At 43.7% G+C, this 144,179-nt stretch overlaps 1 protein-coding gene across 4 annotated transcripts; it reads left to right on the forward strand.

Annotated features, from left to right (window-relative positions):
* The first annotated feature begins 4,754 nt into the window (after positions 1-4,754).
* On the forward strand, positions 4,755-105,611 carry NKD1 (NKD inhibitor of WNT signaling pathway 1). Of its 4 annotated transcripts, XM_065641018.1 has the most exons (10): positions 4,755-4,976; positions 5,118-5,150; positions 5,332-5,477; positions 68,490-68,547; positions 86,995-87,101; positions 89,463-89,558; positions 98,214-98,361; positions 99,164-99,248; positions 103,671-103,801; positions 104,558-105,611. In XM_065641018.1, the coding sequence occupies exons 1-10, from the start codon at positions 4,952-4,954 to the stop codon at positions 105,130-105,132; spliced, it is 1,404 nt and encodes a 467-aa protein (XP_065497090.1). In that variant the 5' UTR covers positions 4,755-4,951; the 3' UTR covers positions 105,133-105,611. The 4 variants fall into 4 exon arrangements, with proteins under 4 accessions (XP_065497090.1, XP_065497092.1, XP_065497093.1 ...); XM_065641020.1 differs by lacking the exon at positions 89,463-89,558; XM_065641021.1 differs by lacking the exons at positions 5,118-5,150; positions 5,332-5,477.
* Positions 105,612-144,179: the final 38,568 nt, after the last annotated feature.

The raw sequence follows: 144,179 nt of genomic DNA on the forward strand, positions 1-144,179 counted from the left end.
TGCGAAGCGAGGAGGTTTGAAGTTGAAAGGATGCCACAGTGCAGACTCATGCCAAAGCTTTGAGGCAATAAGCCAAGGCTGCAAAGTTGCTAAAGCCTGTAGGTGCCGACGTGCCAGATTGCAAAAACACCTGAGGGAAAAACGCTGAAAAAGCTGCCAAGCCGTAGGTACCAAAGACACAGACCCGAAAGCTGAAACAGCATCTTGTGGAAGGCATCCCATTGGTGTGTCTTGGGAATGTGCGATCAAAGCACTCATCGTCACCAAAACAGAATTTGAATGTTACTGAAAGGATCAGTCATACCTGCAGGACCAGGATGGTGACCTGAAATGCATCAGCAGGATAGTAATTGAAGCAACTGTTGGAGAGGTGTCGTTGCTGTGGGCAATTCTTTGTTGATGGGGTAAAGCGAATTGATTGGAAGGTGGTTGAAATGGAGGTTGAGTGTGGTTTGTGCCCCTCTGTGATTTTGAGAGAGACGAGGTTCAAAATGTTGTATCAGCTGGGTCCTGGGAATCTTCAGAGCTCTAGGTGTATTTCAGACTGCCCCTGACAATGGTGCTGAGAGCACCAGAAACATCTTTAGAAACATGAAATTATATGTATTTTTCCTTTCACAACTGAGCACGCTTTTCTTAAAACACCTCTATAAAATATAGACAGATTATTTAATGCAGAGGAGGAGCAGCACGGTTTGCACATTACTGCCTCTGTGTGCACAGTTTTTGGAGAATTACATGTGTTTTTCCACTGTAAAAAGCACAGTTCAACCCTCACTTCTGCTGGCACTGGTTGGGCATGACCTGGGTGCCGCTTCTTGGTGAAGGAGCTCAGCACCCGCCTGAGCCTTTCGTCTCTCCACTGGGTGGGTTGGACTGCTGTGTGCTGGGCTGGACTGGTGTGTGCTGGGCAGGACTGGTGTGTGCTGGGCAGGACTGGTGTGTGCTGGGCAGGACTGCTGTGTGCTGGGCTGGACTGGTGTGTGCTGGGCAGGACTGGTGTGTGCTGGGCTGGAGTGGTGTGTGCTGGGCAGGACTGGTGTGTGCTGGGCTGGACTGGTGTGTGCTGGGCTGGACTGGTATGTTCTGGACAGGACTGGTGTGTGCTGGGCTGGACTGGTATGTTCTGGACAGGACTGGTATGTGCTGGGCTGGACTGGTGTGTGCTGGACAGGACTGGTATGTGCTGAGCTAGTGTGTGCTGGACTGGGCTGGTGTGTGCGGGGCTGGGCCTTCCCAGCCGTACAGACTGTCCCCGTGGTCCAGCGATGTCTGCGGGACAGGAGCTGGATCCCATCGGCTGTTGCTGTTTGCTGGGATGGGCTACGTCTGTCAGTCCCTGTCTGAAGTGATCTCTGACTAAATTTACCAGTTTAAAGCTGGGTACAGCATTAGCGTGTTGTGCAGTATTTCTGTCCTGGCCTCTGGACAACCAGGTTTAGGACACTTGCTTTCATGCAGCCTTTTACCGTGTTTATGTTTAGGTACATGTTGAATCTGAAACTTTTCCATGCTGTTTTACTATCACAGAACAGTTTGTGTTGCAGGGCCCTCCCCAGCCCCCCCAGTGCCCCCCCTGCCATGAGCAGGGACATCTGCACCAGCTCAGGTTGCTCAGAGCCCCGTCCAGCCTGGCCTGGGATGTCTCCAGGGATGGTTCAGCCACCACCTCTCTGGGTAGCCTGGGCCAGTATTTTGCCCCCCTCCCTTTACCATGCACTAGGCTGGCATTTATTTCTGCCTGCTGTTCTATAGCTAATATGCAAATACAGAATCAAACTAGTCATGCGATGTTTTGTCTGATATCGTTGCACAGAAGTACTCCACTCCTTCTTGGGACATCAGAACAACCTGCAGTGGGACACAAGGGTTCTCCTCCATCTAACAGATGATATAACTCTTTGCTATTGCAAGTATTGTCATTAATTTTACTATGCTATTGAATATTGAAAATTAATTCCCAGAGTGGTCTTATTCACTTGTTCCTTGGCTAAGATACATTTATTTCCTATCATCAACTAGTTTCTATTATGTCAAGGTTCAAAAGGGTTTTCCGTCCTCTGAAAAAGTGGAGCGTAGTCAGCACTAATGAAAGGGCAATGAATAATACTGTACGTCATGGCTTTCAGACTTTAAGAATTCCACTGGGGTCACTGGGTTGAAGTAGAGACCCTTTAATCATCAGTACAGTTTTATGAATGGTGTGCTTTACTCTGATATTTTACTAGACGTCACTACTTAACACACTTCTGGCTCCATGGAAGGAGAAACAAAAGGCTTTGTGTGCCTCCAAGTCCCTGTACTTTTGAGGATCATTATAATTCTACTGAGTCAAATCCTGAGGTCCGTGTTTAGTTGTTACACCATGCTGGATCCTCCTGAAATCAACTGGAATTTGTCTGAGCACAAACACTCTAAGAATCTCAGGATTTGGCCCTTTCGGAGGAGCTGAAACTTTCTCACAGGTGGAGGAAGAAATAGCTGTGGTTGTAATTACTGCTTAGTAATTACACGTAACCAGCATGTATTTTTGTTCCTCCTGTGCCCAAGCATTGCAGTCAGGAATCCCGTTGTCCGCAGAGTCACTGACATTTGGGATTCTTCTGTCAGATTTGCTCTCCTGTGAAAACCTTGGATTTGCAGGGTCCATCACTGACTGTAATGAAAAAGGGCTTTAAACTCCAGCAAAAGTTGCACGTGTGAAAGCGGAACTCATAAACAGAGAAGACAAATGATATCTCAAATAAACCATTTGCTGATGAAGTTAAAAAGGGTACCCGAGTATATGGCAAGCTGCGGAGAAAATGAAATGGGTATTTCAATTTCAAATTTCTTAATATGCATCAGAGAGTTTTTACAAGTTTTCAGTCTAGGTGAGGCTCATGCCCCAAGGAATCTGCTTCATCTACATCACTTTCTTCCCCTCCTTCTCCTCCCCAAAACAAGTAGCAATCTTCAAAGGAACAAATATGTCACTTTAAATACACAACATAAAAAATGGGCCAAATAAATTATTAAAATGCGTAAAAAAGAGATTCAAAAAAAGATGCATGTTATTAGCTATTTGACAAGCAATTGATGCTGTTGCAATGGCTGCATTTCACAACGCAAGTGTTTTCTTTGCTAGACAGATAAATAGTTGAAATAACATGAGAAATGACTTTGCAGTCATCCAAAGAACAATTTGGCTTTAAATGGTTCATTTAATGGCTTTCCACTGGCCGTGCTGCGCAGCCGGTTCATACCAGACCTTCACCACATCCATGTGCTTTGGAATTCCTTCTCAAAACGAGCTCCAAGCCTGACCCTCCTCTCCCCGTCCCAATTCCCCGCGGAAGTGTTACTACATGTGCTTTGAATCTTTTTTTCAGATGAGCTCCCAAGTCCAACTCCTTCCTCCCTGTGCTTGAAACGTATGGATTTGAAAGCACAGATGTGGCCTTGAAGTTTTTGGACCAGGCCCATCTGGGTCAATCCCTTCATAGTTTGACTAGTAGTTTCTTGAGTGAAATTCTCAGAAGCCTTCATTTTTTCTTGTTCTGAATCTGCTATGCACTCCCTTTTATCTCTCCTAGTTGAACTACAAGGATCTCAAGGGAGATGTGATTTTCATAAACAGAAAAAATAATGACCAGCCAGAGGAAGGAAACAAATTTTTAATGACTGTGAGAATTGTCTTTATGAAACGGAAAGTTTCCTTTTAGTTTTTTCTATATGTAAAAAATATACCATTCCTAAACTACAGAAGGGGAGATTATTTTAAAATCTCATCTACTCAATTAATGGTAGTAGCAGTAATAATAACAAAGCCGATAGATACTTTGTCCTCCTGCTGCCAACATTTTCAATCACTGACCAAGGGCTCCGGATCTGACCCTGAGAAGTGCATTTTGGCATTAGCAGTGGTTTCAGCAGGGTGTGCGCCGAGATGCCCGTGACAAACAGTTTGCGGGACTAAGTCAGTACAACAACTGCTTTTCCAGACGTGCCACCTTCCTTCGCAACCGAGATATCGAGAAGAGGGGACAGGAGGGGCACAGGAGCGGGACAAGAGGGGGACAGGAGGGGCACAGGAGGGGGACAGGAGGGGGAAAGAAGGGGAACAAGAGGGGGAAAGAAGGGGGACAAGAGGGGCACAGGAGGGGGAAAGAAGGGGCACCGGAGGGGTTCCGGAGGGCTGCTCCCCGCACCCGAGCGCCGGGGGGGCTGGAGGGCAGTTTTCCACCATCACGAAGCCGCGCGGGGTGTCCGGAGCCCCCGCAGCCCCACGGGCCGGCCGGGCGGCAGCTGCAGAGCGGCGGTTGGGCGGGGACCCCTCGGGCCGGCCGAACAGCCGCTTCTCCGCGGATACCGGGGCAGCCCCGGGGCGATGCGGGGGGCGGCGGCCCCGCAGCCCCCAGCCCGGGCCGGGAGGCGGCGGCTCGGCGGGGCGGGGGCCGGGGCTGCGCATTGTCCGCCCGGGGCTGCGCGGGGAGCGGAGCGGGGCCGCCCGTGCCTGGCTGGAAGTGAAACGCGCCTCGGCTGCTCCTTTTTCTTTTTTTTTTTTTTCCCCCCCCCCTTTCCTTTTTTTTTTTTTTTTTTTTTTTTTGAGCCTCCAAAAGGCTCACTCGGCCCTTTCATCCGCCGCCGCGGCCCAATGGGAAGGCGGAGGCTGCCTGCAAGTGGTCTAATCTCAATGAGGTGTCAATCATGTTCCCCGGTGGGTGAAGTAAGGTCTTTTGTAACCGCCTCTGTCTTTGGGCAAGAGCGGGGAGAGGAGGAAGGCTGGAGCCGAGAGGGGACGCCGGCCCGGAGCTGAGGTTGCATCTCGCTTGTGCGTTCGCAGGGAGAAGCGGAGCACATGGATTTCTAAACGCGCTGGGATTTTATACATCTACAAAAATAACGCCGAGCGAACCTGACCCTCCTGAAAACAGTCAAATGAATCGTAATTGCAGATCAATGCAGAGAGATGGGGAAACTTCACTCGAAACATGGTTAGTTCCTTTCACTTGCTACTTCCCTCGCCCCTTCCCCCCGATTCGGGTTTTACTCGGTTTGTCGCTGTGCTTTTATACTGGTGTCTAATGATCTTCCTTTATTATTTCCCCCACACACTTTCCTCCGGATCTTCCTAGCTGCCGTTTGTAAACCCAGAGAAAGTCCAGAAGGTAGGGATGGCTCCTCGCTGCCGGCAACTTTGCCCGGCTGCCCCCGGCCCCCCGCCCCTCGCCCCGCAACTTTCCGCCGCGGTTCGCTCGCTCCCGGCCCGGGGGTGGCCGGGGGGTGGCCGGGGGTGGCCGGGCGAGCTCAGCGGGCGGCTCAGCGGCGGCATTGTCTCCTGTTTTCTAGGTGATAGTTTCGCGGTGAACGCCTCCCTGGCTCGCAGAGGGCTGGAGGACTGGATGGTGAAGCAGAAATACTCCGGGGGCGGCAGCAGCTCGGGACTCCAGCACGGCTGCCAGCACCGGGCTGTGTGCAGGCTCTCCAGCGCCAGGGTATGTCAGCTCCCGCGCTGCCCCCACCGCCCCCGCCTTTGGGAACGGGGAAAACCCAAAGCTCTTTCTCCATCCCTCGCTCCCTCCCGAGGGGCGCTTGTGCAAAGGAAGGGCTTTGCTTTGCCCTAGTGCTGCTCCAAGGGGCTGCCCCGTGGGTGGTTTCCCTCAGAGCTTTGAAGTTGGGAGCTGCAGAGCAAACTTGGTGCTGGGACAAAAGCCAGAGGAGTGAGGGGACCTGTCCGCTGGCGTCTGGGCAGGGCTGGTAGAACAAAACCCGGGGAATCTCCGGGCACAGCCCAGCACCCTGTCAGTGCGCACAAGCTTGTGAACCCCGACTGGTGCACAAGTTTGTCTGTGACATTTTGGCAGAGGAATTCGGGAAAGGAGAAGTCCGCAAAGAGCGTGTTGTTATTTATTTGCTCTTTGCTAACAACGCGTGACTGACTTTCCCCGTAAGAGTTACCGCACATGTCACTTGTCCGGGCTGTTCCCGCACTTGGTCACTGTCCACCCTCTTTCCTCAGCCCTCCTGTGTAAAGCTGGGCTGGAGGAAATGTTTAAGTTGCCTTTTTTTTTTTTTTTTCTTTAAAATGTTGTCTCTTTAAACAAAAAGGCATGATGGGAGGTAAACAAACTTAACAATCCCTAGATATGGTCCTCATAGTGTTTCAGGGTATGATCCCGAGCTTATTGGTGTTTACTGAAAGGCTCCCATTGACTTCCGTGAGCCTTGGATCAAGCCCTGAAAGCTTCATCAGTGGAAAAGTAACCTGAGAGATGGGGAGATTGGAATCTGTGCTGCCCAGCGAGGAATGTGGCTCTGAAAGCACAAGGAGAGCAGGGCCACCAAGCCTCCTGCGGGCTCTTTGCTTTGTTAGCCACCAGTTTTATTGTCAGAGCCTGGGCTACTTGCGTCTCAGGAAAAATTAACTTGCAAGTGGAGAATTCTGTGTTTTAGGTGGGGTGTTAAAGGGTGTAGAAGATGTGTGTATGGGAAAAGCTAACGATGAGTTTTTAGATTGCACCAGCATTGTACTTAGAGGAGGAAAAATTGTTTGGAAGTCACTAGAAGGAAGGCAAAGGGGTCAGATATTGATGGAAGTGTTTGTGTTTGATGAGCATAATCGCTTCATGTTCAGCGTGCAGGTGTGGTTGGTTGAAGTTATTTTTATTGCGCTTTTCTTGGAGACAGTGTGTCCAGAGAAAAAGGTTCTTGTTAATACTGGTACATACATGTATGATACTGATGCAAAGAGCAAACACATGTGCTTTTAATTTTTTTACTATCCCCATTTTTGTGAGTCAAGCTTTTTACACATGTTCTACCTTTCACATATATGTATTTTCTAGGAAAGAAGTTCAACTCGCCAAACTAAACATTGGTTTAAAATACAAGAGCTAAAGGTCAAAAACTCTGAATTTAGCTTTGTGAAATGTATTTTCTTCCACAAAGACAGTTTGCTTTCTGAAAGGAACAAAAAAAATCTTTTGTCAGAGATAGTTTGCTATTCACAAAACTCTTCAGTTTTCAGTTCCCTGAGGTCTGCCCAGCTGGAATGGCAGTAGGACAGCATTTCTCTTCTTACTCAAGGTGTCCTACTCATGATAGCTCAGCAATTAGCAAGCTATTAACTAAAAATTAGTCTGCAGTTTTAGTACATTATAAAACTGTAAACAGGTTTAAGTATGTTTAAAAGCACTGTTCCCGTGAGGCTTCTTACTGTCATCCTGATGGAGCTGTTTCTCAAAGTTTGAAAATATTCGCAATTTATTGCCTAATATATTTTGCATGCATATATAGCCGGCTAATTGATTTAGTTTAATTGTCATCCTGTCACAGGCACGCTGTGACAGCTACATTAAAGTTCCTTTAAAATATGAACTTTTGGTAATATGGAAGGATGCATTTCTAATCCTACATTGGAACCAGATGTGCCATATGTACAGTCTTTTTGACGAGGATTATGGAGTCACAGCTATTGACTCCATAATTGAGATTGCATGACTGTTTCTCTTCTGAGAGCTCTTTGATCTCTTGTATAATTATACCAAGATACAAAGCGAATTGTAGCCTGACCCCCTCGGCTCTTCATTCACCTCAAGATGTACAAATACTGGTGACTTCTGCTCATGGTTGGTCACCTGGGATTGTGTGGGACAGTTGTGTAGGCCCCAATAATGTACTACTGTTGTCCTTAGTACTTCAAAATTCCTCCTAAACTGGTCCAGTAGTGGAATGGTACAGTTTGTGTCACAGCCGAAACTTTGGCTTCTTGTTAAAAAATGTATTTTTTCTCCTGAAATAGGCCCTAATTGCTGTGTTTGTGACTTATGGCAGAAGGAGTTAGATCAAACACTGGTGGAAAGGTCTGCCTTCAGAGAGACTTCCAGTTGAGTTTAAAAAAAACCAACGGTCCCAGAAATAGTTTTTCTCTTAGGAATCCTTTATCGGGGTTTTGTTGATGGTGGCTTCACTAGTATTGTGTGAAATCCAGTGCACTTCCAGGGACTTGTTGTTGGCAGAAGTGCTTCCAAGTCTGAAAGTTCCAATTTTTGAATCATTTTGATTGGAAATTGAATGTGATAGTGAAATTTGACTTGCATTGCTCTATCTATTCTGTCTTGGCTGTAGTTGGAAGGCTGTTTTTCCTCCAGAACTGAATTGTTTTACTCAAGTTGGTCACCCAGGAGAGATGACACTGAAGCTCAGGGGGGTTCATGTAGCGTTTGACAAGAGGAATGAGTGGCTAGTGCAAGAAAGCAATAAAATTCCATTTGCGCTCCTCTTTCAAACGGTGAATTTACAACAGTTGTGGAGGGAAGGCATTTATGTGCCTTCACTCAAGGGATGACACCAGGAGGGTTCGAGAACACCACCCTTTTTCTCTTCTAGGGCTGAGGTTTTGAGAGTTTCTTGGTTGGAGTAGACTCGCCTCAGCTGGCGTGTCCCGTCCGCGTGGCATGTCCCGTCCGTGTCTCCCCGCTCCAGTTCACAGGTAGAGCAGTAATTAGTGTCCAGCTATTGCCAAAGGCATCAGCCACCCGAGGAGGATCTCACAGTAAATAGTTGGGTGAAGGCACAAGCTGGGGAAGGAGAGCGTGTCCGCAATGTGCATTTCTGGTGTGGCTCCGAGTCTCTGATCCCATTAAACCGCTTGCTGGGCTCTAAGTGCTTTAATTGCTGTGGGGGACAAGGGCTGGGCTCCAGCCTTCCGCATCATGGAGAATTAAAGGAAAAAGGAATTCTGTTGCATCCGTGAAAAGTATGAGGTCCAGAGTCATCTTCTAGTTTCAAAGCTAATTGAAACTACTGGGGCTATAAATCTGTTGGAGCAAGTGAATATGCTTCTCTTGCTGCTTTATGAACGAGTTAACTTGAGCCCAGAAAGGTTTTCTGACATGGTGGATTATCCTATATAATTCTTAAGTTTAAGTGTATTCAGTGTGTTTACTTTTACAAACTATTTTTGGAGATCAACATTGTTTGCAAATATTCATGTATTTATTTGTTTAACTGAGAAGTAGTTCTATGCTGGAGGGGAAAATATTAAATATGACATTTGCTTAGTTCAATTTGCTTTTATCTTCAAAGCTATAAGAAATTTTACTAGTTTCTTGTGTGTCTCATTGAGATCTGTGCTTGGGATTGGGAAAAAAAACAACCAATCTCATATTTTTAATTAAGTTCCAAACCAGCTCACAGTGAGCCAAGTTGTAAGCCATCATTTTAGGTAAAATAGAAAAGGCTTTAGCTTCCCACTTCTGCTGGGCTCTTTGGTGCTGGTGATCCTCGTGTTCGACCCTAATTGATATTAATTGGAGGATCTGGTGTGGGAATACTACAGCGTGAAGCGCAGAGGTGGGGCTGGGGCTCCATTTGTCCTGGGCCTGGAGCTGCCGGTGACATTAATGGACATTCCTGGCGCGGCTGCGAGGGGACGCGCCAGTGCCAACCCCGCTGCTCCTCTAGCATCATCTTGCTTGATTTTTTTTTTTATAAAAAGCCCTTCCCAGTCCCCCACTGTTAAATAGCATGTGTGTGTGTGTGCATGTAAAAACACATAGCCTTATGGAAAACACAGCTGGGTAAATCATTTATCCAAAATGAAAATAATAAACAGAGAAGAGGCTTCTTTAGTGATGTGGATATACTGTGGCTTAAAGGCTGTTGGAGCGGAAGGTTTAACTGTAGCACGGCTTTGGGGTCATGGCATGGGTAGAATGACATTTGAAAGGCTGCCTTCTTACTGACATGGTGACAAGAGCAATTAAAATGTCCTTGTATGACTGCTCGAAGTGATCTTTAAAACGGAAACATTTTCAAGTGCTTTCATGTCAGCATTGTATAGATAATTATTTGTATTGACTCTGAGGATTAAAAGAAGCAATAGACTCGGCAGTGCTAGATATTGGTGTGACTAAAAAAATACTTTGATACACAAAATATTGTGTGCGGCATTTAAAATAATATCGCCAAACTTTGTATTAAAAGAGAGAGAAGCAGAATCTTATTTAGTGTTGAAATTTGGTGCCAACAAACCAAGATAATTTAATTAGTGGTGCACACAGTATATCTTGACAGCTCTAGTTTGGAAAAATTACAATACGAATATTAACAATCAAAGAGTCTCTGAAAGTATCAGCGCATGGTGATGAGATTAATGAATTGGCCAATACTGTAACAGAAAGCTGGATTCCAAGGGAATTATCCTTGAATGATACCAGTTGGTGCAATTAAAAGCCGCAATTCAGTTGCCATATGGAAAGTGTTAGGCATCCTTACATGGTTTCAAAGCTATGTGCCGGAGGTTAAATTGACATATGAAGAAAAGCATAAATTAAATATTCTGTGTTATGAAATTAAAAGTTGACTTTGCTTGAGCCATATGGAGGAGATGGATGGAAGACAGTCTGTATTTCATCAGAGCCTGTTTTATAGGTGGTTCAGATTTAATGTGGTGCACTTTTAATTTGGCATCTTGATTGGGAAGCTGAATGACCTGTGAAGTCTCTGCAAACGATCTTGTTAAAGTATCTTTATTTTTTTTAATCTCTAAACAACCCTCTTTCTCCACCCTCTCTAAAGTGGAGATGCTTTGGTGGATGTTTGTAAGGAAGACGCATATTCCTTGTAGTAGCTGGGCGGAGTCCTCATCCAAGTGGGACAAGCTCTGTCTTTTGGGCAACCAATAGTCCCTCTTGGCTTGGTGAAACCTTCATTCTTCTGAATGAGAAATCCTTGGTTCGGGAATACATTTTCTTCTGTAAATTTGGATGAAAAGTAACAAGCGTGTGTTATATTCTTTAATGACTTAAATGTAAATAATGTAGCCCAGACTTTGCGCTAAAACTGGTTGTAACAAAACCGGGAAATTTGTAGCACATGATTGTCGACATATGGGAATGTTCTTTGGAGCAGCATTCGTTAGCAGACGGGTTTTCTGGAGGTTTTGTGAGATCTGTAATGAGACCCAGGAGGAGCGCAGTAAGTGGCTATTTGTAGGCACCCTTCAGAAGAAGATCTTGCTTGACTTTTATGGTTTCTTTTGAGTTGGGTTGTGAACAGAGGAAAGAGAAGTCTCTTGAGTACTGAAACTTTGTAAGAGTTAGTTTTTCCAAAGTTGGGGAAATAATTGTTCGGCGATGATATTTAAATCAAAGTGGAACATTGCTCCCTGTGCTGCAGATGTTGGCCTTTACAGAAATTCTCGTGGATGGATTTTTGCTACGTTAATGTCAGCATCAAAACCTTGTTGGAAAGTAAATGGTCGATGTTGAAATGTACAAAATACTTGATGTATTTTTTTGTAACTAAACCGCTTTTCTAGTTAATACACAAGTTACTCCGAATACTCAAGAGTTTTCAGACTATGTGATATTTATAGATTTTTTTTTTTCACGGGTAATGAGTTATAGTTTTAGTCCAAAAAATTAATGCAAAGAAACGGTCAAATAGACTTTCTCTGTGAATTTATTTAGTCATATCTGCCAACATTGGCAGCAAAACTAAGCTTGTATTTACTCCTACAGAGTAACTACAGCTATGGGACACTGAGTTGGACCGTATTCCATTCAAGAATTATTAACCAAGTTCCAAACGCAAGATCTTCATTGTGTCTGATTCCGGAGCCAGCAAAGCTTGTTTGTGTTGGAATATCTCACGATATTTGTCTTGCAGCAGCAGCGTAGCGCCAGCGGTGTTTGCTGTGCCGAGAGGGCCGTGCCGGCCCAGATGTTTTTACTACTGCGTGGTCTCAGAGAGAGGGGAAATGGCTCGTGTAGGTCCAGCCGCTGCTGTCCTGGTCTCTCTGTGACGGCTACGGCCCTGCGGTGCATTTGCTTTTTGTAAACTTCTGGATTTATTAGAGCACTATGGCATATATTGGCTTGTAATTTGCGGGATAGCGGTGACACTTGTGAACGTGCGAGACATCCTTTTTTGAGGTGGAAAGTCCTGTAGAGCTGGCGTCTTGCAAATAGACCGCTGTCCTGTAACCGCACATCCACTGTTCCATAAAGATGGGCGCGCTGGCTTTCCAGCAGGTTTATATCTGCAAGTAAGAGCTCAGCCAGATTCCTTAATACCCACACGTGTGCGTCTCGCGTGGCCTGATGTGTGCCCGTTGTATGTAAGAAATACTTCTGGTTTAGTCCTACAGAACGTCATCGTTTTGAGGGAGGGAACGATGCGGTCACTCATTGGGAGGTCCTATAGCAGCTGCGAAGTTGAGTACTAGTGGGTTGGTTTGTGAGGTGTGGCCTGTGGTAGATTATAGGGCAATAAATGATCCTATTGTTTCAGTCTATAAAGCTTTTGGTGGAGGAAATCCTTTTGCTCCTCAGAAGGCCAGGCTGTGGCCACAGGAGACTGCAACTCCATCAGTGCCTGAGAAGCTCTGTAATGGCCAAGGAGAGCCCCATAAAAATACACCCAAAAGATCCCACCCGCTCACCCCTCGGCAGGGATAACAGGGCACCCTGCGGTCCCCTGCTCCAAACCAAGGTCCCTGCCAAACGCACATGAGAAGGAGTTGTTCCTTAGACCCGAAGCTGTTAGTAATTAATACACGTGAGCAAGACTTATCAGGCAAGTGATTCCTCTGCGTTTTGTCAAAGCTCTGATATTTGATAGTTTTCCCCTGATAACCCTTCCTGATCTGAAAATTCTGCGGAACTCTGAAGCTTATCGAGCTGACTGTGAAAGGGTGTCTCGCTTAAACCTTGAAAAGTGTTTTGTTTTCGGTTGTAATGGGTTTGGGTTTAAATGCAGAGTCAGTGGCACTGGTCCCTTGTATGACTCGCAGTGGAATCCCTTGAGAATGCGAGATCCTCCCTTAAAATGCGGGAGCAGATCAGTTATGTTTTGAGCAAAATTTGCAACAGAGAACTTGTAAAGTGCCTGGAATTTTCAGCCGTGTATCCTTGGGCTCCACACTAACAAACGCAGGCAGTGTGTGCTGCTGGAGCTCGGAGGTGGATTGGCATGTGGTCAGAACAGCCTGTGCACTGTCCATCTGGAGAAATACTTTGTGTTTGGCGATTAGGCTGGAATTTAATGCATTTGGGGGCATTACTGTGGCAGCTTTAAAGGGATTAAGTATATTGAGGTTCCCATTAAAGTATAACATTGTGATTCAAGATCTGTGAAAGAAAATCATGCATGGGTGTTTGATCTGGGGGTGCAGCCACACATGCTGTGAGGCATAAAATAAGGGGATAGACGCAGTGGGGAAGTGACAGAACAAAGTGCTGTCTTGCAGGAGAAGTGGGATTTGGGAGCAGCCTCGGATCTTTTGATCCGTACTCTGATGCGAATGATGAGTGGTACGGAGGTGACAGATTTGTCTTGGGGGAGGAAGGGGAGCGGTGGGTAGCGTGTCGCGTTGCCCTCGCAGGTAGTTTGCTGATTCCCCAGAGATGCGGTAGCGGTAGGTGAGGACTAAGCCGCTTCTTGTTGTCCTATCTGCAAAATCTTTTATAATTCCAGGACAGTTAGTTTCCAGAGAGTTAGGTAAAGAATGTGGCAGCTGTAAAGCTAAGCCTTATGTATTAAATGCATATAAAAGAACAAATGCCTATTTGGAGGAGCAGGAATTTTCTCTGAGCATAGAGTGCCCCAGTCTTGAGCTCACAGAATAACAAGCAGTCTCTGTATTGCATAAGATGGTGCGGTTAAGCCTGTATCAGTGTTTCTGTAATAAACTACTCTTTTTGAAACAATAAATAATAATTTTGCTTGTGAACTTTCCAAGTCTCTCTGTGTTCACATAGCATACGTGTATATAAACTACAGACACTCGTTCCCCTATAAAGAGAGAACATCATAGTCTAGCAAACAGAATATCTGTCATTCCAGCTGAGCAAAGGTCTAAGGCAATAACCCAAAATATCCTGGAAGAAATTCTAAAAAGCATTGAAGAAATCAATCGTCTGATCCTAGAGGAAGGTCTTTGATGTAATCCTGGTAAGTTTATACTGGGAGCCTGCCTATTTCTTTATGGTCAGCCCTCGACTTTCTATATGAAAAGTAGATCAAATAATTTCATATGCTTCTCTTTTTTTAAAAAAAAGATGGTCGATAGTTTTCTGAAGCATACATACTGTTTAAATGTAGATTGTGGCTTTTAGCCGAAGCCCAGGTGGGAAGGAACGGCTTTTCAAAACAAGTACTTACAGAAAAATAAATAATACTTTGATATTTTCCCATGGAAAAACTGTGCCTCATTTAGCCATCCTGAATATTTAATTTTATTTTGAGGATAAACTTCATAGGTTATCTCAGTTAAAGCCATTTTTATTTATGCAAAGCTTATGTGCAAAGTCTTGTTCCTGATGTGGATATGTACGTAAAAGGAGTTTTTCAGAATACCGTAAATAAATGACTTATAAAGGGATATTTTTAACTAACTCAGTGCAGTTAGGTAAATCTGGTTTTTATAATTTTGAAGAAATCTTGCAGTATTTCTCTGTTATGTTGTGATGGGAAAGCCATGTTGCAATAGAGGGGAAACTTCTTATCGCTTTCCATGGTTTTGTGTTGGGTTCTCTGCCACGTTGGTGGAAGACAAGGGAAGGTTCAAGTGGTGAGACTAACAGCCTTTTATCTAGCAGCTGCATTGCTGGTGGAAGGGCAATCTGTTTTCCTCTGCAGATGCAGTTTATCTGATCATTTTATGGCAGGTTCACAAAAGTTTGTCGCAGTTGTACTGCCACTTGATTTCCCATTTGCAATTAGCCATGTTACTTTGCAGATAGGTTTAGAAAGCAAGTTTCGAATGAGGCTATTCCCGCAGCGCTGCTTAATACTCATTAAAATATCACATTTTTATTGTGTTGCATGGAGGTGTTTTTTATCTAATTAGGTTGGTTTGTTAAAATATGGCACCACAGTCTCATTCTCTCTCTTTTTTTTTTCTTCTACTCTAAGGGTGGTTTTAATTGTTTATTTATGACCAATAAGAAGCACGCAAAATCTTTAACTCTGGACTGATGCATGGCATAAAGAAGTAAATGAGATCTTTTCCTGCCTAAGCTATTTAACGGGGCTTTTCTGTGGAAGGTGGTCACTCTTGGATTAAAACATGGTGACGTGTAACTGAAAAGAAAGAAAAGACCCCAGCATTTGGTAAGGAGCTGTTGTGTTCAGTGATGCTACATGGACTTCATTGGAACTTGGCCATCAGCCTTACCAGGGCACTGCTTTTCCAGATGTGCTGTTTGATTTTTTTTTTTTTTTTTAATTTTCCTTTTTAAAAAAAAAAAAATTTCAATGTAGGAAAAAAATTAATCAAATCAATTTTTGTGAGAACTGTGTGATAAAAGTCAAAAGTAAGGCATGTTGAAGTGCTCCGTGTCCTCGGATATTTGCAGTTCTCCAGGAGGGGCTGGTGAGACTGGAGCATGTAGGTGAATGTGCATGTGAACAACCCTCTGCTAAAACAATTTACCCTGATTTTCCCCACTTTATAAAGGCGGAAATGGAAGATGTTGCGCTGGGAAGCTCTTAGATTTGCCAGTAAATGAGCAGTGGTGGGAAATGTTCATGGGAGCAGCGGAAGGGCCATGATGTCCCTTATTCGCTCTGCCAAGGTGACCTGGCCCGATGGCAACACCCACAGAACATGAGGAGAATTCCCCCACCGCTGGGGAAGATAGGGAAGCCTGTCGGATGCAGAAGAAGAGCAGAATGGTTAGACAAGCAAAATGCTAATGTTGTGCAAATAGGGGTGTGTTTTAAGCAAGGAGAGTCCTGGCCTGCTGCGCATCAGTGTCTCCTCACAGCGGGAGTCCTGGCCAGGGTGAGGCCTCCTCCTCCCCGCTCTCCACAGACACGGGCTCTAGTCAAAATCAGCTCTTATTGTCTGTCTATTCTTATATCCAGTAGTATCAGGAATGGATAAGCAATTCTGCCTTTAGCTAGAAATATGTACAGAGCCTCTCTTTTCCAAGGGACGAGCCGGTCTGAGAGATGTGCCAGCACGGGGGCAGGATTTGGCTCGGACTTGTGCTGGCACAGCCGCGCGGAGGGAGGCAACTCAGCTCAAAAAGCAATTTTCTGGTGTTCAGTCCCATCTGTCTGGAAATGGGGGGTGTGGGGAAGTGTGTGTTACCTGGGCTTACGAGGTCCAGGTAAGTGTGATGGGGGCGGCTGAGGGAGCTGGGGGTTCAGCTGGAGAACAGGAGCTGAGGGGAGACCTTCTGATCTCTGACCTGCCTGAAAGGAGCTTGGAGCCAGGGGGGGTCGGGCTCTGCTCCCCAGGAACAAGCGCCAGGACCAGAGGAAACGGCCTCAAGTTGCGCCAGGGGAGGTTGAGGTTGGATCTGGGGAACAATTTCTTCCCCAAAGGGCTGTGGGGCATTGGAACAGGCTGCCCAGGGCAGTGCTGGAGTCACCATCCCTGGAGGGGTTGGACAGACGGAGATGAGGTTCTCAGTGACATGGGGCAGTGCCAGGGGCGGGTTATGGTTGGACTCGATCATCTTGAAGGTCTCTTCCAACCAAAATGATTCTGTGATTCTATGACTTGGCCATCCACAGCCAACGACCTTTCTCCTCATGATGCCGGTGACTGACGGTGGGTATTTGGTGTTGCACCTGGCTGCACGCCAAACCATACTGTAAGCTTTGTGCAAGGCGGCTGTGCGGGGCGTTGCCATCCCTCTGCGTGGCTGCTGCCTCGCCATGGAACGCGCCTGTTCTGCTCCGGGCCGAGCTCTGCTGACGGCAGATTCACCCAAACTCCACGCGCCTGTTGGAACTGCCTGCCGGCCTCATACAGAGGGCGAAAGGGCGCGGGTTTTGCCGTGCGGTTTTCTGACCGCGTGCTGTCGATAGGGCAGGTTTTGGAGCGAGCGATGTTTGTGGGATGTAAAGGGTTACGAGTCTGAGGTTACCCAGGCGCCGATCCGCTGGCACACCGCAGGTGATCGCCGAGTGAATGTTGTTTAAAGCGCCTGTCCCACGGTTTCACAAATGTGCTCTGACCAGAGGATGTTTTTCTAACTTCAAAGGGCTTCTCAGGCTGGCTCGGTGCCTCACAGACTGAGTCCACAATTCCTCCCTGCTCCTGATGTGTTCTAACCATGTGTGATTTTTTTGGTATGTGATGTTTTCTTAAAGCGGCATTGACCTGTGTTCAAGTGAAACTTGCTCTTAAGCTTGTAAACACAAACTTGTCGTGTGGGCAGTTTTCATCTTAACCTGATGTGTCTATTTGTTTTAAGAGCAAGAATAGACATCAAAAGGAGGAGTAATTTATAGGAAGAGAAGGAAAAAAAAAAAAAAAGAATTACACTCGCAGCAGCATTTTGAGTTGTACCATCCAGAGGCTTTTCCTTGAAGATCAAAATGCTGGCTGTAAGAAGAACATGTTTACACCTCAGCGGTGCTGGTGGTACAGCAGGTCACTTTGTCTGAAATGTGCACGAGGGGTGTGCAAGGGGTAGAGCAGGGCAAAAAGGAGTCCAGTTTGAAGAACCTAGGACACTGAGTGCTGACCTGATTTTGTTGGGTTTTTTTTAACGCACTCTTCCCCCCCCGCCCCTCTTTAGCAATGCTCTATTAAAATAAACTTTTAGGAACGTGTTTGTATGGTTTTAAATATTAAAGGTTTCTTTTTCTTCTTCAGTACTTTGTAGTATAGTTGTCTGAAGGGGATTATTTTCAGTTTGATGCAAAATATGCTTTCTTTTTAATGCCAAGAATGAGAAACGACTGAGTCTTTGTGGGCCGAATTCTTTCACTGTTGAAGTCCATTAGGCTCTCGTAGTCTGGAGAGCAGGATTAGGCCCCAAAATACCTCCTGAGGTGCACGGTTGTGAATCTGGGGAGATCTCGTGTTCCACTGGGCGGCATTGGTGGGCACTGGTTTTTGTGATGTTTGTGCATTCATTAAGCCTAGAAAAAGTGGGCTAGTTTGAGGTTTTGAAGCCATCGTTTTTAGTTTACTGTTACTACTATTATAGATTGGTTTGAGTCTATTAAAAAAACCCCAAACCAACAGCGAAACAAGCCCTTTCTTCAAAGGAAACAATACCTCACAAGCGAGACCGTAACACTGTTTGCAGAGTGATTGAAAAGGGTCATCTGCTGTGGGAATAACCCGGCGTGCCCTGAGCAACCTAGCTCAGCCCCGCAACGAAGCGTTGCTCCTCGTAACAGCACCGCAGTCTGGCACGTAATGACGAGTCCAGCTTTGAGGTGCGGCTGGATCGCAGGTCCTGATGCAGGCCCTGGAGAAGCGGGTGATGTGCGGATGTGAATCCCTGGCAGCGAGCGGGCCGTGCTGCTCTGCCGTCCCATGGCTGGCGGCAGCAACCGGCCCGACGCGTTTATTTTGGCTGCTTTTAAAGCAGGTGGCCAGGGTGAATTCCTGGTTTCAAAGTCACAGCTGCTGCTTTGAAATTGTGTAAGAAGGGCTTTGGTTTCTTAACACAAAATAACTGAGCTGCTGTTTGGTATTAGAGCATCATTATTCTGGGAAATGCGCTCTTCCATTTTAAAAATATCTTTCTGTATGGAAGTTGAAAGTTTATACCTCATGATTCTAAGGGCAAAGAGCTGAAAAGGTTCCTTGTTTGACTGATGACTGTAAATACTTAAGAATTCCTCAGTGACTTGAGTGAATGGAATCTGAGGGTGGTATTAAAAATTAATAGCAATATTAGAAACAGAGTTACTGCAGGAATCTCTTATTTGTTGGCATTAAATCCTTTCTGGGGGGGGATGTTTTGGGTAACTATAATTTAAGTTTTTTTCCCTCTTAACTGCATGTTTTTGTGGCAGTTAGCCCAAAAACATTATGTCTTTGTCATTAAATCAATTAAAAAGTCCAAGTGGACTGTATGCCACCACAGTAATGACGCTGCGATTAAGAAGAAGGAAATGTTCTTTTACAAATCCCCATTTCCTCTTCTTGTAAAACTTTGTTTTAAAATGAGCCTTCTTGGGTGACTTTTTCAGTAGCGTCAGCAACAGTGTCAGCAGAATGGTGAATTTGTGTCGCTGCAAGTATAAAGAGAATTCATGAAGGAGTTTGTGTTAAGCATAGTTTTCTTTTTTTATAAAAAAAGGATTCTATTCACTGTGGTGGTTTTTTTTTTTTTCTTCTTTTGTATTCCTTGCCGCCTTGTGATATTATAATGTTTTTTGCCTGCTTTCAAAATTTCATAGATATATATTTATAAAATCTACACGTCATGTAAGCCTTTTTCTAGTGTAAGGGAAAGTACATTTTATGCAAGGTACACAGCATGGGGTTTCCTGGGCCTTCAATCTCATATGATCCTGTCTCACAACAAATATATCAAACGGGGATGAGCAAAATGCAATCCTCTCTGGCTGGGGGAAATGTGTTCTTAGGGAAGGCTGGAACTTTCCTCTGAAAGGAGCCTGAAAAAAGCAAGTGGGCAGAGGATGGAGCGTTTCACAGCTTGTGTAGACAGGCTTATTAAAGGATGTAAAGTGCAAAATAAGAGTTTATTTGGTGTTGGGGACAAAGTCAAAGAAATGAAAGTAGGATTTGCATGCATAGGATGTTAGAAAATCGTGGACTCTGTTGTTAAGGGGATGGGGTGAGAAGGGGCCCCTCAGAAGCACGGGCAGTACAGGTGGGACATTGGGGCCATGCCCTTAATCCTTTGTGCTTTAGTCATAAAATAATCGTTTTCATTTTTATCTTGTGGCAGTAATTACTAGGAGCTCTCTCACGGGTTGGCAGCTGCCTGTTCTGGTGCAGCGCTTCTCAGATTTATCCATTAACGAGCGGTGCTGAACCATATTTTATATAGGGGAATATATGGCAGGAGGGTCCCTGCCGAGTTAAAGCTCCGGGTGGTTCAGACCCACGCTCACCGTGCGGTCCCTGCTCCTGCCATACTGGGATGTGCCGTGGCCAACTGGGCTGACTGGTGCAGCCCCGCGGGTCGCTGCTTAGTGCCTGGGTTGTTTCTGGGTAGGATGTACTTAAGGAGATGGGCTAATAGGTTAAATACAGCTTGCTTAAGCACGGAATCACACGGTGGGGAGGCTTTGAAGTCGTCTGAGATTAGAAAACTGGTCTGTGGGCCTGGGCGTGAAGCTGGGAGGTGTTTGCGGTGTGGCTGGTCAGGTGGATGGGCATTGCTGCGGTGCTGCCTGTCTCTGAAACTCTGAATTTATGGCTTAAAAATGAGGTGCAGGAGCCATGTGTTCTAGTCTAGACCCTCCCTTTAGCTGGATATCCTTCCTCAAGCTGCTCAAACGTGAATCCTCGCAGAAACCCAAGACAGCGAAGCACTTGCCACTCATTTAGTCTCGTTTGTCTTCTCCTTGGAACTACCAGTTTTATCCACTTTTTCCCACTTCCCCATCAGGGGGCCAGGGACAGGTTTTATCCTTTTACCTACCTAGGCTGTTGAGGTAGACAGAGAAATGAAGAGCTAAAATGCCAGCTGTACACTTAATTCATTGCTATGTTTTTACCAATAAGCTAGATAGTTATTACCTACTTTCCTGAGCAAAGTAAGAAAATAAGAATGAAAAAGAACGTTTGCATTCTCCTTGGAGTTTATATAATCCCTCTTTGCAAAAAAAACCCCTCTCTTACATTGTTTCTTCTTTTGCTCTACAGTAACCTTCCTGAAATCCTTTTGGAAAGGGGCCTTTCTGAACTCTCCAGCTCTCATCACAAGCCAGTGGCCCAAGACGTCTAATTGTAAAAAGTTTGTATTAATCAAAACAGTTTTAACATATGGAGAAAAACCACATTTTACTTTCCCCTCATCTGAACAAGAGTTTGGACAAGGTTAGAAGGTGGCGGAAGGGACATGTCTGTAATGTATGAGCTGAATCTCCCCTGCTCGTGGTGATGTAGATGTCCTGCCTATTGCTGTACCTCGCTGTGGGTAAGGCCTATAAATTCAGTGCAAGATTTGCAGGAACATAGGGACAGAGCATATGGCTGGCATATATATATGTATATATACACATCACAATAGGTAAATAATATAGGATGAAGAGAATGCCAGACTTTTACCACTGGTACTGAGATGGGCTACACAGACATAACTAAAGGGGGAAGGAAAATAACTGTTAAAAATGAGACCGAGGATGAGCTCTCATGCACCACTTGAGGCTTTGCAGGGAGATGAGGTTTTTTCTGGTGTTTGCTTGAGTAATGAAATTACCCTCTCTTGAAGGTTATTCTTCAGAGCAGCAGAGTTTGTACATGAGTGAAACGCATGTCAAAATGTTTACAGTGGACTGGAGTGGCGAGTCAAAGCAGTCGGCTTTTGTTTGCACTGGCTTTGTAAGGCAGAGCCTTATAATGAGGGTGGACTCTGGCTCCTGGTCCGGTGGGAGCACCGAGTGGGGCAGGTTTCCAGGTTCAGTAACACCTCTGCCCTCGTCCGTGTGCCGCTGGCAGTGATGGATCACCCAGTGGTGGATACTCCCAGGCTTTTGCAGCAGGGAATCCCGTGGCAAAAACCGAAATGTTTTTATTTTCTCTCCTTTTGGAGGCTTAAAGTTTTCCTTGCCACCTGTTGCCAATAGATCTCACTTTCTCAGCAGGTGCTCTGTGCTTCTTTCTTTCCTTCCCATTTCCTCAGGTGCCAACACTGTCTGTGTTAGATACTCTATTTTACCAGCTATTGCCTGTGCCTTAGCTCGATTTAAATGCTGCATTGTTCAGAAACGAAATCTTGGTGGAGAAACAAAGGCACGTGGTGGTCTAACTGGCAGGATGCACATTTGGGTGTGGAACGTCAAGAACATTGGTTAGCACGCTGTGCTATAACATTTGAGGCAAATATTTGCCATACAAACTGCCTGGCCATACCATACCAACTGTACAGATTGCTAACAAAAAAAACCTTGTATAGCATATATGTACTTTTGGAGCTTAAGGAATTTCTCCTCGTGCCTCCTACCTCCTTACTTGCCTGTTTGTGGGTGGAAAGATGGTTGGTTGTAGCTCAGGAGCAGAGTTGTTTTGGGAAGAGGACAGTGCAGAGGCTGCGCTTGCTGCTGTTCGTGTGGCAGCGGGGAAATTGGGAAGGAAACCGTGATTCGGTGAATCGTGGCCGTTCCTGAAACAGCCCCGGGGCAGCACAGGGGATTACAGGGTCACGATATGGTAAATTCATCCTTGGAAGCTGCTTTATGTTGTCTAGAAATGAAGAATTCCTCGGTAAGATTGTAATGCTTTTTATCCAACTTCCCAGTTCCTGTGCTTCAGCAGTATATTTATCTTCACTATTTTCATGCTGTGAATAGAGGGAGGCCAAGAATCACGTGTGAAGGACTTGCTTTACAGCCAATGGTATGTGCAGTATAGCATCCTATAAAGTTAGCAGGGATTAAGGTGAAGGAGCATGTGAGCAAGGGAGGCATCCCGTCAGGAAGCATGCCGGTTTCTAAACTAAAGAAATACTGTCTGCAGGCTTTGAATCAAAGGCTTGGGCAGCTATACAAAGCTAATCCCCAAAGATGTACTATTAAACTCATTTCCTGTGTATGGAACAAATATCGTAGGGGTTTTGAAAAGCATTTTCCAGCCATTGTTAAGAGAAGAGTTGGGGTGTGAGCAATAAAATCCTGATCTGGGTTCAGACTTTCTCCGTATTTGTGGTTTTGGTTTGAGCCTGTCTCTAGTTAGCAGGGATATGAATGTTAAAATTTACCCATGCAGCTTGAGAGCTGTGCTGTGGTAGTAATGTAAGTCTTGCTTTTCCAGCACGTCTTTTATTTTAGAATAGATCTCTTTCTGCTGGGGTCAGAGCCTGTTTTTTACTGGGCAAGCTCTGAATGTTCTGGCAAGGGAGGACAACTGGAATAGGCCTAGTAGAGCTGTCAGTGTAAGGTGTTAATAGTCTATGAAAAATAATGTTTCTGTCTCATAAATTCTCTCAAACTCCCGTTTGTCTGCCCTTACAGTGAAGAGAGTAAGTGTTATCTTTTTAGGAAAGCTTTCATTTATTTGTTTCAGCTTTGATAGCTTGTTACATTTCATTGCTCACACAACTGAAATTAATTGATAGGTGAAAAAAGGTGTAAGCTAGATAACGAATATCCTTGGTTTTGGAGAACTGAACTTTAAGTGAGAAAGGTGAACACCAAGATTTAGGTCCTGTAATAAGCCTAAGTGTGTTTTTTGGGTAAAAGAGCTGTCTGCTCAGATCTGTTAGGCTAGGTCTAACTGGGCAGTATGTTTATGGGGTGGGAGGTTAGGACTCCAAATTTGAATTCTTGTTGTAAGACATGGTAATTTATGGGTGGCAGAGAGAAGCGACTCCTCGAATATGATCAGAACAGATAAGGCAGGCATTGAACATGCTTTTTCCTGGGCTGTCACCCATTGTATCTGCAGCCTGGTGTGTGGCACCAGCGCAGCTTCGTTCTGAGCGAAGACGGGTAATGTGTGACGTGTGATGGTCCCGAGCTGATGGCAAACAAGCCCATCAGACACCGCACGGTGCCTGTTTTCAGAGGGGGTCAGGCGTTGGCAGTCATCGTTGTGTAGCAGAGGATATCACAGCGACGGGTACACCCGCATTCTCGAACGCTTGGCACTTTGTCATACATTTAATCTGTTTACATATTTCCTGTACCACTGTACAAACAAACCAGTGGGCAGAGTCCTGAAACCATTTTCTCAGGCAAGGTTCCTGTTGATACCAAAGCGGTTGAGATTGAAAATAATTGCTTGTTTAGAAACATTCGAATGTGACCTTTAGAGAAATCCTCTTTCCTTTTGCTGACATTCTGAAGCCCTCATTAGGGAGTTATTGAAAATCAGTAGGAAACTCCAATGAGTCCAGGCTGCGAACACAGCAAGTTGTCCCTTGCTGTTCCTTCTGGAGTGTTGTAGGGGATGTTGCTTCTTCAGAAACTCCGGTAGACCTACAGTTTTGTTACTCTTCCCTGTTTCTCATTCCTCACTGAGTTTGCAAGTTGTCCTCTGTTCATCTTATCAGATCTGTGGGTAAAAGCGTATACAGGGAACTTACACTTGGCTCGGCACAGATGCAGAATGCAATAGGTGGGTCTCTGCCACCATTGCAATATCCTTTTGTTCCCAGAGAATCCCCCAAAAGATACTGGGCAAGCTTGAAGAAATTCATAGAAGAGTTAAGGGTGGTTAAACTAAGATGACTGAAAAAGCAAATTATTTGCTTCTTGAGTAGGTAGGGAAACTGAGAAGAAGACTTCTTGTTACAGAGTGAAAGAATGAACGTATTGTTATTTATCAGTAATTTATATGCTTACTTATATAGACTTTCATTGTGATACAGAGTGTACATCAGTATTCTGGAATACCTATTGCAATCAGTTTCCATATGTAAACATGCCAGTAAGTACTACTGGACCAATGACTGAATCAGAATTTAATCTATATTGTTTGAAGCTTAAAAAGGGTTATTTAGAAGCATGAATGAGTATGATTAGGAATAGCAACAGGGGAACTTAGGAAGGACTGGGTGTAAAGACATGGTAATGAAGGTCTGAATAATGGTTCAGATTTGACAATGGTTCAGATTTTATTTTCCCTCAGTATTGTTAAAACTGCACAGTTTACATCTCCAACTTTCTTAACTATGTAATGGGAAAGGGTCTTCAAAGTTGACTCCATTGAACTCAGTTCATTTCAGTTTTTTCTGCTGAAAACATAGAATAATGGTATGCATCTATATCAGCAAAATTAAGATTTATGGGATTTTTCTCCCTTTCAGTGAATACCTTGTACATGATACCATCCGCCACAGAAGTGCTGTTCATTTAGGCATGGCTTTAGCAGATTATGCTGACAGCTCTTACTGTTAACTTGGAGCTCTGTCCTTTATAAAGATTAATGATCCTTGAAATAATAAATATATTGGAAATGCCAAGCCTGGAGGTCATTTTCAATTCACAAATAGTATTGTTTGTGTAACAGCAGCCGTCTTCCCCCGTTATTTCCTATAACAGAGCAGAAGTAAAATGTGAGAGCAGTAGGGTTTTGGTATCTCCAAGGTGCTGCCGGAGAGAAAAGATCCCTTCATGAGGAATAAACGCGTTGGGAATGGCAGGGAGAGGGTGATGACAAGCTGGTTTGCAATATCACATTTGCGTATGGCTTATGGGGAGCGCTGCAAAGAGCTCGAAGCTTTTAACACATCTGAGCAGCGCTGGCTTTGTTCTGGTTGCCGAACAGCGAACGGCTCGGCCGGGGCCAGAGGCTGCTGTGGGTGGGCATTGTTTTGGGGGAGAACCAGAAACGTGTACGTTCGTTACAGCATAGACCTAGCACTAAATTAATCATGACATTAAGAGGGAATGTATGTATAGACATTACTTCACAGAGTTGTCATAAATTCTGCTCTTGCCATATTTTAATTTCCAAGGCTTTTGAATCTCAGACAAGGTGCTATAGATGTAGTTATTAAATTCTGCAGAAATATTTTTATTGGGTAGGACATTGCTTGGTGATGTAGCTGTGAAAGCCAAGTTCAGCGACTAGCAAAAGGTTCTTTATCCATGCATTTAGGAGGAAAAATATTATTTTGTAACACTCACTTATTATTGAAATACTTGTTTAAAATTTACCTTCTTTTTCATGAATGTGTGTGTGTATATATATATATATATATAGTGTCACATTCATGACAATGTAGGGTTTATTCTTTTTGTTACTGGGTCATCAATAACATTGTCATCAATAAGACACAGGTAGAAACGCAGCTTTGGAAATAGCAGAGTGGTTTAACCAGGTGGCTCCGCAGCCAGTTGCTATTGTAGAGTGACCTGAGGACATATTGCCCCTTTCCAGCTTTTTTAAATGCTCTTAAGGGAAGATAGTGGATAGGACATAGAGGAAAAAAAAACCTCCAAAAAAGTTTGCACAGTGTACTTCTTTCAGTGCAAAAGTTAACTTATGTGGGCGCTGAGTTAGACTGAATATTGCTGAAAAAACAACGTCTAGCTCCCTGCTGTTCCAAGATTTTTCCTCCTTGTGCACTGGAAGGGGAATCCGCATTCTCTGCACCTTTCCCTACCAAAACACGTGTTGCTGGTTGTTTGGTTTCTCCTGGGGGCTGTTCTTTTGGGTGGTGCTTTGCCTTTCCCTTTGAGCGCAGAGGGGCAGCCAGCGTTGGAGGAAGCTGAAAACGAGTTGTTGTCTGCTCTGAGGGTGTGCTGGCAACCAGGCGAAGGATGGAATGGCAAAGTGCTAGAAGAGTCAAACCCCTCCTCGTCCCTCCTGCTCTGTGTAGCAAGCACGTGTGTGCCAGGCTAGGCTGGAGATCTCTTACAATCAAGTACCTTGACGGCTGGTACAGAGTTAGGTTGGAGTTTTGGGGCAGATGGTGTCTGGGTAAGTCAGGCCGTGGACACAGCAGTCACTGGCTGCTCCACGGCCTCCTGTCCGCGTTCCCCTACACCCCCTGGTAAATACAAGATAACCTGAGGCAGCTTGTGCCTTTACCCCAGTGGAAGTGTTGACATGAGCTGTTACCATGGAATGCCTGCCACGTAGCCATACTCTCAAGATGTCATAATGTCGAGAAATTAGCCCAAAGCGCTTTGCTGAGGTTCATCCTGTAAAATTTCCTACCCGTAGACACTTGCTCCATAGGCCGTGATAGCAGAGCTCTAGCAGATGGCAAAGTCCTACAGCTCCTCACTTAGAGCTTGGAACAAAATTTCAGGGTTATGTATAAAGCTTAATTTGATGTAGTAATAATAATATAGTGTAAACATGCTAAGTATATATTCTGTTGCTGGAATTAATCGGGAAAAAGTCATATATGTAGAATTCTCCTCTTCGTCTTTCTTCTAAAAACACCCGCTGGGTCCTGGTTCATATTGAAGAGCACTGGTAGTTGAAGTTCTTTGCCACAAAACAGGTGTAAGCACCGTCCTGCCCTGCCAGCACGCCTCGGTCGTGGCTTGGAGAGCCAGCACTGGTGAGGCTGCCAGTTGTGCTGCAGACACCTGCTGAACAGAAACTGGACATGAAACTGTTATTTCATTGAACGTTGGCACCTCGTGGGTAATGACCTTCAGCCACCGTGAGACTGGGCTGGATTTCAAACAGCAGCTTGTTACTGAGAGGCTCCGTTGGCCTTTCTGATCTGCTGAGCCAGTTCGTCCTCCAGAAGCGTTTGCCCAAACGTGAGAGGACGACAAGAACATGAAATGTCTCTGCCTCTTCAGATGTCTTTGCCTGTGTCCTGCTCTCACACGCACTGTTTAAACCTTCATTCTTTAGTTCTCAGATCATAGAATCACAGGATGGTTTGGGTTGAAGGACCTTCCCAGCCCCCCCAGTGCCCCCCCTGCCATGAGCAGGGACATCTGCACCAGCTCAGGTTGCTCAGAGCCCCGTCCAGCCTGGCCTGGGATGTCTCCAGGGATGGTTCAGCCACCACCTCTCTGGCCAACCTGGGCCAGGCTCTCACCACCCTCCGGGCCAACAATTCCTTCCTCGTGTCCAGCCTGAATCTCCCTCCTTTAGTTTAAAACCATCACCATTTGAGCCATGGCTGGCTCATGTCCTGAGTCCTTCTCCACAGGGCTGCTCTCCATCCCAGGCAGCTGGTGTCCCCTCTGGTGAGGAGCAGGCGGGAGCTGCGGGCCCTGGACACACACAGGTCAGGACACTTCAGCCAAGAGTTCCACTTGTCCTTTGTCAGCAGAAACGTCCCCGATAAGAAGTAGTCGTTGTTGAAGTGTCGTGGCTTTGACTGTGAACGCTTTTAATTTTTCTGCATGAAGACTGTCGATCCATTTATAGTTGTTGTTGTTGTATAAAAATGTGAGCGAGGGTTTATCTTCTCCTTTGAGATGTAGGGCCCTAGCTCTGGAATTACTTCAAGTTTATAAAACGAGACTGTGGTTTAGACCTCTGATAAACATTTTCTTGTTGTTGTTGCAGAGTTGGATCAGATTTTTGTTGTCATAATGGTTGGTGCACTTGGCAACTTACGTTTTGAATAATTAGGAGATAAAATTGGACTCTGTTTGAAATCCAGTATGTCTGGTATGTTCTTGCTTTACTTAGTGATGTTTTTAATCCCTCTTTTTAACTTTGGAGACTAATGTAAGGCAGTTAGGAATGGAAGATTGATAATTTTTTTAATCATTTTTGAAACCTAGATCCAAGCCAGCTTCTCTTGCAATGTTTCAGCCTCACCCTCCCAGGACGCTTTGAGATAAATCAGTGTCTTTATCAAAAGAAGTAGGTCTTTTTGTGGTGGTAGCACTGTAATATTAAATATTCACTCTAATTTGCAGAGTTGAAACAATTACATTGAAGTTCCTGATAAACTTTACTTTGGGTTTTGAACCTTTAAAAATATGCCACTTGCTTAATTTCATTCTATGGTAGCCAGTAAGGGAGTTTACAGCTCTGATGCGTCAAAGTGAGATTATTTTGGAAAGCTCGTGGAACCTCTTCAGCGCCCTTCACGGCACGTGGAAAGATGTGACAGACGGGAAGGCAGCGATTGGGGTTTTGAGGGTTTTCTCTTTCTTTTCTTTTTGAATTCCCCTCTTCTTTTTTGCCATGAGAGTGGTGAGGGAGGAGCCAAGAAGCAGGCTAACTTCAGAAACGTTCTTCCCGCTTAAGGAATCTTTGCTGCGTGTAATGTCCGTGTTGAAAATATTATTTTACGTAATTTTGAACCCACGTTGAGGAAAAGGATCCTAATTCGCAATACTGTTCTGCACCGCTTAGGAGGTATTGGTTACAGTTCTGATCTAGCAGTGGATGCATTTTAACAACCAGAGGAGTAATCATCTGTAGCACTAGAATCAAATTCTAAAAAAAGAAAAACTAAAGGAGGTGTATTCTCAAATTAAGTAACATAGACTGCAAGCATCAAAGTCTTAACTCATACACAGATTTTTTTTTTTTTTTTAATTACTGTCTTGATTTTACTTAGTTAACTTCTATAGGCCAGAATAAATCTTGTGAGGAAGGAGAAGTCTCTGGTTCATAGCCAGCTATACAGCTACAAATGCCACTTCCAAGGAAACATATTTTGTTAACAGTCCACCAGATGTGCCCCAGAAGTTGTGGCACCTGCTCTCCATTCACCTTCTTGTGGGCATCTTCAAACGGAAAGCGCAGAAATTCAGGAATTTGAATTCACCTCGTTTCCTTCGTACTGATGGTCCCTCAAAAAAGAACCTCCCCTTGCTCTCGTCCGAGCGGAGTCTGGTTTGAGGATAAACCGGTGCTCGAATCTGCTTTCTTTCTGAGTCTCTAAATTCACTTTATTTACAGTTGATTTTCTGTAGAGATTGGGCCTCCCAGTTTTTTTTTCCTCTGGGCAGCGTGTGGGAGGAGATCCAGATGCACAGGCAACTGGTAAAGCAATTTTGTTCTGCTGCTGGTGGCCTTAATTAATCATGTCGAGATTAATTAGCTGATCCATTTGTGGATGCAGTGTTTGGGGAGGAAAGTGCCGGGGAGTGTTGTGCGCCAACAGTCAGAGCTCTTGCCCGGATAGGAATAAGAAAACATACCCGAGCTGATGTTCTCAGAGCAGATGGGCTCCCTCTTCATGCTCGTTGTGCAGATACACAATTTTAAATGGGGAAAACAGAAGAGTTGTTTTTAAAAAAAACACTGAAATTTGAGTGGTACAAGGAGATAAATATATATATTAAAAAAATCAGGCTGTTTCCTTGTGGCATGTTACGTATGGAGAGGAACACCCAAGTTTTAAACTTCCTCCTTTCGAAGTTTATAGAAGCCTCAGAAACTTTCCTTTTTTTTTTTTTTTTTTTTTTTTTTTTTTACTGTCAGGATCCATTTCAGGATTTAACTTTTTTTTTAAAAAAAAAAAAAAACCAACCAAACATGTATAAACCCAGCACATTTCACAACTTGATTTAATGCAGCTTCCATGAATCTTGAACACAATAGTAACTTCTGAAACCAGTGTTTCTTTAGAGAGCAGTAAAGTTGTTTCTTCATGACACCAGTAAGTAGTTTTCTTGCCAAGCACTACATTGTAAGATTTATTAGACTATCCATTGCCCTCCCCCAAGTAACCCAGATTTTAGCTTCAAGTAAAGCAAACATATTCAAAAAGTACTCTTTAACTTCAGGCTAGGCGGATACAAAATAAAATCCTCCAGGGGTACATTACAACTAAAAGATTCACAAGCCCTCCAGGGGGTTTAACTTTTTAAGTAGGCATTTCACAAGTATTTGTTGCATAAACCATTATATGCTCCAGGCTGGGGTTCTTGGAGACTTTTTAATATAAGACATGCGGCAATAAATGTATTTTTGTGAAAAATAGTATCTCATCTTTGCTTAGAAGTGATGTTCTGTGCTTATAGCATGTGTTTTCTTGGTTTAATATTTAATATGAAATTTATTGTACTGTCATTTTAGTCCACTCAGTACTTTGGGGTGCTGCGGTGTGGAAATGGGAATCGCACATTCCAGTTAACTCCCTTCACTCATTTTTCTAGATCGAGTGCTTTTGGTCTCCTGCAACTCCATCGTTGGCAGTTGGAAAAACAGGGTTTGGAGACTGCAAAGGCAAATCACAGCCATTTATATGTTGTCCTCGTGTAACTGAATAGAGCAGATGGGCACAAATGCCCTGGAAAATAATATATCAGACAGAAGAGAGAGATGATCTTCCCGTTTAGATCTGGCCTCGCTTTCTATATCTTTCGGGGACTTCTTGGAAGCTTAGACAAGTCTTGTTTGTATATTTTACATGTTGTTCATCCTTGCCACAAAGATAATTATCCTTTATTTGCTTATTCCAATTTTTAACTCCCGTGGCAGCGTCTATTCCAGTGCATGTCTACGGTTTCATTGGGACCTCCAGGTGCTACTGAAATGCAAATGGCAAGAATAGGAAGAATGGCAAACAAACAATGTAAGACAAAAAAGGCTCCTTTAAAGATTGTAACGGGAAGGAATAGAAGAAGTTTAATCCAACCCTGAGCCTTCCAGAAGTGAATGAGGAGCTGTAACTCAACCAGATTTTGGAAGAGAAGCCCTTGAGTGTTACAGGCTACCAAGTGACAAGGAGATGCAGGAAAAGGAGTCTCGATTGTCTTTACAGACAACTTTTTAGTTGAAACGTTGCATTTAAATAAGAAGGATGATCAGTTTTAAGTAGAAAGAGTAACAGAAACCCTTGTAAGAAGGGAAATGATGTGTCTGTCAGAATGGTGATATTCAAATCATCAGACACGAAGGCTGAAGACAAAATACCGAAAGCTTCAGAAAAACAGTAGAAGGGAATATTAATCGCAGGAAACTTCTTTCTTTCCAGATCTGAGTCCCAAGAGACACAAGAGAAAGGAGATCCCTGGTACCTGTAAAGATGCCTTCTTGAGAGAGGGGTTGAAGTCAAAATATTGAGTGCGTCAGAGCTGAGAGTCCCATGATATAGTCTGAGGTATTGGATAGGCTGACCGTTCTTGGTGGACAGACACAGCCGTCCTGTATGCAGAGTTATTTTCAGATCTGAAGGTAGAAGGATGACTACTAGACATTACTAAAATGACGTAGTATTTGTCTTGAGCTTGTAGTGTCGGAAAGGCCCTCGGTAACGTGAGCTCTAGCAGTGGTCGCTCCCTACCCCTCCCGTTTCCAGAAGGGACTTGTTCTGCCTCTTTTTTGCAGGAGCGTCCTCATCCTTCTCCCCAACAGGAGCTCATCAAGCCCTGGCAGCAAGACAGCTCTAAGTTTGTTCCTACCAACAGTGTAAGCCAGGAACAAGCCTGGCTTTAAAGCCCCAGTTTGAAGGGGAAAGATGAAGATGGTTTAAGTACTTCTGCCCTGGCTGCAGAAAGTCCAGTGGTACGTTGTCTGACTGCCAAAGGACTGGGCTTAGGCTTCGCCTCGCACAGAAATTTGAAAACTATTTAATGAGGGAGCAGGTTTGTTCAGTCGTGATTCATTCCACAAACTGCATGCCTTGTAAGTCATATTTTGCATAAAAGCCCATGGCTGGTACAACCAAGGGGACATAACTAGTTGTTCTGGCTGGCGCCGTGACCTGCTGGATTTGCGCACAGCAGAAACATGATCGGCTTTGGTGTCCGGAGAAGTACAAAGCTGTCCTGGTATGGGCATGTGGCAGTAGAAGGTTACTGTTAATTAGAATATGGTTTGTCTTGGTTCTTTTGTTTGTTTTGTTTTTAAGCAGAAGCATGCTACTTGTGAGAAATCTCTTTCTTCACATCCCAGCTTCTGAATTTTATTTTACCTCTCCTGCATCGGAGGAGTTAATTATATTACCAGGCTTATACTCAATTATTTATCTTCAAGAATGTTTCTCTGTAATTTCTGTACATGTTTTGATGTCTATTGCAGATCCTCTTTGAGGCTTTAGTGTTCTGGCTCTGTCATTTCCATTTGCATTCTTGCATTTGGAGCTGGCAAATTAGATCCATTTCTGCTGTGGTTATAGCTGATGCTGGTTTTCCATTTTATGGGCCAAATAAAGTCCTTGGATGCATATGTGCAGTTCCCATTGACTTCAATCACCTATAGACTTTATTTATAGTCTTTTTTTTTTTTTCCCTTAAATGCTCATCATTTCAACATGACAGTAGTATCTGAATGTTGCAACCTCCTGGTCTCCTATGGCCTTAATAAAGTGAAAAGGAGCCAAATTCTTTTTGCGTTTACACAAGCACAGTGCCTCACTCAGGGAGTGAATGTGTGAAAAGGAGAGATTTGTTTCAACATGCCTGAGGCTTTCATGTCTCATCCCTGTTCATAAAACTTGTGCAATCTTTGGGAAGTCTAACCACTTTAATGACAAAGCAAATTTGCTGATTAGGAAGCAGCGCTGTTAGTCACATAATGTGCAGGAGTGAGGTAGTTGACGATAATAGCTTTTTTGTTATTGTTGTTTCAACTCTGTCTCATTGAAAATTACTGAAGTGAAATGTGAATTACATAAATAAAATTACCAGAGGGTCTTCGAGGGCATCGTTGTTATAGAGCAATTCATTCATTGTTCACCTGGGACAGACAGAAATACTTGGATTTGCGAGGACACACGTACTCTAGAATTCAAGCTGTCCTGCTTCATGGGGAGAAATACAGCAGAGCCAGCTGAGGACTGTTCCTGCTCCTTTAGATTTGCATTTCTGGTGTCGTAATGATCCTCTCAGAGTTTTAAAAGGTGTTTTTTTTTTTTTTTCTTGCCTTTTTTTTTTTTTAACCAGATGCTTACCGGAAATAAAAGCCACCAATAAAATTACTTTGCATTTAGCTTGGAGAGTCCATTGTTCATGACATAGCCTACAGAACAAACAGTTCTGTGAACGGAGATTCAGGGCACAAGATCAGATTTTCTCCATCTGTGGGAAATCCACTGGCAACTTAACATGGAAGGAGGGAAAAATCTTGGATATCTTTCTGCTGAACTTCTTGGCGTATGTGAATTATTTTCTGAGTAGCCTCTCTGTAGGGCCAGTCCTCCTAGAGACTTGCTGGACAATCTAACCCAACTTGAGATTGCGTTGTCCCTTCTTTGGGGCTAAAGAAGATTTGGTCGGAGCCGGGGTGGTGAACCTGATGGGTTTTCTTTGATCTCTTCCTGCTGCTGTGATGTGAAGCATTTCCTTAGGACTGCATGCAACTGAAACTCGTTTTTGTGTTACAGATCCGTCTATCCCCCTTTCTACACTTACTAACAGGAAAAAGAGGGAAGATTAACCTCATTTTGCTACTCCCATATTACCTTGAACAGGACGGACTGCAATCTGAATAGCGCACTGTTGAATTCTTGCCGGTTGATTTCTCTGCAGAGCCCACGTGCTTCATTTTAATTTTCCTTCATTTTTTGATTTTTTTATTTTCCTTTGCCTCGGTTCTTCCTTTTCTTTCAGTCCCTTGAAACAGGGAGCGTAACTTGAAACTGGAAGCAAAAAAATTGCTTTGAGAGATCAAGAGTCTTTTAAGCAGCTTAGTGGCTCAGCAGTTGCAAAGTGACCATGAGGCCTGAACTCGGGTTTAATGGAAGCGGCACAGGGCAGGAGCAAACATCACAACTCCATGTCCTCAAGGGAAGGCTTAGTGCTTTACACACACGAGCAGAACTAAATACTGGACTTTGATGCACTCCTCTTCTTTTTGTTGCTGCTGTTATTAGTTTCAACCTGTTGGGAGTAAGTTTTTCTGCACTCCCGGTTCAGATTTCCCTTGATGTTTTGTGGATCTCAGGTACGTTATATGAACCTGGAAAGGTAGATGGTAACCATCCGAACAGCTGTGAGCTCTGGATTTGTGTCGGGGTGAGGTTTATACAATTCCACCTGTAAGACAACAGTGAGAGGATTGTGGCAACGTGTAATATTCGATGTTTACCTGGTGCTGTTTGCCGTGTTTGGAAAATGCAGAGCGGGTGCCCAGTGTCCATCTCGCAGGGTGGGCTGAGCTCTTGTTATGAGTGGAATTAGACCCCGTGGGTCTCTGATCAGACACGGTACCGGGCCTCCAGTTTTCAGGCTGTGTGTACGTGGTGAGTAGTTACTACAGCACGCTGTACTCGATCCAGCTCGGTGACTACTTCAAAACCTCCTGTCTCTACCTGGGGTGGCTCACGTGCACCGGAAAAAATCAGGCAAAGGGCTGGAATAATCCTCTGGATTGTCAAGGCTGTCCCCTGTGGTCACAGCCAGCCATCCCATGTAAGCACATCTATAAACTGACTCAGAGCCATTAAAATAAAATAACCCAACAACGCTCCAGGGTTTTTGATTGTTTTGGGGGGCAGGGGAAGAGGAGGTTGCTCTGTTTTTCCTGTTGAAAGGGTGTTTCGTTGCCTAACCTTTGGGTAGGAATGTATGTCTTTATTTCAACCGAAATGAATTATCCTGAAATCTAGAAACACACCTTGTTAGCAGCAAAAAACAAGGCCTCGAAGAAGGAAAACTAATGGCTGGTACAGGGAAGCATTGGGTTTCAACCACTGAAAAGCCCTGGCACGAAAGATCCAGGTCCTGGCAGTGTCTGTGTTTGTCCTGCGCAGGGAAATAAATTAAGCACCATGGATTTCACTGGCTGGAAATCTGTCACGGGAGGGTAAAATTTCCTTTTGTTCATCCTCTTTAAAGAGTGTAGACCATAGGATACATCCTTAATACATACAAATTGTCCTGATGTCCCTGACTTAAATTTTCTCTCTCTCATTTTCCACTGTATAATGTATTAAACCGATTTCATCAATTCACTAAATGCTATTTGTCAGATACAGGCGTGTTGGAAACTTCCATGGTATAATGCTGGTATGTTGTGGAAATTCAAGTACAAAATAATAATAATAATAATGATCTTTACTGTAACAGCTGAAATACATGCATTTGTGTTGAAATACAAAAAGATATTTTGAACCTTTCCCAGGGTTTTTGTGGACGGGAAAAATTTATAGTTATCTGTATGTATTCCTTGTGCGGTCTGCAATACGTGCAGTCCTGCTTCATATCCTGAGACCTGGACTTAACCAAATTTCCTACTAAAACCAGTAATCTTGCTTAAATGGTATCAGTAAAGATAGTGGGACGACCCAAAGCTGATTTGGACTCCTACTGTGAATTTTTTTTCCCAGGCAATATGATTTGTCAAAATAGACACACTGTGTGATAAAGCTTAATTTCAAAAAATGTCACACTTATTCAAAATTGCTGAAGCATCTGCTGTTTACGTGTTTGAAATGAATCCTTGTTTTTAATGTCTGAACAATTTCTTTATTCAGATATTTCAATTGTAGCAAGTAAACAAGCAGAGAAGATTGAAATTGAAACGGAACTTTTTGAAAATTATCTAAATAAATCTCCGGATGCTTTGATTGGCCCAGGAAGATTTTTAGAAAAAAACCGAGCATGTCACTCATGACTTTTCTTGTCCTCCTTAAGATACGTAATTTTTCTGTAGTTTTGAAAACTATCGCTCAGCTCTCCATCGTTTTTGGCTAAAATTACTGTATGGAAGTCCACGTTTAAAGTCAGCTTTGGTCCTTCCATGTGTATAGGACTATATGCTGTGGACTTCTTATAGTTTGTTTGTTACCCCAAATAATTGTCCCTGCAATAATTGCGTGTGCGACAGCGCTGGGGTGAAACGCAGCTGGACTTGCCATGTGCAGCACAAATGTTGCCTCGGAGCCGCGGGTCCCGTGACAGCCCTTCCAGAAGGTTTCGCTACACTCGGCTTTAAAGGGTGTCTTAGCTAATTAGTGTATTAGAGCTCATGGGCCACGGCTTGTGAGTTCAGAGCTTCTGCTAATTAAGTTTTGAATGTAATTTTAGTTAAACTATTAAAGCTTTGTCCCAGGGCTGTTCTCATTAAGCAGAACTGCGGCTCTCCTGGATTTTCTTTGTTCAGAGCTCTCTCGCAAGTGCATGGAGGCACATCTGGTATTGACTATGGCATTCGCAGGGCTCTGAAACTGCTGCAAAAGAAACAATGCAATGAAATTTATCTGGGAAAACAGTGAGATCACAGCGTAACGTTTCCCTGGAGAAAAGCCTGAACCTTTTTATGATCTGTCTCAGTACTTAGTACGGTCCCCTTAACCATCAAACTTGAGGGTGTATGGAATCCCAAAGGACAGAAATGGAAATATTTTTGTGTTTAGTGAAGGCTAGAGCACACCGCGATCATGATTTCATCTCCACCTCTGGGATTCGTTTAGGGGCCTGAGCCCCACGGAGCAACACGTACAAAACACGTACCGCAGGTAGTTCTGCACACGGGTCACAGGATGGACCACCTGTGACTTGAGTTACATCGCAACCTCCCAAATCTCTGTTGCATTTCTGGTGTCATAATACCGCTTTGTTTACCAGCTTTGGGCTTTTAATTGAATTTTACAGGATACTTGCCCACAATATGGATTAGGCCCATTATGTTATTTGGGGAAAAAAAATAATAATTATCAAATGCGAGGCTTTAAAATTGGCAGTTGCTCAGATTTATTTTTTCTTAAGACTTAATAGGCATGTCCAAATGAACGTGGCAATTTCTTGAGAATAGAATTGAATACACTGTTTTGTTGTATCTGAGATCTGCGGAACAGGCTCTGGCATCTCCCGCTGCGATACCAGGTGAAAAATCCCTTTCAAAGGGCCGAACGCGGCCGTTCCCCGCGGCTCCAACGCAGCGTTTTCTGGCTGGCGGCCGCAGCTCTGCAGGCTCTGAACCTTCGCGCTGGTGGTGTTGTATGGTGCACGGATACAGAAAGATAAGTGGAAAGATAAAACCGAGATAGAAACTTGGGAACTGATGTTCCCTGCCCCATCTGAATGAGTTGTTTTCTTTCCCTGTGGATCTGGTTTGCCACACGCAGACACTTTGCAGCACCTCTGCACCAAGCCTGCCCTACAGAGATGCTGACAGGCCATGAGCTGTTCCTGCGTAGAGTTTCAGGAGCTGCTCCCTCAGCAAACTGTAGCCGTGGTCTCGGTTTGTCTAAACAGCGGGAACTTGGGGTGTCCAGCTCTTGGAGAACTTTTTGGTCATGTTTAAGGACAGTATTTGCCCTTACCCCTGACTCACGGACCCATCCTCTTAACTTCTCGTCCATGTCAGTCACCGTCCTCCTGGTTTTTCCTGGGGCAAGAACTCCGCCCGAGCATCAGCATCATTTCAGATTCCAGCTCTTTCTTCGTGTTGTTTCTCTGGCAAACTTGTCGAGACTGTGGCATGTTTTACTCAGATCCTGGTTTCTTTTTTACCAAGGAGAAACCGCGCCATTCCCTCGGCTGGCTTGGAGGCCGCAGTCTGACGCGGCTCCTCTTGCTGCTCCAATTTTTAACCCTTTTATGACATGTCAGGGAAGAATTGCTGGTTTTGAGACAGTAGCGAGACAGCTCAGCTTTCATCCTGCCAGGCTGGTGGGCTGCTTGTGCATGTCTTTGCTTCCTTCCAATTGACAGCACTGACAAACAGTTTTGCAGAGAAAGTTTATCTGTTTCACCTTGTATTAATTTTTCACATACCCCAAACTAAACTTCAAAAAGAAGATACTGAGTTATTGGTTTAGTTTGTCCTGTAATAAGTCTTTAATTTGCTATTAATAATCTTTGGTTCCTTTTTCGGGGCGGGGCGGGGGGGAGAAGTGGGAACAGGTTTTAATGACCAACAGAACTTGGTGAATACACAAAGACAGTGCTTGTCCTCCTGCAAAGGAGATCTTTGCACCGTGGATGTATTAGTGAATTTATTCGATGTTGCCTTGGGGTGAGCCTATAGTTCCTGGAGGCAATAAACTGTTCTGCTCTCATTTCTTGTCGAAGATCAGCACCACGCGATTGATGGATAAAGTGTACGCATCAGCACATCCCTGTGTTATGTAAAATCTGGTTATTGGATTCTTCACTTACTCTAATAGTTGTTCCTAAGGAATGTGATACCCATGTTAAGGCAGAAGCTCGTGTTAATTTGGTGGTGAGATTATTACTAATGATATTAATTGTGTCTAAATAGTATTTGGCGTGATAGCCTGACACATCCACATCTCTGCTCTTGGAAGAACTGCAAGATTTATTCTGTGTCCTAGAGCAAACTTATCCCGTAAGAGATCTCTGCTCCAACACCACCCAAGCTAGACCCGAGTCTGCCTTCCCTCTCTCATAGGCATAAAATATCCAATAGGGAGATGTGGGAATGGATAGAAGTCTAACTTCTCTTCGAATAATGCTAAAACTGCCTGGCGTTGTGTCTATGTCCATTCAGGAAGGGTGACAAAGCAAGTATTATGTGGAACATTTTATCATACTTCTGTAATTCTATACAGCCTGGGGATCATCACTCAGGAGATGGGATGGAGGGACTTTCACACTATTTTGGGTCTTCTGTTGAACCCTTATGTGACTGGGAATAACTAGTTTCATTTATTTGGGATCTTTTTTCTATGACTATGTTTATTTACGTCTGTTGCCTATTAAGAATGCATAGGGCAGGATCCATCTTCCACTTCTATTTAGAGTCTGAATATTATTTGGAGTTTTAGACATGTTCAAAACACAACTGGTATTTTCAAAGTTTGCTTAAGTGTGTAATCAACTGCATTTCTATGATCATAAATTTGTGTTGTCTTGGCCGTGAAAGATACTCTTGCATCTCTCATCTGTTCTGTTCATTTTAGAGGAAATAGTCTCCCTTTTGTCTATATCAGATTTGTTCAATGGAATTAACCGTCCTCCTTACCACAATGATTTTGATGATTTAATCCCTATGGAATTTGCTAGGAAATGTAATCTTGTTCTTGTATGTAGCACTTCAGTTATGATCCTCACAGCTGTGAACTGGCTTTCCCTTTGTGCCTGCCTTACTTCCTCCGTCTCCGCTAATCTGAATTTGGCCCAGTGTGGTTTCTAGTTAAGATTTCACGCTCCTTACGGTGTGACGTGAACCGGGAGCCCGGTGAGACGGGGACTGAGAGCTCCAGGGACGGGACAGCGCGTTCAAAAAATAAACACCGCCAGGAAGTTTCTTCATCAGGGAATTTGAGAATTCTCTCTGTACATACCTGAGCACTCAGAGCTAACCCGGGCTAGGTGTGAGGTTTCAGCTGAAGTCAGACCTGCCAAGGGTTAATGGGAGCTGGCGCTGGGCTGTTCCTTTGCTGAGGATCCTTTTACAGACAGGCTTTTCAAAACCTGCCAACCAAATACAAGCTGGCCCTCGCTTAAAAACCCGTTCTCCCTTTCCTAAGGTTTAACTAGGGCTGGCTGGCCAAATCTGCTCCTGTACCGCTGGGCATCACACAGGAGAATCAGAACCACTGGTGGAAAAGGCCACAGACTCTTCCTAAGGGCAAATCCTACCTGACACCCAAGTCGAGAGCTCAGCATTAGACCCACCTGGACGTGCTCCTTTGCAACTTCTGTTCACCTTTATTTTGGTGTTTGTCTATGAATGTGCCCAAGACTTTATAAATACATTAAAAAAATCTGTGTTTTCCAGAATTTGCCTTCATCCTCTATGTTGCTCAGCTTATTAATTTTTGATGAGGACATCCGCGTGCTTGCACGATTGACACAAGGAAAGGAAAACTCAAAACCGAAAAGCAAAAACGTACACAAGTGGATTAAAAAAGTAGATTATAAAATGAATTAAGATTTGCTTTTTTAAATTAATTTTCATTTAGGAAGATGTCTTGCTGAATGGAGGCATAGATTTGTCTGTTCCAGCCGTCTCCTATGCCTATAGTTGCTAGAGGTAACTGTTTGCTTTTTAAATCGGATCCATGAGTATCATGAGTGTTGAGAAGAGCTGTTGGCCAGAAGAAAATTGGGTTGTACGAGTTGTACAGGTTACCAGATACGTGAGTTCACCCTCAGTTTAAAGTTGGAGGTTTGATAATGCTTTCCCTGGGACAGGTCTGAATGACTGCTCGCAGCAGTTGGAAGGATGGACGTAAAAATCAGGCTGGCCGTTCCATTGTAGTTTTTTATATAACAATTTTTCAATCATCCTGTTCATTAAATTGCTCACTGTTTGTAAAACAACAAGAGATAACTTGACTCCTGCCCTTAATTTAACCGCAGCAGATGCTGCTGACTATACTCTGCTTCCCAATGAAGTAATTTACCTTGAAGATGAGAAGTGGAAACATATTGTTTAAATAGCTGACTTGATTGCTCAGAAATGAGGCTGACCAAAATGAATTGATGACTTGTACTTTAGGACTAGGCTATTAAACACAGCTAAACGTACAATAATATCAGCAAAAGCTGTCTGGTAGAATCAGACCTCATTGCAATGGGGATGTTACGAGTATGTATTTTTCTTAGCAAATAAGCATGTTGAGTCAAGCAATAATGAAAGCAATGCTGCAATTTGCCTGCAAAACTACCGTTTGAGGTCAGGAACGAAAATATGTGGGCAGAACAGCAGAGCACCAAAAAAAGAGGGTCCTGGAGGCATGAATGTTGTCTGTAACAATGAGTATGCATATGACACCATACAGAAAATTATTCTGGATTTGTTAATGACTCGAGCTATCAAGAATTTTGTAACTTGGGACTAAGCTGGAGAAGCTCCAGATGCTCAGCTCAGTGAAGTTGGGGTCAGAACCTGCAGAACTCAGATCAATTCCCAAGAGTCTTTATGCTAAGACTTCCACCTTCCGCAAATAGGAAGTCCATTATTAATTTGGCAATAGTTTTTGTTATCTCATTCAGATGAAATGGGCGTACGAAAACTTCTGGATTTTATGCTTAATACTACTCCCATGCAGAATCCGCATTTAATTTGCGATCACCCCTCGTTACGACTGCCGGGTCATGGGGCGAGCGCTCTGTGCTTCTCGTGGTGGCTTGAGCTGGGTTATGTGGGCTAACTTTAGATGTCTGCAGGGTGGATGTTTGACATCTGAGCCAGTCGGGCCGTCTCCTTCCAGCAGTGGAAAGAAACAGAACCTGCGCTGAGGTCAGTTTGGACACTGGGGCCGGTTTCTGGTAAGGCACGTGGGCAGCGATGTGGATTTTGCCGTTTGCGTTACACGGAGCAGAATGAGCCCTCGTGGCCGGCTCCTCTGGCCGGTGCTGTTATATACAGACCAGGGGTGAGAACTTTCTTACAGCACTGAGAACGTTGTTATTTTTTAATATATAGCAGGAGGTAAGGAAGGTAGGATTAGCTGCTCAGTGTCTAGCTGCTTTGAAATTTTACAGTTAGTCGTGCTATTTTAACCAGAGGAGATCTATCAGGTTTCCGCCCGTAGACTTGTGTCCACTGTATGTGCTGGAGGTCACTGCTGCGTGTCCGAAACTGGCACCCGCTCTCGGGGAAAACAAAAAAACAACCACGTGCAGTGGCTGAGGAGGAGTAAACTTGCCAAAAGAAGCACTAATAAAAATCTAGGAGGAGATATATATAGATATATATACTTACTTTTTACATTGAACAGAAAATCCTGGCTTTTTCCTCAGCAGCACAGCTCAAGGTAGCAGCTCCGTTATATTAGAGGTGAGATGCGTGCCCATAGGACGTGCGTGTGTAAATAACATGAACAACTTTAAGCTGTACATTTTTTTTTTTTTTTTTCCAGAATGGTTCAAATATTGAACGTCTTTTCCACCATATGTATAACTAGCATAAGGAACAAGTAATAACCCTGTCACTCTGCTTTGGAAGGATTATTGGCCAAGGGTTACAAAGTAGGGGAGGCTATAAGAAGTCCTGGGTTCTTTGATGTCTGGAGCTCTTTCACTTCTGCGTGCCATGCTTTATCTGTTTGGAAAAAACCTTTCCTGCACCATCCTATCGCCCACCATCGCTGCTCACAACCACAGCTAGTTATACTTATTTTACGCCGTTTTGTTAATGTCTGTAAAGCGGTTTGTATTTACTTGCAATCTTCGGTTTCAGTATTTCTTAGCATGTTCCCAATGGCACGGTATTTAGGGACAGGATTTTTTTTTTTTCTGCTGAATAACCTTTCAGTTGCGAGTGAGCAATTCCAGTGCTTGAGGCTTTCTTGAGCAAAAAATGCTTTCAGGAAGGAAGAAGCCGTGCCTGTGTTTTAGTGGCATAGATAAGGGGAGGGGGAAAAAATTCCTTCCCCGAATACTTGTGCTTGAAGCAGGAGGAGCTCCTGTCACTGGGATCTTGAGCTGCTTTGTTGTAGCCTCGTCTTCCTCTTTGATGCCTTTTTTTTTCCCCTTAGAGCCCTGTAGATAATTAACGTGCTTGATTAAAAGCAGAATGGCCAAACTGATGGGTCACCACACTTGGGAAGTTTAGATGTCCTGTTTAAAAATAGGCATCGGCACCTGATCGGCCTTTTGAAGGCAGCGGGAGCCCGTCCTGCCCCAGCTGCCTAAATATAGCGGCTGCCCCACCGCTTGCTGGGGAATGATAATAGAATTAATAAAGGGAAGAACTTCCATTTGGGCAGGTAGGGTGCGCTGGGGCCAGAAGATCTCCCCCGGGGGAACGGGCTCTTGGGGAGAGGAGAATTGCTTTGATTATTGCCTTTTTCAATATAGCGGTATAGAGAAACTTGCTCTGTCAGATATGTCAAGTCGAGAACAAGAATTACTTCATGTACCTTTTACTGTGTTATTACCTGGACAGGGCAGAAATACTTGAAAGTTGCTTTTTGACTTCACAGCTACTTGCAGAGATCAGCTCTGTGTACAACCTCCACTTAGTGAAATAATGAGAAAATGAAATGATCCCAGTTGCACAGTGCATCATGACTCCATGTTCCAGCTGTCCTTCGTTTTAGGTTTATATTTCCTACCATTCCACTCAGATCTGTTTTTTTTGTCTTATATCTATTATTGTAAATTGTTGGCGTCAGCTGAAAGCGATGGTGAGGGTGAAGTTAGACTGGTGAATTACTTAACCTAGAGTTTAATCCCACAATTTTATTTCTTGTGTTCCTCAGTTTAGGCACATGTTTTTAAGTCCACAAGATTTGGCAGGTTGGAAGGCTTTTGATGTATGTTGACTTCTGTAAATAAACACAAGCCACCAAGTGTCCAAAAAAGGAGAAGCTAATCCAGGGGAAATGCCGAGATCTGAAATGAGGGATCGAAACAGTGGGTAGGAGGAGCAAGGGGAGAGACCAGTCAAATTAAAGATGCAGGAGCAAGTTCTGAAGGATGACAAAAAAAGCCTGAAAAATTTTACCTGCATCAGCCAAAAATAAGCTGATTATTTACCATGATACCCTCTCTATATGGATATAAAACTATGTTGATATAGTGTCATTTCACCCTATCGTTGCATTCAGTGTATAGTGAACAGCATATGGTCACCATGTACACTTTCCAGTTATAAAGCAGGTTCCTTGGGAAAGAGTTCTATCAGAAAAGGGACTTTTAAACCTTGATTGTTAAGCTTAGTGTTTGAAGTACATGGTATGAATAAATCTTTCACCTTTGTATTTGGAGATTATTTCGTCTTTTCTCCAAATAATCTGATATTTAGAAACACGTCTACTTGCTGCATACAGATGTTCTGGTCTGGGGACCCTTCTCAGGTGCTAATTTGGTCTCTTTGAACAGAAAGAGCTTTTTTTTTTCCCCCCCCCAGACAACTTGCAGCCGAAACAGATGCCTGCCTGACCAGGATGAACACCAGTCTAAATACCAGCAAAAGAAGGAAAGAACAGTGATATGAAGTGGTGGGGGAAAACTTACGCAGGTGAATGATCCTTAGTATCAGCTGCTGATGGGAGGTGTTCACCAATGTCACCTTCTCCTCCCAAACCAAAATACCGCTGTTGAAATAACGCCTCGCTAGGAATTAAAAAAATGGAAATACGGAGTTAATTTGGGTTTATGAATGTTGTTGCTAAAGATGGGTGATTTCAGCAGCTGCAGGAGGGGCTGAGGATCCACATGAGTATTGCAACTGAGGGGAGAAGAGACTGAAAGCAGCACGTATCCCACGGGGACCCATCAGTTAATTCTCAGCCCTTTCTTAAGAAGGAAGCCAAAAGCGTATTCCCCGGGCTCTGCTGCTGTTTTGTCCGTTCTCTGTTTATTCATTTAGTATGGAAAAGATAAACCCTTTGCAACAATCTGACTGCGCTAGGCAAAAAATACATGTATTTTTAGTATTTGCACTGCAAGCACATAAAGGCTGTCGATCTCATCTAGTTTCAGCACATCTTCCTTTGTGCGATATGTTTGCATAGAGGTTAACACTCTCTAAAGATCTACTTATGTTTGAACCTTCTGGACTCTTTTGTTAAAAGTTTTACTGCTGGGAAGCTTGAAGAGAGGAAAACTCCCTTTCTTTTCAGAGCATACGCTGGTAGCATCTTCTGGATACTCAATCTCCTGGTTTTTCCTTTGTAGTTACGTCCTTTCCCCTTTCGTGGAAGAGGGTTAAATATTTTAAGTGTGTTATATTAATCTTGTTTAAGAAAAGAACATGTGGTTGGAAGTATGCATTAGAGGCTGGCCTGGCTGGTCATTATTATTCTTCCAAGATGTTGACAGTATTTCTAATCATAGCTTCGTTTTCACGCAGATATTATTTAAAATAACAAAAAAAAACCCTTACCTTTTGAGTTTCTTCAAAACCATATTGTCCTTCTGCCTGCATTTCCCTTAAAAGTAGTCACCAAACTCTGAAGTCTCATGAAATTGCAGAAAGTCATTTTTTCGCAAAACATCTGGTCTTAAGAAGATATTTTCTATTGTTTGTGCTCCTAAAAACAGTATTTCCCTTTCTGAACTCATGAGCAGCTTTTGTTTTTGCTGGAAAACTCGTCCAAATCAGATTTAAGAGAAAGATTAACGGGAATAAGAGGGTAGAAGGTGAAGAGAGAAGGAAAGTATTTTGTGGCATCGCTAGTTTTAGGAGCGTTGTACAAAGATACCGCCTTTGTGGAGCCCGTGCTCCTGTGTTGTTTCTAAAGGAATCTATTAATTACTTTGTTTAACAGTTGTTTCCTTGGAGCCTTTCCCAACTTTTCTTTGGGTCCCAAAGAAGGTGGATGGAAGCTTGTGGCAATTGGCAGCGTTCCCCTGTGCTGAGTGTGGGACAGGGAGGTAAATCCCGATGGACCAAGACAAATAGCATGCACTTGCCTGTCTGTAAGAGACAGTCATATACTGGAAAAATATTTCTTTGCCAGCACCTTTCCCACATTGATTCATCTTGTTCCAGCAGCTTAATCACGGCCATTTGAATGTGCCACTGCAGATGTTAATTCAGTTTGACACATCCATTTTCCGTACACTCGGGAAGGAAATCTTTTTCTGCTGGGTCCCTACTTCAAGGCACAAAGCAAAACAAAAACCAAAGGAATGTTGTGTGATTGGTACCAGCACCAGTTGCTCTAAGTTCTTGTTCTTTTTGAAATAAGCTGTAGTGGCAAGAGAGGCCTTTAGACAATCTGGAGGGGGATATAAAGGATGTGCTTTGTTTATGCGGAGCAAAAATAATTGGGCTTTTCAGTCGCTGCCTGGAAGCCACGTCTGCTGTTTGTGGGACCTGGGTGCTGGAGGGAGCCCGCGGCCCTTCTGCAGCGCATCGGGGCTCCCCCGGCCCTTCTGCTCGGCCCTTTGTGCTGCTCGCTTTCCCGAGCAGCCCTGGTATGCCCCAAACACCTGCCAGATTTGCATATCAGTCCTGCTTGGCTGGAGCATCCACTGCAGAGCTGGCACGGGAACTGTGGAGAAGCAGGGCGAGCGTTTTGATTGCGCGCCAGGGCCTGATACCGAAATAGGCAGCGGGACGGGATCCAGTAATTGTTGGCCTCTGATCAATGAAAACTGTCGTTAGGCCAGTAAATCGTCGGTATGTGGGCTTAGTTCTATATATCATCTTGGGGCTGGTGTCACCCTGACTCCAGGACGAGAACATTATCAACATGTCATCAAGTCTGCCGGGAGCTTTTTATTACTTTTTCTCCCTTTGATTTATATCCATTCTCGGATTTCACCCAGGTCAGGTTCGACAACACATGGGAGGGACGTTGAGGGGATTGTTTCTTTGGTGCAGAAATAGATTTGCCAGGCGGGTCTTGCAGGGAGCCCCTTTCTCCTGCCCTGTACACCCCAAACCGCTGCTGCTGGAGCTCTGGCCTGGCACAACCCCCTCCCTCATTGCTAATTGCAGAACCTTCATTATCTCTGAGAGACACCACCTGATTAGCTTTGGCCGTGGCCACACACAAGGGTGGCACAACCTCAGCTTGAAAAACCTGCTGCTGTAGTTTGGCTTGAATGGTGAAGACTCTCTGGTGGGCATTAAGGATTCTGGCCATCGTTTTTGTTTGGCTTAAAGCGATTCCGAGTCAATTAAGCCCAATAAAAATAAACCACACGAAATAAATGTCCACACAGCTTTTTGCGCTTTAACTCGGTGTAAAGCTAAGGCTCCGGTTTAAATCCAGCAGAGCTTTGCTTTGCAGACAAGCCCGTGCCACCTGCAGCGGGTCACACCAGAGCAGCTCCGGCAAAATTCCCCCGTTGCCACTGGGAAACCAAATCTGTACTGGCTGCAAAACCTGCAGCTTCCGTGGCTTTGCTTGTATTTTTAAAGGTGAATGGATGGTCATTGCTATGTGTGGAAGTGGGATAAAGTAATTTCTTCTTTAGGGTAATTTATTGTGAAATAAAGACTTTTTCTGCAGAGGGAGATACGTTGTTAAAGCAGTAGCAGAGTAATCGCAATTTTGACAAAGGCCTAAACCTGCTTTAAAGACAATCGTGAATGTTCTCCCTGTTAAATTCTGGCCTTCTCTTTGAGGCGGAGATGGAGAACTAAGTGGTATTTCTTCAGGAGCCGTTTCCTTTATTCCTGACTGTATCCTGTACTTTCAAGGTGAAGTAAAGTTACTTCTCAGTTTCTGCTCATGAGACTGATCAGTGTTTAAAAGTTTAAAAGTATGCGGTGTGTGCAATTAGAGCCTATTGTAGCATAAAGGTTTGAATTCAGTTTCTTTTGCATGCGAGTAATGACTGAAATCTGGAAAAGTTCACAGCTGAGAAGAATTTGGCCAGAAAATATGGATGTTGTCTGCTAGCTTGCAGAAGCAAGCCAGCACGTTCAGAGTTAGCCCTGGACCAAGGGATTGTACGCTGCTGCCTTTGACAAACAGGCACGGGGAGCCCGGCTCCGGTAAAGAGTCCAGGCCCTGATTTTTCCCGCATTTAGCTGAACTTGAAATGTTCTGTTTAAAATAACTCCTCGTGGATTCCTTCCGTGTATGTAAGACAGCTTTATTTAAAGGCAAAGTCAGATAAAGAGCTGCTGGTTGAGGTGGCTGGCTGGCTTTTTACAGGCTGACTGGCTTTTCTGGAGACCTTTCATTCTAATGAGTAAATCCTCATTAAGGGACACTGTTTAAATCTGATCGTGGCCCCGTTTCAGCAGAGCACTTAGTGTGTGCTGAAGTATGCGGGAAGGCGGTGAGATTACTAGGATGCTTAAAGTTAAGCGAGTGCAGGACCGAACTGGGATGTGCATGAGCACAAGATTAGTTGCTACACAAGTACAGACCTTACTACTCAAAGTTAAATATTTTGAATTCTTTTTTTAATCTTCTTAATGGGAAAGTGAGTAGGCTGCCTTGAAACTCCTTTCTTGCCAAATTCCGTTTCTGAAATCAAAGCTCACATTTGAGTTACGTGACCACGGAAAGCATTATAAACTAAGAGACCTCTGAATTTGTTTACAGCCGTGTAAAGTGAAGAGCAGACAAACCAGCTTTCGATTTCTTTGTTCTTATTTTTCCATTTCTTTTTCTTTCAGTACCTAGTGCCGGGCTCGGGCCCTTGCGCTGTGTTCTTTCCTTGGCTGTTTTCCTTGTGCTGTTTCGTATCTTGAGCAGGCACGAGGGGCTGTGACAGCCTGTCCCCAGCGACACAGCGGCCGTGTCACCTCCGCGCGCACAACCTCCCATCAAAGGAGCTGCTGGTTGATGTCAGGAGAGTTTAATACGTGTCCGGAGTGAGGTACCTGCCTGATCCAGGCCGCTCTCGGGGGCTTAAATGCAGCCCTGAGCGGAGCGGGCTGCTGTATTTAAATGTCACAGGGTGGCGACTTGGCCGGTGTATAATTAGGAAACTTGTTCCCTCCCTCCTGCTTTGGTGGGAAGCGGGCGCACGTTCTAAGGGGAGAGCTAATGCTCCATGTGCAAGGGCATAACAAAAATAAATACAGTGATAATACATTATGGGGGAGAAAAAGAGCAGAGATGCCTAAACAAGCTTTTGTGTGTTATCTCCAGCAAGGTTATAAGAGAATTCGCAGCATGAATTTATGTATGTGTGTGATCATTGGCTTGAGCGTGCGGGCTTTAAAGCCTGGTACAAATTGTATTTGTTGGTGTTGCCTCTTGTCCTAAATTCTATCCAGAAAATGAGATCTTGAAGCTATGATAGTTTTCTGTTCCGTTTATATATTTATTTTTAAATCTTCTAAGTTTGTTAGTCTTTAATGGAAAAGACACCAAAGCCGAGGAGAAGGAGCTCTGCCCATCAAAACAGGCCTATGGAAATATCCTCTGCTAAAATAAGCAGAGCTTTATTGGGCACATTTAGGATTCAGTCAGGATGCGAAGAAGCACCCAACCCAGAACAAGCTCAGCTGCTCAGAAAAAGCTGCACATTTTGCTTTGCAGGTATCATGTAAGAGATTCACAAAATTAAGCTACTAACAGGGATTCTGCTGCCACATTACAATTGGTAAACGCTGGGTATATGTAGTTACTTGCCATAAAAGCAGAGAAACTTGAAATGAAACACTCTGTTAACAGAGCAGTGTGAGCAAACGGAGAATACCACAGACTCCCCCAGTGGCAAAATCCATATAGTGCCAGCCTGTGTGAAACACCTCAGGCCATCCTGGGGCAGAGACCACCCATTTTTGAACTGGTGTGCTAAAACTCCCACAGCCACGCTGTTTTATGATCTAAACCAGGTTGTGTTCATGTTTCCTGAAGTCAAAAGCTTGTCACATGTTGACACTCTCCTCTCAGGCCTCCTTCCAATATTTGAGTCTACGGTATTCATCCGTGCACATGGACCAGCGAGTTGTGCGACGTTGTGTCCCAGCCCCTTTGGGCCGTGTCTGCGGAGCTCACGGCTCTGCAGCCGGTGGCTTTTTAGGGACACTGGCCTCGGAGCTGCTGCTTGGGCTCTGCAGACCCTGGGGAAACTGTACAAATAAGATTCACACCCAACGTCTGAACATTGCATTTTTCCATAAACCTGGTGCAGCTTTCAGGGCCTCTTCTTCCATCGCAATATGTGTTTTCCTAGCCTGACTGTATGCGCTTTTCCCGCTCCTCGGGTTTTTCTTTTATTGTCTGTTTTAGCATCCTTGTTATAGATGGTTGCCCTTGAGCAATGTCATTAGACACGGTTACTCCTTTCTGCCTCACACAGCACGTGTAGGGGGGCTGTCTGTGCTGTAAGCTCTGGTGTAAGAGCAGCCCACGTGGAACCTTTGAGGATTGTTGTAACCTGGTTGTTCGGGCAGCTCGGTGGTGGGTGAGGTGCTGCCCGGTCAGCAGGGTGACACTCCGCAGAAATTTGTTAAGATGGACGGAGAATTAATCTGCCTCTTTTTTTCAACAGTACCTGTAGTGTTGTAGAAGAGCTTCGCCGAAAGACACAATCCGCAGAATTACCTGCACGCCCAGTTTTCTTTTGAATTCTTGATATTTTTTTTCAAGGCAGCTCTAGGTATGTGTAAGGTGCCAGTACCCAACTTTATCTTACATATGCACAATCCAAGGAAAAATCATTGACACGTTAAAGAAACATGTCTCACTGGGGCAGTGTGCTCAGTGTTTTGTGAAGTGCCAGCCCACAGCTCATCTCACTTCTGTCAGCAAAGCGGTGGAATTTGGCCATAATTTCTCAGCAATCCCAGTCTCCCCTGGATATCTGTCCCTGCATCGCACCCCATTTTGTCACAGTCCCAGCAGTTCAGTCTCACGGGGACAAGGCTGTCGGAGCTGCACTGTAAGGACACACAACCCTGGAAGTGCTGGGAGCTGATGGGGAGACGCGGCAGGTGCACGTGTGGAAATGCACGAGCGTGTGCGCTGCTCCCAAAGCCAAGCCCTGGGGACTCCAAACCCAGGAATGTCTGTAAGAGTCAGACCCGGGCTGTGGAAATGCCAGCAATGCCCATGGCTTTGATCTCGTCAGGTGTGATTTGTTTGCAGGCTGTGGCTCTGCAGAGAAGGACATAAAGACACCTGGGCATGTTCCCTCTCTACAGCCATCCCACTTTCTTTCTGTCTGTAGCCCTAACGTCTTTGCCTTCGTTTTATTTCAGTCTTTCTGAAGACTTTCACTGCACATTCTAGTATATACCTTAGCCTAGGTTCTATCACCACTTTTAAATCTTTCCTATATGACCATTTAGCTTTCTTGTCCTACTTCAAAATTTATTTTTAATAAGGGATAATGAACATTAGTATTAGTGTGATACGATATTTCATGTGCTGTTATTCTGTTACAGACACCTTGTATCTTTTTTTCATTGTTTTTAAGTATTTGTTAGATGCTTGATCCTGCAAACTGTAACATTTACTCGTTTAAGTGGTCAGATTGGTATCAGAAGAACTGTTTGTTTACATAAGCTTTGGTGTTTGTGCAAACGTTTCCATGATTTTCATTTCATCTGTGCATCTGTTTTCCAGTCGTCTTGTGTGACTAAGTCTTGTCTCTAACTTCTCCCACCCTCAATGTCTTTTATGGGTTGTGTGGTTTTGTTTGTTTTTAAATGATATATATATATATATATATAAAAAAATAAAACTTCCCCTAGATTTCTTTCTTTATCTTCTGACATTCTCACCATCCTGGTTCTATGTGAAATTGCTTTGCTCCTTCAAAAAATGTCTGTTGGTAGTTTCTGGTAATAACTATAAGGTAATAGAGCAAATAAAAGCAGATAACAGCAATTTGTTTGGGATGAAAGACAATCATGGTCTAAAGTGAGACCTGCAAGGTATGACATATTGTCTAGAATGTCAATGTGCAATGGAAATAAGGTCTCCTTCCATTAAAATCAATGGCAAAAGTTCTGTGTATTTAAATGGGAGAAGCGGCACATCCACACTGTGTATTTTGTATAATTATACACAGCAGGCTAGAGCGACTCGGACATTCAGGCTTGCGTTTTAACATGGTGAGGCGGGTGTGTATTTTCCTTTCCGTGGGCAGGTGAGTCAGTGTCATCAGGTTCTTGGTGGCTCAGCTGGGAGCGGGTGGAGCGAGCAGTGAGGTTCCCAGATCTGCTCCTCCTTTTCCAAAGTCCCCAAATGTCTTCTGGCTCCAGTCAGTTGTTCCTCTTTTCCTCTTTCTCCCTCTCATAAATTTCTCTTTCATAATAGAAAGAGTAAGGCTGGCTTTTATCCAAAGCAGGTAAATAGAGCCACGTCTACAAAACTCTAGGGCTGGTGATGGTGAAGTGAAGAACAGTGACTTCAACAGACAGTTCAAGTATTGTTGTCCTGGGTTCTTTGGGACCTGAAAGAAATGTAAGAAATGAAGCAATTGTTCAGGGATAAGTTGGTGAGAAGCTGTGTCGGAGCTGTGCCTACCCTGCTTTAGTTATGTCTGTCAGCTCCAGAATAATTCTTTGCACTTCGTATGAACCAAACTGCACAACAGAAGACTTGATTGAAATCAATAATGAGATAAGAAACCTTTCAGGAGATCTAAGCTTCATCAATCCCTGTGGGGAGAATGGACCAATCTTCCGTCTGCTTTTCCCATAGAACACTGAAGGTTATGCATTTGCAATATTGAATCTTATGTTGTGTCACTCTAATCTGTATTTAGTTCTCAATGCCAGTGTATCTTTAAGTGGAGAGCAATAACCTTTCCGTAACCTTTGTTGGGATTTATGAATGAATTTCCATCTGAAGGCAATACTTTATTTAGCTATTGTACATGGTTACAGCCCTGGGCTGGGTCCACTGCTGACACCAGTGGCTGGGACAGCTGGAGTAAATCTTAATAGCATCAGCAGGAAAGACTGATCAAAGTTTCAGGTCATTTGCAGCCTTATGCTTCCTTCCTGTGTATCAGGAATTTCTTACTCTCTGCCTTCTTTCTTTTTTGTTCGCAATGTTTTTCTTTATGGTCAAAGAGAAACTGTAGCCTCCCAAGAGGTAAAAGAAAAAAAAAAATGAGGAAACTCTTCAGTGAGTAGCACGAGCAGATGACTGGTTAGATAATGAGGTTCATTAAATACGGTGCAAATAGTGCAAATGCCTTCGTCAGTCAAGTGGTCCTTCAGAAGACTTTGGAGCCAGGATATTTCCTTTCATCAGCGGGGTTTGCGGAGGTGCGCTGCTGCTGAGGAGCGCGGATGTCAGGCTGTCAGTGCGCTGAGCTGGGAAAGCGTGTCTGAGCAGGCTCCCAGCAGGAAAAGCACCGAGCTCCGCTTAACAGGTGAAATACGGTGGGAACTGAGAGAGAAAACCACTGTTAAGAGAAGGCAGCTGACTGGGGAAGAATAGTGGCAAAAATCCTCATTATTATTATTTGTTTCGTGATAGACGTCATCTTTTTCTCACTGCATAGTAAGCACCTTCTGAGGAAAGACAATGCACTGGAAGTTCGTTTTTTGCAGCTTGGCTGGGGCTCTGCGGCAGCCGCTCCTGCAGGCACGTGGGAGGCTCTGAGGACGCCCTGTTGCGAGGTGCTTCGCTCCACTGTACGTGTAGCAGGTGGAGCGACTGTCCGTGCAGACCCTCGGTGAGCACCGTGGATGCTGCCGCACTGTGTGGCTACTCGCTGGACTTAGACGTGAGGAGGAGTCCTCACGGTCCTGAGAGTCTTTTCAGGTCACGTCTGGTGATTTAAAAGCAAAACCCCTGTTGTACGGCGGAATTTTCACTGCGCGTCAAAATTGCTAGCTGTAATTGTTTCTTAGAAAAATGGTGCCGCCTGGTTTTCTTTTTAACACAGGGTCGTTAAAACGCCCACCTCAATACTGAGGCAGGATGCTGTCGCTGGTGTCGGTGCAATTGCTCCTGGTTGTATTACTGTGTATTTGAAGCTCGTGAGGTTTTTCTACCCATGGCTGGCAGGGCAGGGCCTCCCAGTCTAATACCTGTGCTGTCCCACTCATGGTTCCTGTGTCATTGGAATTATTGGCTTACGCCCAAAACCATTTCTGTTCCCTGTAATGCAGTTAGAACCAAAATTGGTCCTTGCAGTTCAGTTAGAAATGTGAGCTATTGACCAGACCATGGTCAAGTGTTGCTCGTACTGGGATCCTTTCACAGGATCTTTAGTGCAGGTGTCTTAATGTCTGCTTGCTGCTTCTGTCGTGGGTTGTGTTGGCCCCTGTGTGCACTCCTGGCCTTGTCATTTATTAGCCACAGTATAAAAAGGATATAAAGCTACTGGAGAGTGTCCAGAGGAGGCCACGAGGTTGGTGAAGGGTTTGGAGGGGGAGCCGTGTGAGGAGCGGCTGGAGCCCCGGGGTTTGTTCAGCCTGGAGCAGACTGAGGGCAGAGCTCATGGGGCTGCAGCTTCAGCAGGAGGGGCCGGGCTGAGCTCTTCTCTCTGTGACAGTGACAGACCCCAGGGAACGGCAGAAGATGTGCTGGAGAGGTTCAGGTTGGACATGAGGAAAAGGTTCTTCACCCAGAGGTGGTTGGACACTGGAACGGGCTCCCCAGGGAGGGGTCCCGGCCCCAACCTGACAGTGTTCAAGAAGAGACTGGACAACGTCCTCAGACACACGGGGTGACCTGTGGGGTGTCCTGTGCAGGGACAGGACTTGGACTCCATGATCCTGTGGGTCCTTCCAGCTCGGGACATTCTGTGATTTCTATGCTTCTAGCTTTCTAAAGAACAAAACCTCAAGGGCAGACAGCAGCTGGAACCATCAGCCCATGTGCGTGGCACGATAATGGCTGTGGAGCACCTGAAGAGGTGACTCGATAGTCTCTGTAAGATACCGAGAAGCTGATGGCTGACAAATCCATCTTGTGCAATCACCCTGTGCCGTCGGCGCCAAGCCCGGCAGCTGAGGTGCTTTGCCGTGGCCGCTTCCAGCGCGTGTTCGCGGTCACGCAGAGCCAGGCAGGAGCACCTGTGGGCAGCGTGGAGCCCTGGCCACACCAGTGCTCCCAGTGCCGGCTCTGGCGTGCTGGGACGTGTGTGACCCCGCTGCTGGAAGCGGTGGCAGTGCCCGTAGGGTGACTGCGCCGAAGGGTGAGGGTTTCATACAGCAGCTTGGGTTTGGAGCAACATATTGGTGTTGGCTTTGAGCATGAACAGCTTCTTCATATGGTTCCTGGCCCTTATTGTAGAGATTTTTAAAGAAAAGTTTTCCTTTCAAGAGCGGATGTTGCTGGTTCTTTTGAATGCACCTCTTTGCAGAAATGGTTTTCATTCTCGTCTGCTTCCCCCTGCCCTTTTTTGTTGTATGGTTTGTTTCTTTGAGGTTTTTTTGTTTGTTTGTGCTGAGACCTTTTTTCCTCTGCAATTTGATTGATCCTCCTCCTTTCAATTCCGCATTGGCTGGCTGCGTGTGGAACCCCGCTTGGCTTTAGCTGAGACAAAATCGACTGCACACAATTTCCCTCTGACAGCTTGTACAAGAGCAAACATTTCCGAAGAGCTGAAAGTCTAGAAATTCAATCAGCGGAAAACCTACTGTGTGGAACAGCTTTGCTAGTGCTACAGCTCCCTGCTGGGTAGAAAAGCAATCCAGTTACAATAAATCCTTAAGAGTGGAGTCATTTGGGTAAAAGGAAAAACAAAAGCTGGTTTATACAAACTGATTGAAGTCAGACGTTTTGACTTCCCATTGAAAAAGGAGTCAAGGCTCAGGCTTGCTTGGTAATTTAACGGGGAGATTGGCTCCTTTCATCTTTCTCTAGGGCAGGGTTCTTAATATTTTGCTTGTGGAAGAAATATAAAGAGTTTTCAACTTAAGTTAAAGTATCTACTTTGATATCGATATCGATGCTATAGCTGGCTATCAAACGAGTTGGTGCTGAATGCTCCGGCGAGAGGTGAAGGCACGATTCTGTGTCCGGCCGCTCTGATGTTGTTCCAGTGCAGTCGCAGAAATGTGAAACTAGGGTAAAACCGGGATCAAAATCAAGGCTTGCATGTCGTGCCAGGACGGCTTGGACAACAATTTGTGCTGTGTTGCTGGTGTGTCATGAGCTTATGAAGCTGTTGATGCGATCGGGGCTGCCCGACAGCCTCTTCGGACTGAAGTTAAGAGTTGTGCCTTGCGAGAGACAGCTGTTCTCTCTCTGTTAATTTTCTTTCATTCTTTAAGTGTAACCAATTAAAAATTAGCAGCATTAAAACCACTCGACATTAAAATAACAATGTTAACTGAGATGCCAGTAATGACTGTGGTGAAATATTTATCCTGGTTTATATTTAAAAAATTAAATTAAAGTAGTTTGGGGTAATAAAATCTCCTTGTCATTTTCTTTTCTTTAATAATTATTTGCACCACTCCTCTTTGTGTGCCTTTCATACTGGAGCATATTAAATGGGCCAACAGGCTTGAATTGAAAAATTAAGGAAATAATCTTTGTGAAGTCAAGTGGGCAAAGTAAACTGACTGGAAATGCTGAGGTTTCCTTCCTCCTTCAATGCCTTTCAGGTGTTTGCATAAGACTAGGCAAGACTTTTCTGGACAAATGTGGATTTTAAGACACTGCTGTCCCTTTAATAGCTGCATGGGGTCAGTCAAGCCTGCTGCTCTGCATATAATCTGCATTCGGCTGTTACCCCTCCTCGTCTCCTCCCAAATGGGTCTAGTCCTCATGGAAAATATTAAAGCTTGTATAAACATGGTAAAGGATTTCCACTGGCCTTTCTGTTTAAATAAGATGTTGTAAATTGCAGCAAATGAGAACACAACCTTGCCACAAAGATGGAGTTAGATTGGTTTAAGAAAAGAAAGTAAGGTGGGATGGTAACCCGGTGAGACTTAAAACTCCCGTTTGTGTCACTTGCTGGTCTCAGCCACGTGAGGAAGCCTCTGTGGACCTCTGATGAAACTGAAGTACCCACGGTTTCTCTTCCAGCTCTCTCCCACAGTCTATGGGAAGAGACAGCGGCTGTGGGTCCCGAGTGGTGCCACTTGAGTCAAAGCATTTTGCAGAAGTCATGGAGACGTGTTTTCTGTGGCACCTGTTTAGGCGGGGGCTGTCCCCGTCCCAGGGGAGCACGCGGAGGACTCGCTAGCCCTGCTCAAGTGCTCAGAACATGAAACGGTGCTCTTACAGCTGTTGACAACATCCCATCTCCTTGGTTTGGTTGGCTTCTCTCAGTGCTGGTTTGGGCCTTGTTGTGCGTGAGGCCTGACGCCAAGGCCAGCTGTTGTCAGACACACACGCCGTATCCGAAACCATACAGAACATCGTGCCCGGGGGTGGGTCTCCGGTGTTTGGGGCTGGTCTTGGAGTACATGAACCTGGACCGAAAGATCCAGTTTGGTTGCCCAAGACCTTGTGCACTCGGCTTTCTCTGGGCTTGGGCAGCACAAGAAGTGAAGAAGAGCTGCTGCACGCAGCGATGCTCGGCGGGGTCTTCTCCACTCAAGCACCCGCTGGTGGCGAGAAATAATCACACACGCAATCAGAAAACCAAACGTTTTCCCCAAAATGGTGGAAACCAGCCATAAACGCCTTTCCAAGGCCTTTGGATGTCTCTTCTGCCCAGTTCAGGAGACAAAAGCATACCAGTGGCCCGATGTTCAGAGGTTTGCGTGTTCAGGATGTCAGACTTGCACCATCTGCTCCAGCATGGCAGGCTGACATTGTGTGGTGAATTTCTGTGCACGTGTGGATTTTTCTTGGTTTTCTTTGTTTGGGGTGGTTTTTTGTTTTGTTTCATGGTGGTCTTTTGGGGTTTTTTTTAGGGGGGGATGTCTGGTTGGTTGGTTTTGGTTTATTTTTCTCCTATCTTTAGCACAGTTCTTTTGTGTATTGGCATAAGTCCTGTTTGAGGAAGATATGCACATCGGAGAGATCTCCGTCTAGACCTTCAGGGTTCGGGGAGACGCAGTTGAAAATACATTGAGGCTAACTTTGACAGTTAAAAAAAGGAGGAAAAAAAAGAGTTTGGGAAAAATGTACATAATTTTAATTGCTTTTAATTTCTCTGCTTGAGATTGGAAAGGAGTTCCGAGTTTCCAAGAGCAATCAATACTGCTGGAGCCCTACTGTTGACACAGTTTGAGGGAGATACACTTGAAATGTTTTGTGCTCTGGCTTGTTTATAGGTTGGGTTTTCTCTTTGACAAATTCCAGCAAAAGTAACTTAGCCTGTTGAATGTAAATTTTCAATGTATAGAAACAGCTGAGGGAGTCCAACAAGGTTACTAAAAAGCTGGATATCAGTTCCTCTGTAGTTCATGTTTGAGTATAGAAAGCAGAGACATGGTATAAAGTCAAGAGTATCGCTACAGGCTCAGATTTCTAAGTCTTTATTCAAGAAAAGCATCACCAGCTGTAGGAGGAACCTTGGATTGTAGTCACGTTATTTTTGATGTAAAGCCTCAGTTGTGCTGCTGTTGCGCTTCGTCTTATGCTACGGAAACTTCAGCTCTTGCTGCCAGTAGCCACTATAAGGAATAGTTAAAGTTTTTGTTGTTTTCTCTTGTTTTTTCTCTTTTTTTTCCTTCTAATTATCATTTTCCTTTGCTACTTTTTCATCCTAAAGGCCAAACTATTTTGCTCTCACAAAATAGCCGCACTAGGGCTCAGCTGAAACTAAAACCAGGCGGTTGCTTTTATTTTCCATTGTGTATCTTGGGATTCTTTTTTTTATCCTCACCGTTCTGGTATGAGTGGGCCAGAAGGAGCATGGGATACGCTCCACGATGGAATATGCTCTTTGACAGCTGTGACAAACACGGGCAGATCCCACCGGCTCTGCTCACGATCGCGACCGCTCCACGCGATGGAACCGTCTTCCCACTGCGGGTCTGCTGGGTGTCGTGAGGAAACTCAGAACCCAGAGCTTACAGGTGCGCTGTTTAGATCATTTAGGAACCTTTTCGATCTGTGGAATAGAATTTTACATCTTGTGATTCCGCGCGGCGTCTTGCCCTAAGGGCTCTGTGGGGTTTTCTACCTGCGTGTTGTCCCGTCTTTTCTTGACTTTCCACCTTGGCCCCGCTTTGCCCCTGTGGAAATCTCCGAGCCCACCGGCTGGGTTTGGGTTGCCTGAGCAGCTCTGCTCCCTGCTGAAGTTTCGTGCCACCCTGAATCATGGTGGGTGACCTCACTAATGTGGTATTTTACTTACAAAGCCACAAGGCTTGAGGACGCCTTGTTATTCCCTAGGGGAAATGATCCTTCCCCAAACAGGAGAGACAATAAGGAATCATTTTACAGAGAACCACGCTTTATCCTGAACAAATCTAATGAAAGATTTTAGTTCTGGTTTTCCTAAGCTGTTTACCAGTGTGTTATGCTGGAGAGAAGGTGGGCATGGGAGGAGAGCAGCTGAAGTGGGGAGACTATTGAGCTGCTGCAAGGGAAATCTTTATGCGGATGAAAGTGGATGCAAAGTGTGGTGCTTGGAAATGAGCAGCAGTGAGAAACGAGTAATTCCACACATTGTGTATTTGAAGCATTCAGAAAAAGAGACCGCGCATTGTTGCTGCTGCAGAAGTGCGGCTGACTGGCTTTGTTTCTCCTCCTCCTTCTAAACCCCTGCAAGAAAAACAAGCAGAACACACCTGTTTGTCTAAATCCTTTAAAACTCTTTACATTTTAATGGTTAGATGAGAGATGCCTATGTGTGGTGGGACAGGTTCCCTCTGTAACCCCCCCACCTCCCAATATTTTTCCTCGTTACTTGTTCTGTGCGAAACCCGGTGACTCCCGAAGGGGAGGAGGATGCAGCTGTGTGCTGGGGCAGGAGACCTGCTACAAACATTCATCAAGGGTCGCATCCTAGATGTAACCCTAGAAAGCGGCGAAGAACGTGGACCTGCCTGTCCTGAAAAATGCAGTCACCTGCTTTTGCTAAACAAGCAAATGTTTCTTCTCTGTAATCGTGGCATTCGTGACGTGTCCTCCTGCATCTGTTGTAAGGCTGAATTAAAGTGCCCCGCGAATCGAGGAATCCCACCGCTGCCTGATCCATTCCGTGCAGAGGGACAGGGTTAGGTTTTTTTTGTTTTAGGGCTCTCGGTATCATTCCTGTTGACAGTCTCCATCGGTGCTGCCATGCCCTGGCACGGTGCGGGTTTCTCAGGAATGCTGAACCCGGAGAACGCTGCACTTTGCTGCTGGGTGAGCCGGGCGACCTCGCTGGTGCTTCCCTCTGCTTTGCCATTTACATGGGGTTTGGTTTTATTTTTTTCCTTTGGGAATTCTAGGCTCAACTGAATTTGTTCTGTGTTTTGCGGAAGAAAGAGCTTGTTAAAGAATTCCCTGATGACTTTGAAGTGAACTATTTATTTTCTCTCAAGGGTTATTCAGTGTAGCCATTTGCCCCCTCTCCTCTGTTTTTTCACCCCAGTGTTTCCTGAGCTACAAGCATTCTTGGAATATATTAGTTGTAATGAGTTATGTGGGCATCAACAGTTTTCTTTGAAACTATATGGCATCAACATCTGTTAGCTCTTAGAGAGCAGAGACGCAGACAAAGGGGCTGATGGGGGGAGGGAGGAAAAAGATATTAAATTCTGGAGTATGAAGGCTCCATCTCAAAGGCTCAGGGGGAGGGGAAGGGGAAATCTGCTGAATGCCAGTGGCTTTGATGTGGTCCTCTGGCCCTGGGGTGCCTTTTTATGGGAATGTGCGTGGCAGACGGTCACGAACGCCTGCCCGTCCCGTCCCTGCCCATCCCATCCCTTCCCTTCCCTGCCCGTCCCTGCCTGTCCTGCCCACCCAAGCGCTCCCTCCCAGCCCCCAGCAGAAATCCTGCCACAACCCTTGTTGCCACAGCGACATTTTCCAGGAAAATGCCGTGTGCTCAGTTTTCAGCTGCTGAGGTGGGGAATCAAAATTCCTGATAGTAGACGGAACTCTTAAGGAAAGAAGTTTGGAAGTGAGCTTTTAATTTGCTTGTAATCCTCCTGACCCTGTGGGTCAACATGCAACTGTTCCTCTAAATCAGGTTTTTAAATGGTGTGTGTCTCTGGGCTTTTATTGCCTGTAATTAAAAAACATGTGTCTGTTTCTCCATATGCAGCATCAATCAGCGTTCAGGCGTGATCACTGGTGCTGTACTCCTTCCAGGAATGTGCGGGGAAGGGTTCTGCTTTTTCTTTTATCTTTTACTGCAGAGCCTCACAGTGTCTGTCCGACATGCCAGGGAGCAGAGAAGAGCACAAGAAACCTCTGTGTCTGTCTTTCACTCTTGTTGGCTCCGTCTGTAGCCATAATGCTGGTGGCATTGTGCTTCACTGTGACTCCCTGGCCCATTAAACCCCTGACCAGTTAGAAAATGATTAGTCGACGTACCTGGGCTTTGGGGACAAAGAGGTGGTTTAAAAAGGAATGTGAACCATCTGTTTTGCCAGCACCTCCTGTTGACAGATTTATGGATCAACATTGGCATATGTGGCCAGGGTCACACACCTGTGCTTCCTAACAAGGTGATATTATTGAGCAGGTTATGTTTTCGTCCTGAGGATTCAGAGCTCTTTGCAAAGGTGGGCATCGAGAATTCCGTTTTACAGTTGAAAAACGAAGGCTCAGAGAGATTTAAGTGGCTTGCCCCGCACCACACAGTGAGTCTGTGGTGGAGCAGTTATTGAATCCAGGTTTCCTCCAGCTGCATAAATATACGTCATCCATTAGCAGGAAAAGACTTAGAGCCATAAACATACTAGAGGAGCATTGATTATCATTCTAGGCGAGCTTTCAGCCCTTGTGCTCTATGAAAACCTACTCCATGTAGGAAGACTCAGGCTATTAGCACAAGAAAAGTTCAGAATTCACTGTGTTAAAACTGTAATGATCCCTGAAGTTGGTGAAAAGAGTAGCCTTGATTTCAGCGATCACATCTTAACTGAGGGAGCTATTCTGCAGTCAGGCTCTGTGGCCGTTTTCTGTGTGCGTGTTTCCCAGCATGTGCCTGGGGAACATCACCTCAGTGCACTTCAGTCTGTTTGTTAAGGAGTTTCTTGGTAACCAAATCTGTCATGAAAGGAAGCTGAACAGAAACTCAGATTTATTACATAGCTATGCCCGTCTGTCTGACTTGGTGAAGAAGCCCAAAATAAGCAATTCGGAGGAGTGATTGAGCTTCTGCAGGCTGGAAATTTGATGAAGATTTGTCGTTTTCATTCACGTCCTTAGACTTGTTCATCAGTATAACCTGTGTTGAAGAAAAGATCTTGGAGGACATGGGACAATTGATTTTTCAATGAGCAAAGAGGTTAGAGGGTACCTACAAGAACAAAGTAAGGTAAACAGCTGAATCACAGAATGTTTCCCAGCTCATCCAGTGCCACCCCTGCCATGAGCTGGGACATCTGCACCAGCTCAGGTTGCTCAGAGCCCTGTTTGGTTGGTTGGTTTTTTGTGTGTGTGTGGTTGGTTGGTTTGTTTTGTTAGCCTGTCTTTGTCTTCACAGTATTTTACGCACAGCTGGAGTTCCTCTACCGTCACCTGGCCGCGGGGGCTCCAGCTCTGTCAGACCGGTGGATATGGTTGCAGTGATTTCCAACCCTATTCCCATATTGATACGATTGGGAGTTACTGCTCCTGGAGCAGAGGCAGCCGAACGGAATGTATTTGTGCACTTCACCATCGTAGTTTTTGAGCTGGTATATTGGGGTGAACTTTGTGCAAAGGTACCAAAGGATGAAATTCAATATCTGTTGGGTGACAACACCCATTGTGTTCTGCTCCCTCTGTTAGGCAAACCCTAAGGTTGGACATCGAGGCCATCAGGGCAAATAAAGGCGGTGAAATCCTAAACCACAGCAGCTAAACCCACCCAAGATCGTCTACCAGAGAACTTAGAGGAGAAATCTGTTTTCTTAACAACTCTACCTGCTGGGATTATGTTATGAAGAAATTTTATCTGAGACAAGCTGCCATGCATGGTGGAGGAAGAAAAACCCATCTGTAATGCATCACTGAGCACTGGGTTCTTATTTCAGAGAAAGAAAACATTGTAGAAGTTGAGCTTGCTGCTTCTGCTTAGCAAACTGCATTATTGCAGTCGCAATGTGTATTTTAATGCTGGTCTAAAAGTTAGTCGCCTTGACTGCTGCTCCAAGTGAGAGCTGCTTTACACATTCTTTATGGAAAGTTGAATTCTGGTGAGTTATCTTTACTATTAAATTGTCTGGAATGACAAACTCGAAAAGTAAAACCTCATGGTTGCAGAAGGAAAGGTAAAATATGCTGTAGGAGAAACAATATTAGGCTTAAACTAAGGCATGTACGTGTATTGCTCTATAGTGCTTTTCTATATGGTACGTGCTTTAATTCTTAGTTGTATTTGCCTGGTTTCAATTGTCATTATAGTGAGGCGTGGAGTACAAACTTTATCCGTATAAGGGCCTAGGTGTGTAATTGCTTATGAACAGGGAAGGAAAGGAAGCTCTTGTCCTAAATAGGACACTGTAATACAGCAACAAATGGTTTATTTGAACAGGCTTATGAGAGGGATCTTCAAGCATTTTTGGCAGAGGATATTAACATGAAGGCTTAACTTCCAAATGCAGAGGGAACCGAATACATGCCCAGAACACATTCTTAGCTTTTGCCTGTAAGTAGTGATCACACAGAACTGTGTGCACAAACATCCACTTTTATGTATATTGGACTGCATGCATTTGTGTGCATGGAAGCTGCTAACCTAGGAAAACGTTATCTCCAAATGCGTCCGACTACAAGCAATCAAAATTGTTATTTATTTAGTTAATTTTTGAGTTGTACACCTGGCTGTGAAGCCGTATTTGTAAAGAGTGATGATCACCTCAGATACCTGAATACCAGCTCTCACCTACATTATCCTAAAATAAGGGATGCTGGTTTTTGAGGTGTGAATAGGTTTTCTAGTAGCGAAGACTGGGCTTGATCATAGTTACATAGTTTCTAGCCCATGAGAAATTTCAGGTACCCAAAGGTTCCTCCCATTATTTTTTTTTCAAAAAAGTCTTTTACGTCTTTCTCTGCAAGTCTTTACAAGATTAAAAATGAAGTGAAACAACAAGAATGAGCGCCTTGGCGTTTGGTTGCTTTTCCTTGAAACATCTTCAAGAGTCTCGGTTTTCAAAGTCCGCTCAGGACTCGCTGTATGAAAATCGAACTTATTTGGGAAGTTTGTTTCCTGGAAGAGACACTGAAGCTTTCGGAATAGCCACCGAGCCGCTGACAGAGCCCTCGCATCCTCCTCCTCTCCAGCTTCTGCTGCTTGGGATTGTTTTTTGTCTCCATCAAGAATGGAAGTTTGTGCGTAGGTGACACAGCATTCTCATTGGCAGCTACTTAAAAACCATTATAAAAGCTGCTCCACAAGATATCAGTTACTACATATCCCTTGCAGTCCTGTTGTGAAACGCCTTTCTTCAACTTTGCTCTTTCCAAAAGTACTGGAGCTTTATTGCATCAATATGAGAATACGGAGAGAAAAAAAATGTGTTTCAGTCAGGTGGATAAAAATAGGGAGGAAAGTTTTCTTGGTTGATAATTTGTCATTTTGCATATGTTTTGCTTGGGGAGAGTGGTGGCTATGATACCTTGATAAGAACTTCACTAAAATGGGAAATGTGTGCATATTTTCTGCCAAAAATGTGGAAAACTGAGTATCTTAAGGCTAAATCAAAGGATTTCAGTGAGGTGTTTGAAGGAGGAGAGGTAAAGGAACTTGTTTCTGCTTGAGAACTTGTTTCTGCTTTTAGAAAAATGTTAATTAACCCAATATTGAGTGTGGTGTCATGCAGGGAGTAGCGGGGTCCAAACTTTACAAATGTACTTGTTAGCATGATAAGCTACCGAAATCAAAGGTTATCCTTTGATCCATCTCTGGATGTAGCTGCCTCTCCTTACACCAAAAGCAAAACGGTGTTTAACACCGTGTTGGTTCTGACGTGGGTTGCTGAAACACCCTCGGTTTGCGTTCTGTGCTTCTGGGTGTCGCGGGGAGCGGCGTGAAAAGGGACAGGAGGGAACAGCCCCACTGGTGACCGTGGGCACGGGGGCTACGAGGGGGCTGGAACACAAATACAGCATGTGGAGCCTGCAAGGCGACAACAAGGAGCTCAACCTTGATGTAGAAGCAGCAAGGGAAACAGCGAAGGCACGAGTGGGATAAAGCCACGCGGGAGGAACGATGGGTGAGGATGTGATCGCAGCATTTTCCGAAAAGCAAGGCGGTAGCTGGAAACCCCAGAGCCTGGCCTTCGGTCTCCAGAGACTCGTATCGAGAAAATACAACTCCCAGTGAGTTAGAATTCATCAGAGTCTGCACAGCAAAGGTGGGGAGCGAGTGACGACAGCCTGAGCTGTAACCAGCTGAAGAGAAGCCCAGGGGTGTGGGAGCTCTCACAGGTTGTTTTTCTTCCTGGTGTCCGTCCGTACCCGGCAGCGTTTCTCAGGGAGTTGCACTAATTAACTCTTTTCTCCACCCCCACCCTGTTAAATCTGCGCCGAGCGCAGCAGCACCGCTCAGAACGGGGTCTATGGGATGCACGGCCAGCCCGCCAGATGTTCAGGGTGCAAACAGATGTTTGAGCCCAAAGCTCAGTCATTCTGGGTGATTTGTGTCCGAGGCCAACGTAGTGATCTGGGAAACTCCCGGTGAGGTAGAGACACTCTGATGGGTTCCTGTTTAGCAACCTGTAGAAGTGGCATGCTGGCGTAAATATTGCTTTTCTTTATTCCTTCAGATGCTCGCTGACCTCATTTATAGTGTTTCACCGGGTACATCTGGTTTTGGTTGTTTCGTGACTCAGTGTTCCAGTTTGCAAATGCAGCGCTGTGATTTAAAACCTCGTGTCAGGCCAGTGACGTACAAGTACCTCTGGCCAACGTGTCGCTGCTTTTGCTCCATCGGGCAGAAGAGCTGCTGCTGTTCCGCTCCTGCCTGATGGCCTTTGTGCTCCAACACACTCTCCCCAGCCTCAAATACTCCGACCTGGCTGTAGCGTTTGCCTCCCACTAGAATTTCTTGAGCTGCAAGTTGTCTTTTATACATTTAGCCTTTTCTTTTGCTCTAGTCCATTTTCTGAATTTGGGTGGCTGGGGGCAGATGCACTGTTTTGGTCACACTAAGGCAATCAGTACGGGTTACTGGGAGGATACTCCATTACGCAGCATGAGCTGAGGTCAGAATTGTTTTTTCTGATGCTTGCTCAGCTTTTGTGCTTTTCTGTTGAGTGGGAGTTTACATACAGAATCCTTTAGGTGCATTTTGCTATTAATCCAGGTTGTGACATCTGTCTCAGTGATGCTAAAAACATTCAGGTTTCACATTCAGGCAATAACATTGCAGTTATTTTGGCAGAAGAGTTAATGATAATATGATGAACAATATAGTTTCTTTTTTCTTTTCCCGTAAAGTCTTAGAGCTGCCCACACCTTTCACAGATGCACATCTATCAGAGATAATGCATGTCATAATCTTACACACACAGAGGAACACATTTGAATGGGAGCTGAGGAATTCTGCTTAAATGTGTCACTAAAATGTTCAAACAATACTCTCATCAGTTTTGGCATGGATTGTCAATTTATGTGCTACTTAACAGCTACATGGTGGTTCAGCATCATAAAAACACTTTTCTAGAATTTTGTGATTTATAATAATTTGGTTTAAGGCAGAAACACTTATTAGAAATTTGCTTGCATTAAGTTACTACTTTAACGTAAATAACTAGGAGCTAGAGAAGGAGCGGAACTTGACTAGAATATAAAACATATTTACTTAAGACCCATGTAGTGATTAAAAGTGAGAAAATAAGGAAGCTAGCTTAGTGAATTTTAATGTTTCACTCTGCTGTTTCACACTTCTGGCTTCCACTCTTTTCCATTGAGTTACTCGAAGGTGCATTGTCCATCAGCAAATGCGTGCTCATTTTTCAGTGGAATCTTGAAAAAATTAGGAAAATTAATGACGAGTGGGTTTTGTAGAGGATGCGATTGTTGACATCTTTTTAACAGGCACACCCAGATGTGCTGCTGGCTTTGATAAAGCATTAAGAGATAAAGGCTGCCAGGTATGCGGTGTTCTCAGAGGAGCATCACCAGTAAGATCGACCTACTCATTGAGTGTTTGCTGATCAGCTTAACAGAAAATGTATTTTTTTTTTTTTCCAAGAGAGCAGGAGTGAGCAAGAACTCTGAGCTTAGTAAAGCAAGCAAAAGACCCAGTTGTTAAATATTTAGTGATGTACGAGTGAGCAGAGGTGCCACATGTACCTGTGTAGTCGCTTGTGTGTGTCTCATTATCTGCGCTCGGAGCCTCGTGCAAAATGGTGACATGGGGGGATCTGATCAAACGAAAGTAAACTCACTTTTAGAAGGCCCTGGAAAGACCATCTTCTTGCAGGAATATGATAAATTGTGCCAACATTTAATGGCTTCTTTCCATTGACTGTCCATTTCTTCCATAATTTTAAAGGTAATGATTGATATTGATCAGCACTTGCTCAAAAAAAAAAAAAAGAGACCTTTTTTACTGGAACAAAGCCTCAGGGAAACAAAATAGGTTTTGTGATTTGCTTCTTGGAAAGCACCAGTTGTGCTCTGCAGAATCGTCATGTTCCGGGCCAGGTTTCCAGCGTTTCTCAGAGCCATCTGGCCTGTGACTTTATTTCAGGGTATCTGCTCGTGAACAGAGCAATATTTTCAGGGTCTCTGGGCTAGCTATCCAGTCGTGTTTGTGACAGCTAATGCTTAAGTTGCTGTTGCAGAAATTGATACTGAGGAATTCCTCAGATATGCTTTTGTGGCTTAGTTACTTTCTGATAACTAATCTCAAAGAATAACATTTGGGCATGTGGAAGGCAGGCAAGAATCTCCGTCAGCTTTTTCAAGAAAAAGAGGTGGACTGCTTCTCTCGTGATACATTTGCCTAACAATAAAGCTAACGAATGCAACCAGACGTTAGTTTTCACTGGTTATTCCCTTATCTTGTGCAAAACACATGGTACTGTCACCTTCCAGCTGGGATGCCGGTGCTGCGGAGGGTGGCTTTGGGCTCTAGGGGGTTCTGCAGGTGAAGTTAAATGGTCATGAGCGCATCACGCCACCTTTTTAGGGCCGTATCCTTCTTTATCACCATAACTATCCATCGGTGGCAGAGAATGTTTGTGGAAAAGCCAGGGAGCCAGATTCTGGTGTGGGGTCGGTGACGTTCTAGTGATGCTGGAGCCTGCGGAGTGGACGGGAGAAGGTGACACACGAGGGTACCTGTCATTGCCCGTGGTTGGTGAGGGTGGGGATGGAGCTGGAAGGGATGGCTCCTCTGAGTAAAAATGCTCTTCGGGTTCTTTATAAGCGGGATTAGCTGCAAATCCCACTGATGCCTTTTATTACTACTTCAGCACCATTAGAGAAATGGGGTTTGGGTCTGAGATAAGATCATCTGCATATCTATGGTGTCAGCTTCTGCATTGCTGTCGACGTACTGGGGCTGACGAAATTTCATTAATTTGGGGACTGAAGGATCCGGCAGCTCTTCAGAGTCTGGTATCTGCTTTTCTTGGGTGACCTCTGGCAGATGAAAGTTTTCTGTTTGTTGGTGGAACCAAGTGATAACATTCCTCTGTGGGTAGCGAAGGGCTTATTTCTCCTTTATTGTTTCCAGTTGGGTTTTTAACATCTTGCTTGATTGACAGAACGTTGAAGTGCTAAATATTAATCGACTTTGTAAAAGGATTTAAATATGAACCGTTCTTTTTTCCTTCCCCTGTACAATCTATTCATCTCCATTAAATTTTTGTCCTAAAGTATGTCCAGAGCATTGTAAAATAGCACTAAATGCATTGAGTGCCACTAATAAAGTGGTTGACTTCTTTCCTGGAAAACAACTTCTGTGCTCTCATTAGTGTTTTTAATTAATCCTAGCTGTAATAAATACATAAAGACCATAACACTTTGTATATAGTATATTTGTCATTAATATATATTTCTTTTTAACAGGATTTATCTGGGGAAGGCTACAGAGACACTATTGGTGATGAACACTTTCATCTGGAAGGTATTTAAAGAATACATTTTTTTTAGTTAATATTAAGGGATATTGGAGTAAGCGAACAAGTCAGTGTGAGAATGCGTATATGAGAGTGCAGTTCTTGATATACCGATGTGTCATTTGCCTGGAAAACTGTTGAGATGGGAATAGGAATAGAATTGCTATTGCCTCGGGTAACTCCTCCTTGCCAGGGCTCACCCCATCGCTTGTGCTCGGTGGAGATGGGGTCGCTGTGGTGGTGGGAAGGGCCTTGGGGGACCCTGAGCGCGGCGGCGCCCGTGTTCTGCGTGCCAGGGAACACCTCAGGTGGGCAAGTGGGGCTTGATGAACGGAAAAGATCAATTTGAGGACATTGTTGCTCATTCTTTTAGAACAACAAGGAACTGAGACTTCAGAAACTCTCTGGGCAATGCTGTCGTGTAACAAGCGTTTGCATGGGCTGGGTGCTAGGTTTGTGTTACCGGCTAGCGGAAACAAGATGCCCAGCTTATTTAGAGCAATGGACCGTGTCAAGCTTCACTTGGAAATCTCTGTCCTTCTCTAATCCAGTAATTTGTTTCTGGTGGTAGAGATTTCAGCTGTGAAATGTGTTAATATGCTGTGTTTCTTGGATGCAATATTTCTGTCGTGTCTGTAGTTGTATAAAGAATGTTCCCCTTGCATGTGCCTGTAACACGGGGGCTCCATTTCAGCTGGTGCTTGTAGGCTGCCGGTAAACACTAAAACAAAATACACTTGCCATGATGGAGTCAGTGTTTGTTAAAAGTGTTCCAGTATTTAACTTCACCACAGTTTTCCTTTCTGCTCATAGTAGGACATGGGTGGGTTTTTAATTTTCAGAATTACACGAGAATCTACTTAACATGGGATATTAAATGTCAGCAAGGTGAATAATTTCATTTTTCTCATTCTACCTTGCCTCTGGTTATTTCTTACTTTGTTGTATAGAATTGTCTTGCATAGCAAACATAATATCCCATATATAATATTTCCAAACTAGTCAGCAGCAGGATTGTTTTCATCAGAGTGTCAAACCTTTTAGGCCACTGTAATATCAGCAGTTTTGCACTATTCCTTCTGATGCATCTCGTTTCTTGTGAAGACAAGATCTGCAGATCTCCGTTGCCAAGGCTTGCTCCTCACCCCATCTGCTCTAAAATCTCCAGGCTGTGCTTTCCCTGCTGGGGACAGGGCAACCTCTTCCCTCTTGAATGGGATATTGAAAATCATCTTATAATTAACAGCTGATACTAGAAGCATTGTGTTAAAGCAGGATGCTTTCACCCTTTTTGCATAACTGGGTACTTTTTGCTGGCGTATTTTTTGGATGGTTGTGATGGTACTAGCATAAAGTTGTGGTATTGGCATAAAGTGAAGCTGAAACATGATTTGAAACCTTTGTTATGGCAGAGCTTGAACCCTGTGTGGTTAGGTACAAGATGCCACTGTCGTGGTTCTTTTCTGCGTAGAGACGTTTTGTGTGAAAATGTAATTAATATCCTAGAAAGTATATTAATCTCTCAATCTAAAATAGTTGTTCTGCCTTTACTTTGCTACCTCACAATCTCTACATATGTACTGGTATAACACATAGTGTTGCATGATCATACATCCATGTGTCATAAGATAACCTGGATGTCACTGATAACTAGTTCCAGAGGCAAGGAGCTGTGACACACTGAAACATGGTTGGTTGGGCTAAGCTCACGGAGCCCATGAATGGCAAAACAAGGACTTGAACCCAGCTCTACCAAGTACCAGGCAAGTGTCTAATCACCAAACTATATTCTGTCTTCGTAAATACACGGTAGGGATGGAAAAAAATGAAAAAGAAACATTTCTCAGATTTGCAGAAAAGCACAGCAGGTGCCACAGTTGTTCTGGGTGAGGGGAAAGTTGTAGCCTTCACACTCTGAGACTGTTGGAGAATAAATCTGAGCTCTTTAGAAGGCTCTCACTGAAAAGACAAAGTGGCAATAAGAGAAATAATTGAATTCCTTATTTTGTTTTACATAGCCAAGTTCATTACCTTTTTTTTTTTCTCCTTCTTTTTTTTTCCCCTCTTAGCCGTCTGAGCAGTACAGATAAAAAGAACTCTCTTTGCTGGATTCAACTTCTGTGTTGTTATGTAAAGCTTGATCAAATCCTTTCGTCTTAACAGACTTAACTGGCCAACAGCAAAAGGCTCGGGATTCTGGGATTAAGATTGTGTTCGGTAAGAGGACTGGTGCATTAGTGCTTTCTTTGAACTACAGAAAGAACAAAGTAAACATCAAAAGCATTAAGCCAGGAGAGCGGATTGTTGACTCAATGTTGCTGCTTGACAAAGGTTAGAACTCAATAGTGGTGACTCTGTTTACCAAGTGCTGTGCCGAAAGAAACAGTTTGACCAGTATTGTCTGTTCTGTCAGGCACCTGCCTTTGATTTTCCTGCTGGGCAAGTCACTAAATTGAAATTTTTGGATTTTCTCTTACGTGGTCAGTGATTTCCTTAGATAAGAGACACCGATGGAAACCTCAGTCTCATATCAGTCTTAGACCTCTTCCCTTCTTCCTCTTCCATTAATAACTCAACAACTGGGCATGCTGGATACAGCTGCTGTGGTGAGTTCATCTGCAGCTTTCATTCCAATTTTAGCAGTGCTTTCCAGTGCATTTCTGAGACCTCCACTTGCCAGACAGGAGCCCGTGTGCCATCTGCTGTGTACGCACTTTGCCTGATTGAGCTTTCTTGTCCAGCAGTTTCCGTACAGGAAGCGTGTGCTGCGTCACTCTCCATGTCTAGGATAAAAGAGCAGAAAACTAGCACAGACATTAGGAGATATATTTCATTTCAGTGGAAAGATAAAACAGCAGGCAGGAATGGAATGTAGCATCGAACAGCAAGTCAACTCTTCCATCGTGGAGACATGCAGGTGGCTCAGGAAGATATCTGCTATCAGTGCGTTCAATAATGACACCCAAGTTCTCTCTCTGCTCTTCAAGGCATGAGTAAGCTTTTTAATGAATGGTTCGAGTCTCCTCCTCCTGTTTTCCAGAACTTTTTTCACCTCCTTTCTCCAGACCTTTTGGGAAATCTTCACAGCTGAAGCCCATAGGCCAGGAGAGCTTTCTTATCTTGAGCACTCCATGTCTTTATGAAGTGAACTGGGGTTTCTCCGTCTTATCATTTGAACATTTAGAAGCTTTTCAGAGCAGCCCGTTTCCTCCCTGCTTGTGATACCTGAACCAGAAGCAGGAAAATCCCTCTTTGACACGGATTGATTGGGGAAAAGAGGCAATTTCCTACTCATCTCAACAGAAGCTCTTTAGAGCCCAGTGAGATATAGCTATCAGTCTGCTTCAGCTGCCTTTTGGAGTTCAAGGTGAAGTCTTTAAGCTCAGGAGACACCTAGCTTATCCCGCCGATTAGTTATGTGATAATGCGATCTCGCACATCACCGTTCTCCTGAAAAGTGTGACTTGAGTGTTTTGACTAACCAGAAATCTTGCGGCTCTGTGAGATCAGTCTCGTCCTGTCCCTGCCCGAGGAGCTGCCTCTTGGGCCGATAGCGATCTGTTCCCCAGTTCATTTGTCAGCTGAGGGTGATGTCTTAATCGATTATTATTCCCTCAGCAGAAGACTGGAGAAGATCCAAGCCTTCCTGGTGCCTTTTCTGAACATGATATCCAATGTCCTGCTGGAGGCAGTGACAGAGCTTGACCTGAGTCAACAAACCCATTTTCTGATGTGTTTCCCAAACCAGATGTATCCATATCCCTAGATGTAGGATGTTCCCTCATCCGGCACCAGAAAGGATAAAATTATTCAGGTCATCTCCTTGTCCATAAATACTAGAGAGCCCTCCAGCAGAGTTCAAAGCACATGTTTTGCTGAAAAATATACCATATCTGGAAAAGAGCTACTTGTAGCGATTGTCACACATTTACAAGACATTATGGAATTTCTAAACCTGCAAGTAAGGCATGCTGTATTCAGCAAAGGAGAAAAATAATTCATTGTATTCTTAATATTATTATGCATTTTTCAAGATGTTACTAGTGTCTCCGGTCAGCCCTTCATCTTCTCCTCCCCAGCGTCCAGGGAATGTGTGGTGAAGTTGGAGCTGAGGCGTGGTTAACAGCGTTCCACCACGACGAGCTGGGTGGTTATTTTTGACTTTAATAAGGATCGATAAGCAAACAAGGAACAGATAGTAAAGAACGAATGAGTGGTTTAAGGCGGCTGCCCAACGCTGCCAACATTCCCCAAGCCCCAGGCAGCTGCACGGGCTTCCCCTGCCGTATGCCCGGAGAGGAGAGAGGTTTAGCTAACCTTCTATTTGCCCATGAGACACTTTTTGCCATACTTTGATAATCTCTTAGCTGTAATAAATTCATGTATTGTGCTAGGCCGAGCTATAAATGGGTAATAAAAGGCAGTTATTTCAAACTGCGTGCTCCTTTCTAGTTAGTGCCTTTAGTTATGATGGTTATTTTGTTTATTTTCTAAAGCTTAAATAAATTTCTGTTATGTACACGAAATTCCAGGGTATTTATGGAAAAGATGTATATTACATTTCGCACACAGGTAAAGTTGCTTTATCTCAGCACCGTTGTTATTACCTGCCTAGCACTATTGATACTTTGGTGCTTTGCAGAAAACAAAAGGCTCTTCTCTGTCATGTTCTTAAACCAAATACCTGTTCATCACTGCAAACAGGGTGCTAATAATTCTGCCTTAAAAGTGCTCCTGCGGCCAGCCCGCTGGGATGTTCTCTGGGAACTCTGTGTGTTGATGACTTGTTGCTAATCCTGTGCACTTACCGTAGATTTGCAGTGCCGGAGTCTGTGCTATGTGATCACCTCAGTGTGCTGATCACTTGTTCTCTGGCTCTATTTTTTTTGGCTGTCGAGAGGTTTTAGCTATACCCTTCTCTGCTACTCAGTGTGACGTGAAACATCTGAAAAACATCTTCAGCTTCAGCGTGACCCGCCGGCACCGGTCACCACGACACGGTCCCTGCGAGGCCGGAGGCTGAAAAACTGGTGGCTGTGGGTTGGAAGGAGCAGCAAAGCGCATGGGAGGGGATGGGGGAAGGAGCCGCGGAGAGCGCCAAGAGAAAACTGCTTAGTTTGGCAGTTGGAATAAAAGTCACCAAAGAACATGAGACTGGCAGGATTAGCAGAAGTTTTCCTGTGGTCATACACAGATCCAGGAAATTATAAGAAGCCGGTAGGCTGGTTGCCATGAGTGAGAGGAAAATCTTACGGCATAAGGCACTTAAAAAAAAAAAAAAAAAAAAAAAGTAAAAAGTACAAGTGTTTCTTAACATTAGCTGTTCCATTTGAGGGGGGTTGGTATTTGGATCAGAAGCTTTTCCTTCTAGAGCTGCTGTTTCAAGCGCGGCCAGGTCAGGAGTGATGAAAGGCTGTTGCCATCCGCTGGTTGTCCATGGCCTGTGTGGAATGAGTTACTGCTCTCCAGGTGTTTCCAAATGGGCCTTTGCAGTGTGGAGCAGCTCCCACCCGGGCTGTGTGTCACCAGGGGGGACCTCTGCTCCTGACAGCGACGTCTGCGCTCTGCGGCCCCTGCACAAGTCATCCCTGCGCGGGGGTGTCACATCGCTGCCACCGCTGCGGCCTGATGGTGCGTCCTGTGTGGGCTTTGAGACTTCTGTTCTGGGTCATTAAACCTCTGCGTTAGACTGGGAAGATCATACCTGCTGTAAGTAATAGTTTCACGGTGACCTCTGCATTCAGGTCATTCGACATTGTTGGAAAGTTGTTATTCCCGAACACAAGTAAGTTGTGTGTGGTTTGGAGGGGGAGCCGTGTGAGGAGTGGCTGGAGCCCCGGGGTTTGTTCAGCCTGGAGCAGACTGAGGGCAGAGCTCATGGGGCTGCAGCTTCAGCAGGAGGGGCCGGGCTGAGCTCTTCTCTCTGTGACAGTGACAGACCCCAGGGCATGGCAGAAGATGTGCTGGAGAGGTTCAGGTTGGACATGAGGAAAAGGTTCTTCACCCAGAGGTGCTGGACACTGGAACGGGCTCCCCAGGGAGGTGTCACGGCCCCAACCTGACAGTGTTCAAGAAGAGACTGGACAACGTCCTCAGACACACGGGGTGACCTGTGGGGTGTCCTGTGCAGGGACAGGAGTTGGACTCCGTGATCCTGTGGGTCCTTCCAGCTCGGGACATTCTGTGATTCTATGGTTCAGGGACACAATAGCAAAGCTGAGAACACAGGCTGGGATTTCCTGCATCCATGTCTGTCCCTTACAGCAGGACAGAGACAGGGTTTCCAAGTATAGTATACAAGAAAACCTTCCAAACTTAAAAGTGGTCTCTGTTCTTTATGGTGGCTGAAGAAAGCCAAATTTTAATATTAATTTATTTGTCTGTAATGTATAAAAAATATTTCAATAGAAAACCAAGGTAATGAAAAGGGAAGTGAACTAGCACATCAAAAAAGCAAAGAGTTGATCCTTAGTGAACACCTTAAACATGGAAAGACTTACTATTATGTGCATGCTCGGTATTTATAACAATGTTGTTTTTCTATACCCTTTCCTTCTACCTAAGACTGGCAACTTTTCCTTCTTTCACAGAGAAGCTAATGCTCTTTCTGAGTGGTGGTTAAAGTACCAATTAACAACAAAGAATGTTCATAGGGAAGTGATCATCCCCTTGTACTCAGCACTTATGAGGCTGCACCTCAAATCCTGGGGGCAGTTTTGGGCCCCTCAGGACAGGAAAGCCCTTGAGGTGCTGGAGCGAGTTGAGAGAAGGGAACGGAGCTGGTGAGGGGCTGGAGCACAAGTGTGATGGGAGCGGCTGAGGGAGCTGGGGGGTTCAGCCTGGAGAACAGGAGCTGAGGGGAGACCTTCTGATCTCTGACCTGCCTGAAAGGAGCTTGGAGCCAGGGGGGGTCGGGCTCTGCTCCCCAGGAACAAGCGCCAGGACCAGAGGAAACGGCCTCAAGTTGCGCCAGGGGAGGTTGAGGTTGGATCTGGGGAGCAATTTCTTCCCCAAAGGGCTGTGGGGCATTGGAACAGGCTGCCCAGGGCAGTACTGGAGTCACCATCCCTGGAGGGGCTGGACAGATGGAGATGAGGTTCTCAGGGACATGGGGCAGTGCCAGGGGTGGGTTATGGTTGGACTCGGTCTTACAGGGTCTCTTCCAACCAAAATGATTCTACAATTTACTCTCGGCTTTGGGGCAGTCGTGAACTGGTTTGCTAGGAGGCAAAACATCACCTGTGGGTACTGCTGTTGAAAAACTGATGTCTACAGATCTCTTAAGCTGCTTGTCTTGGAGCACATGAGAGCCAGCCCCCCGGGGCACCGGTGGGACGCAGGGAAACCACAGAGCCCCGCGGAGCTGCCCGCTGCCGGGTCCAGCAGCGGGACCCTGGTTACAGCCGGCCACGCTGTCCTCATGTCCCATCTTGCCTGTGCAGGGTCACCAACCTGGAGGCAGGGTCTGCCCTCCGATACACCCTGGCCAAGCGATGGGCACAGCCGTGAGAGCGGGTCTGCGGTGGGTGGTGCAGACGTGGGGCTGCATTGCTGCGCATGGGCAGCAGCGTGAAAATGGGCTTGAACTTTGCCCCGGGACATCCACCACCAAGAACAAAGAATGAAAAATGGGAACAAGTCAGGAGTTTGAAAACAATCTCTCTGGAAACATGATGAATACCAGTGGTTTCATTTATTCTACTTGAAGAACAAAGGTCCTTTTCTACTTCTAATTTCCCAGCAACGATTATTACCAGTTATTTTTCTTGTAGCTTTGACCACAGTTCGTGGAGGTTTTATTAAACATGTTTTTGAAAAGTGAGTCAAAATGCCATTCTTCTCTGACTCTCTTGTGACTCTCTCTTTTTCTTACCCAAGTGAAACTAGAGCATATTTCCAGGCAAAGATTTGGGGCCAGATAATTCTCTCATGCTGGTGTTCATGGAATTATTCCAGTTTTGTGCTCTTGTAATTGAAAGAAGTTTTGGCCCTTGCTATTTCAGAAGGCCATGTATTTGTTTCAAATGTTGCTTTTACATAAAACATTACATTCATTTTTAGAAACCTTGAAGGCTGCCTTTAGTAGGGAATATGTCCTGCTGCAACTCCTGAATATTCCTAAAGTTGCCAGTTCTCTTGTGTTTGACTTGACCTTGACCCAGCCAGGCAGCCGGGTTTCAGAGCGCTCCCTTTGCTGGGTTTTTGGTAGTTTTCTGTGATAGGCTTTTGTCTGGATCCCATGTGCCTGCTTCTGTAAGGCCCTTCTCTCCTGCCCATAGCGGGGTCATAGCCCAGAGTGTCTCATGTGAGATACAGTTTATCATAGAACCATTCCGGTTGGAAGAGACCCTCAAAACCATCGAGTCCAACCATAACCACGTCCCTGAGAACCTCGTGTCCGTCTGTCCAGCCCCTCCAGGGATGGTGACTCCAGCACTGGTGACTCACACTCGTGCTCCAGCCCCTTCCCCAGCTTTATGACAGAACTAAATAGTTCTTGCATTTCTGCGATTGAACTTCGAAGCCATCGTTTTCTCTAGACAGCTAGAGAGATGTGAAAGTAGATGAACACCTGAACCTTGGTGCTGGAGGGCTGGGACACCACAACCTGCCGTCCTGCTGCACCGTACGGATCCCGCAGCGCGGCCGTGCCGGGGCCGTTCCGGTGACGAGCGCGTTGCTTTGCCAGCTGCTGTTCCAAATGCAAGGTGCGGATCAGTCGGGCTGCCTTTGTGTGCTTCAACTCCACTTCTGCTGCAGTAGCTACAGAAACCCAAAGTTTTACCTCACCAGGCAGAACAAGTGCCCTTTGTTACCTAGACAGATTACAGCTTTTTCTAAAGTCTGCTCTTCATAAAAGCCCAGCTTGAACAGTGGAAATTCTGACTTGCCTCAGATACTGAGGAGACTTTTATAGTTTCAAGTAGCTCCAGGGTTATATTTTAAAAGTTGAATTTCATCACATGTTTCAAGTTTGGTGGAAAAAAAAAGAAAAAAAGGCATGATATTTTTAGCAGAAAAAAGTTCCCCCCACACCTTTTTTCTTAACAGATGTTTCATCTCAATCATATCCAAACCTCAAAGCACAAGTAGCAGTCAACCTTATTCTCCTGTGGAGAAAAAGATAAAATGTCATTTGTTTGGAAGAGGGGTTTTGTTTTTTTTTTTTTTTTTGTAACCACAACTAGTTTGTAAGTAAAAGCAAATAATAAATGCAGCACTACGGGGTTGTGGAAATGAACCTGAAGCAATATTTCTGTTCTTGAAAGGGCTTGGAGTCCAGCTGCTCTTGTTAGATGGAAAGTCCCAACCCCCAGCTTACGAAAAAAATAAAAATGCCAGTAATCAGGTTTTTCTTGCTTTATAAAGCTGATCCAGCAATCCAGGTCCTTTCACCAGTTAAATATGTCATACAAAGTGCCCAACTTTATACCAAAAAAGGATTTCGAGCTGTAAAGGTAACAAAAACCGAGGGAAGGAATAGTAGTTGTAAAACAAAATATCCAGTAGTAAAAGAGCTGCTACCCGAGGAGTTTTTGGCAGGCGCTGGAGGATCGGGGAGCTGTGCCGTGCCGGGGCGCGCAGCTGGGCTCTGCGTGCAAAACACTGATTTAGGGGGGGGGGGTCGCAGACTCTTCGAAGGGTTTGAAAGCGCGAAGCTAAAGTGGGGTGCTGCGCCCCCCGGTTTGGTTATTTTAATGAGCCTTTGTGGAGAGTGGAGCCGTGCAGGTGTGGAAGGATGTTCTCGGCACACGGGTGCTCAGCTGGAGGCCGCTCTGTGCTGATGCGGGACGTGCTGGGACACATACTGGGCACCCCTGGCCCAGGGCACCCCTTTGGCGACGGCTGCCCTGACCCCCTGGCAAGCAGCGGGTGCCGCCAGATCTCAAAACACTACGTTTGAATGAAAATTCAGAGTGATGCTGTCTAGGAGGGTGTTTCTGGGTTGTCCACCAAAGGGGTAGCTCAAGTAACAAGTGGTAGGACAGGAGGAAACGGCCTCAAGTTGCACCAGGGGAGGTTTAGATTGGATATTAGGAAAAAATTCTCCCCGGAAAGGGCTGTGGGGCATTGGAACAGGCTGCCCAGGGCAGTGCTGGAGTCACCATCCCTGGAGGGGTTGGACAGACGGAGATGAGGTTCTCAGGGACATGGGGCAGTGCCAGGGCTGGGTTATGGTTGGACTCGATGGTCTTGAGGGGCTTTTCCAACCAAAATGATTCTATGAAGGTGGGAAGCTGACTCTTGAGCTGAAGCACGTGGGCTCTCTTGAGCAATAGGGAGAGCTGGCTCCCCTCATAACCACACTCCAAACCATGCTCTAAAGCATCTCCTGCTCTGCATTTTGAGCAGTACATAGCACAGCGGGTGTCCATCTCCGGTTGTGGTCTTTAGGATGTACTAGAATTATGAATAACGATGAGGAGTTATCTGTGTTTGCGCTGTGGGAATTATTTCTTGTGATGCGATCTTGTGTGCTCTCTAGACTTTAAATAAGGTAGTGGGGTCAAGCCTTGAATTTTATTTCTCTGTTTTGCAGTATGAGACGTGCCACCTTGGTACCATCCCTCATCCATGCATAAATATTGTAGGAAAAGGGAAGGAGATGTGTGCCTGTATCTGCACACGTGTAATATAAACTGGATGTTTGGTCACTATATCGCTTTTCAGTTGTGCTGTGGATCAACCTCCGTTCTCCTCACCTCTCAGAGTAAGGCGTAGGGCTCCGAGGATGGAAACACTGAACCTGCTACTGAATATTAACTATGAGAGAGTTGTCAGATGTGCAACTGATTCATCACAGCCAAAATAATGTTACGGGACAGGTCCACAACATTGCTCTCTACAAAAGGCTACTGTCGTGAGAGTCAGAGTGAAATTCTTCCTTATGGGAACCAATTCTGATGAATATTGCAGTTCAGATACCTTTAGAGGCCCCGTTATCATAGCAAAGGTGGTGGAGACACTATTTTCCCATTGAACATCTGAGTTAGATGGGAGCAAGCCGATATCAAAGCCTACATTATTAATAACATTACCTACTCAGCCTTCATTTGAATAGAGAGTTGTGTAGTGGCTGGGTTTCTTTCTTCTTTTTCTTCCCTTGTGAATCTCAGGGGGAAAAAAATCCAAGGAGACAAAGAAAATTTAAGATAGAAAATCCTATGTGAACACGCATAACCGCAACTTCCACTGAGAAGGGAATTCTAAATAGCAAAATTGTTACCAGTTGCTAACCAAAATCTGGGCATGGCCGTCTTTGGAGAAGATTGGTCTTTCTTCTTTTGCTGTAAGTCACAGATGATCAGTCGGTGTCTCCATCCGTCACCGTTCAGCAGCAGAATTCAAGGCTTCGCAGGCCCGTTCGGAGCTCCAGGGACACAGAATGCTGTTAGAAAGGGGTAAGTGGTGCGTATGACAGTGACAGTTCTCACTTAGGAAGTGCTCACCCATGTTAAACGACATGGATAGTGATAGCAGATTGCGTTCTGTTAATGTGGCTTTTGATATGCCCGCTGATCAAACACAAATCTTGCTGCTACAGGTGTCATCCTGAACTATTCTGACCAAAGCTTATGGAGATTCTTCCCCCTGTCTCCCCCTCTTTTTTTTTTTTTTTTTTTTCTTTTTTAAGATAGGGGAGGGGAGGGAGAAACGATCTTCTTTGATCTCCATTGAGGAAGGGAAAAAAAAAGACTGTTCTGTTCAGGCTTTTGGCTAACACAACAAACAGTGTTTAAAATTTAACTTTGCTTAATTAATTAGTAATTCTGTTTAGTGCTGTCTGATCTTCATCCAAAAGGTATTTTGAAGCTTGAGAACTGAACATCAAAGTGTATTGGGTGAAGATGGTCAAGTAAGGCATTTAATCTGGCAGTTGCTGTTGATGAAATACAGCCAGTTGGGGAACTAATTGGAAAAGGGAATCGGAATCTGGCAAAATTCAGCAAACTCCCTCCCTTCAGCAAATTCCCTCCAGAAAGCGTGTGAGAAATCTAGGTTTAGTATTTAAGCATGCATGAGTTACACTCTGGCTAGCAAAGGGAGACCGTGTTGTCCTTTGTATCTGTATCTTTAGTACCGACCTTTTTCTGGGAAGGAGATAGTACAAAAAATTTCCTCCCAACCTAACAGCCAAAAAACCCACCACCAGACCTAGACAGAAACCTGTGATTCGGTATCAAACCTTGGAAATACTTCTATGTGTCAAAGGATTTGAGTTGGCAAACGGAATTGGAAGCTTTGCGGGAGGTGGTGTTGCACAGACCCGTGAGTTTGGCTACTTTTTGTTCGGGAGAGAAAACGTCATCTGAACTTTTGAGCGAATTTCAGTTTAGCAGTTCCCAGATGTCCTAGTGGTGACTTGTCAGTTTGAATCATCATCTGATGCCTGAATGATTAAGACATGTTTTGGTTGTCTGTTTTTGTTGCAAACCATCCCATGGGCTGAGGCACTACCCCTGTGTTCTGTGCTGAGCTCTCTCCCCAGGTCGGGAGCTGGCTGTAGGTCTTCTGGCATCCTCAATATTTTTTTTTCACTCCACGGTGTGCAATTGAACCTTTAATTTGTGTTGCGACCATCAACAGGAAACAATGAAATAGAAGACAATGACTTCTCCCTATATTTGCAGGTTGAAATACCCATCCAGACTAGTACAAAGCACTACTAGTACAGCTTTTGCTAAATTGGTTTTGACTTGTCCCACTGGACTGAAAATGGACAATTAATTTCCCTACAGTAAGGTTCAGAAAGGGCAGCTTGATCTTTGTTGTTTTGAAGGGTGTGTCTGATTCATCAGCCTCAGCTTCCAGCCGGAGAAAGTTGAGCACACGCTTTTGGCTCTGACCCAGCACGAGCCTGTTTTTCTGTGCGCTTGTTCTGGTGGCTCTGCAATGGGAACGTTCCTCCCGGTCCCGTTCTGCCCACGTCCCTTCGCTGATGGAGAAAAGGACCTTTGCTCAAGCAACATCATCTCCATCGGGGATGTGTTTGAATCAACTCTGGGAATAAGACCAAAATCTGTGCTTAATGGGGGTGATATTTCTTAATCCATGGCCTCCAGGAGAACTTAGAAGTGAAATTTGAATGTGAATGTAATTGTTAATTAAAGGACAGCTTCTCGATTTGGACTCTCAAACATGGTTATTGTTCTCTGGTGGTTGTCATGCAGTCAGTGAAGAATGTCTGTTGTGTTTGCCAAACCTGATTTGCAACGAAAAAAATGTTGACAGAACCAGATAATTTAGACATCAGAGGCTTCAGGAAAAACAACGCAATTAATTCTCTTTCTATCCCTTTGGTCCTCACAGTCTCTGACTTTAAGTTCCGACCTGAAGTTCAGTCAGTTTTCTGACTTTAAGTGCTGCATCTGCTAGATCTGTAAATTGGAAGTGAAACCCTTACCCTATTGACGTTAATAGGAATTTTAATACAGAGCTCGGTTGGATCAGCTCTTTGACGCTCAATTCCACCAGTTAAATATTGCTACTGAGGTTCAATTGGAGCTGTTACAGAAGTGCTTATGACTTTGTCTCCTTGTCTTGATATGTCTATGCATTTTTAAATTTTCCTTTTATCCTACTCCCCCACAAGTCTCAGGTTCTAGTGTGTGCTTTGTTGTTTTTTCCCATGTGCAGACAGTTCTGTCCCTTTGTTTCTGGTAGCAGGTTTAAAGAATTGCCATGGAATCCGGTCTATCGGACTTGAGGGCAAGGCTAATAATATTTCACCTCAGAGGGGTTGGTTTCCTGTACGTCAGATGCTGACTTTCATAGGTGGCGTTTTTGCGCCTCCTCCCATTCTACTTTTACCCTGCTTTCTCTCAAAAATTAGACAGTAATGACCCTCATGTTAAGATAACGTCCAGTCATAATTCATCCCTGGGGAATTGCGGAGTCGTCGGCAGTTCGGGCCCTGTGATCCGTCACGTCCCGCTGGGAATGGCTGCGATCCCAAAGGGCTCTGAAGTTCATCCTCAGCCTGAGCTCTCGGATCCGCTGGGCAAAGTTGGACTTGGCAGCTGTAACTTAGGCCTGCACGTTCATCGGAGTCACATCCTTTGTTTGTTTCTGTCCGCAAGATCCTCTTAATCCACCCAAAATGCTCAGCACGGTTGAGAACCAGAGTGAAACTCCTTCCTTGGAGAAGATGGTTTGCTTGAATGAGGCTATGAGGAATGGGCAGTGACGAGCCACCCGAGAGAGGGCCGCGGGTCGAACCGCCACTTTTCCCCCTGCCCGCAGCTCGATTTTTGTCTCTCTGGTGTTTTCTCCTTGTTCTCAGCTGCAGGATAAGGGTGGGTGACAAGTGGTCTGACTGCCCAAAGCTCAGGATTCTGTGCTCATTCAGTACACAGCAATCAGTTTTACCTCATTTCCAGGATTTTTATTTTGGTGATTCCTAAAGAGTAGTTTAAATTATTACCCTCTTCTTTTCTTAGGAATGAATAAACCCCTGAAAAAAAGACCTAATTCTTCAGAGATGAGTCTTAAAACATTTAAACTGGTGTTTAAGCTCTCCCTCTCTTCCTCCCCCACCTCAATTACAAGCAGTTGGGTGGTAGTAATTAACAATCTTAGAAACATCTGCTAGTACACTTAAGCCAGTCAGTTTGTTTTTCATGAAAGAATGGTATTTCACAATTTTTCCAAGTTAATATTTTTCCTTTATTGTCTTTCCAATTTCAAATATTGTCCAGACGCATTTTTATGGTGTCTTAAGGTTATAGAAGTGAATACAAGACCATTAATAATGAACAAGAAAAGAGAACATCATAAAGAAAACATATGCAGTATTTCAATTCATGAAACACTGTGTTAGGGAACATTGTTTTTGACAGCATATGGTTATTCCCGTGAGAAGCAATAAATATATATATATTTTTTTTTTTTTTTTTTTTCCCTCCAGTTGCGGATTCCCACAACAAGGGGCGGTTTCCCTGTGTATTTGTCTATATGGAGCATTCTCTTTGTCAGGACTTGTTATCTGACTGGGGAGGTAAGAAAGTATTTTGGCGCAGATGATGTATTGTACGCGGGCCTATTTCGGCTGGGCTAGACTTTGGAAACACGAGGCTGTGAACTGAGATAGGGATCTCGTCTGGTCTCGTTTGCCATGGGCAGCGGCTGGAAGGGCTGCCGGTCTCAACGGTCCCAACAGATACTCACGTTTTATTTATAAGCGGGTTCAGCGTGTCTTTGTGTCCTCCATGGAACCGTGTGCATGTCAATAGTCAAAACTAAGTATAGAAACAAGATACCAAACGCTTATCCTTCTCTTCTCAGACAAAACAGTGGAACTCCAGTACGTATTTTTAAATGCTCGCTGGGTTTGGATGAGGCACATGAGGATATATGCACAGACACATTATTTGATCGCTTGTAAATATTATTTTAATGCCTCCCTATTCCCCTTTAAAGTTTCCTCATTTAGACTTCATTTTTCTGTGCTGAATGAAACTTGACATCAGGATGAGATCACCAGATTTCCCCATTTCATCTGAGCTCCAAAATGAGTAACTGATTTCAAAGGATAATTCCCCAGAGCACCAAGGCCAATGAGTTCCGCAGATCAAAGGTCAGCAAAGCTCAAAGAGGATAATTTCTGGCACACAGGATTTAAACTCTCTCAAGGAGTGTACTGCAAGATGTATCCCCTCCTTCCTCACTAGTTGAACTCTTGTTTTTTGAGGAGACTAATTTGTCAGAGCACGTTTTTTTTCCTCTGTTACATGAATTATACATTAAAGTGAAAGCTTCCTATGTGAACGCAGAACCTGTGTATCCAGAAAGGTTCCTAGACGTGGCGGGACCATTCCTGGAGCCAGAGGTGGCTGGTGCTCGGGGGAGCTTGGGGCGCTTTGCACATCCCGGCAGCTTTGGGCGCAGGGCAGGATCGGGCGCTGGGGAGGATGGAACGCTCTGTAAAACACGTGGGTTTGGTAGGAAAACCCAGCAAAGAGCATTGGGGCAGGATCTGCTGCTCAGTGCTCCTCAGCCTAATGCTGTTTGCCGTGCCAGTATCGCGCTGGATGCTGTCCCGTAACAGGCACGAGACCACTGCAGAAGTCTTTTGGCCATTATGTACCATTATATATTTAAAAGTATGTATGATAACACGAGTGGATTTTGGTTTTCAATTGGTCGTCCACTGTTCAAACGAAGCTGGGGGCCACAACAGCCTGACGTTCTTTTATTTCCTATTCCCTGGAGTGAGATGGTGAGGGATTGCAGAAGCCCCTCGTACAAGCGTTTCTATCAGGTTAATTAGAGCTGGTCATGCGAGAAACTCATCACTGGTACCCACGAGCCACTGAAAATCGAGGGGTGCATTTATAATTCCGAAGAACCGCTGTCAGTGTAACTGTCCTTCTTCTGAAGGCCCATGTTACCTGGTCATTTCTTGCTGATTTTAGAATGAAAAAAGGCTGGACTAAGGTGGACAACCAAATGTCTTTTGTTTTATGGGCGAGTCTTTTTGTGGCCTTAGCTTTGAACTTCCAGGAATATGGAGTTGTATTTATGGACGAAGTGAGTATAAAACAAATGGCCCTTCTTCAGCTATACTTCAAAGTTCTGTACTGTAAGTAATATTTATTTCAATAGGTGTCTCCATTATGATAAACACTATATGAAAACCTCCTCATAAACAGTCCCTGCTCATCCGATAACACCATGTTAAAAGGACGAGGGAAGAAACTGCTGTGAAAAGTGAGATTTCTGCTCCTTCAGCTGACCTTTCTGCTTCACTTACATTTAGTGTAGGGAACCCTAAGAGGACTTGGAGTAGAAATCGAAGTGTGTGAGTATGTGTATAATAAACTCCATGTCTGCTTGAATGTGCACAATGCAAATTACATGTGCGTGTTGAGAAACTGGCCTTAGTACAACTTCAAAAACTGCAAATAAGTATCGAAGTCAGGAAATTCCAAAGGTTGGGGTTTCTACCTCTTTCCCCCTTTCTTTACTGCACATCCAGAACTTTTTGTAATATGCCACAGTTTGGAAAAACAAAACAGTAATGTAACAGTGTTAAATTTAAACAGAGAAATAAGACTGGAAAATGTTGTGATGTATTACAGTGTGGCAATGTGAATGATGTTGCAGAAATCTTAGCTTTTGGAATTTCTGAGAGTATAAAGCTATGGGAAGGATATTTTTAAATTTTTAAAAATTTTTTTTTTAAAATTATTATATCTAATTGTTCTCTTTTAAATGCGTAAGAAAATGCTGAAAGATGGCTAATATAATACCGTAATTTCTAACCTGTTAGTGACTTGCTTTGCTGGGAGAATGCTTGGGAGGCGCCTCGGTGGTGCCAAGCACCAGGAGAGCCACAGAGTAAACCCGCTTGGAAAAGGGCCATCCTGAACTGGAGGGGACCGCGTCGTCTTTTTTGTAAAGAATCTGACTTTACTGAACCGGCACTTACATGAGATCTTACAAAGGCATCCCCAAGAAGCGGTTTCTACGTAGCATTGGGGTAAAGGCTTTGGGTAAATGCAAATGCTGCAGTGCAAGAGGCAAAATGCTGATTTTAAGACCTACGATCTTGCAATACCTTCTATTTTGGGGGGAGTTTTAGCAGGATTACTGCTATGCCTAATGAATTATGGGCGTGACATTGGCAGAGATACGTGGATGTATTAAAAAAATCATACTTAAAATGTAGGTAGGGTTAAAGAAATCTGTATATTTTTATAATGAATATAGAATTAATTTTCTTCAGATACAGGGTTTCATGTGCAAGGCTGAGTGCCTCCGCAGGAGCCAAAGGCACAGCCATTAAGTTCCTGGGCATTCGTCTTTGAATCCACATGAGTATACATATATTTCTGTTATGTATCTGATATATGTTATGTTGTGATATATGTCTGATAGATGTTAATATTGACTCTCTTTATGAGTGCTATTGAATTATGCAAGCGCAAATGTTTTGACTTGAAGCTTAGGTGACATATACTTTTTCATGCATACTTGAAAAAATGCAGCTTAACCTTTTTGGCAGGTAGTGTTACCTTTGTGGAAGGTTTGTGTGTATTCGAAGGGGGAAACTGAAACAGAATGAGGACTTTGTTTCAGCTTCATTACTTCATTCGCTGCTGGCGAATTTGGTGTGTTTTTGCAATATGTCACAAACTTTCAATATTTTGCAAAATTATCCAGCTTACTTACAGTAACGGTTCTGCTGATTTATATTCTCATAATACTGTGTTTGAACTTCCCGTGACTCCAGTGATGTTTGGAGGAGAGGCTGTGTACCAAAAGCTGTGCGTAGATTTTCTGCAGAAATTATCCCGGGTGTGTAGTGAACACAAAAGCAAATCAACTATAATGATCCTCTCCTACAAGTTTGCTGAAATCAATTTCACCCTAAATATAAAGACAGCTTTGCAAATATGAGACTGCTTTGACATTTCCTTACAAGTGTTTTTTCTTAAATATATTTTTCGCAGTGGCTTTGCCTCCAGAGAAGACAGATGGAGTTTGCAGTGGAGATGAAAAGAAAGCAGAAAAAGAAAGTGACACACGCACAGGTTCCAAGAAGCAGCTGAAATTTGAAGTAAGTCCCTCTGTATTTTAAAATTTCACTGCACTGACATAATTGTGGTAGAAAAAATAACCTGTGGACCCGACAGTGTCCTCGAATGTAGGTGTACAGCTCCAGATGACTGTGCTGGGGACAGGAGGAAGCAGGATTGGCACAAGTCAGGGTCTTACTATTGGTTCTCCTTCGGTGGTGATTACTGAGATTTATTTCCAGGTTTGAAGAGGATCAAATGATGACCATTCTGAAATGTATAGTGAGAAGAGGCATTTGGTTTAACCCTTCATCCATGGTCCTTTCGTTAGTAATTTATTATCCCAGCTACCGTGTTATCAAATCTTTGGATTGACTTTCATAGACTATTGCACTTGGTTAAATCTGCCTAGTGTAAAAAGAAAAATGTTTGTGAAAGCTTCCTTAACCATCGGTCTTCTGCGCCTGGGCCTCCAAAGTGAAATAACCCTGACCTGCTACATGGGGATCCAGCCGATCGCACGGCAGGAGGAGAAGGATCCTGGAGGGCAATGAGTCTGACGGGCTGTTTCCTTGTGGACTTGAAAGCATCATAAAACTGCCAGACATTGTGTGTAGTTGGCAGGTTTTGTTTATACAGGGAGTGATTTAATAAATACGAGTATTGAAACATGCTGTCATCCAGCTAGAGGGTTGTCTGTCTGGGCGAGGAGGAAGGTACTTCGGTACCGGCAAGAAACAGCAGGAATTTTCATCTCTGCGCTCCAGCCGACGTGGCAAACTTCTCCCTTTAGTGCTGTCAGCCTGTCACCGTAATGAGCTTTGCCTTCCTCAGCTGGGATGGAAGAGACCACGCAGCCACCTTGCAGCGGCTCGAGCGTTCCTTCCCTCCTCTACAGCAGATCTGGTCGTCTGGTACAATTCCTTTTCGCTCTTTTAAGGCTGATTAAAAGGAGGCAGCTTTCCCACCGGCAGCTCAGCTGCTTGTGTGTGGGGAGGTGACTTTTCCTGCCTTATTATTTTTTTTTTTTTTTTTGCACAGCCATAAATTTTTTCCTGGGCACATTTTATATTCTTCCCTGAGTAGCAGACGTTTGCAGACAGGAAAGGCATGATAAATTGCAATTAACGGTGCTGTGATATTTGAACTCTGGAGGACACCTGTCAACATGGTTGGTGCCAGAGTAGCTGGAACTCCACCGGAGCGGCAAAGTCAGTGTTTGTTCCCAAGTAGTTCTTGGCGTGCCACAAAGGTTAGCGCTTGGTCCCAGGCTCCGTGACTAATGCAGGGACGGTTGCCATGGCTCTTAACCAAGCAGAGCACATCCTCGCATAAAGACGTTATGTTAGGCGATGTATTAATATGTGGCAAGACACCAAGTATTGATATTTTTCCCCTTGTTCTACAAATGCAAGTTTCCCAGCTATGGAAGCTGGGAGCTAAGAGATTGGTAAACGTTTCAAAGGTCTGCAAGAATCAGAAAGGCAGGTGTTGAGACGAGAGATCTAAAGCTGAGGTGGATGTGATTTGGCGTTTAAAGGTGCCGGGAATGTTTGTGTAACGTGAAACTGTGTTTCCACAGTGGAGTGTGGGGCACTTGGCAGCTTTAGTCCGGCTCGTTACGGCCCGAGCAGCTGCCTTTGAACTCGGCAGGGGACGGGGGGACCGAGCTGCTGTAGGGAATTGGTTTCAAGTCAGAAGATCAACCAGGTATTTTGAGCTCTATCATGCTGAAGCTATTTGGAGCTGTTTATTTTACTTGCATACAGCGGCTTTCATTTTAATTGCACTGTAACTGTTCTGGTTTGCCTTGTTGTGGCTCTGGATAATTGTGATGGTGCAGGTCTTGAGAGAAAGCAAACGATTTGCACCCAGGTGCCTGGAGTCAGTCAAAGTGCATCCTTTGTTCTTGACTGAAGTCTTGAGTTTGGTTTGGGGATATTTTTTTTTTTTTTTTTTTTTCCCCCTTTAATAAACGTATTCCTTCAGGCTTTCCACAGACCCCACTCAAAATAAGGAGCAGGTACCACTCCCAGGTCGTTCCTACCTGCTGGTCCTTGGGCAGCTCCGTTTCGGTGCCCAGTGATGTGACGTGGTGCTGCTCTGACTCTGATATTTCAAGTGCTTCAGGGAGTAGTTTTCTAGTACCTTTTTGTGTTGTCTGCAATGAAGTAGAAAGCGTCTTGCCGATTCCCTGAAATCTAACCCAGGGGAGTGAGGATGATCGTGTGGTGTGATGTGATGTGATGAGCCTCCTTTGGTGTGGTGGACAGAGACCTCCCCAGGCCACATCCTGAACCGGCCCCCCACGAGGGAGGGAGCAAACAGCCTCCTTCTACAGGGTCTCCTCTGCAAACAGGCCTTTGCTTTAGGTAATCAGCTGCTCTTTGCATGTTTCTTAGGAATTGCAATGTGATGTGTCTGTAGAGGAAGATAACAGGCAAGAATGGACCTTCACTCTGTATGACTTTGATAACAACGGAAGAGTCACCCGCGAGGTAAGCGAAGTACAGCTGCCCCTTGTGTGCAGCGTTTGCTAACGAGAGAAGTGGTTTATAACGGGAACAGTTTTTCTTCTGTGAAATAGAGGTGTCCTGCCAACTTCAACAGCAGTTCCCATGGACCCTTCCCTCCTAGAAACCAGTAGTTTACTGTTTTCAGATGTACCGTGCCACTTCTAAAGCTGGTTGCTGTTTAATATCTGGGATTAGGCCTTTAAAAAATAGCACTGGCACTTGAGGAGGAAAAATATCTGAAACAACTGAACAACTAAACACGTTGTCAAAATAAACCGCTGCAAATGTATATTGTTCTGGCTTCTATCCTGCTTTTCAGAGCTAAGCTAACTAAATAGCAAAGTTGCTTTCTGACATTCTTTCCAGCAGGACTAACTATGCTGTTCTGTTGTTTTCCTGAATATTAGGCTGATCTCTGCCTTCTCCCTCCAGGTATAAATAACATTGGTGATTCTTGCTGTAGGCCCATAGTGAATGGCTGTCAAAGCATACCCGTGTGTATTTTTTATTATCAGGATGTCTTCAAGTTGTATTTCCTGTGCAAATAAGAAGCCGAATAAGAGGATGTATCGATTAGAATACAGTCCTTTTTCAGAATTATTTCTATCCAAATTGAATAGTGTTACTTCTAGAAGAATGTCTATTACTGAGATTTCCTGCAATGCGCTGTCATTGATTTTCTGTGAGGTGTGTTTACTGGCTCCCATGCCTTCAGATAATCAGCTGAAAATTGTCAGGTTTTGTCTCTCTTGGCTCTTATGCTGATGTCTGAAAAACCCCAAGAACTGATTGAAAGGAATAGGGTAAATACTGGAAGTGTACTGGCCTTAGACACCAAATGAAGGCGGAATTTTCTTCCGAAAAACTGCAGCAAATCTCTCTTGACATTTATGAACAAATTGCCAAATGTGGTGGTTGTTCAGGGTTTTTAACATGGAAGTGAACATCATTACTAGGCTTTTTTTAATTGTCTCTACTCTGATGGTATTTTGAATAGTCGAATGAAATCCGTGCACCTCATGCAAGAGAATAAGCAGATGAAAAGTTAGAGCCCAAGTCCAGAGTTTCAAATGGGAAGACAAGATGTATAGAGCGGCCGAGGAGCAGGGGGGGTGGTGTGAGTAGTAATGTATTTGTTAATGTATAGGGAACAGAGGCCAGAAGAATGAAATTACTTGCCTGAAGTCTCACAAGAACTTAGTGGCAGATTGAACCCAGATCTTTCGAGACCCAAGGCTAAGTTTTCATTACAAGATTATCGTGACTCTCAAAGAATAGGGGAAAAAACACACAAAACCCAAACCCACACGCACGGGTGTCCTTTACATTCAGGCCTGGCATTCCCATTCTTGTCAGTGGGAGTTCCATGTGCTGAACAGAATGAGAATATGCTTTTAAGTATGTATACAATAATTATTTGTGATTATGTGGTACACCAAAGAGCTTAATTTGACTGTACTTAGAGAATATGTTACAGCCAAATTCCACCTCTCCCAGCTACAAGAGCAGACTGCAGCTTAACTGAAACCAAATCTGTGCGGGGACTGAAAATTACACTACTCTGAGGGCTGGAGGTTGCTATATTCAGGCTTGAACCTGTGCCAGACAAAAATTCTTTTGACCAAGGGACCAAATAGGTTGATAATTTTCAGCTCTTTGCATGTGACCAAAGGCAGAAACAAGCAGTGTGCACCATCGCAGAGCTGCCCAGTTACGTTACACGCTTTTGCGAGCTGTCCCAGTGCCGTTTGTACAATCCATCTTGTTGGTTGTCTGCTGTTGGATCCGATGCAATTTAAGAGTTGTTTGTGCAAGAATGACTAATGATAGCAGCTCACAGATAACCCTGGCCGCAAAAGAGGAATCTTGGTCTCTTCGTATGACAGAATGTCTTGTTCTATTAGCCCCTGAGAGATGGGCAGTCAGCGTAGCGGCCCGATACTGTTGTTTGTTAAGCAGCTCTGCTTCTGATCCAGAAAAGGACTTAACGATGGCAAACGTGAAACATGTGAATAGTTTCAATTAAACCGAATGGGCCACGTGCTTTGAGTTAACGGGATGTGCAGCACATGGCTGGAGCAGGGGCAGAACCGAGCCGGAGGAAGAGGCTGATCTGTACCGGTGCCACTTCCTGAGCTGATGGAAACGCTTGAAAACGGGTCAGCTTTTCTGAACAAAGGTTTGGAGTTCTGGGGAGAAGAGCCTAGTGTGGACGTCCTCTCCTTCTTTGAAAGCTTCCCTTTAATGTCTCCTGCATTTAGAGCTGCATTTAACAGAGAGATGAAATTCCTGCATTCCGATTTCTCTGTGTGGACCCGGAGGTGCTTTACAAAAAGCAAAAGTCAGCCTTATCGTTCTCGTTTTCCATGTTGGAAAAGTGAGACGCTGGAGGAGGGAGTGACTTGCCCACCCACGTCCATTTCATTGGATTCAAAGTCAGGGTGTTTAAAACATTGGGCTTCATGTCCAGAGAGTTTCCAAAGGAATCCACAGTGTTAAATTACGTTTCTAAGAGACATTTAGGTGGGGTGCAATTTAACAAGTGAACCAAATGGTTTTTTTCATTAAAATGTTTGAAAATTGTAAATAAGATACGGATTTAGTTACTGGATAAAGTTTCCCTTGGGTTTTACACAATGACAGATCACAACAAGAACATTCAAATTCCATCTTAGTGAAACTTCTTCTGGATCTTAACAATATCTTAAGAACTTCATATTGCTTTGATTTCCTCCTAGAGTCTGTCTGACTTATTCCATAGCCCTTATAATTAGAAATTCAGATCTAGTCATGCTTCTTGAAGAGATACACCCATTATGAAAGCATAATTACTGGGATGGCAAATTATAAAATTAGCTTTACTCTGTGTTAGTAAACTACTGCTTTTTCTGTCATAGAAGACAACGGGTTTTCAGTCCTTTTGGGGTAGTGGGAGATAACTTCTCCTGCTCTAATATGTATATTACAAAACTTGGCTAATAATGTTTCCCTTCATTCCATAGGCCATAAGAGGACAATTCATTATGTACTGCAGGCCTTTGTAGAACTGACGGCTGCGCCGTAATTATCTTCATATGGATATTTGTAATCGGACTTGAAACTTAGATAATTGAACTAATGTGTTTTGATCTATGAGGTTTTACATCGAGCTCTCTGAATGTAATTATACTTCATAAACACTGGCCTTTTCTTATTTTGCAATCAATTATTTCTTGGAAAATCGAGTTTCTTTGGTGAGTGGCTGCATAGGAATAAGCACACAAGAAAGTTACTTGTCAGGAGTAAAAAGGAATTTCTTCTAGAGCAGTTGCTGAGTAGATAGCAAGCGAAGCTCCTTTCAGGTTCCAAATAAGAACAATTCAAAAAACAGAAGTGATCAAACAAAGCTGATGTTGCAATAAGAACATCCTGCTGTATGTAAAAATCAGACTACAAACAAAGTACAAATGAGACATTTGTACTTTTCTTTTTCTGAGGGAAGGGTAATGAACTGATATTGATGTTTCTCTTCATGCATTTTTAATGCTAAAAATGTTCTTTGTGTCTTACATTAAATACTCAATTTCTCCTCTTGTGTTTCGCTTTTTTTTTCCCCCTCTTGCCTTTTAGTTATTTTTGCCCATATCCTCTGTAATGGCTGAAAAGATTTGAGATTATTTCTGCATTCAGAACTCAACAGCAGGTCTTTCACTCGGGGAAGGATACTGGCTTTTCTGGGGTTAGCGTTCATCAGCCTGACCCTTCCCTGGCAATTTGCTGGTTTTTGCTGTGTTTGTCAATGTTGTATTAACTCATGACACAGAGGCAGCAGTGGAACCAACAGATAGCAAAGCAGTGCCTGTCTGTGGCAGGGGGGCCATCGTTTCCACCATTACATTGGGTGGACTTCTGCCAGAGAGAAATAAGAGAAAATATGATTTTTCTCTTTTGGTTTTGAGGGCAGCCAAATACATCTCTCCCAGACAAGTTGCAAGGAATCAAATTGAAAGTTTTCTTTCAGTGTTATTAAACTCATTGGTATTTTTATTTGCTTTGGTTTTGGTTGTGGTTTGTTTAGACGGGTTTTTTTGTTTTATTTGTTTGGTTTTGTTTTGTTTGTGTTTGGGGTTTTTTTTGGGGGGTGGGGGATGCAGTTTGCACGTGTGTGCAAATATCTCTTTCTTCTAAATTAATTCTGCTAGGAAAGCCTCTTAGTTCCCTTACAGAATCTCTAGTTTGCTAACTGGTCCTATGATGATAAGCGACACTGATACGGGAAAAATAGGGTCATCCCTGTACCACTAATGTTCCTTAGAAGTAAAAAATTAATGCCTGGAATAGGGACTTTCTCAGTCACATGAGCTCTGTAAGGAATGAAGAATACTTCAGTGTAATTTGCTCTTGTTGTTTTCGCAGACCCATTAGTTTCTCTGAATGTTCTCAATTCCTGTCAGTCTCCTACTGGAGATCCATAAAGTATCAATATTCTGCGAATACGTGAGCGTAGCACACGAGTGGCCTTAAATGCTTCCTTCTTAGTATTTCTAATGCAACTATGTCTGGCAATCTATTAAAGCTCTTCTTTTAAATATACGTTGTTGTATTAGCTGCTCAATAAAATAGGGTGTGAGAACATACAGATGAACTGTGTCAAATCCTTTGGCCTTGGAAAAACCAACTGTAATGTTCAATAAGCAAGACGCAAATAAATCTGGGTATGGCATGTGCTGGCGGTTTGGATACTACCCAGCAAGCATGTGTTTTCCTCTTTGAGAAAAAATATCATCATTTCAGTCTTCTTACTTGGTTAAACCAGCTATCCCGGCAGAAATTCTGCACACTAGAAGCCCTTCAGAAGTTAGTTAGATTCATGCAGCCTACTTTCCCTTTAAATATCATCCATTTGCTATAGAGAGAAATCTTTAAAAAAAAAATTTCTTATTTCTCTTTACCCGTTTAATAGATTAGTTTTAAAATCCACAATGATCTTTAAATTAGAAGCTGTTTGAAAGTACATTACAGTTAAAAAAAAAAAAAAGAAAAATGGGAAACACTGAAAAATCTATTCTTGTTTATTTTTCATGTAAAAAGGGAGGAAGCTTGAGAAATGTGGGTGAAACTTTCTTGTGCGGTCAGTTGCAAAATTATGTGACCAGTAAAAATCGTAATCCATTGTGCAGAAAAGTTAGATTGTGTGGTAGGTGGTCTCTGAGACCTGCTGGTTGGTGTACCAGAAGAGAGGCAAATCTAACTAGCTTTTATTCTTCATCATTGATGCTAAATTTCTGGAGGACAGTGAAATGCACAAGCCGGTGTGTAGAAAGTGAAGCTGTGTCCGTGGTTTTAGGCGGTTCTTTAGGGAATTTAAGTGCAGATGATGTTCGGTGGGGCAGCTTTCCAGGGGAATATAAATTCCCTCAGTCTCCTGGCAGGCAACTGGAAGATGAAAATTCTTTCGGGGGTAAATATAGACATAACTATAAAATACAAATGTTGTAACTTATATTTTACTGGTCTAGCGCTACTAATTTGACAAGAAGCCATTACTGTATTAGCTGCCAAAAAAGGGCTGTGAGAAGGTGGCGTTAGTCACTGTTCAGAACTCATTAAGACCGTTCCTACCAGCTCAGCGTCTCAGGAGTTTGTGTGTTAGGATTGTGAAGCAATAACTGGAAAGCAGCGGAGGGTTCAGGCCGCCCTGGAGCTGGTGTCTCCTTGGCCAGGACGCTGGTAGATGGCAGAGTGGCGAATGACCCGAGCAGGCTTGTTCGACCAAATCAGAACTGTCAGCTTGCTACAATTTCCAACCCCACATTAGGACCGCAAGTAAATGAATCCTATAATAAAAGTGTTGTTGCGGGTATTTAACTGATCAGCATAAGCATGAAGCAGTTACTGATGGATATCCCTAACCTCGGGCTTGGGATGGATCCAGTCTGACGACCACGACCCTTTGGTGCCAGAACGCAAAGCAGCTCGTGCTGCCGGGGAGGCAGCCGGGTATGAAACGCAATAAATGCACGGGCAGCAGAGCCTGAGGCCACCGGTGTCATAGAATCGTAGAATCATTTCGGTTGGAAGAGGCCCTCAGGATCATTGAGTCCAACCATAACCCAGCCTAACTCTAGCACTAAACCATGTCCCTAAGAACCTCGTCTAAATGCCTTTTAAACCCCTCCAGGGATGGTGACTCCAGCACTGCCCTGGGCAGCCTGTTCCATCACCCTTTCCATGAAGAGTTTTTTCCTAATACCCAATCTAAACCTCCTCTGGTGCAACTTGAGGCCATCTTGGTACTCCCGCGGCCATTTTGAGCCCTGTGGTGATTCTGGTGCCGCCATTTTGGGCCCTGAGGTGATTCTGGTGCCGCCATTTGGAGCCCTGAGGTGATTCTGGTGCCGCCATTTTGGGCCCTGAGGTGATTCTGGTGCCGCCATTTTGAGCCCTGAGGTGGTTCTGGTGCCGCCATTTTGGGCCCTGAGGTGATTCTGGTGCCGCTATTTTGGGCCCTGAGGTGATCTTAGAATCATTTCGGTTGGAGAGACCCTCAGGCTCATCGAGTCCAACCATAACCCAACTCCAGCACTAACTCATGTCCCTGAGAACCTCTAAACGCCTTTTAAATCCCTGCAGGGATGGTGACTCCACCACTGCCGTGGGCAGCCTGTTCCAATGCCCCACAGCCCTTGGGGGAAGAAATTGTTCCCCAGATCCAACCTCAACCTCCCCTGGCGCAACTTGAGGCCATTTGGCTTATCAAGTTGTAGGATGATAGTACAAGGGTCCTCAAACATAATTTATGGAGGGCGCATAAAGCAACAGATACATTTTGTTTGTCAGTCTATGTTCTTGCTTGGCTGGATTTTTCTCATAGATGAAATAAAAATTCGACTCTTCCAGCTGGCTGTCAGATACAGCTGTGTCTATTTAGAGGTCTGGCTAGGTTTCAAGTTAGAGTCTGAGAAGTGCAATGTGTCGAAGAGCTGCGAGGTGTCCACCAGACTGTCGCTGAGCAGGCGCTGCCTCATTGAAACTTTGGTCGGTGGTTCTTGTCAGAAGGATGGAAAGCAGCTACCGACGTGGTAGTAACAGCCCAGGCATAGAGACTCTTGTGGCAAGGGTAGGAAAAAATATTTCAGTGGGGAAGTAAAGGAGAGAGACTGCAAATTCTGCTCTCTTTTTGTGAATCTGTTGTCTTGAACTCGGAAGTCTGGAGAAATTCCACTGAGTGCAGAGAAGTTAAAGAGGGTACATGTTAAGACAAAGTCTGGGCACTCTAGGATTTAGTTATTCATTGTGCCTGTTGAGCCGGGAAATCATCTACTGTAAAATCATTTGTCCTGGCCACAAGGTCAGTATTTCCCTAAATTCTGTGTGAGTAGAAATTTAAATTTAAAGCTGGTTAGATAATGAGGATTGTGTAGTATATTGACTACTAAAGTGCTGGGACCCATTAGGGCACACAAACCTTGGAGCTGCCGTTGTTACGGGCAGGACCCCTGGGCAATTGTAGAGGTTTTGAATATTTTTAGACCTGATTCTTAATCCTCAGAACCAGTACTTAACAAAGGATGATCTAGGTATTTTCTTTGTGCTCGCAAGCCTCCGGAAAGAGCTTAGGAGCTAGGATAGCTCAAGGGATAGGAAGAGCGGCATGGAGAAATTCTCAGACACCTGTCGAATGGGATCTGTGTAGCCTGCAATGCTCAGCGTGCCTTGGCCATTGGGTGGTGCCCAGGAGAATTGTGGTGGAATCCCTGTTCTTTGTTTGAACTTGGCTAGATGACATCAACCTGAGAGACCTTTGAGCATCACCAGCTTCTAAACAGTGTTTCTCCTGTTTGAAACAATTGGCTTGTTAAAATTGGCTAGTGTTCTTTCTGATACAGCCAGGCATGTGAGCGTTTGTTCATGTCCCATTGCCTTCAAAGAGATGTGCGAAGCAGGTTCTGTAATAGGCCTGACTGGATAATCTCTGCGGTTCAAAAATGTCAGTTTAGAACCGGTTTGAATTTTGCAAAATAAGCTAGACCCCAGTACGCATATGGCAGAGTCATATTCAGGCGTCGTTTATTTCCAAACCTCCGAGGTTTACAGTTCTGCCACTCCTCTTACTGGTTTTCCTCTATATAATCAACCACTTAACTACCCCAAGAAAAAACCCAAGAAGCAGTAAGGCTGTAATGTCCAAGATTTTCTTCAATTGCTGTATTTGTTTTGCTCCTGTCAACTCAGTTTTTAGTGCAGTATGAATGGTTATCCCTGCATTCTGTTGAACCCAAAGAAAAGACAGAACACAACTTTGCTGATTCACGCTTTGGGAAACCTGATTGCCTTGTGCTTTTATTATTGTTTTGATCTGGTTTGCCCTATTTCATAAATCTTACACCACTTGATGAGGAAGGATATGGGTCTGCTTGAATCATTCCCTTCCATGTCTGTGAGTTATATTGCAGTCTACATTGGAAAAAAGGGGGGTTAACAAAGAGAGAAACGGATCCTTTCTTGTAAGGTTCTGTGCAGGTTCAGCTCTTGTGACTTCTGAGGATATTCCAGTGTTTAATAGTCCCAAGTCTAAAATAATTACAAGTATCAAAGCTGTGGGTTTCATACCGTTTTCACAAGGGTGTGTCTTTTTGTGTTTCAATCCGACTCTAGGATATTACCAGCTTGCTTCACACCATCTATGAGGTAGTTGATGCCTCAGTAAACCATTCTCCTAGTTCCAGCAAAACTCTGCGAGTGAAGCTTACTGTGGCACCAGACGGCAGCCAGAAGAAAAGGAGTATCTTGCTAAATCACACTGGTAAGGATGTGCCATCAGCCATTTGAAAAAATACAAAAAAAAATTCAAGAATCCCTTAAAAATCCATCTTTGGATTTTGTTAATGCAAATAAATATATAGTTAAAGACAAATAATTATATGGGTATTTTAAAGCCCATGAACCTGTTTTAGGATCTCAGGTGCAGAATTTCCTACCTGCCTTTCGGCATCTCTTAAGCAAATTAGGGTTCCCTCTCCTGATTGATTGTTTCCTTTTGGCAGCAGCAATTACCGATATGTTGTGTAACTGTCTTTATGTACTGCCAGGCAGATTTAAGGTCTTTTTGTCTTGTACCATTTTAACTCTGCTGACATTAGAGCACTCAGTTTGTGTGGAAACAGGTGTAGTGGTATAAAATGTTTTCTGCAAGTGCATAGCTATCACTGCTGCTGGATAAGAATAAATAAGCATAAGTAATGTTTATGAATTTGTGCATTAAAAAATGCACATTTTTCTGTATTGGCAGAGTCTGCCAGTAGAAAATGGCTTACACTCTGACTTATTCGCCTTATATTTACTCTAATAATAGTTGTATCAGCATAATTACACCATTTCACCTGCCCCACGGCTCGCAGCCCAACCCTGACCCATGTCCTGCCGCCGAGGTAACGTCTGCCTAAAATCTGCCATGCGGATAAAAGCACTTTGGAGAAGGCTACACAAAATGCTGTGTTACATCTGGAGCTACCCAGAAGAAAAGATGTATTTGCCATGTAGCGCGTTAGTCATGCTGATCAGCAAGGGCAGTAATGGGGAATTAATGTCCTGTCTGTTGTCGGCAGATGTGCAGAGCGCCAGGCACAGAGCGGAGAGCAAAGCTAACGAAGAAGGGAGGAGCGCTGAGAAGAAGCAGCGGGCTGCTCTCAGGTGAGGCAAAACCTGGGCCCTGACAGGCACCGGCTGCCTCTCAGGAAACCTCAACCACACATTTCTAGTTCGCTTGCTTTATTTTTAAAAATTATGTTGAAATAGAGGAATGACTGGATTTTTCGCTGTGGAACCATCAGCAGATTCCTTTGTATATTAAAACAAAAACCAAAGAAGCAAATCTGTAGTGCCCATTACTCACATATCCATCTTCTGTTGGCTCTTTGGAGGACATCCAGTGTCTTTTTAGTTGCCACGTGCAAATCTTGAGCCTACCGGTGGAGTTCATAGCAAAACCTTTTGGCTCAAAGTGTCCTAAAATGTTTTCATCTTCCTAGAGACCAGCTCTTGCCTTTCTCTGTCCTCCTTGCAGCCCGTCGTGTTCACTGCTCAACACATTAGCTCCAAGTTTTATTAGCTTGATCTCATTTACCAGGGTGTAGCCAGACCTGCTTCTCCTTAGCCACCTTTCCTCCTAAAGGACGCAGCTCTGAGCTGGCGCTGGGTGTACAGCATTATATTTAATGAAATCTTGCAGGAAAATTGGGATAATTTAATTTATCTTTTTTTTTTTAATAAGTTTCAGAATACATTTCACCACTTGAAAAAATACCTGTCTGTTGTCTTTCAATGGAATCCAACCCACGCGGCTCAGAGTACCTCCATTGCTGATAAAGCACAAGGACGGTGCTTTCGCAGTGGTCTGCAGATTAGATAAAAAAAGGTTTTTAGTTCTTCCCAAACAGGATGTACAATATTATTTTGGATGCCAGTCCATAACAGGCTTTTTTCTTCTGAAAATGTGTATATCATGTGTATCTGCCCTGTTATCATGAGCTCTACCTACCTGATAGATATTACCTGTGCTGAACTTCAAAGTGTGTGATAATCATTTGCAATGCATTTTTCAAGTATTGGATTTTTTTACAGCTAGGAAAAATGTTAATCTTTCAGTCACATACCTGAATTTGGTATTTTAATGGATAGAAAAACAACTCAAACACAGGTGATTTTGATTCATTTTAATGTAGATGAGTTGCTCCAAACAGCTCATCTTTGTGGGTAGGTTTGATCTGACTTAGGATTTTATGTTTCACACTAAGGCAGAGGGAAGCATTTGCTGAAATGCTCCAGTAATGACATCAAATCATTAGTTGCATTTGTTTCTTCAACTGCAAATTAAAAAAAGAAAAATCAAAACTCCATTTTTGGCTTTCCTTCGATTTAGTGATATTTGTCCAAATAGATAATAAATTTATCAGGAGAAAGGAGCATTCAGTCTTTTTAAAAGTGACAACGAAACTGTGCCTCCCTTTTCTTGACAGAGTGAGTTATCCCAGCGAGTATATCCCAGCACAATCAAATTTCAGATTAAAAGAAGAGTAAAATGACTTCTAATCTTCTGTTAGCAACTCTGTACAAAATCTTCTGTGAACTGAAGAATACTGCGTGGGTTTGCCTGCTGACCGAAATGTGATGTTCTGATTCTTCTGTCCATTAGCAAAGATTTGCCCTGTGTGGACTTAATAGACTGTTTTTGTTTGATAATCTATTGCAAAATCCCTTTTCAATTTGAAGTCTCCCTCCCATTGACCTTAAAGTCGTGGTTTGGCAGATGTTTTATGAACAACAGCCGTTTCCACTGAAACCCACAGTCGCACAGGCATCAAATGTTAGGGTGGAATCTTGACTCTGCTGCATTTGTCCTTCTCATCCTTTTTGTTCGAGGCTTCCCAGACAGGACAGACCTGGGTCTGGAGTTGAGCAGATCAACCCCAGACAGCTGTCAGCCTCCCACAGCTTTCGTTGGATCTGATTAAATGCGGACAGGACAAATAATGTCCTGTTGACACCGTGTGTGTTGTGGGGATGTTTATGCGCTCTGGCCAAATTGCCGGCCTTCAGGAAAGCTCCCCAAGGCTCATCAGCATCTCCTCATATTCCTGCAGATGTTTCCCCTGTGAAAGCTGCAATGAGGACTTGTGAGAAGTGCACACATTTCACAAATCCAGTCACTTAGGAATTCTAGGCAAGATGTGATTAATATTCAAGATAAAATGGATAGAAGTGTTTTTATCCTGAAGGTGGGAGATAGATGGATTAGATTTTTCATCTGCTGGAAGCTCCAAGCAGGAGTTTTCCCCTGTAGGGCTAATACGAGTATCAAGACCAAGCAAGCAGATTCCCAGCCAGCGTGTCTGGCACATGTGGTGCAAAATGGGTGGTGGGATCTTCATACCGTTCCAGTTTATATTTCATCTAGTGCAGTAGGGAAAATATCATGCACACTAGCCTCTAAAACATCTTCGTTTTACCCACTGATACACGTTCTCGCTCTCTCTTTCCTGCTTAAGTGATTTCTCCCTGGCTGGTTTGAACACTTAGCAGTGAACACAGCTTTTGGGAGATGTCCTTGCGTTTCTGCACCCTGCGCTCTGTCCCTGCTCTGTTCCCATCACCCGCGTGTCTGTCACCCTCAGGATGACAGTGCAGCCTGCGGATTTTAGAAAGGGCTTTGATACACTCCACAAACCCTCAAGCAGATGCTTTTTTTGATTACAAACGAACCGAAAGCCGGTAACCCCGCTGTATATTTTTGCTGTCTGTGGCGTGCCTGCATCCTGCCGTGTGTGTGCAGGAGGGTGTTGTGGGGCCGCTGCCACACACTTCACCTCTCACAAGTACTTAAAGTTCTCTTTGACAGCGGAGCACATCTCTCATCACTATATAATTGCTTCGCTCTGTATATTTGCATGAATATTGTTGACCGTCACCTTGCATGTAAGAAAGCGATTAGAATGCAGGGCTGTGGCGGTACTGCCGTAGTTTTTCTTCACTGGCTTGATGAGAGATGGAATTTATGACAGTAACGAAAAAACAGGTTCTCTGTTAACTGACTATTCAACAGATAGTGCTGCGTGGAGTGTTGCTTCATTGAGCTGGATCAAGCCCAGGGATGTTTTTTCTGGGTTAACTGTGCATTGTGTTGAGCAAGTGTGTGCAGATCCCAGCGGCTGCCTTGGGCAGCTCACGCCTGGCAAGTTCAGTCAGCCGGTTCCAGCCCCAGAGATCTTTGATGTTGACCTGCTAAAGTGTGACAACCTGTAAAGGTGTGTCTGAGGCAAGAAAGGTACCAAACTGGCTATTTATCCAAAAAAATAAAGACTATCTGGACCTTCCCTCGTTTTTGGCAGTACCCCATGTCACTTCTGGAGTTCAAAGGTGACTCGGAGTCTTTAAAGCTTTCCTGCTTTCCAGGCAGACTCTCCTCCATTCAGGAGACTCTCCCTCTATCAAAGCAGAACAAAAATGATCTTCCAGATAGGTCAAGTCTTGCAACTTTTATCAAAGGAACTGCAGACGTGTGTCTGACAGAGACACAGGGGACCCAGGTCTGTAATGCCCCGAACTACTATGCTAGCGCAGGAAAGCAGTTTGTGCCAGAGCTCCATGGGATCAGCAGCCTCCGGAAATGCGTTAATAGACTAAAACCGGAGTGCGGGGCACTGTACAGTACAGAGCCCAGATTTAGCAGCTGGTTCGGGATACAAGAACAAATTCTGGTCTTAAGTTATCTTAATCGCATGAAGAGCAAAGCCTGTCTCGTGGTCTTGGAGACTGAGCTACCTGAATGACAGGCCGTGGCTTGATCAGGAGTTCTCTGCTTATCCTCTTTGTTATATTGAAAATATTGTTCATATCTGCAGACATCCATTTAAATTGCTGAATTAAATTGTTCAGCATTATGGGCTACAACACTGTAAACCACTGCCTGATTTTTTTTCTGCCTCATAAGTGAATGGTATTTCAGATATTCATTCTCAGGAAATAGTTCTGCTATAAATAAAATTGCAAAGCTGAGCAGGAAAAGGAGTCGAGATTCTGAAGCCAGCGGCTGATCTGACCGTGTTAATTGTATTTTGGAAAGCAGCGGTTGTCTCTGGGTGTCCTACCACCCCCGTCTCTTCTGGGGCTCTCTCCAGTTACTACCCCTGTGCCCTTGCCCGTCTTTCTGGAGCAGATACACGAGTGTTTGTCTGACACTTACCCCAGCACGTCCTCACAGCAGCAGGAGCAATCATGAATCAAACAGCAGGTTTTCTTTGACATCCCCAAATTAAAGGATCATCTGAATGGTTTGGCCCTAAGACAGAATGTAATAAACCCTAGGAGCATTTTCATTCATTTTTGCATGTGCAATGCAATTTGCTTTGTAATGTGGGGCGGGATTTATGAGGGGAAAGAACAGGCAGTTCTGGGCTATCAACTGAGCAAATCCGGTCATCCAGAATTTCAAGTGTTTGTTGTCCCTTTGTGAGCAACTCCTGTCACTTCAAAGGGGCCATTAGTTGTTGGTTTGCAGATGCTGATAACAACTTTAAAGAAGTTCTACTGAATTGTAATTTTGCTTCCTGCTGACAGATATCACCAGAGTGAGAACAATCCAGAGCAAAGTGGGTGCTATCGCCATTGCGTTGATGAGAACATTGAAAGGAGAAACCACTATTTGGATCTTGCAGGAATAGAAAACTACACATCAAAGTTTGGGCCAGGTAATTTGGTCATTTATGTTGCAACCTTTTCTTCTTTGTTCAGTTGCACGTTCCACCTCAGGGACAGGGAATTGTGAACCTGCGTGGTTTGTCTGTAGTGACTTACTGGAAGGGACAGGACTGTGAGTACCGCGAGATAATTGCTGCTCCAGGTGGTATCACAACAGAGTGGCTCACGTGCCGCAAGCCTGGTCTGAAGTACCTGTTTGTGCAGCTAAGCTTGGAGGTGAGCCTAGGAAAACAATCTTTACAGCTAAATTATGAAGTTTAGTCTATGGGTGAGGCGAGGACTGTTTTTTGGATGTTGGAGCTCGTTTCCGAGATGATACCCGCACATATTTTGTACTCAGGACTGACCCAAAAATCAGAGAATGTTGTTTCATACCTGGAATTTTGGCTTCTGTCCTCAAATGAAATGAATTAGGATTTCCTCTCTTTCCCTGTCCTCTGCCAAGATTTTACTGTTCCACTCGCAGTTATTTTGGTGAATTTCAGATAGATGATGACCAAGAGAAAGTGATGTAAAGACTTTCATACACACACACACTTTCACTCTTTTATATAGATACATATGCATATTTGTGTGTCTATTATTTACTAGTCAGGATTATTAAATGTAATTAAACTAGACAGCTATAATTGCATTCATTTCCTTGGGAAAAATTCACTCTGCTGATAATGCTGTCCCTGCCAACTGAATGCAACTAATTAAAACTTTGAAATACTAGATGACTAACTCAGCTTGTTATTTCCTAGGATCTCCTCCAGCAGCTCAAAAACATGACCCACCAAGCCGCGTTGTGAATCAGACCAGATCCCGTTCTCATGAACCCGACACCTTCCACGCTCACCATAGGAAATCTCAAGTGGTGGATCCGAGCCACGTCCATCTAGCTGAGAGTTCGTATGCCAAGATTGCCGAAATCCAACAGCGGCTCCGGAACCAGGACTCCAACAAGCACTTTGTGAGGTCTCCCAAGGCCCAGGGCAAAAACATTGCCGCTGTGCATCCTGGAAGGGCGGTCAGAAATAAAGCTTTTCCAGGGGCGCCCATGGCCATGGCTTCCCCGAGTGCGCGGGTGGGCCAGAATCTTCCTTACCTCCCCTTGCAGTCCCAACAGGTTCACAAGAAGCATAAGCAGAGGGCGAAGGAGAATCACCAAATGTGCAAAAACTTCCAGTCTCCGGGGACAGTTGTGGAAAAGGAACACGTGAGAGACCTGCCCACGGTCATTTTATATGAAGGCCAAGTTGGACAAATGATACAGAGACACGAACACCACCACCACCATGAGCACCACCACCACTACCATCACTTCTACCAGACATAGAAGACATCCCACCAACATCCTCCAGGAATCATGCCACATGAAGGAAACATGTTCTTGTGATACCAGGACTAAGGCATTACTACGATTAATATTATTGTTACTCCGTTAATATTCAGCTAGCATATATTTTAGAGGTTACACGGAACTCTTGACACTTACCCTATTTATGTTGTGGAACTACATAGCTTACTTAAACACCTTGTGGATTTATTTTTTTTTTAAGTGGCTTGTAAAACAGCAAACAGCCATAGCTTTTTGAGCTGTGATTTACTACAGGTCGTCAACGCACTTCTTCACAAGTACTACTTGATGGTAGTAGGAAAGATGCTTCAAACACTCTTGCAGACATCTAGCGAACCTGTCTGCTGTGCGTTGGCTGATAGCACACAAGCCTTTTATCTGGGGAGCAATGTTCGAAGGGTTGGACTCCAGAGATACTCAGAATAACAGAAAAATACAAACAGCTGCTACCTCTAGTATTATTCAGATTTTATTTTCTTTTTATTGATTGTAATGTGCGATGGGGGGGGTGGGAATTTTAATATACTGCATTCGTGTAGCCTGTTTGTGTTCACATCCTTCCAAATTATCGTAATAATTACAAGGAAACATTAGCTATACTTGTCAACAGAGCTACATTTGTATGACTTACACTTTATTTTCTTGGAGATTCGTCACTGACACAAGTACAGTCTGTTATATACTCGGTAATATTTAAATATACTTCTTTTTTTTTTTTTTTTTTCCTCTTGCTTACTCTCCTTTCTGTTTGGGGTAACAGTTTGAAAAGAGGAGGATGTGAAATGGGGTTTTCAAAAGCATCACTAGACTTTAGTGCTTGGGCCGTAAGTGTCGTTGATGGGGGTTTGGGAAGGAGAGGGGTTGTTTGGGCGTTTTCTTTTGTTTGAATCCACAGTTCTTTGTTTTGAGAAAGAATTGAGGAAAATATACTTTCTCACTTTAAATGTTGGCAAATATATATAAAATATAAATATAAATATATATAAATATAAATATGCACACTCAGGTACATTTTGTTGTGTTTTAGAAATCTGTGGTTTGAATATTAACATAATTTTTTTTTTTTTCTCCACGAGAGTGACTTCTTAGAAACATGTGCCATGGCATTTTCTTAGCTGCCTCCGATTTAAATTTTCCCAGCACCTACCAATTTGTGCTTCTCCCATTTTGGAGACAATTCAACATGTAAAAAAACCATCATTCACAATCATTCTGGCCTCTTCTACTTTTTCTGTATCGAAAGGCTTCCATTCCATGAAGGAGAATGAGACCATACTCACAAGACCTTACTGGCTGCTGAGAAATTTGAAGGTCAAAAGCAAATCGGAAAAGTGAACAAAAGGGTCAGTACGTTCAAGTTTTACTTTCTGTGGGGCCCAGATTTATAATATACGTTCAGTTGGGTTTTGTACAGATCACCATTTTGCAGGTAGAAAGAGACTGAAAAACACCTACGTTGCTGTTGGAACTTTAAAGTTGAGAACTCCTCACATAAAAACATAATTGTTCTGTAAACATATTTGCTTTGGGTTTTAATTACTTTAAATGTTGTGGTATTTTGTCTATAATACATATTGTAAAATGTATCTATCCCACATTGTTCTAAGCCCTTTATGATTCGGGCAGGTTTTTTTCTGACTAGAGTTTTGACCAGTCCAAAGTGGGGTGTTACTTTACTGCTGACCAGTTTTTGAGAGATCCTGTCCTTTCTAAGAACATGGAGACATCACCTTTTAAAGGAAAGCGGAAAGCTTTGCCTTCTTGTGGAATTGCAATAGAATCGCTGCTTCATGGTAACCAGGTCCATCTCTTGTCTCCCTGGATCAGCAGTTGTTTAGACTTATTGTCCTCTTTTAAAAATCTGGTTTATTTTTTTTTTTCCTAGCTGTCAACAGTGTGTTCTGTTAAATCTAACAAAATGTTTTTAAAATGTGTTTGATCTGTGTGACAACTATACTGTTCTGTTTATTTTTAAAATTCCTAAAGTCCAAAAATATTTATATGCAGAATTTTCTGTATTGAAAATATGAAAAGGCCACGAATTTGGTTAGTTACCACTGAGTTGTTCTAGTCTAAGCCTTTTTTGCTGCTTGTGTATCATTCTTTTTCAATGTATATATAATTATGGACTGCAAAAAAAAAGGCATTTATATGTCTAGTAGAAGGAATAAGCTTATTTATATTATAGTGTTAACAAAGTCTGATGTATTCAAGTGACTTACGTTATAGCGCATGCAAACACACCCGTGTACATTCCATCTGAGCAGGGATGCCATGCTGTTTGGTTGGAAGATTTAATGGAAGCTGTTCTCTTTTCAGTACAGCACGTGCCACAAAGGCGGGCAGGTGAGAATCGTTTCGGAGCCGATTTCTTTAATGCAGATTGCTGCTGAAAACCAGAGGCCGTTCTGGAAAACTCGTGTGCTTTCAGAACTGAGACAGGGCAGCAAAGGGGCTCTTTCAGCCCAAGGTGTTTTGCTGGAAAAGATAACAGCACCGGTAACAAAATCCCGTCCGATCGCGAGTGTGCGGCACCGGCCATGCCATGCGGGCTCCGCGACGGGACACAACGGGCTGATGGGTACGACCTTGCATCCGTTTCTTTTGGTTTGTTGTATTTGGAGAGCCAAAAGACAAATTCTACCTTGCTCGGATTCTGTGAAATGCAAATACTTTGTAATAACGTGGCATCCCCGTACTGCAACCTTACACCAGCCATGTATGAATACGCAGCATCGAAATACTGTGTTGCAGTTGTGTTACGTGTATTAAGTGTGAATAACATGTAGCACGGTTTCTTTTAACAGAACCCTAAATTTCCGTATCTTTTAAAAATGTTTTCTTTTCAGTATTTTGTATAGTAAATATAGATGGTTTTGACTAAATGCTTTATTTATTTAACAGCAAAAACTGTGCCAAGAGAACCCCCTGTTAATTAAAGTTTTATTAGTTCAGAAAGTATATTTCCTTCTTCTTCTTGTGGATTTCAGGGGCTTATTGCAATTGCTGCCAGTGCTCGCAGACCCCGCTGATGAAAGAGCTTAATTAACGTTTTTGGGAACAGGATCAGGCCATTAAGGTATGGACTGGATATGCTCTGGTTTTATAGTTAAACTATCACATTTCAAAGTTAAACTTCTTGTCCCCTACTATTAGACCTGTGTTGAGTAGCTGATTTTTTCAGCTTTTCATTAATTCTGAGAACCTTAAAAAAATATATTTATTATTTTAAGTTGCTCAAAATTGTGGCTGAATCAAAATTTTGAATAGATTAGTCTCTGGTTAAACAAAACATTTCATTTCCAAGAAAAAAAAAATACAAACAAACAGAGTTGAGTATATTGTAAAATGGAGTGGCATGAAGTAATTTCAAATGCAAACTCCAGCTTTTACACTTACTTTTTCTGGTTTTACACAAAGCAATTCAGCAAAACGAAGCCGATCCCCAAATGCACGCTCTTTGCTGAAAAAACTTCAACTGAAAAAATTTTGCTCAGCTCTACCTGCTGCAGTTTTTGGGAAGGCAGGTTTTTGGAAAGGATTGCTCAGCTCCTCTCGCGACTCCATGAGTACCCAGTAACACAGCTGAGGACGGCAAAGCAAAATCTCTCTCCTGGTGACATCTCTGGCGAGATCCCCGATTCCCACTGGTGCTGATTCAGGGAATGTGAGTTCGAAGTCTACGTAATGTGCGGACAGCGATCTCAGTATTTATTTTTTATGCATCTAACTGCTGATGGGTTTGTAGTAGCTAATACGGAATGGAAGTTTTATGGTAAGAGATCAAGCCGGTAAGTTAATTGAGAATAGCAGCAAATACCGTGCTTTGAACTCATGTCATTGGAGGAGCTCAAGGCACTTCCAAATGCCTGTGAAACCTCCACACGTCAGTTAGTCACTGTTAGAAATGAAGACCCTGGGATGATGAATACAGGTTCTCCTGGCCTATCAGCAAATATAAAAGCCACATATATGACCTCTCTAACTGCCTTCCTCTGGTCATGGGCGCTTAACAGCAAAATATAGCTGGAGAAGTACCTTAAAAGAAGGTTGTGTGTAAATATTAATATATATGTATGTCTCTCTATATATATGTCCTCTGGCAGAAGGTGGTGAACGGCCCAAGACGGGTTCTGACAGAGGTGATCTTTTCTAAAGGGATCAGTACTGCGAATGCTCAACAGCCTTCAAGTGGCCACATAAGCACACAGACATGACTGTTCTCCACATGTCATTGTGTACCTCAATTACTGAATGACAGATTTCATTTGTATTCCAATTAACAGGAAAGTTAGGCCCCTTGGGGCCTACATTACTCTTGAGAAAAATTCAGCATGCTAGAAAATTTGCAAAAACATTCACCGTAATTTTTGCCTGGAGTATAGGCAAGAATGTTCATGTTTGGAAACGTGTCAGCTAATCAAGTCTCACCGTTAATTACCTTGATGCAGTTCATCAAGATCTGAAACTATGTTTTCAAACATGACTTATTCATGGTTTTGCTGGCAACCAAGTCATATTCAGCATCCTCTTAGCTATGAGACTTTTTTTTTTTTAAATGTACCAAGCAGAAACATGTTTGAAAATCCATGAAATAAAAATGGAACTTAATGTGTTTTCTAAATAGCTTCTGCAAGAAGATTTCTTCTCTAATGCACTTAGCAGCAAAACCAGCCTCAATTTATCACATAATGATTTGTTTTCTTTGCATATTTGACAGCTGTTCATTTGATTTGACTTGGAAGGAACTGTTTTGGGATGGTTTTGGCTTGTGTACATTTAAAATGTGCTCAAAATGGGCTAAAAGGAACAGAGATAGAAAAGCAAATAACTTTATATTGAAATTATCCAGAAGACATTGAACCGCATGTTATTTGAAGTTGGGATTATAGTTATTAAATAATGAGGTTTTCAATGACGCTTTAATTTACTTTTATATTTCTATATAATTCTAGATAATTCAATCCTACTGAGCTAAAATGATGGAAATCATATGGATGAGGTCTTTTTTTTTCCAAAATCGCAGGACTTAAGGACTATTCAGATGGGTTACTGTGAGGGTTAGAGCCACGAAGAAAGGCTGGCAAGGGAAGGGTGGGAAGATTTGAGCAGTGTAGGGACAGCACAGAATTGTCCAATGGAGGGGCAGGGGAGACAGACGAGGCAGGAAAATGCTGTGTGGAGAAGCTATGTTCATATGACTTTTTTTTAATCTCTTATGGTACATTTATTGCTCGTAAAACAGCAACGGTAGTTCGCAGAATGCTTGTCACTGGGAAAGTTTGAGAGGCTTTCCAGAAGAGGTTCCTTAGAACATGTTTTGAATAGCAGCATCAGTTCTTTTTCTGTTTGATTACGAACACACAAGTCGGTCAAATGTTGTCCAGAATTTCAATATCTGTGCTGATTTCTCTAAACACTGTGCACTAACCATGCCTTGGAAATCTACTGACACGAAGTATGATCTTTATACCACAAGAAATGGCAGAGTGGATCTATCAGTTGTCTCGTCAGCCTAGTACTTGGGGTCTGAGAGTAGATCCAGAAGTTTAATTTCAGAAGCATATTGAAGACATGATGTTAAGGGACTTCATAAATTTGGCACTGGGCAAACATGAACAATATCAGGTATACCGGTAATTACGTGCACTGGGCTTTCTGCTTTTTACAACATGCTTATCAAGCGGGGTTTGCGTCTTCCTTTCAGTGCCCAGTCTGTATAGACAAAGCAGCCTGTAATTGCTATAAAAGCTGGCCTGGCTTGGTGAGCGTCTGCATCGTGGATGACGATTCGGGGTTCAGATCCTGCTGGTGCTGAGTGCTTGTTCTGGCACTTAATCCTTCCCCTTCTGTTCTATTCACGAAGTGTAGCACGTTGACGCGTTGTGAATTTTCTAACAGAACACCTAACAAACTGGGCCAAATTTGTCTTCAGCTTCACAAATAGAAGCCAGAAGAGCCCTGTGCATGTCTTGGAATGTGGACCTGCAAATGCAGTTTGCTATATGAGTCATCATTTTTTCTTGTACTAATTTCAGATATTTGATAAGCTCTTTTTATGGTTTACAAGTTTAAAAAGACAAATAAAACTTTGTAGATTAAAACGTTGTTTTGGAGGCTGTATTTTGTCTGTTCTCCCTGGAGTTCTGTGAATGGTCTTTTTCCATGAGCTTTAGCTTAAAACCTACAAAGTGACTTTGGAGTGGGTGTTTATAGTTCTTTGCTTGCTTGTTCACAGGATAAGGCTGTTGATAGATGCATAAAGTGCCACTTGAGGTTGTTAACAACCAGGACTCGTAACGCTAGCTCAACTAAGATAAACAGTGCAATGCTACGGCAATTAGCATTAGGGTCTCACTTGGCCAGCGCTGATTTTTAGAGTTGTAGATACGGTGCTTTATAGATACCCATGGCCATGGGGTCTGGAGCTATTTATTCTACCCTCACTCCGAGTGCTGTGTGGACTCCTGTGCCCAGGGCATCCTTGCACACTCAACATGCCCCTAGGAAGCAGGAGCACAAAAATTGTGACGTTTCAATCCCAAGCAATTAACCCTCTCGCCCTGCGAGGGGAGTGGAGGGGAGGAAAAGCTCCATTAAAGAGACTCAGAGTTCCCAGTAAGTGCGAAAGTATGAAAGGAAGCAAAAAGAGCACTGTGGGCCTCACATTCCTCCTGTCTCTTTACAGCCTTCTCAGGGAATATTTTTTACTTTCGATGTCTGTAATCACAACTTCTTGCCTCTTGCATATGCCATCTGCTAAGGCCGTAGCCCCCGGTGGCTCTGCACGTGTGACTTCCGTGGGTTTCAACGGGAACTTTGTGCAGCTTAACTGTACCGGCAGATGTGAACAGATGTGCTTCCATTTACACCCGCTTGGAATCGGGGCCCTGGGGCACTTGTAGCTTCCGCTGATCGGGACAGTTTCTATAAGAATTTTCCTGGTCTAATAAATGGATGCTAAAATCAATTAATTTAAAAATTAGAATCTTTGACAGCTTAGCAGTCCAACATACGGAGTTATTTTAGTTAGTGATCATGAATTAAAGGATTAAGTCACAGCGTTTTCAGGAGTGGGGCAAGACTTTCATACCTTACTCTGCTAAAAAACATCATCACTGCAACCCCTTTCCTTAAAATTGAATCGTAAATTCAGCATTCACAGATACTGCTATGTGCATGCTGACGTTTTGAACAATAGTTAATGACGTTTATTTTACTTAAAGCCTTTGTTTGTATAGATACTGCTTTTATTGCCCACACATGTAAAGGAAATTCTCTGAAGAGCAGAGCTCACCACGAGCATCTCGCGTGTCCTCCTACCCACCTCCCCAGGGATGTGCAGGATGGCGTCTCTCCGAAGAAATGGTCAGAAATTTCTAACTCCAGGCACACAAGAGGTACGTTCGCTGTGTCTGTAACCCCAACAGAGAAGACTGAGGAGCTAAAATCACCCTGAGGTAGGTAACAGTCCATTCTCCTCAAGAGGGGCAGCACCGCTCCCCTCAGGACCAGTATGGGGGGTTCTGCGGATGCTCTGGGACCCGCTCGTACTCAGTAAGGCTTGGGATTCCAAAATGTTCTTCCATCCCTTTAGTCAGCGATAGGGAACGTTTGGAAAGATGTCACCGTGAAGAGAACTTGAACAAGACAATTTTTTTTTTTTTTTGCTGTTGCCTCTCTGCTGTGCCCTTTCATGGGTTTAAAATCCACTTATCTGAAAGTGTGCAGTTACATTTTGTCCTTTTTCATGATTTAAATGCATCTTCTTGATCTGAAGAAATAAAAGCAATTTAAAAAATTAGAGATTTTGTTTTCATGTGTGCTGCCAAGTCTGATACTGCAAAGTAACTGCTGAATTGGCACAAGCAGTTTGAGAGAGCCAGCAGATTTAGGAAGGGAGAAGATAAACCTTATTATGTTTCTTTGCCAAAGGAGAAAAGAAACGATATTGACTTAAATGTGGGAAATTTAAAAGGGGCCATATGTTCTCACTTTGTGCTTTGTTTCTAATAGATAGACAGAAATCTTTGAAGTGTGGATTGGCACAGTAGGGTGCATGCTTCTGTAGAGAAAAGATGCTAAATGGGGAGGATGTGAGGGGGCACATGAAACTCTATTAGCCATGCAACAGCAAAGAGAGAAAGGCAAATCCAATGATAATGTACATCTGTTTCAGGGAATTTATAAGCTTTGAACATTTTTTATGTGCAGATAAGTGGATCCTTTTCTTACCATAACTTAGAACTTCAAAGCAGATTGTGTGGATAATGCAAATTGCTGAAATATGAGATTTTCCTACAAAGAGGTTTCCAAAAAAGAAAAAAAAAAAAAAAAGAAAAAGGAAAAAAAAAAAAGAATTAAGGCTAATTGATGCCACAGTCTTTTATGTACAGTGTAAAAACTCTACAAAAATTGATTTTTATGAACTAAGAAATTGATGAAAAAATATTGAAGTCTGCTGTTTGCGTTCAGGGACTGTAGTTTGAAACAGAGGTTCTGTGAATTAAACATTTGTCTCCAATATCACTACAGCAATATTGTAATATAAATTAAGATATGTAGCCGAGCTGTAATTGTATCAAAGTCTGCCATGTCGTAGGAATGTAAAACTCAGGAGTGTGGCATGATACGCAGCACCTGACGTTAACATTGCTGTCAAGGTAGCGACGCAGGAATTTGCAGGGTATGAGAAAAAATTATTGCACGAGACAAAAATTAATGGGGGAGGCAAGAGGTGGAAGATGCTGATACGGTAAATCTTAGGAGCAGATGAACGTGTAACTTGTTAACTGCTCAGAAAAATGAGCTGTGCTCTGAACTGGGGGGTTATGGCTGGGCCTGGGGGCGATGCCAGCGTCCCAGTTGAAAGCGCGAGGCTGCGACACCCCGTGCGAGAAATGACGTGAGCGAAGGGCTTTTGAAGATTGTAATTTCTTGCAGGTACGGCAGGGGTGCGTTCCCTTCCTCTCAGACTTTATGAAGCCAGGTTTGTGTTCCGCCCTGGAGCTGCTGGGCACAGGGCGCTGAGGCTCCATCTTGGTGCCGAACACAACGGCAACCAGAAGTGGGAGCTCATGCCTCATCGCCGAGTCTTCCCTCAAATTTCCACCCAGCAGCCGTTCCTTTCCTCCATCTGGGTCTGAAGGAGCCACCACGATCTCAGTCCTGCCTTTTTTTTTTGTTTTGAATTGCTAAATCTTTGCACGATCCCGCTCACCGCCTGTCATGGCGGGAAATCTTCTGAGGGAAGCGCTAGGCCTTGAAACCTTGAAATAAGCTGTATCCTTCTGTACTTTTGTGATGTGTTTTCACACCCAGGGCTCATTTTTATGCCCCAAACACACCTCAGGGGAGGTGGCCGCCGCCGAACCTTCCCGAAAGGCACCTTTGGTGCCTTTCGGGAAGGTTCGGCGGCGGCCACCTCCCCTGAGGCGGGAAGCAGCGTAGGGCGGCCCTGTTGAAAAGAACAGCTGTACGCCATCAGACTAAAGATAGAAACATGAAGCGCGCGGTCTAATTAAGCTCCCCGGTGGCGGCGTACAAAGTGTACAGACCAAACACAACTCCGTTTCTATCGCTTTGATGAAAATAACCGCTTAGATTTGTCGCCGGCTGCGGCTGCCGGGGAATCCCTGGCACCCCCCGCCCCGTGCTCGGTCGACGTCGCCTCAGCCGGGACATGGAGCCATTTCATAAACGGGGCGACTGTGGCTTCTATCGTCTGCAAGCACTGTTAACAAAAAAAAAAAAAGCGTGAAAAACATTTTAAATTTACTTTCCCACTTTTTTTTTTTTTCTAGCTAGCTATAATATTCTACACTTTCACCCTAAATAGGGTGAGGTGGGCACGCTCTGACCAGCTTAGCGCAACAATCAGTCATAGAATGTCCTGAGTTGGAAGGGACCCGCAAGGATCATCAAGTTCAATATGGGCTTTAGTTTTTTGGGTTTTTTCTGTTCTGATATCTTTCAGCTATTTCTTTTTTCCTTTGGGGGCCTCAGCTGAGTCTTGGTTATGTCAGTCAGCTCGGTTCCTAATGGGTTCGTAGCTCTGGTGACTTTGGATGTAGATTGAGTATGAGCCAGAACCCCCCACTTTTTTTTTTTTTTTTTTTGTGAATTCTGACGGAAAGATGAAAATGCTCAGTGTGAAGAAATCTTCTTTCTTTCTTTTAATAGTCAGCTCTAAGTTTGTGTTGCTAAGCTGATTCAATTAGAAGCACAGGGCTGACTTCGAATTTTCTTCTATTCTAGTACAGCTTGCAGTGAATTCTGGTATTCACTCTATTTTAATTGCAGACTTACTCTCTCAGCTGAAACCTTGAGTTTTCAGAAGGTAGTAACATTGATGGCTGTTTCATTCCTGACCACTAGTAATTAAGCTGAGACAGACACACATACATACTTTTTGTTGTTGTTATTGTGACCTTTTTTCTAAAGCCTTCCTGGTTTAACCTTTTAACAGACCCATTTTTCACTCTTTGAGATCTAAGTGCTCATCCTGCACTTGTCTAACACTGCAGCCTGCAATCATGGGCTCCTTGAGGGAATTGTGAATCAACAAAGCTACATCCTGGTGCACAGGAGACCTGACGTCCTGGAAGCTGTCAGGCCTCCCTGTAACATCCAGAACAGCTCGTCAAGGCTGCTGTGCTGCTGATGAATCAAATAAGATGACTGCTGTTCTTCACAGTAAGAGCCTAAATCACTCGTGTACTTTATCATGATTGAGTTTCGTATCTCTACTGATCAACGGTTAGACCCAGTTAAGTCCTTAATCATTTTGTTTGATATAGTAGTACTTCAATTTGCTGTAAGACTGTCAGGCCTAATTTGCTGTATTGGCCACTTGCAGTAGATTGATTTTTTTTTTTCCCCTATTCTTTTTTTGCTTATTGCTGAGGGAGTTTACACATCTGGTTCCTACTTCTGAGCTCCTCAGGTAAGGAGACTAGTGTGTAAATAATATTTTTAGGATCAGGGGTGTAATAGTTCCAAGTGTGATAGCACTTCTTAGCTCTTTAAAGATACATTAAGTGGTTTTCTCCCTTAACTGCAACAATAAGTGCAATTGGGGAAAGGGAAATTAGAGTTTACAGCAGTACTATGTACTACAGCTGTAGTGCCTGGCAAAAAATACAGCATATCTCTTGTTTTCTGGAAGGTTTCGGAGATGTTGGAAGATTCGGCAGAAGCGTTCGGGTCACTGCTGCGTGATGCTTGTTGTCTGCCACTGTGCAGGAAACGGACCAGTTTACAGGTACATGAGATCAGCTAATTAGGCTACTAATTAAGTGGTTTATTTATGAAATTTGCAGAGGTCACGGCGCCTCATAAAGGTCCCAAATCTGCACTAAGCAAATATGACCAAGATAGGCGATGCCAGCAGGTCCTTTAGTTTAGCCTTACAGTTCTGACAGCGGCCAGTGCTGCACGTGTTTAAGGGAAGGGATAAAAACCGGAGCACGGAGAAGTGACTTCCAACGGCTCCTCAGCAAACAGAGCTTGTCCGGAGGCTGCAGCCAACAGGTGACCTGTCCTTCCACACGTCCCCGTCCCTTGTGCTGGCTGACAGCCTGCTGATGGCTCTCGTGTTGTAATCCTAATGATTCTTTTTGCCCTTATTGACTGCACAGTATTTTCTAGAGGGAGGTGGGCTGTCAGGGAGGGGGGGCGGATTGCTCTTTCTCCTGGGGAGCTACCGAGTGTGCTCAAGCAAGATGTTGGGGTGTCAGAGGGTCCTGCCAGGGCTGCGAGGAGCCTGCGAGGAGTGCGGGAGCAGCAGGAGCTGCTGCCGAGCCCTGTTGGCCGCAGACCCTGTTGGCCGCAGCTCAGCCGGTCCTGGGCCTGCAAATAAGGCCCATTCCGCCTGGGAATCCTCCCGCGTTGATCCGGGCAGAGAAGCGTACCGCTGCTGCTGCAGACTGAGGGGCGGTTTGTCTCAGCGTGCAGGCATCTTAAACCGGCATAACTGCTGCTTGAGGATGTAATCGGCTTCCTTTACTTTTCCATCTCCTGTCTGCTGCTACACAGCTTTTACAAAACTAAAAAGAGCTTCTTGCAGCTGAGTTGGTACCAATGACTATTTCGTTAAGGACAGGCTAATGCTTAATGAGAATATTTATGGTGATTTGCGATTTGACCAGGCCTTATTTCGCGCTCAAGAAAAAAGGAGGATAAGCACGGCTTGTAGATGGTGCACTTTTCAGTGTTTGGCCTGGGGAACAAAGGGAGCGCGCAGGATTTCACCTGGCTGATCCTAATGCCTCCAAAGAGTTCTTTTTGACAACATCTGATAGGTACCCCGACCAAAGTGCTATAGTACGGTGTTAGGAGCAAGGGAGTGAAAGGAAGTGAATGTGATGCTGCTGAACAATTCTCAATAATGTACAATCTTCAAGCACAGCAGAGCACTAAATTGTTGTGATGTTTCTGTTACTGTAAGTGATATAAATAACATTGTGAACATTTTTTCTCTTAAACATTTTAATCCTGGCACTCTTGGCCAGCTAATAACAATGGTGAAACCAGGAAGATTCACATGTTTTAGAGATCAACAGACTGAGTCGGTGCTTTGACAGGGAGGGAATCTCGCTGGAACAACGTCGAAAGCAGAGAGCAGAATAACAATGAGTGTCAGGAGCGCTGAGTCTACAGAGGAGTTGAATGCAGAGGGCAACAGTGACAGGGACTGAACTCCAAAAGGCAGAAATAAAAAGGTTAAGTCACACACACAACTTCATACGGTCAGAAGGTGCTGCAGAAATCTGCCAGATACATCAAAAAAACCTCCTTGTACTAACAATGGTATTTTAGGCAGTATCGTTCTGCTCAAAATCCACATTAATTCACGAGTTATTTTTTTTTCCTAGCACTCAAAATATCTGCTGGAAAACCTCTTTCGTTCTTTAGCAAGCACCTGTCAGCCAAGGGGAAAGGACTGATCCTCGGAGGCTTCCATTTCCAAACCTGGCGTATTTCAAGAGCCACCTCTGAAACCTCAGTGCTCTTTGATCAGAGGCATCCATTACATTTGGTTGTCTCCAGCAGCCTAGATAATTGTCCAGATAATTTTCCTAGTTGGTCGTTGCAAGGTCTAGACCACACTACAAAAAAGGAGCATTTTAATGCACATTGTGTCTCTCTCACCTATTTTTTTAATCTAATGGATATTTTGTTTGGATAGGCAGAAAGAACACAATACAACGAACCATCTTTTATCCCTAGTACCTACAAACTCGCTTGTTCTGCTGCTCAGCAGTGGCAGCAGAGACAGAAACTGTTACATAAATGGGTTCAGGTGTTTGCTTTGCTTTAACCACTTCAGAGATGTAAACTGCCTTTCAGATTTCTTGAGTGTTATAAGGTCCATTGATAGTCTACAGGTTTGGATTTTTGCAAGAAACCAGATGGGGTTATTTGGATTGACCTGTGTGAGTCATTTGCTCTTTAATCTCAGTCCTTGGTTTCTGCATCTTTCAAAGTAAGCTGTGAACCACATCCATTAGTGAGAAGACCTTTCTCAAAAGCTAGGCTTAATAAAAGGTTTATTTGGTGCAAGCTTAACTGGATAATGGTAGTTTGCTTTTTAATGGAGATAGGCTTTCTCTTGGCTCCCTGCAAACTTTGAGCCAGATGAGATGGTACATTGTGAGCAAAGCCACTTGGGTTTCATCTGCACGCAATCACATCTGTGAATTTTTGCAGAGCCGTCTTCAAAACCCCGCTCATTCACTTCTTTCAGAAACAGGCATCAAGATGGTTTGTGCCCAACTTAATTTTCTAGGTCAGTCAGAACTTCACCGATTTGAATAAAATAAAAGCAAGGTAGACATGGTTTAGCTATTAAATCTCTCTGTACCAATGCTTAATTGTCTGACAGGATTAGGATCACCTGGGCTCCACTGGGTAATTAAGGGCAGGACAACAGCCATACAGGTGCCACCTGGGCAGCAGAGGAACAGGGGGCCCTGGGGAAGCTCCTGTGGCGGTGGTGAAGGGCAGATACAGGCTCAGACACACAAAACATCATCCAAACTCCCAGGAAAATCAAATGGTGTCTTTCCTTTGACTCTGTCAGGAGCTGGATCAGGCCTCCAATGAATCGTAATGAAGAGTTATATTAATCCACTGCTATGTAGCTGTGAAAATCCTGCATCCCCTTTGCTAGGATGATGGTGCAAGGCTAAATCACCATGGATATTCGATTGCATTCTGGCTCATGTAGCAGTAAGAGCATTACCAGGCAGCATTTTATCTAAGACGAGTGCTCTCTACAGTACTCACAACAAATCTCAACTTCTTGAAACTCCAGTGATTAAATGTTTTGCAGACCCCTGCAACATCAGAAAGCTCTGTGAAATAGGCATGGCTGCTTTCAGTGTGATCTCATAGGGATCTGATTACCATTTTGGCTCTCTTCTCACAGGCATTCAAGTGGACCTTCAAGGCAGCGTAACCCTTTCACTTTCAGACTTTCTTGGCATGCAAAACACTTGCTCAAGGGTAAAAGCCTCAAGTACAAAACCTGTTACACTGGAGCCAAACAGTGAAACTGATCATATCTGTGCTGGTCTTGAACCACAATACAGCAAGAAATGAGGTGAAGTAGCCATACACATTGTTTTGGAAAATTTCAGGCCCTAAACTGAAAATAAAAGGTCTCTCTGCAGCAGAAAGCCTGGGATAAACACACTCCCGCTGAATCAGTTATGGTAAATGGTTGATATATGTTCTTGTGTTGGCACCAATTGTTGAAAGAATTCTGTTTGAAAGGAGTAGCCAACACTACAGTACATGTAGAGTCTACTCTGCATCTAGTTGCTTAAAATGTAGCTCCTGCAGATTAACAGTGCGACCAAAGTTTTCATCCCCCTCCTGTTGGAGCAGGCACATTGCAAATGCACATCAAAGCAAATGAGCTCTGTTCTGACTTAGAGTCTAGGCATGCTCCTGACAAACCACATCTGATGAAGAGTCTTAAAGAAATAGCACAAGTAACGCTGCCAGCAGCAAAACAACAAAAGGGCTGGCCCCTTCCACCAGCGAAGGGAGGCTGCTTAATCAAAGGGGTTTGTACCAGGGAGAGGAGCTGTGCGCTTCACATTGAAGCAACGCAGTCAGACAATACATATGCAATGAGCTAGCTAGGCAGCATTCTACCAAATCACGTTTAATTACGTATCTTTTGCTCTCGTGCTATTCTTCCCAGTTCCACTGCAGCCTGTGAAATCAATAACATTCATTTTGAATGTCTCCATTTTCTAGCCTTGGACTAATTGTGCACATTCCTACTGTCCTTATAAGGACAGGACAGGGGAGCTCTTCACTTCAAACAGTGAAAGAAACCACGCAAAGAAAACCTCCCTTGGTAGTAAATTATGAACCAAATCAAGTCTTTCCTACTGTGGTGTGCAGCACCTTCTGAAAAGGTATGACCGGCCTCCTCCCAGGGTTATGGGCGCTTTTTAAGTCCATTACGGTGCTGACACCATCACCTTTAATTCCATGGCCAGGGTGAGCTGCTGAATCGGGACGGCTCTCTTTTATTGCTGGCTATTTGCTATCACGGCCAGGCCACGTAACATCTCTTGTTGCACAGCTTCTTCATCTACAGCACAAGAATGACCACGCTTTTCCAAATCCCTCTCAGTGACCTGTGAACAAAAAACACAGCAGGTGCACTATTATTAGTGAGGTGACGCTGGGGGTCGTGACACCTGGAACGTGTGAAAGTCACAGGTGTGAAACAAATAAGCTCCTTAAATAAAGTATGTGTGTTCCTTCAAGCCACTGTAGTTTAGGCGCTGGGGCCCATATTTAACAGACTGCAATGAGATGTGGCTTTTTTGGTTTGTTTTGTTTTTACCGGGAACAAGATGTTTACACAAATTTGCCGAAGATGGCAAAGATTTTCACATATTCACGGAAAAAGCAGCAGTGTTTCTTTAAGGGAAAAAAAGAGCAAACTACAAGTTCCCCTGGTCTTGGCAAATCATGAGGCGTTTTTCATTTTGTAACATCAAAGTCGGCTCCTCTTCTTTGATGTCTTCACATGCTGTTTAAGGTAAAGCATGAATGAAGAAATGTCAATCTGCAAGGTGTCCATGTAGTTTATGCTGAACACTGAAGAGGACTTGTAGATAAAAGGCAAACACAAGGTTTGATAATGAATGTCCAACAAGGAGGTGTGCATATCTAAAAGGAAACACTCAGCTGGAGAACAGCTCTGCAAACCTTAAAACTCTGCTTAGCCCAAGTTTAAGAGATTAAGAAAAAGTGGATTTTTTTTTTTTAAGTGTGGAACCAAGACAGGAATTCTGTAAAAATCCTTGTTGTTTCATACGAAATAAGTGTTCTTTCAATGGTTTTACTTAACAATTGTAAATGCACCACCCGCTGTGCTTAATTTGACAATGTGTAGTTCTGAGAAGATCCAGGCTTAATACTGGGAAAAGCATCAGAGAGGAAAGGATAAAGCAGCACAGTGTATTTTGGAAATTTATAGCAGTTGCTTTGTCGTGTCTAGTGTCTCAACACTGGCAAAAGTTGTACGCTGAACTAAACAAAAGAAAGTGTTGATTATTTAACTCAGTTTGTACCTATGATCTACAGACTGTAATGGAGTGATAGTCACTTGGGGAGGTTAAACATTTTATGCATGAAGGAGAAGGTACTTTCTGGGCCCAAACCCCGCATTTTTCAGTTAAAGAACATGTAGTGATAGAAACTTAGCTCTAGAAGCAGCTGTTGCTGCTGTATTGTCCTTCCGCTCGCACTGAATTGATGTTTCCTATTCGTTACTCCTGAAGCAGGTGAAAAGGTTGGTGTGATGACCTGTGTGTGCTTTGCTTGATTTATTCTTAGAGCGAACGCACCGGGCGCGCTGCCCTGGAAAAGGGAGCACCCCTGGGGCTGCGATGGGAGCTCCGGCCACTCCGTCCTTTTCTGTGATGAGACAGCTCTGCGAGGTTCCAGTCTGAAATACAGATGTCTCAACATTACCACCTGTCTGCTAGAAATGGGACTGGGACTGCAAATTGGTTTTGATTCTTTCACCCTGATTAAAACGCCCTGCAATGGGTGCCTGTTGCGGTGGGGTGCATCTGAATGAGTGATGCATGAAGGTGAGTTTCCAGACATAGCCAGGCTCCCTTTGTGTGTATTAACCTGTGTCACACTAAAATGAGCCTTGCCCATTAGGATCAAAAATATTTGTCAGAAAATAGAGATGACTGGATGTTTGATGTGTGGTAGGTGAGGGATGGATATCCACAGGAAACCAGGGAAACAGGAGGTAAAACTCCATCGCTTTGGTCAAGGCATTTATACTCTTATTGGTCTTTTCTTCTGTTAGTTGGGAATAATTATAAGTCAATAATATGTTTTAGCACTTTGAGAATGGGGAAGAGACAAGCAGAAATGTGGAATGACTTTCTGTTTAAGAAAACACATCATTCAGAGCTGCCCAAAACTTCCTGGGAACTTTGCAGCCTTGGGATGCTAACTCATAAAAGAAAAATGCAGGTTATAATGCATGCGAACATTGGTACCTTATCTGTTTTCATTCTTATATGCATAACATCTTGTGCGAAGATAACAGTGTTAGTAGAAAGGATGCCTACGTTTTCTCTGGCAAGCTGTCTACGACTCCTAAGAATTGTCTCTTGTATTTCTTGAATTTTTCTCCTCCTCTCTTCTACGTAAACAAAATAATATGCCAAGACAAAAAATAAAATCTGTATAGAAGAGGACCTTTTCTTTAATCCAGATCTCCCTGCCAGATTCAGATTTTTTTGGCTGAAGAGGATTAGGTGTGGAAGAGGCTCAGGGCAAGTCCAAAGTCAACAGCCAGAAATATTTTTCTGGTGCTTAAGGTGGGACGACAGTGAACAGAGATTATCTGATTGTGAGTAGTGTGAGCTGGCTATAATACATACTATCTTACAGATTCGCAGATGTATGAAAGTGAGATCTGGCATAATTTTAAGACTTGGCTGTGAAATCATTTCTGTAGGCTTGGGGTTTTTTGAGTTTTATCGTCAGCCTGTGGATTTCATGTCTGTTAAAGCAATGCCTTGGATAGTTCAAGAACAGAGAAGCTTCCCTGGGGATGGTGTGCAACTGCACTGCCCCTGGGAGAGCTCTTGGAAAAATTCCCTGAGCTCTCCCCTTCCAAAGCTGCCAGACCTTGTTTTTGGGTTTGAACAGATCATGGGATCGAGAGAGGAGATCCTTCTGTAACAGCAGGTGTAGGAGCAGAACTAAAACTGACCATTTGATAGGAACAGAAAGAGAAAAGGTGGCTTCTTTATTCTTGCATCCAACTCTCCCGAAGTTCAGCAATCAAATCTCGTGCTTTTCAGGTTTACTTGCAGCCGCACAGTGGGACCTGACTCATGAGTCCAACCAACTACCCGTGGCAACAGGTGCAGCTGGAATCATGTGTCTTCAGCTAAGCTGGTGTGCAGCATCTGAGATCTTTCCCCTTAAGATCTAAAATAAACGGCTGAGCTCTCTTGTTGCCATTCAAAATTTAGGCTTAATTTGAAGCACAATTGGATTGGACAGTTCTAAAAAATAACAACAATGTATTAGAAAAGATGACAAAAATATTCCCAAGGCAGTTTAAAGGATTTCAGACATATTTCTAACGTGGTGAGGGGATCCCACGTACCCTCAAGTTCACTTCAGCTGCCTCTGGTGCCGATAGTAAGGAGGTTGTTATGGGGCGGGATTCAGCCCTGCCTGTAAAACCCATCCTGGCTGCTGCGTGTACTCAGGTCTCTGGTGTCAGAAAGCGCTGAGCCGCAGCCGGGCTGGGGGAAGGACCACGGGGCAGGCTGGACGCAGCCGTCACACCTCTCATGGCATTGCCAACGTTTTCTTCACTGCGAGCCACGCCAAAGTGCTGACGGATTTGATCCACAGAGATTCTGATTTCAGCAGGCAACAGCATCAACCTTAATATTGCACTTACGGAAGTGGATTTTTAATTCAGATTGTTTTGCTTAAGGAATTGCACTTTCATATTACTCTGGGCTGAAACCGACACTATTTTGTCTCAAGTATCTTTTTAGTCAAATTAAGTCCCAATCTTATAGAGTCTTTATCATTGTAGTCACACTGTTACAAAGACACATCAACATTCGCTTTATTTGTCTGGTGGATATCCAAATATTTGCTGGGAAATATAACTTTTGAGAAGAGAGATTAGCTTTCAAGCTCTAAGTCTTTTAAATGTCATCTCTGTGAAAACTACTGACAGTCAGTAGGTGGAGAGTCAGTATTGTCTGACAAGGATATTCATGGGGAGCAACTTCAAAATGCAACACAGAAGAAAAGAATTTCAGGACTCTCAAAAGACTTTGGAAGCAAGAAAGTTTTACCGCTCAGCACTTGTGCAGAAGCAACTGTATTTGTTCTAGGAGGCTTAATCACCTCGTTTTGTTGTGAACCTCTCTCAGTTCAGCTTCTCCAGACACAGGAATTGAAACAGGACTGGCAGGTGAGGAGTGATCTTGGCATCTGAATCTTGGAAAGACAGAAGAAGCAGTGGGTTAGTTTGTTCAAAGTATGTTCTCTCGGGTTGCTGGACAGCAGTGTTCTTCAACGGGGTGCCACACCGCTTCAGCTTACAGCCGTGATGATGACGACTTTTTTGCATTGCGCATACTGTAGTTGGGCCTAAAAGCCCTATTCAGCTTCACTCGTGTGAGGCACTTCATACGAATCTTACGCAAAGATAATCCCTGCTTAGTAGAACAGATCTCTTACAGAATCACTCTTCTGTCGTACTCCAGCTCTGACATCCAGGCCGTTGTCACAGGAAGGCAGATGTCTGTGTGTGAGGTCTCAAAGAGATCTTTCTTACATTTTCTGACATATATGACACACTGAGTGCTAGAAGGTATGTGACAACCAAAGCTTCCCTGCACCGTTTTGAAGCTTTCCACTCGTTTAATCCCTTTTCTATAGTTGTTAATTTTTCAGCCTTAAGAGCTTTGATCTGTTTTGTCCCTCTCCAGAGAACAGCTATGGTTTCGTTCTGTCCCTCCTCTTGTTCCTTTTGTCCACTTCATACTCTTCTGTCTTGGCATCTTCCTTGTCCAGCGCAGTGCCGTGTATTGAGCCTCCTGAACCTGCAGCCTCCCTCCGTGCCTGAAAATGTGCCTGTTAACCGAGTGTGCAAACACCGAGCCCTTTGCCAGCTCCCGGAAAACCTGCTGCAACTGCAATGCACTCAGCTCCTGGGGAACACTGAGCGGAACCAGCTCCGGGCTCATCCGCTGCACGCTGTCTCCAAACGGTTTGCTGCTCCGCTTGGACTATAAGGCTCCTTGGATCCGCCTCTCACATGGTGCAGGAAACTCTGATGGCGCTTAACAAGCAATGGCTGGTAACAATAAGAAGAGTCTTCAAAGAGTTATATTTACACGTAAAAAGACACCGAGACATTTATGTATACCAAATGGCCCAAAGCAGGTGGATGTTATGATGTAGCTATGGCGTACTGCGATGCCAGAAGAGGAGAGTGCGTGTTTTTCCTAAAGCAGCACCTCAGGGTCCTAACCCAGGCTGTGCTATGACTCCTGTTTTACTGGCACTGTACAAATGTATCACATCAATCACTGACATGAAGAGATCACAATCTAAACAGACAAGATAATTACAGAGCGCCGTGGCTATAGAAAGACTTCCAAGGGCAGAGCTGGGACTGCGGCTCAAGGCGTCTTCGTACAAACTGAACCTCTTAGTCATGAGTCCTTGGTGCTGTGACTGAACTGGCTGTTTTGTTTATTTGCCCTGTATCCTCTAGCCTGCAGAGCCCCAGCTCCTTCTCTAAGCAAGGGGACCATTAGGAGCCAAGCACCTGAATCTTTTAAAGGCTCTGTATATTAATTCTGAAGATCCTTGACATGAAAGGGAGAAAAAACAAACAAAAAACCAAAACCAACAAACACTACCACAAAAAAAAAATCCACTCACACAACAATAAAACAAACAAAAAAACCCACGCACAAAAACCCCCAGTCTTCAAAAGGGATTGATTTGAGGCAGCAGTTCCAAGACTTTGGTTTTACATCCTACATCCAGGTGGAACCGCAAGCTTTCTGACACCATTTGCATCACTGAATGGACTCAGCCCCTTGGATGCTGCAAATTGTACTAATGCTCAGAGACCATCCAAAGCCCAGCTCTGGCATTCAGTGAGTATAAGAAGCCTGAAGAACACGAGAAATTTCGGACTTCGTTTCTGTGCCTCTGTCTGAGCTTACTGAATTGGTGTGTAAGTGAAATGAATATTGAGCTCTAGAGGGGATGCTGGGAAAAACTGGACAGTGAGGGCAGAGTCTGTCATAGGAAAAGTTCAGTGAGTCCATACAGAAATGCTGTACACAGGGCAAGAGCTTCTGGGAAGGGAAATCCCATCCCTAACCTGCTGTGGTTCAATGAGGTGTCAATAAGCATGTGCACATCAATAAAAAAACCTTTTTCAAGGTTCCACACAAAAGCTTATTGAAGAAACTACATTGCCAAGAGGTTGGTGGATATGTTGTTTTATTGAAAACCGTGTAAAAGACAGGAAATAAAGGGTTGGGCTTAACTCTTACTTCTCCACTGCCGGAGACAGAATGCTAGCCTAGATGCACCACCACCCTAATCCAGTATTTCTTATGTTCTTGAATGAGCTGCAGCCTCTTTTGCAGGGCAAGTTTGTAAAGTGGCCACGTGCATGTCTTCTGTGTTACCTAGAAGGGACTTTTGCTCTCTGTGTTTAGTCAGGAGTGATTTGCAAAGGAGATATAGATATATATATATATTATGCAGAAATAGAAAGAATTAACTTTGGGCCACCCTTGTTAGCCTAACTTAGAAACTTCTGAAGTAAAACATAAGTGCCAGCCCTGTTGGATCTGGATGCTGCTGTCTTGATCTGGGAGCACCTGGCAGCTAATTTACTTGTGGAGAGACAGTTCATTTTCACTCTATCTGAATTTTGGTTTAAAGCTGCATTAGACTGTGTAGCTTTTTACTGCTGTATTCATTGTATGCCTTACTGAAGAAATAATGGGCAAATGAGCTGTCGGAGACCCAAAAGGGATGATCGTAATTTTCAGTTTATTACGAGGAGAAAATACATCTGGAGTGATCAAAGGTAAAAGCTTTGCCCTCTGGAGCAAAAGCAGCCCCTATGACAAGCCGGCATATTGTGGCACACCTGGAGGTGAGCCATGGGTCGGATGCCTGACTCTTATTTTTGAACATTTCCATTTAGAGGAGAGGAGTAAAAATGAGAGCAGAGCCAAAGGAGGGGCAGGAGCTGAAAGGAAACAGAGCAGTGATTAAAAAAGACGGAAGGATTCCACCCCGAGCTGGCACAGCTTTGCTGCTGGATCTCACATGCTGCCACAAGTTTTCAAAACCAACAACGACCTTGTCTGACTACAGAAGGAATAAAACAAACTTCAGCTCTTGCTCAGTCTCCCTCTTGGAACAAGAATTTTCAGTGTCAGTCAAGTTGGGGCTTTTTGACAGAAGCAAGATTTTTCCAACATGTGATGGAAGAGAGGGGGAGTAATGTCGAATCAGCTTCCTCGTAATCTGAGGCACTGAGACTGTATTTTAAAGTATGTTGGCTTCCCCAAATGGGAACCTGGGAGACAAGCAGAGCAGGAGCATGTGGTTCTGTGATACTGAGGCAGCTGGAACTGTAAATATAAAGTATTACTTGAGCCCAAAATGAGCATTTGATATCACGTGATATCGTTAATAAAGAGAAGAATATCCTAAACAACCTGAACAGAAGAATGGGCCATCCAGAGCTGTGAACAGAGGTCTCTGAAATTATAGGAGACAATTGAATTAAAGAACTGAAGTTACAGAAACTGCTACCACAGAATGCCAGGGAAAACAAAGGCAAAGAGAAGACAGCTTTGTTTGTGAGGATCAGGGATCTTCATGCTCCTGATGTATTTAACAGTTCTTAGGTTAATTCAAGCAGAGGAAGCATTCTGTGAGCCCTTAGTACAAAACCAGGATAATACTACATTCCTTGTAAAAGATGCATGTGAATGTCATTTAAATTCCTTCAGGTCCAGCAGAGAAAAGCCGCGATAGTGGAGAAGTATGATGGGATTAGAAAATACCTGCTCAGGATGATGAACCTTTAAGAGAACGGTCTTTTCCAATGGCTTCCTTCCTGAAGGCCGATGCAAACCAGGCACCTGCGGTGTGTTCTGGGCTGCCAGGAGGTACAAGCAGCTTTCTGTAGGACCCAGCTCTAATCCGACAGGTGCTGGCAAGGCAGTTTGGGTTAGCAGGATGGACTGCGATGCCGCACGGACTCTGTGCTGTGTCACAGTCAGTGTAACTCCCATTTTCCATGCTCTGTTGTTCTATGGAGGGTCAATGGCTCTGGATGGAGAGAGCCCTAGAGTAATCTGGGCTTAAGTACATCTTGCCTGGAGCAGAAACGGTGGCCTGATTTGAGCCTGACCACCCACTCTAGGTATTTCTGAAGAAGGAGGAGTGCTGAGAGCTAAATACCCAACAATGACAATAACGGGGTTGTTGCATACTGGACATAGCACACCCCACGAGGTTGGTACTTGGGTCTCCTCAGTGCCACCAGCAGTTCTGGCTCCCTGCACTCTTCCTGACGTTCAGTGGCTGAAAGGAGGCTGTCGAGAACTAAGCAGGTCCGTTCCGGTGCTTTTAACCCACTGAATTCATTCTGCGAATGTCATATCAAAGAACAGGAAACATCCATCCAAGTTGAGGCTTGGAAACTCGGGGAGGCATTCAATGAAGGTGTCATAATTTAAGTTCCTGTTTAAGTAGCAGAATAAGCCTAAAATGAGGCCAGAGCACTCAGAAAAAGCTTCGGTGATGTTTTTTTCTTTAGATGTGTTGTAACTTGATGTTAAAGATGCTCCTAATTTTTAAAGTACGGTAGTTACAGACTTCCAAAACATTTGGCTCTATTCATGCTGAATTCCTGCCACATGGAGTGGGAGCCAGCAAATAACTCTCTTCCCTTATTCTCCTGTTTTTACCCCACCCCTGCCCACCCCCGCCTTGGCGTAAGGAATGCAGCACTAAAGTTTCATCAAGTCTAATGAAGTCTTGCCCTTTAGAGATCCAAATTCACATCTTTTTCCCCCCGCTTCTCTCTGAAGCACTTCTTGGTAAAACAACCAAGCCGAACTAGGTTCTATTTTAAAATGGTCTGCCGCTGACAGCTTCAGTTCTACAAGTGCTTGAAAATGGCTGGCAAACCTTTATACAAACAGCGTGCAAAACATCACACAAAGCCTAGGGAAGAAACGGCTTTAGATGTTGGGATTATAAAAGAGTGAATACAATTTTAAGATAAAATACAAGTGATTAAGTTAATGATGGATAATTTCATCAGTTTGAAAACTATAATTAATAGGAATTAATTGTATATTTAGAAGTTTAGCATAGCTCCACTAAAAATGCTACATCAAACATAACGATATTGGAAGCCTATATAATGAAGAAATGATCCAGATGTTCATGAAAGCTTATAAAGCTTTAGAAAAAAAGGGACTGCATGAAGAAGCTCTAATGATAAAAAGATGCCACTTGCTGTTCTGCTCTTCTTTTAAATACATCCTTTCTGAAATAATGATTATCATTTGCACTTTCATCTTAAGTTAAATAGCATATGGCTTTGGCTGATTAAAGCCCCCTCCTGGTATTAATCAGCATCTTAGTATCATGTTTCTAATGGAGGCAGCAGTTGCCCTGCTGATATTGTAAGCTTTTTAACAACACCTAAGTCTGTGGATCACTGCTGCTGGCAAGAAATAGCTTTGAGCCTCCTATGTACTGGCGTATTGCAAAGATGTCACTTACAGGTGCAGTTTATATGAGCTTTGGCAATATGTTGGATTTTAAATATCTGCCGAAACGTAAAGTCTAATACTAACCTTTAATAAGCCCTTACCTGTTTTTAAAAGAAAATCAGGGGACTTTTGAGCACGGTAACATTTGATACATAGAAGCATCATGGAGCCAGAGGTTACATGCTGCGGGGAAGTGTCTGTGTGCTTTTGAATGTCTATAAATCATCAAGTCTGTCCTCATTCTAGCCTGAGCCCAGGCCCGCAGCGATGCTCACGAGCTGACCTGACAGCTGTGGCACGGCTTCATGCAGAACCGGCCTCCCGCAATGGCTAAGCTCGGTTTAGGAGTGCTGTAGATGTGTCACATCATCACTAAGATGCGAAAGGAGGACGGCAGGCAGTGCGGGGCGGCAGCGGAGCTGCCCACATGAACACCCAGGGTGTGTTTGCTCTGTCTGCTGGTTGTTGGAAGTCCCCTGCTCCTCCAACCCAGACCGGACGGAGCGCAGGGAGACTCAGGGGTGTGATTGAATGGAGATCGGACTGTTCTCCGTCACAGAAATGCACAGAGATGGGGACGGCTGCTCCAGTTTGCTGTTTCCCCCAAGCACCCTGCACATCCCAGTGTGGCCGTAAGGCAGAACCGGAGCCCTGAGGCAAACCACCGAGTGCAGAATGCTCAACCACGCTTCCTGCATCTCTGGATTTTTCCTTTGTTTTATTTTTATTTAATTTGTTTGTTTGTTTCTCTTGAGATTTGCACTTATTTACCATTGAAATTTAACAATGGCCCCCAACTTAGTTACCAAACTTGTTTTGTTTGGGCTGAATGGTAAAGCTGACAAACACGAAACAGCAAAAAAACCTGATGTTAATGGAAAGTTTTGATAAATCTTATTATTTCAGAGATTTTTGAAGAGAGGAGTATCTTGGTAAGGCTGACAGGCCAGGCAGATCTTCAGCATCCCCTTCTCTATGCATGAAGCAGCTCTGAAAACTTGTTATCTTGTGTGTTGTAGCGATAACAGAGTTTACATATATGGATCCTTTCCCAGATCTGGTATTTCTGCCTTAGCACCTGAGAATCCTCTTGGATTCCATTTGCTGTTCAATGTGGCCACTCTGAGGCAATGTGGATGCACAAAATCCTGCAACCCTCCACTCCTTTTTTGTCTGGATTGCTGTATTAAAAAGTGTAGCATGCAATGCTTGGTTTTGCCTTACAAACAAATTTTAGCAGAGCAATACTACCATAACCCTGTTGCTGCCACCTTCTCCTTCATTAGCTCGCATCTTTCTTCTCTCGCTTCTTACAGCGATGTGTCTAAAAACTTCATATACGCCAACTGGACAATTAGTCTCTGCCCTTTTGTAAATGGTTGTTATTAATCTAATGTTTTGTTCTTCTCTTTTGGAGCTTCTGGGCTCACGGGATGTCACCGTTCACCACATTCATGCTAATGATTCAACATGGCTCACAAGAGACTTGGGTACTTCAGCTGTTTTGTCTATTTATCTTGCACATTTTTCCTGTAAGGTATCCCAGTGGCCACGATTGTCTGCTGCTTCTGTCTCACACCTTAATTTGAATTTTGAATCTTTGGCAGGTATGTTTGAATTTAAATGTTTTCAGTTCTAAAATAATGTACAGTTGTTTCACTTGTGTTCTTGATTTTTAGAGTAATCAAAGACTGTGATTTTTAATCTACCATTTTCCCACTCCATTTTGGTTTAGAATCAGCTTCTAGTAGAAGCTGATCTCTAGGATCTCTTTGTTTTTCTGTCTCCCTGACTATGTTTTCTTGAATGAAAACACCTTTACATCTATATAAATAATATTTGCCTAATTGATAACCATTGACCACTTAAATACTTTAAACTATTTCTCTCTTGAATGTTAGGCCATATGAATCATACTCATGCACCGAACACATACATTATGTAAACCACTTAATTTCTTTTTGTTAGTCGGAACTGGTGGCATTAGGGCCGATTTACTCCCCAGAAGAGCTCCTCTTGGCAGCTTAATGTCTTTATTTAGTTATTTGCCATCTGTAACTTGTTTCTGTTCCATTTCTTTATTGGCTATTGATGAGGTCAAGATGGTGATTTGGCAGTTGCTGCTGACCACCTGTTTTTCAGCTCAGTGGCCCACATGGCTGCCACAACATCACCCAGATAGTCCAGAACCTGCCTCCGTCCAGGGCTTTACTCCTAATCGGTTTCCTTACAAGCCACAAAGAAGTCCCCTGTGCCACTGCCCTGTCTCACAGCCAACAGCGTGCCCGAGAGCCCTCCAAGGGGATGTTCCAAAACAACTGATTTCCGTCAGCCTTTCCATTATCAACGGGAGAATCTGCTTCCTGTTTAAAAAGAACCACTGACATTGTGTTTCAGTTAGCAACCAACCACACACGCCTTTGTGCAGAAATTCCTCTTTGATCATTACAGTGCCTTCATTTTTCTTTCCCACTCGTTTGCCATTACTCACTTAAAAGAGGAGGACGCGGAGTTACCAGTTGGTTGCGCATCTCGGGCGGTGAGCGGCAGCTATTGCACCGTGGAGTGGGGTCAGCGTTTGAGAAATGGAAAACGGGGGCCAAGTTTCTGCCAGCTTTCTAGAGGAGAATTTTAGCAGTGGTATCACCACTGGGTTTCTAGCAGCTGTGTGCATTTTCTTGCAGTGACTCAAGAATCGTCATTTCTTAACCCTCCATCCTCTTAATGAGAAAGTACTATTCTTAATGATTTTATAGTGACTTCTACAAACTTACTCATGAAGCATTACCACACTCTGCTAAGTGCTATAGGATGAGCAAGATGTGTTTCATTCAGGGTCATATATTTGCTTACAAGTCTGTTACTGAGCTGCTGAATTCCGCATAGAGCTGCCTCTGCAGAGGAAGCAGAGCTGGAACTCAAGCAGCATCCAAGTTGTTGCCCAGGTACTTAGTAGCTCCCTTCTTTCTGAACACTTCACAATCCAGTCCTTAGATTTTTGTCTGCTATCAGGACTAAACTTGAGGAAGTAAATGTGCCAAATAGTAGAAGAATATGTGTTTGCAGTGTTTCAGCTTTCACAGGTCTTCATTTACTCTGGGGCTGCTCCCACCTGAACCTCTGAACATGTCACCTGAAGCCCTTCTGCAGGACCTCAAATGGCAGAAAGACTGCGCATTTTCAGAAGTGTAACGGAGTGGGTTTACTTTAAACTGCACTGTGCACATGCTAACAAGAACCTGCTCCTTAGATTCCTTGTGGATTCCTCATAATTTCTTCAGATTCACAAATGTTGCACTAATAATATATACAATGGACCTGTCAGTCTTAATGCAGAGGCTGCATAGCTATAAATTGTATGACATGACAATCATCTTGCAATTTGGGGATTGTGGGAGCTGTAAACATTATAATAATCTGATTTGAATACTGAATGCTCCAACAAATTAGACATGATTATAGTGACTTGAGTTCTGCCTTGAATGCAAATGCAGTTTCATCCAACTCCAACAGCACTTCCATAAAAGTACACAGAGAGAGCATGTGGCTCATAAAGTATTTTCAAAAAGGAAAATGTTGTATATATTAATGAATACAAAATAAAACCTAGGGGAAATATAAATATACTTTGCGATGCTTATCTCAGGGATAATTGTTTAGATTTTTATGTCTGGAACAGCTAGCATTTCAAAAGCTAAATATTTTATTCATACAGTTTATTTTATTTATATTAGACATTCTCCACGTGTTTGAAATTTATCCCTTTGCTCTGGACCAGCGTCACTTGCGCTCTTATCTCGTCCGATGAAGCTGCTGTGCTCCACAGGCCTCCGCGGGCCCTCCGCGCCCCGGCAGCTCCGCACCCCGGCATTTGCCAAAAGCTGCTGCTTCTAAGACGAGAAAAAGCAGATGGATGTGTGCAGGCAGGGAATAAAGAGAAGCCATGACAGTATTGACGTGTAGGACTGTGCACTCCGCTGCGTGTTGGTTTTAGCTGTCTCCTTTGCTGTGAGAGAGGGCTGCGGAGAGGGGATCTTTGTGCAGACGGGCTTAGTTTTGCACCGGGATAGTCGGCTCAAAGCCGGGGGCATACGAAGGATAAAATTCCCACTTGGGCTTCGGAGAGAAAAGTGCCCGTGGGTAGCTAGCAGTGTCTGCCTAGGGATGAGGGACAAGTGTTTTTAACATCCACATTCTACCTACTCCCCTTTCGTAACCGTTGCGTGTTGGAATCCTGCAGGCAAACAGAAGCACCCGTCCCGAAGCAGAGTGATGCCCCGCGGGTTGTTGCCAAACGCCAGGAAAAGCTCCGTTGTGCGGCTGACAGCACACAACCCTGCAGCACAAGACACAACGCGCCTTGGCATCCTGCTGGAGAAGGGACATCACAGGGAGTGCTGGAAAGGTAAAACCAAACCAGGGGAAAGCCCAGGGTGCTACATAGACAGAACAGAGCTGTAGATAGAAATCAGAATTGTCCCTAAGAGAGCCATTTCCTTCCCATACCATGTGTATACACACGCTTGTGACTTTATGTCCCTTACCCCATCTCCTTTAAAATATGCTAACTGTGATGGACAAGCCTAGAAGTGCGGCTATATATTTCCCCTTCCCATCTGCAGCCCAAACAGCTGGAGGAGTAGATCGCCACACACTTTGGAGGTGACACCAGTGGTATGGGCTTCAGAGCAGCACAGGCACCACTCCTCTCTGAGCCACGGTGCTCTGCTTCTGAGCCGTGGTGCTGGGCCATCATGCACAATTTTAGCTGTCATGCTAAAAGACTGGCAGCAACAGAAGCTAAAATGAATTAAGTACCAGCCCATTGCATATCTGCTATAAGCAGAAACATTTGCAGTGATCAGTCAGCACTTTATTGGCTAAGATCAACAACTGAGATAACTACAAATAAGTGGCTTTGCAGCCTTTTCTTCTAGCATGTCTTTTGCAATCAGTATGAATTATTATAGTGGGTTTGAAGAGGTACAAAGAAAGTTCAGCTAACAAGCAAATAGATATAAAAGAAAAGGATAAAGGGGAAGCCAATGTTAATGGCTTTTCCTTACCAAAGACAGCTGGAGTTCATAACTGTATCACTATTAGTCTGCACAGTATCATTGTCAGTCCGAAGACAAAAAAACCAATGTGCTGTTTTCTTTTTTCTTTGAGAACAGAAGAATGCAAGAACTAGATTAGGATAGATTAGTTCAAATATCTGGTCCGATGGCAAATAACACTGGGATCAGAGAAGTGAAAATGTTGTATGAACTCTGGCCAGAAATTCCACATTTGCTAGAAATCCAGTAGTGCTGTTGTTCTCTACTGGGATGCTGTGACCCTCAGTGCTGTCCTGACTGTTCACTTCCGTTAGCACACAGAAGAGGTTTCAAAAGTGAAATCTTCAGGAGACCCGGCCCCCGTTTTAGTCAGAATATTGCGTGCCATGACCACAACTGCTCTCAGTGCTCAAACAGTCTTTAAGAAAGAACCTAGTTCTAAGCTAGTGCTAGCTTAGAGCCAGCATCCCAATATGACCCAAGGAGGAACTCAGCTGGTGACGGTGCAGTGTGCTCTTGAATATGATGAAATAACAAATTCCCAGTCACTTCTGATTGAAAATCCCTTAGTTTTTTTCCTAAAAGTAAGGACTTCCTGACCAGGTTACAACATGGACAATGTTAAATCCCCTTTGCTGACCACACCACTACTTGCTTCTCTTGCTGCCCAAAAGGGCGATAGAGGATTGTGATGTGCTGATGCACATGGTCTCAGAAAGCACCATTCCAGCAGTTCCTGGAACGCAGCATTGCCAGCTCTTGCAACTTAAATTCAAACCTTGCAACATTTTTTTTAAAGCTTCAGTTCCTTGACACAATGATTAGGTGAAAATCTTAGTTTTCATAAAAAAGTAAGCACCTCATTTTATAAAGATGGATATAGAGAAAAATGTGATTATATATTCTTTTATAGGATCAGGAAATATCAGGCACAGAAGAAACTGAAATGTTTTATATATTTAGAACACTCCTGGGGTTTTAGATCCGACCTGTGTGTTTCCAGTTCTTGGTTTTGCATACTGGAAGTGTAGAAATTTAAAATTGTTTCTTTGTGCACTAGTTCATGAGATAGCGCTGTTTGAATCCACTTTGTTTAATATTTAAAGAATTTGGTGGACCGAAATGCCAAAAAGATAAATTTTTGTTTTATGACTTGTTAGAGAAATGATGTGATGGCCGTACATCATATTCATTTTTTGATAGTTACTTCAAGAAACATCTGATTGCATGCAATGCAGAAAGTGGACCTTTGAATTCACTATTAATGCACATACTTCTTCTTGTCCTAAGATAACTTATCTTCAAAGGAGGCAAGAAAAAAAAGAGGTGAACTTTCAGTATTTTTCCCACATGTGAGAAAAGAGCCCGCAATCTGTTGATAATGTAGTAACTTGCCCTAGGAGGGAAAGCAATGACAAGTCTAGTTCTGGGAATGCCTTGGAGGAAACCTTCCCATGATGGGCTGTATGACTCATTAGCAGGTTCTGTTGTCCTTCCCAGAGGTTTCTTAACGAGCTCTTGGGACCGGCCGTCCCTCTTTTTGGATGCATCTTGGTTCTCAAGCTATATGTTGCTGTCTGGTATTGAATCACTGTACATTTCCCCACTTTGTCAACTGGCAGTAGAATCAGCCCTGACTTTATTATGTGCGCTTTCTCACTTCTATTTATGGATCAAAATCTAAAAGGAAAGAAAAAAGCTTCTAAAACAACTACTGCCACCTAGTGTCACACGAGACTCAGGAAATGCCACACAGGCAGGTCAGGCTCTTCCCACTGGAAAAATCCTCGGCAGTAAATCCAATTTCCACTGATTTCAATTGGCACCAGCTTGCTCAGACATTAATGTTACAGCTCGTATAGCAAAACCTATATATTTTCCATCACTATATCCAGGGAAATGGTTTTACATAGGATACCTGAAAATCCATCTGTGTGCCTTGATGTGATGACAGAGAATTTAATTCCATCCTGCAGCTTTATAGTAGTGCCGCGATGAACATGACGTGGCAGCCTGTGGTGGGGTGGCAGCCTGTGACAGTGGTGTTGCAGATGAAGAAATGTGTCTACCTGCTCATTGACCAGTTTCAGAAAGCCGGCTCTCCACAACATAAATTTGTTTAAAGGTATTCGCCATACTGAGATATATGGCACCATTCGTTTTAGTGTATTTTAGAGCACTTTAATGAGTATTTTACACCTGATTTTCTCATGGTGTAAAATCCTTAAACTAGAGTTTAGAGCAAGGAATTTGTGATGCAGCGTTCTCTTCAGAATAATACAACTCCTAATGGTCCTTTGTGTTGAATAAAAACTATTATGAGCCAAGGCGCACCAGAAGATATTAATTACACTTTTTGGTGCTTGTGGCAATAATTCTGATTGAAATGAATTGCATCATTTATTAATGTGAGGCTTGTTACACTGCGTGCTGTTAAATGTGCTTTCTACAAGAGAAAAGCTCCGTCAGAACAGTGTTATCACCACGCACCTCTAATGGCTGGATCCTGAAAACCAAGTAAGGTTATCTCTCTCTGGTCTGAGGTTTTACCCGCAATGGAATTAACTGAGATTCCGCCAAATACTTTGAGCTCAAGCAGTGCCTATTCTCCGAGGTCCTCAGTGGTCTTAGAAATTAAGTAATCCTCCAAATATTTCTCCATGAAATTGGTGCACAGAATTGAATACATTTTGTAGACCGTTAAAGCAAGGTGGAAAAACTGACCCTGGCAGCACTTGGATGTATGTTCATGGGAACAGTACTTTGAAGTACATACTGTGTTTCAATGTTAGCTGTAGAGTTAAGATGAGAGTCCAAAAGTTTTGCCTGTGTTTCCTGTTCTTGGATCAGCATACTTCTCAAATTACTGCAGCAGGATTTAGAAAATGAAAGGAAATGGGGCATTAATAGTCAGGACTGTGAAAAGAGTAGAAATTGTCGAGAAGCCCAAGTGAACGCTCCATCTGCTCCTCAGAGGGCTCAGGAATTCATAGCCAACATGACACTGACACATTCTAGAGCAGCTTATGGCCTCTTCATTTATGAAAAGGTAAAGTAACTCAAGTAACTGAAGCTACAAAGAGCTGCCTGACTGACTTTTTCTCGCATGTCTCAGTGATCATGAGCAGATCTGGGAAGGTTTAGAACTGCAGCCCGGGGATAGTCTATGAACTGCGAAGGGCATGAAAACTGGCAGAAGTCCTCATGCAGGAAAATGCTAAGCAGCTGCTTAATTTTCTGCACATGAAAATTCCCTGAAGTTTGGTGTGCGCTCAGCCTTTGCTGGATTGGCACATTAGCGCTGAGAGGTCAAAGGACTCTTTTCCACAAAACCTTCATTCCCAGTGCTTTGAAAAAGTAAGACACATTTTCTCTTACACAGCATCTTAGTCTATGCTCCACAAAATGTTATTTTGGTGGTATTGCTCACGAGAATGTCACGATCTGACCCCGTGTATTACTCTTACACAGGCTAATACAGACAAAGCTTTTGCAGTTGGGAGAGCTGAGGTTAATGCTGAATTTATTGCCTCATCGTCTTTCCAAGCCTACCAGTAAAGAAAGAGCAGTGAAGGCATATCTATTCTGGTTTTTTTAACTAAAAATAACTAAATAAAGAATTGTCCATTTTTTCCTTTTTTTTTTTTTTTTTTCATCCTGAGAGTAGAGTTTGAGCCAGTCTCGAAACATTTCAGAACTTACTGAACTGATACCTCCCTACTCTGCCATGTGAAACATCCAGGAATGTTTTACTCCCTACTGTTTTATCTTGAAATGTCTTGGTCTGGTCACATACAGGAACAGGAAGCCTAACAAATGATCTCCATGTTTTCTGTGAAATACATTATAAGTAATATAATTACGATATTGGTCATTCAGGTTATCCTGATCTATGGTTGCACTCCAGCACCATATTAGATTTGAAAATGCCTCTGAGCACTTTGGACAAATGTCTGGAAATCTGTATGGATAGTTTCAAGTCTTTCAGCCACAGGTGTTACTAAACTTTTTAAAAAAATCTGTGTACACAGGTAGAGATAATGATAATATCTGCAAGGTATTTGCAGCAGCCTGCCAAGCAAAAACACAATGGCAGCATGAGTGTTCTCTGCTCAGATGCAAATTTACACCCAGCCTGAAAACTTGGTTGTGACATTGTTTGAACGTCTGTCTTGCTTGTTGTATGAAATAAAGTACATGAATATAATTTTTATTTTGCATCGCGATTAGTATACTACGCAAGATGCTTGAACAGCTGTCATGTAGTCAGCTGTCAGTCATAACACCTACTTACATTTTGCACGTATTACTAGAAGTCTCTGAGCGGATTTAAAGTTTCAGTGAGCCTGAGCAATCAAAAATGTGTCAGCCACAAAAAACATGAGGTTTTGAACCAGAAGATCCAGAAGACTCATGCTGGGCTCCCCATTACTTTCTTTGGGAGTTTATATTCTGCTTTGCAAGCAGAAGGGATATAAATGAACCCTTTTCTTCCTTTTTTTCATTGAAAGCTGAGACATAAGCAAGAAACTGAGGCTTTAAATAAGTAAAATATTATAGGACAAGTAGTGAACTAAAAGGCTTTAAATCTGGTTATGGCAACACTAAGTCAAATAAACTTGCTATTGTTCTGCATAGACATCTCTCTATTTTTTGGAATTTCTTTAAAAATCAGGGCCAGATTGTGTTTTGCACATCCAAAACAGTATTGAATAGTGGGGAAAGATCCATCAAGTCCTTTCCATTCTTTTCTGTGGTCAGTGATACAAAGGGAGACCAAACAACGTTATACGAGTGTCAAGTTTTCTCTCGTTCCGCAGCGTTGTGCTGATTGACAGCCCAATGTTGAAGAGTGGAGCCCTTAGGGTACCTGTTGTGTTTCAGCCTCTTTCCCTGCAATTTTACTTCAAAACGAGCGGAACTCAAAAGCCTCAAAAGAGATGAGAGGTTTTTTGAGAGCAGTCCCGAGCGTCTACGTCCTCGCCTGGCCGGTGGTGTGTTCAGCGCAGGCTGTGCCCTGCTGAGCGCGGCCTTTGGGAGGCTGAAGGAATCCTGCGAGCACTTGGGAGAGCCTTGCCTTGACAAAGTTTGGAGCTAGCCATTTCCCATTATGTTTTCTCCACAATACTGAGTTTTGAATGAAGCCACCGCATCAGCATCAGTGATGGTTTGGACAATTCAGCTCTACACAAGAGCCTTCTTCAAAAAAATCTCCCGTTTTTAGTGTGTATGTCTGCATATTTTGACCTGGCAAAAAGAAAAGGCAAAATAAACCATGTTTCTACCTCTTTTAGCAGGTACCCTCAGATTTTTGGCTTAAATCCTGCTCGCAACATTGAGATGCAGTACATCTATTGGGTTAGCCGGAGCAGAACCCTCAAAGTTCTTAAAGCTATGGGGTTACGGACTCTGCACAAACTGTTAAAAATAAACAGTGCTGCCTTGAAAGAACTTTTAACCTATACAGCCTAGCACAGAGCAGAGGAAGAATGTCTTACAAACAACTATTTTAACCTTTACTTCGTGATTTTAAACACGAGCTTTATGATAACTGCAGAGAGGGGAGAGCAGAAGTCACGAATGGTGATATCTCACCCTCCGTGCAGTACAGCGGTGGAGAGAACTAACACTTCCTAGATGGGTGGTTCAAATGAGATGTCTCAGAGACACTTTTCTCAAAAGGCCTATGAAAGAAATGTTTTCTCAAAGGCCTATGAAAGAAATATGGATCTCCATGGCCATGGCTTTTTGTAGACAAAGGAACTGGGCCCTTCGCAGCCTGTGACACCATTTGTAATCTTGAGTTGGACATGGACGCGATTATTGAAACCTGGTAGGGGGTCTTCCGACACGGTCCCTCTCTGAGTGGTTCCCTGTGTGTATTCTGCCTCCCTGGCCCTTGTGTCTGCCTTCATGCTGCTTTATTTTTCAAGTGGCTGTTCTGGCCTATTCAACTCTTTTTAAAAATTTTTTTTTGACTTCTTGTAGCATGTGACCGATAAATTATCACACAAAGGTTGCTTCTTTCATTATTTTTATTGATTTCTATTAATTTATAGCAGAAGTTCTACTTGGCAACAGTAGTCTAGATTGATTCAGCAGAAAGGTATCAAATACACCCTAAGAAAAAGCTATAGAGAAAGCATGAACCTGGCATTTCATTACTTAAACTTACGTTTAACTTCAGCATGAGTAGTCCCATAGGCTGTCCATTGGAAGTGCTTGCGTTACCTGAGCTGAAAGTGCTGGAGGTTGAAATACTCTACAATTTAACCAACATATTCAGGACGGAATTAGGGGCAGAAAGCTATAGGAGCCTTGTCCCAGAGATGTTCACAATTGTCATACATTCGTTAATTAGCTGGGAACTATTGTGCATTTTTTAGCCTGGGGTGAAATGAAGGGACTCGATTCAAACATTCCTAGAGAGAAATCCAGGCCCCATTGAAGTCCATGGGAATTTTGCCATTGATGAAGAGGGCCAGGATTTCACACATCATCTAAATACAGATGCCCAGAAGAAGTTGTGAAGCAGACGTAAATTCGGCAGTGACACTGAGGCCAGATACAATGATCTCCACAATGTCGCCTTCCAGCAAGATGCCTTCCAGTAGTGAAACACTAATGAAAATCATCTTTCAAAAAGTGCTTTCTGCAATGTTTTTTCCCTACTAGTGCATAAGTCAATATGCTGGTAAGAAAGGAAGGTTACAGAAAAGTGCCTTGGTCTTGCTATTGCAGTAATACTGAGTCATGACAATGTATTAAATTTAAATTTGAAATATTAATACTTGAGCTTAGCTGGAGAATAAGGGGCTCTGCAGAGGGTGTTGTGCATTTCATAATCGGTGCTGGCAAACTATGGAAAAAGACATTTTGGCTAAATCATCATTCGTACTAAAACTGTACACTATGATTAGTTACTCCTGACTTTCTAAACCACATGAGGTAAGGATGGGGGACGAGCAAATGGGAGGAAAAATGGCTTCTTATTATATTGGAAATCTTCTACAAGTCACAGACATTTGGGTGAAAATTGGTATGTCTGAAGGCAAATTTTTCAAAGCTCAAATGCTGACATCACATTTCTGCTCATAGATAAACTGCGTGAAACACAAATAACAGAAATATACTGTCTACAATTTTGATACACTCAAATATAAAATCTTGCAATTGTTCTCTGGAGTTCAGAAAGGGAGAAAGGATAATATTGGTGAAAGCAGATGTCTGATTCTAAAGGCTTTAAAAAAAAATCTATTCTTGAAGGTTTTAAATGTCATAGGCTTGTATTTATCTTTCCTCCTTGCAGTTAAAAAAAAACCTCAGGTTTTTTAATTAAACTACTAACTGATGGTTTGGGGGTAGCCACTGCTGTTCTAGGAGCTTACCTGAATCTGATCAAATGTTCCTTGCATTCAATGAAAGAAGAGCTGCAAACAATTTAATCAGTGGCTCTGTCAATATGCAGCAGCTGAGGGTCTGGCCTGAAAACAGGTCAAGATCCTCATTTTCCTAGTTGTTGTATTCCTCCTTGGGAAGGTTGCAGAGGAAAGGCAGAAGAGGCTCTTGTACAAGTTTTCATATCAGCCTGGCTTTTCTTCTTTCTCTTTTTTGATGCCTTGCTAGCATATTTTGTTCTCAAACTGCTTTTTCACGCTGCCATGAGGTACCAAGTGATGCTGGCTTTGGGAATCGCCACGTACACCTTCAGGTACGCAGCTCTGACAATAAATAGGTTTCCCAGGTCAGCTCCAGGCTCTCCTGCTGCTGGAAACGTGAGAGTCCCGCTCCTGTGGAATGCAGAAGGCTCGCTTACAACAGCACGTTTTGAAGCCCACAAGTCTGAGTGGGTTTGCAATGTGTGCAGCCCGGCTCTCTTGGTCCTAATGAAAACATGCAGCTGGCAGCGCTGAAATTCCTGCTTTAAAATAATCCCGCTCCTTGGGGGTTGTTGACTTTATAACACTGTGGACTCTCTCTCTAGGAGGGAGTGCCTGGGTTTTTTTTCTTGTTTTTGGCACTGCAATGAGTGACAGATATTGTATCCCACCTCTGTTTTATTTCTTGCTTCCTTTTTAGATAATTTTGAATGCTTAAATTTAAGGCATTTCATAGAGCTCAGCAATCAACCTGATTTTAATGAATTATTTTAGTTCTAGCACCCTCCTCCTTACTAACAGACAATCCGAGCGCTCAGCATTGCCTGTATCATAATCTTTGTGTCTTCTATAGCCACTTATTTAGTGCAAAGTAAATGCAAATTACGTTTACAAAATTTTATGAGTGAGGATGTCCTTCTACCACCTAGACACATACTCAGCTTCACCTGTAACTTATTAACTTTCTCAGCTTCTGGTGTGTTTATTATTCATGGTTCAAAAGACCTGCAGTTCTGCCTGCAAACTTGAAGCATTATCCCATTATCACTAGGGATCAATATGTAATTTTACCTCCAGAAATACTTCTCAGAGATCTGGTTTTTTCCCATGGCTGCTCCTGTGTATGCTCTTAATTATAGTCATGACTAATTTTAACAAGTTGGACAATATTAATTCTGTATTGCTATGAAATATCTTTCCCAGTTGGTTTAGAAAATTGGGGCACTTTAACTATGGCTGTTTAGGTGAATTGTTTAAAGCGCTGGCACACAGCCACAGTTGTATGAAATTACACAGTCACCACTTGAAACTGTTAGTACACATTGCCGGAGACAGCTTGGAATAGCCACGTAAAAAACCTGCAGGCTCTCTAATTTATCTTTAAAATATCAGGTTTGTATGAACTGATTCCTCCTCTAGTTCTTGGTAATTTGTTCTTTACTTAGATTTCTAGCAAAAGTTGAAAAAAACCACTGTCTTCTGAGTCTGCCTGCGGTTTGGCATGTCTGAAGCTGGAGCTCTGGACTGGGCCAGAAATTTGGATTTTAAAGCTGTAAATGTCAGGGCTGGATCTAGATCTTAAATCTATCAAAATCTATGCGTTGTTCGATTTGAAAACCTGGTTTACCTTCAGCTTGCAGTCATGCTTTTAGATCTAAATTGTCCTGTATATAACTATATTTTGGGTGATTTTCAGGAGGGAAGCAAACAGT

This window comes from Caloenas nicobarica, chromosome 9 (genome assembly GCF_036013445.1).
Source record: "Caloenas nicobarica isolate bCalNic1 chromosome 9, bCalNic1.hap1, whole genome shotgun sequence".
NCBI classification, from domain to species: Eukaryota; Metazoa; Chordata; class Aves; order Columbiformes; family Columbidae; genus Caloenas; species Caloenas nicobarica.

Excerpts from the sequence above, each read along its gene's own strand:
- NKD1 (XM_065641018.1), top strand. The coding sequence starts at position 4,952 with ATGGGGAAACTTCACTCGAAACATG. Across the intron at positions 4,977-5,117 it reads GAAACTTCACTCGAAACATG|CTGCCGTTTGTAAACCCAGA; the intron begins GTTAGTTCCTTT and ends GGATCTTCCTAG. Across the intron at positions 68,548-86,994 it reads TGAACACTTTCATCTGGAAG|TGGCTTTGCCTCCAGAGAAG; the intron begins GTATTTAAAGAA and ends TATTTTTCGCAG.